This window comes from Anser brachyrhynchus (genome assembly GCF_964034855.1).
Source record: "Anser brachyrhynchus genome assembly, chromosome: 1".
NCBI classification, from domain to species: Eukaryota; Metazoa; Chordata; class Aves; order Anseriformes; family Anatidae; genus Anser; species Anser brachyrhynchus.
The window spans coordinates 140,279,324-140,386,872 of NC_137694.1; the positions used below are offsets into that span (position 1 = coordinate 140,279,324).

The 107,549-nt window shown below is 43.5% G+C and overlaps 2 protein-coding genes across 3 annotated transcripts; one reads left to right on the top strand and one right to left on the bottom strand.

The window, feature by feature from the left end:
• Nucleotides 1-351: 351 nt before the first annotated feature.
• On the top strand, nucleotides 352-67,289 carry SLC9A7 (solute carrier family 9 member A7). Of its 2 annotated transcripts, XM_080585042.1 has the most exons (17): nucleotides 352-720; nucleotides 29,646-29,845; nucleotides 31,119-31,196; nucleotides 31,902-31,978; nucleotides 32,987-33,099; nucleotides 34,404-34,509; nucleotides 34,798-34,939; nucleotides 38,434-38,539; nucleotides 38,901-38,989; nucleotides 39,121-39,234; nucleotides 42,740-42,851; nucleotides 44,088-44,241; nucleotides 50,733-50,792; nucleotides 54,457-54,520; nucleotides 57,109-57,191; nucleotides 60,241-60,346; nucleotides 65,507-67,289. In XM_080585042.1, exons 1-17 carry the CDS (start codon nucleotides 444-446, stop codon nucleotides 65,753-65,755), a joined length of 2,130 nt encoding a protein of 709 aa, XP_080441168.1. In that variant the 5' UTR covers nucleotides 352-443; the 3' UTR covers nucleotides 65,756-67,289. The 2 variants fall into 2 exon arrangements, with proteins under 2 accessions (XP_080441168.1, XP_080441169.1); XM_080585043.1 differs by lacking the exon at nucleotides 50,733-50,792 and having other exon boundaries at nucleotides 359-720.
• Nucleotides 67,290-76,562: 9,273 nt separating this feature from the next.
• Nucleotides 76,563-87,641, bottom strand: CHST7 (carbohydrate sulfotransferase 7). Its single transcript, XM_080585142.1, has one exon. It carries the CDS (start codon nucleotides 87,519-87,521, stop codon nucleotides 86,103-86,105), a length of 1,419 nt encoding a protein of 472 aa, XP_080441268.1. The 5' UTR covers nucleotides 87,522-87,641; the 3' UTR covers nucleotides 76,563-86,102.
• Nucleotides 87,642-107,549: the final 19,908 nt, after the last annotated feature.

A 107,549-nucleotide genomic window follows, 5' to 3' on the forward strand; every position in this document is an offset into this window, starting at 1 on the left:
CCTGTAGGAGCAGGCAGCCGCGCTGCCCCTTTTTCCTTCTCATTTGCGGACGCGGTATAGGTTCTGCCGTTCGTTAAACGACGAAGTTAGAGGAGAAAGTTCAGATTTTGGCTGGCCCGGACGGTGCTGGCTCCCAACCAGAGGACAGGGAGGCGGCAGGCGAAAACCACCGCCGGGCGCAGGACGCGCTGGGGCGGCAAGCCCCGGGCAGGCAGCTCAGGGACGTGCCCTCCCTCCGCCAAACGAACCCCCCCCCCCCCGCCACCGCCGCCACAGCGCCAGCCCTCACCCCCCGGCCCTCGCCGCCCGCCCCTGCGGCCGAGGAGCCGCCCCGGCTCCGCCCCGCGGCCGCCGCCTTGAAGGGGCCGGGGGCAGGCGGCGGCGGGCGGCTCGCTGTGCGCCGGGGCCGCCTCCCCCGGCTCGGGGCCCGGGCAGCCGCGGCCATGTCGCTGCCGCCGCTCGCCCTGCTCCTGCTGGGGGCCGGCGGGCTGCGGGCGGCCGAGCCGGGCGGCGGTGGCGGCGGCAGCAGCGGTAGCAGCAGTAGCAGCAGCGCCATGGAGGAGCTCGCCACCGAGCAGGAGGCGGAGGAGAGCCACCGGCAGGACAGCGTGAGCCTGCTCACCTTCATCCTGCTCCTCACCCTCACCATCCTCACCATCTGGCTCTTCAAGCACCGCCGCGTCCGCTTCCTCCACGAGACCGGCCTGGCCATGATCTACGGTGAGCCGGGGGTGGGCTGCGCGCTGCGCGCACCGCCCGTCCTCCCTGCGCGGCCGCGCGACCTGTCATCGCCCCCGGCACCGGCCTGCCGCTGCCGGGGGGCCCGCACGGCTCCCTCCCGCAGAGCCCCGCTGTTAGCGAGCCGGCTCGCCGGGGGGTATTTTTAGCTGGGCCGCGCGGGTCATCGCCGTGGTTGTCTGGCAGAGCGCGAGCCGAGCGTCCCCGCCGCGCTGCGTAAAACGGGCTGCGGTGCAACTTTGGTGCTCCCGGTTTTGCTAGCTGCCTGCCAGCACAATGCTCTTCTGTCGCGGGCAGCTGGAGCTTACTGGTTACCAACTCACTGCAGCGAAACCAGGTAGCCTGGAAAGCTCCCACAGCTCGTCTTAAACCCGCTCGGCTCAATGAGCACTGCACCCGGGTGCCTTTGTCCGCACCAGCCCCCAGTGAGCGCCAGGAAAGTGAAAACAAGTACCTGCACAGAGCATGTGTGCTCGCCCGCTTTCTGTGGCGCTGATGATTCAGATAAGCCGGGCTCTGTGCTGTTTCCATTAATGACTGGTGCAGAGAGCTGCAGGTGAGCCGGTGCTGGGGTGTAGCGCTCTGCTGCGAACTTATGCAATTGGGTTTCGTGCGCGGTTTGCTACAGGGGACGTAACAGTCCCGAGGAGAAGCAGTCATCCATTTAGAAACTGATTTGTCCGCCTGTGGTTGGTTCCTGCCGTGGTGCCGGGGGCCCTTCTTCTCGTTCGTTAGTTAACGTTCCCGCCGAACAGTGCGAAACACCTGCCCGATATTGGTTGGGATGCCACGGATGAGAAATTCAGCACGCCGGGGGGCGAGCAGGGAATGGTTTCCTCCCTGATGAGTACTACTGCTCTCAAGATGTACGTGATCGCTTGCAAAGCAGTGGAATTTTCCTCTGCTGAAGCATCTCTTAAACCACCCCAATTTGCTCTTAGTCACTGATATCTTTGCTGCATTGCTGTGTATTTCACATATGCTTGTTGCTGAAAACTGGCAAATTAAAGATCGGGCATATAAGTAAATTATGCACGAGGATAATAATCCTTAACACTTGTATAGTGCCCGGGAGGTGGTAGATTAACTGTACGAATGCTGATTGGAAGTGACAGAGTAAGGTTGTATTGAGGACGTTATTTAAATATCACCCTGGTGTTGTCACCTTCAGAAACTGTTTTAAGACCATTACAGTGATCCGGATGTTTGACTGTATGGTAGAAATTCTGCGTACATGGGCGTGCTAATGTATGCAATACAAATAATAGGGCATCAAGGGCGTTTGCATTTTGATGAGCTGTGATGGCAACAAGAAAATTGTTCACCCACAGAACTTCTGCCTCTCATTAAACTCAAATTAGTTTACGATAGCTTCCAGTTGCTGATCCATGAAATGGGTGCTAGATTCCTAATTTGATGTACAAATGCTGAAATTATGTGTTAGAAAAGGTACTATGTTATGGCCCTTTCTGCACCATAGGCAACACTGCCAAAATAATGATTGGCTTGAACTGCAGCATGTTCTTGGCACTCCCTCATTTGAATCTTTTTGTTTTCCAAGATGGTGAATATCTTGGGGAAACATCCCAATGAACCCCTCTGGTATCCCAAAACACACACTTTCCTATCTCCCAAGCAAAATGACTCTTGCCATGTCACAGCAAATGTCTGAGGAAACATATTCAGCAAGTGCAGTTTTGTTTTATGCTGTTAGCCTTCGATGCCTGTGAAGCTCTGCTGAGGCCTGGCTTCATTTAAACGTTTTGTAGACTTCCTTTAGAGCAAAGAAAAAAAAACACATAGTAACTGTCATAGTAACTGTCTGCTGCACTTCTGATAACCCAGCTTTATTCTTCAAATGGGAGTTTTTCCCTCTTCTTTCTTTTTGGTATTTAACGGACAGTGGTTAAGCTGAGAAACATTTATGCTTTGCTGATAACTTGGGATCTGAGAAATGCACACATCTCAAACTGTATGTGTGTTTAAAACACATTTGATGTTTGACTTACACACAAAATTGTGTGGCAATATTTCGACCGAAGAGTTTGTAGTCCTAAAACCAGAAGCATCTGGCATGAAACAGTTCTGATTATGATAACAGGTGTCTAGGTGCTCTCGAAGATGTATTGATTAGTATGGTATTGATGTAGGTAACTTTAACAGCGTCTTAAGCTGAAGTCAACAGCTCCTGTACCATTTGCATTCCATTTCTTTAACAGTGGCTTTTAGTGGTGAGTAAATGGCTTTCATGTACAGGAGAAAAGTAGGCTGGCAGTTAAATGCCGATTACTTCTTATCGTGGAGACAATGACCTGGAAAAACTGGTCTTGTTGCACCTAAAAGCCCTCTGAAATGGTTGGTTTCAGTGATTGAATCTTGGGGTGATTGCAGTAGATGAAAACCAGTCAGCATGATGTGTCTGAGCTAGTTAGAACTGGAGGTCCTGATGGTTGCTTGCTTTTTTCTTTCTTTAGGAAGAGGGGATGGAGCTTTTCTTATTTCTGGTCTAGCCGCACAGTAGCATGCCATCCGACCTCTTTCCTCGAGCACAGCAGGAATCAGGTGGCATGACAGTGGCCTGAGATGGTGGGCGGTGAGAGAAGAAGCTGCCTGCAGCCAGACCTTTAACCAGCATTTCTCACTTATCTTTTCTCAGAACCCAGCTACAAGCACATCCTGTTCTACTTTCGTGATGTTTTGGCTGCTGATCTGATCGCATTTCTGACACAGAAAGTATGTGCTTTATCCAGCTAAAAGGACCTGTGGCCCAAATACTGCTGGTGCTGCTAAAGCCCAGAAGAAATGCAAACTTTAAGTAGCACCTTTTTCTGTTGAGTAGGAGGCATCTGTCGTGCTGGTCGGTTTCAGTGTGGTAGCCTAACAATTACCCAGTCCTCAGCAGAACAAAGGCTCCTGCCCTGTCCAGATTTGCAGAGCATTGTGTAACTTCACCATGTGAGCTGCTTTGGTTCAGAAGTCATTGCAATCACAAAGGGGTCTTGCCGTGTTTCTTATTTCCTGCGCTGTCACCATCTTTTCAGAGACCGTTGCTGCTTTCCTGTCTCTTATTCTGATGTGCTAAATGACCTCCTCTAGAAGTGTCTGTTAAGATGTAAAATAACCTAAAATTTACACAAATGCTTAATGACTTACCGTGCTGCTTTCTTGTGTGGTGTACAGCTTAAAGTCTTAGAAATTAGATCAAGAAATACGAAAGTCACAGAGCCCAGGTGCACGTGCTAGCTCTGACAGCTGTGTACGTGAAAGGGCAAGGGATCTTTTTCAGACGTCTTAAAATACTTTGCACCTAGAACTGCAGGTTCAGGTGCAGTGCTGACTTTGGTTCTGCACCACGGCACTGCACGGCGACTATGCCCAGGTCGTTCCAGAAGAGGCACTTGGCTTGCGAATGCAATTGAAGCCTGGTCTTCAAACTTTAACAGGGAGTGCTGCTCTTCTGCAGCTGCTCCACCAATAGTATTACTACTGCGAGTCATTATGGAGCAATTAGAGGGAGGAGGATATGGGGGAAAAAAAGGCAGATAGAGAGCAATGAAGGAAATTAAGCGCATGCCAACTTGTGGTGGTGGCCATGACGCTCGCATTGTGCCTCTTGAGTCCTGAGGGCACAGTGCCCGGAGTTGTGACCTTCCTGAAAGGGCTCGGTGGCACAGGGCTGCCCTGTGGGGCAGCAGCCTTGGCTCCTCCTGGAAGCTCTCCAGGGCATTAGGGAGATGCAGGATGCCAGAGGAGAGCTCAGGGAAGAGCCTGCTGACAGGAGGTGGCTCCTTTGCTTTCTGCTCCTGAACGCACGTGTCGTGGTGCGTGGACGTGTTCCAGCAGATGCAGCACTGTCGCTGCCATCAGGGGACTTGCCTGTCCCCTTCCTGGAGTGACAACTGGGGCAGCCGGCCACCTGCACAGCAGCACAGGTCCCAGATGTAGCCGGGGCCTCCCTGACTGCAGAGCGGGTCCGGAGCCACCTGTGGGCCGCACCTCGTGGTGCTGCAGGCTGGCTGCCTGCCCTGGCTTTCACCGCTGCTGCTTTTGTTGTGTGCCGCTCTCTGTTATCAGCCGTGTTGCTCCCAAAGGTCGCATGCTGCCCGAACAATTCCATCAAAGTCTGGCCTCCTGTGACGTAGGGAGCACGCCTAGGTAGCGAGATCATTTGTTAGACGCTTTTATTCAAAGCTGCACTCCCTGCAGGTAAAAAATAAAAGCCAAACTGGACTCGAGTACTAAGAAAAACAATATATGAAGAGTCACGGGAAACTTCTGTTACTCTTTGTAAATCAGAAATGAGAGGCGAGGTAAATGTTCAGGATAAAAAATAACCACGTTTGTTCTGAAATACTCAGTTTTAGACTAGGTTCTTGTATCTGCAGAGTAAATACAGAAAGTCTGTCCTTGTCTCATCTCGCTGCAGTGTTATCTGTTACAATTCTAGGCTGGAGACATGCAAGAGAGGACCTAATGCATCTCCATGGCCGTCAAAATAATGGCAGTGTTGATGTTTAATAAACCACTTCTATGTGAGCATTTTAGTATTAGATTTAGGAGCATAACTCCAAGCACTCAATTTCAAGAGCATTATCCTTTCTTTGGCAGCCTGCATGTTCTTTTTAAATCACTGAGTTGCAAACTTTCAAAATGAGTCTTGCTCCATCCTTTGGGTGCTCTGGACACTTCAGCTGTACTGCAAGTCTTGTTTCTAAGCTTACTTTGTGGGCTCGGACTACATAGTTTTAAAAATCTTTATCTTGTGAGAGATTTCAGAAGTGCTGTATCTCTGCCATTAACCTACCTCTATTTCAACTCTGCTTTTCAGGTGGGATAACTGGGTGGCCTAAATATTTCTGAAGTGTCCCTGGGATACAGTTCAGTTATAGTCCTCAGGACAGTCGGTTTTGGGGGTTTTGTTTTCTTAAGTGTTCTCAATAGCAATTAATATAAATTAGTTCATTTTTGTTAATGTTAGCTTCTCGATGTTCTGTCAAATCGGTGTCAAAATACCCTTCTGAGCACTGGTATGAGAGGAGAGGAGAGAAATGACAACCCCAGATTTATGAGGAGAGAAATGACAACCCCGGATTTCCTGTCTGAGCAGCCCTTTGGTAACGTAACTGGCTTTTAAAGCTAGTGCTGCTCTACAACATCACACTGTCGTTGTAGGAGGGAAAGTGTCCCTTTGCATATACTTTAAGTCTCATCTGAATTAGAAAGTTGCTGTAAACAAGTGCTAGTAATGCTGCAGAGCTCACACACGTGCTTGTCTTGTGCTCGTGTGTGTCTGTACAGTGAATGGTCTTCTTGGTAAGAGCGTGCTGAACTGAGGGCAGGTAACGCTATGTCTAGCACACAGCTTTGTTATTAGACAGTGATAGTCTCTACAGCATGTTACAGGTTACCTAGCCTGAGATTTTCATTAATCCATTTCAGAAGATTTTTTGTAACCGTTTCCAATTTCTTTGCCACCTTGCAATAGAAATGACTCTCAACAAGTCCTCCAAGGAATCTCCCTAAAACAACACAAGGGCTGAGTTCCCATGTAGAATCAAAGCGCCTGCAGCTATTCCAGTAGCCTCAGCCCTTATTGCAGATAAGACTGAAAAGGGGATGATGAGGGAGTGTATAAAAGCTGTCAAGTCCTACAGGGATACCCCAGAATGCTTCTTGGGTGCTGATGGTATCCACCTCAGTGCTGTTCTGCTTAGGAGTTGGACTCCATGTTTTTGGGAGAAGGTGGATGGGACAGAACAGGTCTGCATTTTCAGCTGTCTCCTTTCCCTTCGTTAAGTTGGGTGTTTGCTTTATGGATAATGGAAAGATAATAGGAAGCGTTTCCTAGGCCATGCTATCAAAAATCTGTGTAGCAACCATCACAATCTCATTTCTGGATTTTGCAATACAATATTAGCTTATACCTTATTCAAAATAGGATGAACAATTCTGACATTGTTTTTCCTGATTTTTATTTTTTTTAATATTGTGCTGGATTGAAGTCATTTTGGTCGTGGACTTTATTGCAGTGTCTTTTACACTTCTTTCTCACCTGTAGTGCTAAAGAAAAACCAGAGCATCATAACACTGAAGTCACTGTCATGCAAAGCAATTAGGTGCGCAGCAGGGTGCTTTCAGAAGTGCTTCAGGTTCATTTGTACAGCCAGTCCTGGGCAGCATTTGAGTACTGGAGTGTGACCTACAAAACTCCTTCCTAAGTGACTGTGTGTTGGGCGCACTGACTGAGGTGGGAACTAAAGGCTTCTGCTGCGTGTGCTCCTGGCTCCTGCTGTTGGCACAGCTGGTGCAAGTGGAAACAAGCTGACACCTCGCCTCTGACTGGATAGGGCCTGAGCTCTCACTTCTCAGGGGGGCCTGGCCTTGCCTCCAAGCTGTGATGGATTCCTGCAGCGTACAGAGATGGCTCAGGGAGCAGTGATGGCAAGGCTCAAGCCCCTCTGACAGAAGAGTGTCTTCATTCAGCTCGCCATGTTCCTGATTGTGTCACCACAAACCTTGCATTGCGGGTGCATAGTAAGACTTTTGCCCCCTTCCTTCCTACTGGAAGTTGGCTTTCCCTTCCAAACCTATTCTGTGGAGCAGTTCAAGACAACACCTTAGAGTGTGTGTGAAGCCTTACCCTCCCTTCTGGTAAGGAGATATTTCCACCCCAACCCTACTGTCTGGGCAGCTAAGCATCTTCTTATTTAGATAGAGGTGGTAGTATCCATCGCCTGCAAGAGGTGATTTAGGAACCAGAAATCTGAAGCAGGAACTGCAAGTCAGCCGTCCAAAATAATAACGCAAATAAGTAAGACTCAGAGCTACGGTCTACAACAGGACACTTCCTGCAGGTGTTGCAGTTCCTATCTAGCCCTTTAAAGCTTGCTGCATGCCGTGGATGTGCTTTCCTTGCTGACTGCTGCGAGTCCTGCGCTGAACTGCTGAACCGTTCCTGCGTGTCGAGGAGACAGCCTCGGTATCTCACTCAGGGCTGTTACTTTCACTCTGACAGCCAGGAACAGCAGCTTGCAGACAAGAAAAAAAAAAAGTGTTTTAGAGTGTTCTTATTTGTGATTTAGGATTAATACTTCATCCCCATTTAAGGCTGAATGTAGCCTTTCTCCCCCTGCTTTAGGCTAAGTGGTATCTATATTGAAAGGAATGTGATACAAGCAATTATTTTTTAGAAGGGTATTTATCTTGAACACTTTTACTTGTGCTGTAAAAATACACAGTTGTTCTCAGCAGATCAGATCTCTTCTGTGTCTACCCAAGATGGGTAATTTAGCTCAAAAGTACTGCTTTTTTTTCGCCTATTAAAAAGCACTTCAGCCTGCAATTAACCGAGTGTGAAGGAATAAAAGGGAAATGATTAAAAAAAAAAAAACCACTGCTTTTTATCATGCCCTGAAATCAGACAATTCACTTTAGTTTAGAAGTGCCCAAAGGCCCCTGAAAGCTATGGCTAGGGAGTTGGTTTTTATCAGGGAGAGAGAGTTGGAGGCTCCCCCTCGATCAGCGTGGAGGAGGGTGAACTGTGCTCCTGGCCGAGGGAGGGGTGTGCTTTCTTCCTGGCTTCTGCATTTCACATTCGGTTTCAAAGGCTGGGTTTAAGTTCCAAATTCCTCTTGATACAGCTGTGCATGTGAGCAAGGCATGGAGGAAGACTGATGGATCTGGCCTGGCAGCACCCCGTGGGCCCGACATGGCTGCCCCACACGAGGGGTGCACTGGGAAGCCCTGCTGGAGGCTCCTCTCCTGCCTGCTGTGGCCTGTGCTGCTTCTCGCTGCCTGCTGCTGTCACAGCTCACAGATTTTGTGAAGTGTCCCCTGTTGAAAGAGCTCTGGAGCAAGTGTTTTAATGGCAGCTGGGGACTGCCGAAATACCCGATGAGCTCTGAGCTCGTGTAGGGCCTGTATTGCCGGTTCCTCCTCTGCTACATCGTAAGCCCTTTGGAGGCAGCAGCCTGAACAGCAGAGCTGAGGAGCTAGTGGATACCTTCATGTGCTGGCTTTGTGGTAATGTTTAAGGTGGCATGCTTATTCTGAATGCCAGGTGTCTCCATAGCGGTCTTTCTGCTTTAAAAAAAAACACACAGCAAAAACCACTTAAAAAAAACCTTCTCTTCAGTAGTTTCTTTAGTTGTTCTTCTGCTCTTTCCTTATGAAGGTGGGTGGACTATTCTTAACAAAAAATAAAAATTGTAGAAACAAAAGAGCACAGTGTAAGTGTGTCTCAAAGTGCAATTAACTTGTCTGTGCATAAGATGACAGTCTTCAGTGTGCTGGCAGTGTGTGACTGTGGTATGTGCTCCTGTGAGTCCTGACATCGGTGGCTACCTGTGGTCAAAGTGTCCTGTGCAGCTGGAAGTCCTGCACGTGTGAGATTTGATAAAAGTATTGTGTCCTGCAAGGGTATGGCTAGCTTTTGATTTGTATTCTTTGAATCCACTAAGACGGATATTACCTCTTTTCACGCTAATTTGGAGAGATAATTGTTATTCCCCCCACTTCTTAGCACTTTATAATCAAGTCTTTCAGCTTCAGTAGTGAAAGTAGTGAAAAGAAAGTGTCATATACATCTCAGCTGTTTTACTGCTGCATGATCCCTCCTATTTGTTCTTCCCTTCGTGTCAGTCTTCACTGTGCTTACTGGTTGAGTGCTGGTCTCTCTCCTGGGAATAGTTTCATTCCCCTTATCCATGAGACAACTTGAATGTTCTTCCTTAATTTGCCCTCTTCATGAGCAAACTGATAGGATTCGGCCCCAGCATCCACCCTTTTCTGTGGCTGGAGAACTTGTATGTGCAGCCAAGTCTGCAAAGCAAGTCTTCTGCTGCAGAGCTGAATACTTCCTCCATCCAGAACTCTGCTGACGCTGCAGGTCATGTCCTTGCGTTACCTGAATACCAAGGAAGAACCCCAAAGTAATAAAAATAAATAAATAATAGCTGTTATTGCAGTCTCAGGGCCTGGTTGTTTCTGCAGGTGAATTGCAAACTCTTCTGTACTGTTAAGTATTTTTAAAAGTATATAGATGTTCGGAGAAGTGTTACTTGTAGAGGCTTCATCAGAACATGTTTGAAAATGATCTGGTTGGCTTTGTTTTGTATAACAGCAGTAATCAAAGACCTAGTTAGGTACCTGCTTGTCTGTGTGTGGCTGAGAAACAGGGAATAAATTTTGTGCTATATTTATATTTGCTAGTGGATACTGTATTTGAACTTGTTATTCTTGGCCTGAAATACTAACTTATTCCAGCCGGCTCTTAGCTTTGCTGTTTAAGTGACTCTAAGTAGTCTTTAGAAGTTGGACTTGATGGAGTTTGAACTGGCAAAAGTAAAGAGCTCCTTGGCTGGTCAGGAAGGATATGCCCCACGAGGTGGAAGCAGGCACTTGTGCTGGTTTCGCTTGACTGCCAGAGCACAAAGCCTCGAGGCATGAGTGTGGCACAGCATGGAAGGCACAGCTTTGCTGCATCTATTGGGAATCTTGCAGGGAGCTTATTTGCACTGTGCAGTGGGAGTATTCTGAAGGAGGAGAGTATCTGGCAGATGTGATGGTGTAAGTGAATTAGCCTTAACCCTGGAATAGACTTTCATGTGGGTAACTGAGTATTGCTGCAATGTTTCAGCCTGACCATTACTGTTTTTCATCTCTGCACAGCAGGGTATGTAACTTGGCAAATACTTCATGAAGTTGATTTTTATCTCTAAATACTTTTAACCTTTAAACCCCTCAAACCACATTCATCTATGTTAGAGCAATGTGTTTGTGCTTAGTCCCAGACATATTCTTCAGACTTAAGGAGCTTAAATGGGAAGATTCTGTTTCCATACCAGCTTTAATTTTTCTCTGAAGTTTGGACTTATCGAGTTGTCAGAGCGTTTGCTGCTCCCAAATCTTTCTCCCTCTCTGAGAAGGAGTCTGTTCAGAACACACAAATCGCTTGGTCTTCCAAAAGTCCAGTGGGTGACCATCCTCCTAATGGTTGTTTACAGAGCTTTGTGAACACAAAATTAATCTTTTCCTCAGCACAACATAACTTAAGTTCGTAAGCGGTTTCCTATTGAGAATGCTTGTTAAGCTGCATTAACTAAATATAATTACAGCATACTCAGTTTTTACATGTGTGCACAAAACAGAGGAAAAAATAACTTGGATATCGTGGTGATACCTAGTACTTAATATGTTGATTTCTTACTTGCCTTTCCCATATATTAGCTTCAGAGAACCATAAAAAAGAGTTTATTGCTATTGCTGGCAAATATTTGAGTGTGTTTATTTCAACATTTTCAATTTTAAATCCTAATGGTTCTGGGATCTTTTCCAAAGTGTAAAACGTAGGACAGTTATATTTCTCTGTACTTCAAACACAAATACCTAAGCTGCTTATCTGACATCAGAAGCACCTGATGCAATATGTGTTTTGTCAACCCTAATTAGGGATGGAGAAAATTTTTCATCAGCTGTTGAGTGCGGCCCTATGCTACAGACTGGAAAGTCAAGGCAGGAAGTGCAAATGCAATCTACTCTGTATCTATTAACATGTTCACCCAAGCTTGTTGAAGTTAAGGCCCTGGATCAGGGCCTCAGTTTTTTTCAGTAGTACTTAAACTTACAGCTATGTTCTTTTTATAAAACAAACAAAAAAACACACTGGGGGGGGGGGGGAACCCATCTGGAGTGTTTGGTTTGCCACCCTCGCTGCCCAAAGTCACAGTTTCTCTGCTACCAGACCACAAGCCATTTTTCAGCATTAGGTTCTACCTCTACCACAGCTCCAAGAAAGCACAGGGAGTCACATAATGAATAATGTCCGTATGGATTTTGGTAGTCTCCTGTCTGCCTTCCCCCTCCTTTCCTCATACGAGAGGTGCTGACATGGATACAGACACATGTTGCCCTGCAATGGCTCCTCCAGGTTTGCCTATTGTTTTTGGTCATGTTCAGCTCTCCTGGAAGAAGTACTATCCTCATTCTGTCCTACAGCTTGTTGTGCAAATCACCTTAAACTCTTTCCTCATCTCTTCTCTGTTTCTTACCCAAGGTGCATCCAGTAGCTTAATGCTGGCAACTTGGATTCCTCTTCGTATACTGGGCCTGTTTTTTCAGTCATAACTAAACATTTTTGGTCTTCTTTCTTGAGAACAGGTAACTGGCTCAAGCCCAAAATGGCTGAAATAACTTCTTCCCCCTGCGTCCACCATCTTGTCTGTCGTGCAGGCCTGTTCCCTGAGCATTGCTGAAATGATCTATGCCTGTCTTCACCTGCAAGCTATTTAAGTGTACCGCTTACTATTCTTTACTACCAAGGTTATGTTATGGAATTCTCTTGGAATGGTGAGCGAGGAAATGAACCCAACTTGGCTTAATTCCAAGTGGATTATTACAAATTGGATAAAAATAGGCTTTTAGTAGGTCTGGTCTGCTGAGATCTTCAGGACCCTTAGTTGTAGAATAAAAGGGTAATACTTAAGAACAAGAACGGGCAGATTTTGCAGTGATGGCAAGTGCCAGGATCCAAATTATGCAATATCTGCATCATGTTTTCCAGACACCGAGATCCGTGAACTGGTCACATTCCTGACCCACGTGCGTGTGCCCACATACTACATGCATGCCACAGAGCTGAATTACTTGCTTGCCAGAATAGCCTGTGCTTGGGTAATACTGTGTATCCAAACACAGAAACAGTTTTCTGAGACTTCACTAAATTGGTGACCTTATTTTCTTTGCATTTGATTTAGTGTAGTATGTACATCATTTTAAACATGGAGACAATATTTTCTTTTCTAATGACAACCAGGAAAAAAAATTGACTAAAGAAACACAACTATATTGCTCAGCCCATATATATATTTTTTTTAATCAGCTGTTAACACCACTCCTATTTTCTTCATACTCCTGTCCTGCTTGGCACACCTAGCACACCTGAAGGGGTGGTGTGATAGCAGAGAACAAGGGAATGGCTGGGCCACTTCTACTCATCAGCTTAAATCTACGTGAGCCTAAAGTTAGTATCCATATATTACCCGTAAGATCTGCTCAGATCTCTTTATTTCTGTTTAATTCAATGCAAGATTTCAGTTACCATTGTGATGGGAGAAATTTGGCACACCTTATTAACTTTGTCATATTTTGTGTTCTTTCCCTTAAATTGCTGAGGGGAAAAAAAGATCTTTTGCTCAGAGAATAACTATAGCTGAGCCTAGTGCTCAAAGCAAGCTTTTCGGTACTGCCCAGTCATTGTGCTGGTTTCTGAATGCGTGGGTTTTATACACTCAGTCATAATACCTGCTGGTTTTTTAGTATTACGTTTGTGGTCTAAAACGTGTCTGATTGTGCTCTGGTAATGCTTTCCCAATGCTCTTGCAGTGCAGTCTGTCAGTATTTGGTATGAGCAACCGGTTTTGCTATTAGAACAATCCAGTGGAGTCCAGCAATGACAATACTGTACTCTTCTTCAGAGTTCTGCTGTTGCTTCTGAAATGTTTTCTTCTAGCATAAATAATTGTTATGGCCCAATAAATAAATTGGACTAATTACTCCAATTGCTTCTTTATGATAATTAGCTGTGATCTGGAAACCGATCCTTTATACTAGTAGCCAGGTAACGCCTTCCTTTAAGGAGCAGTTCTCCAACTTGATCTTCTATTTATTGTTGCTTAACCAGTTCATGTTTCATAACAAGTTTTCATGCTTAAGTTGATACAGTCTCATTAAAAGCTTTGCAAAAAAATCCAGTGAATGTGTATTTACTGGTCTACTGTGCAGTCTATTCTTAGAATTTGAGAGGCAATTTTTTTATTCACATTGTTGTAACAAGAGTACTGTAACAGCTGGTATGCCTGCCACAGAGTGAAGGCTCACTAAAGCGGTAAATCTCTTGAGTTCCTTGGCATGAATAGGCATTGCAGCAGTATTTTTTTTCTCTTAAGAGCTACTTTAATGTCACGGCTTCGGAACGCAGCAGTGTCAGGAGCTGATGCGAATTTGCTGGCTGCACAGAAGCAAGAGGATGCTCCGCAGTGCCCTGTAACTTCTGCACACCGGTAACCTCGTTTGATTTTTGTCATTTCTTCTTTCTGTGAGTTATTGATCCCTAGGTACCAAGGTGTGGGGAAAGGCCATCTCTTTGTGTATTTGGGATGGAGGATCCGAAGCAACTTTGTTTATACAGAAGCATATTGTAGCTTTTGAAATATAACATCTGAATGGTCTAGTGCTTCGTAAACCCCCTTTGACTTAATTTCCACAATTTTTCTGTTTTGTTGGAGAACATGTACCTTTTTTGGCTGATCGTTGTGCAGATCAGCAAGTCTTCAGTGGATGCTTTGAAAGCCTGAATTTTCTTTGGATGGATTTTCATTATGGCCCCGTTGCTGTTCTTTGCAATCTAAAGAAGGCCCGCATTCATAAGGGTTGCTGCATCTGTGAAGGATGAAGAGCAAGTAGGAATGATGAACTCCAGTCGGCATGAATGGATGGATTGTCCCGGGCATTTGGTCGTTTGGCAGTATATTGTGATGTATTTGGGCTGGCAAAAAACATTCGCTTTGGGTAGCATACAGGTTTTACTAAAAGCATAAAAGAGTACTCAGAGGGAATGTATTCTGAGACAGCATGTGATGTACCGGCGTGGATCTCAAGTGTGACTTGACTTTGTTTATTTTTCAGGAAATGCTTGCAACTTTAGATATTAAATCTGCCTTTCATTGTTAGCTGTGCTTGTCCTGTCAGACAGGTCTTATCAAAAAGCTACCTGCACTTTGGCGTGGGATGCTGTGTTATGTTATACCAGGAACACTGAAGAAGGGAAATCTTGCCATCTTGGTTATGATCTGAGTTGATTAAGAAGGCTGAAACATCCTCTGCGTTTGCAGGTAGAAATAGCACTGTGACCAAGACTTGCATGGTGTTCGCAGTAAATGAAAGCTTTTACATGGTGTTCTGGTAAGCAGTTGAGTGGTTCTGTCCCCAGTGATACCACTGCCTTCTGAACAGTGTGATGCTGAGGAATACCTGGTCAGTGGGCAGCTGCTACACCACTAGGTGTAGTGACCCTTCCTGCACCCGTAGGTCTGCAGCCCTTCCTGCTGCTCCAGTGCCAGAGAGCTGAGTCACATCCAGTGTTACCAGCTTGCTCTTCCTAAAGCACTCTGGCTTAACTACTGCCAATAATTCAAACAGGTAAAATGTCAGAGGGCTAGTGCAACATCATTTAAAATGAAGAATTAGAATGAAACAGTTCAGCAAAGCATTTTGCAAGGTATGGGTAACTACAGTGCACTGACTGTGCAGGTTGGAGTGGACTTGTCTTCATCACTGGGGCTTCCAGTTCCATCACTACTAGCTGACCTGGGAACTGCACAAACAAAATACAACACTCATGCTGATGGTGGTCTTATTTACTGCGCACAGAGTTAATATTCTGATCTAAACAATGTGGTGATTTTTTTTTTGCTTTGTTTTGTGGGTTTGTTTTCACTGTAGAATCTGGCACTTCAGGTGTTTTGGTTGGGTCAACAAGCAAATCTGGGGCTTTTTCGAGACACCTACAGTTAGATATAGCCCTTCCTCAGTAGTGTGTTGCTAGTGACATGCTTGTCACTAATGGCAAGTCTTGCATAAAGAGTCTTTGAACAGCAAACTAAGAGCTTGAAAACAGTCACTAACTGAGATACGTAGTTGGAGGAAGGAATGTGGGGGGGGGGGGGAAGATTTGCTCCTTTTATGAAGATATAGTGCTGTATACTATATTTAAATGTGTATTTTGAATATTGCTTTCATTCAGACTTTTGGTGGAGTTGCTTTGTATGCAGGTGCCATCTTTAGGACCTTCACCAATAGTGGCCTTGAGTGCACAGTGATGTGCTTTTTTGCAGATCTCTGCTAATGCATGTGTGTTCCCTGACTGGGCGTGAACTCATGACTGCATTTCCTGACTTCAGGGCATCTATCGTTATTGCTGATAGAAGTTACTAATTGAATGTTTGTGTTTCTGTAGACACTAGTTGCTCAGCTGTTACCTGTCAGGCTTAATTTGTGATGTTATATTCATGTCAGATATTCCTTTTTCATGGTACTCTGATAATTATGATAGGTCACAGTGAAGAACTTGCCTGTATAGAAGTACATTCATGCAAACTGACTACCACACTACTTCTGGCACAGAAAATCAATCTATAATGTCCAACGTTGCTATACCCTGGTCACCTGGACTCCTGGGGTATTTCACCAGGCTTTTGGAAACTGCAAAAGCCACAATTGTCACATTCAAAGCATGTTCTGGACCAACCTGTGCTCTGCATGTATCAGTCCTAAGCTAAGGCGACATGTGCCTGCCAGTGTACCTAGCTCATGTGTCAGCTTCTAACTGTGCTAGTCAGGTTGTGTTTCATCTAGGGCTTAGGAAACCGTGCTTCTAGCAGCAGTGAAGATGAATTCCTACATGTGTGAGACAGAGGGTCCCCAGAACAGCAGATGTCCGTATCTTGAGAGGTCTGCCTCACTTGCATTGTGGTCTCTTCTTAGCTTCAAGAAAAGAGCTTGTAAGTGATAGGTACAAGTCTCATCATGTCACACATCCCTCCTGAAGTTTTCCTCGCTCCTTCTCCTGTTCTTTAGGGATCCGATCACTGGAGATTGACCAAGCCATCTGTTAAATCCCTTAATGTGTTTGCAAGGGAGTGCTGTTACTCCATCTCCCTGGTAGGGAACTGTGACAAGGAACGAGATCAAGAGCATTCACTGCACCTCTTACAATGCCCGTGACAGGGATTTTTTCCTTAGTGTAATCCCAGATATGATTTCATGTACCAGTGAAGCTTGGAAAGCCCAGTACTCTTGCAGGCAGACCTCTAAATGCTTACTGGTGTAAGAATGCGAAGTCATGCCCCTTGTGGGAAGTCCCTTGTGGTTGTCAGCATCACCCAGAACCTCTTGGGCACAAGCCTTGAATCCAGCTCTGCAGACAGCGTGATTTCACTGTCAGGCTTTGTCACTCTTAGAAAAAGACCCGCCTTCTGGTGATATCCTTTCCAAATTTTACCAAATAGGACATGGGCCAAGTGTGCAGCAGCCTCCTGTGAGTTGTAACTTGTCTGATCTTGGAGTAAATCCCAGTAGAAGTGAGTGAGATGGAGAGTGGATGTCGTTTTTAAGCTAACTCGGTGCAATGTTCTTGTGTTCTGCCTGCTCTGGGAGCAGAGGGGGGATTCTCCAAAGCAAACTGAAATTCAGGTTATTACCCTGCATATGCAAAGTGGGAAACACTGAGTGCCCTGCACAAAAGCATGCTGTTGGAGTTGAGATAATGTTACAGCAGTTGTAATGGAGGGAAGACACAAGTAGGGGAATGCAGCTCTGTGCAGTTTTGGTTGCAGCTTCTTTGCATTTTGGTGACTGTTTTTTTGTCTCAGCTTCCACGGCTCATGGCCTGCTGCTCTTTCCTCCCTCCCTGAGCTGTCCTTGTGCTCTCCCTGCTCCAAGATCTGTGGCTCTTGTGGCATCCCATGAGCTTCTGTGCAGTGGTAGCCTCAGTAGATACCATTTCTGTTATTAGTCTTTCATAACCAGTGACAAAACCATGATGGGAGCATCCTTGGAGATGCTGATTGATAAGCTAGCTCAAAGGTTTTCTAGTGTAGTAAGTGATGTCTTAACACCTGCAACAGTCTCTTCTGTCTGCTGTCACTTTTTACTCGGTCTGGACTTTTTTTGGATCCCCTTTAAAAAAAAAAATTGAGGTTTTTAGTTAAGTTTTTACAGCAAATTTAATTTAAATCACAGGCCTTAATAAGGATATGACTTAAGCCTAGCAAAATAACCCGTTCAGTTTTATTTGAGAGAACTTGCCTTGCTTTTAAGAAACTCTTCCTCAGAAACTAAAACTGAGAAGTGTCATTTTTCTGATATAAATATTTTCTACTCTTTGTCTGCAAAAAATCCAAAGTTACTTTCATACAAGTATGCCTTTCACAAAATCCACAACAACGTCAGGTAAGGACATCCTAGAGACCGCTCAGGCTGTCAGTGTTGGATTGCGAGGTCTTAAGTCTTGTTGGCATCCCTGCAATTTGTTAGGCCTTAATATTTTATAAACCTGATACTCAGGAATCTCAGGGATGAGAGCAGTTCTTTAAAAATTGCCTTGTGACTTTGTTGAAGTTCTTTCCAGGCTCCTTAAATTCAGAGATGTGCTCGTAGCACTGCGTCTGAAGGCTAAACCAATAATAATCAATGTCGTGGCTCCATACTTCTGTTGTATTCACATCTTAAGCTGTTTGCAGAAAGAAATGCTTTACATAGCTCCTCTTATCCCAAATCTGCAAGCTCAAGTTCAAGGTTGCTTTTGGAACAGTTGCCCTTTCTGATTTTTGGGCTGCTTAAGCAAAAAATTCATCTTCCATCTTTCTGCAAATCCTCAGCCAGTAAGTTGTTTTGTCTCAGTTCCAGGAAGTCGTGCACATTTATTATAAAAAAAAAAAAATAAAAAATAATCTTGTGACACTGGCATATTTCAACAAAGAAATCTATGCTAAATGTCATAACTCCTTTTGAATTAGTCGTGTGTGTGTGTGTGTAGGAAGCTGCCTAGCTGAGTTGAAAAAGCACTGCTCTGAGTTGCATGGTTTGGGAGTTAGCAGTTCAGTTTTCTGTAACTCTTATGGGGGAAAAAAAAAGTTGCAATTTTGTGGCTTAAAAATGGATCATTTTTAGGTTTCAAAAGTGATTATTAGCAGACATCTAAAGGAAGAATATGTACATATTTTTCCTGTTTTATTTTTCTGGAGGCTTGAGTAAAGCAAAAAAAAAAAAAATCAAAGTTTGTTATAGATGGAAGTCACAGCTGGTTTGTAAGATCACCTCATTTTTCTCCTAACGTGTCCTCAGCATTCGAACTTGAGCTTGAACTTTTAGTTTTTCAGACTGAAGTCAGTGCTTACGCTTCAACACTATATTTTTTTGTTTGCAGTTGATTACTGTCCCTGTCCCCCACCTTTCTTGATGAACAACCTGAAAGAGGAATGTGTGGGAGCTCTTGCAAACTGCTAATGACTCCTTTTAAAAGGCAAATCATTAAATAAAACCTCTTCTCTTTAAGTGCACCATGGATTTTCAATGTCTGAAAGAAAGGAACTTCATTTATAGTACCCCCGTGGCTTTTTTTTTTGACATAAATTGTGCAGGGGAGATCTAATGTCTGTGGGGTGTGACTGAACTCAATTTTACAGTGTATTAAAGCTGTGCATTCTTCTGGGGGGTAGGGAGTAACCTGTTGGGCTGAAAATGCTCCTGCACTGGTGGGCTGGAAATCCTGGGCAGTGGGATTAAGGGAGAGGATAACTTCTGGCTGAGGGTTTGGAGTTGCAGTGGAAGGCACTGGCAAGCCTGGGGCAAGATTGTTTTCTGTCAGCGAGGAAGCTTGAGCCCTTGGGAAGGGATGAGAGAACAGGACTGTGTCCTGCTGGCTCCAGGCAGGGGCTATTTGTTGGTCCTTGTGGCTTCCCTGAACTTCGGGCTGTGCACGATGGCTGTACCACCACCGCGGCTGGTGGAGGCAAATCAGAAGCTTACGAGTTGTCCGCGATAAATTACCTCCAGTGAAGCAAACCTGCGGTCTTCGTGTGTTAATTACCGATCAAGCTTGTGTGTTGAGAGTATTAATACGGTGCACATACATGCACGGCCATTGACCCACAAATTCATATGGTCACCGACCTCAGAGTAAGTACTTACAATAAATAAATAAAAAAGTAAAGTTTCAAGAGGTGTTTTTCCAATTTTCCAAGTGTCCAAATAACCGTCTCTTAACCATGCTGCCTAAAAGCGGTAGTACCAGCATGTGATTTTAAAACTAAGCAGCTTTTTGCAAAGACTCGAATGCTCTCTGAGCGCAATTCTCCTTATGAGTGGCATGGACAGATTTGGATGAGCTCAGCAAGGTGGTGTAACCGGTTATCTCCACAAACCGATGTTTCGGGGAGTTTTATGTTACATTAAACTATTTATCTGATACAGGAGTCCTAACAGCCACGGTGCTGTTAAATGAGGTGCTTTTTTTGTGGTTTGGGATGGCAGCTGTGGGCTAGACAAAGTGTTTTATATGGTATTGCATGTTGTTGTGACTGGCACTCGTGTTATTCCGTCAAGCATTTTTAGTCTAAGAAAAGACTATATTTGGAGAAGTGAAAGTGACGTGAAGCCAGAATTAGCTGATGCTGTGCTTTGCTTAAACCTGAATGGAAAAGTTTCAAAGTCAGGTGGCTGATTATTTAAAGAAGTCTCATGTATGGTGAAGGACGTACTTGTGTGGTGAGCAGCAGCGCCGGGTTTCACGGCCTGCTCATCCTCTGTGCTACCTCGTGTGTGGGTGCAAGCCAGTCCCTTGTCCTTTACTTTTACAGGAGGTGGGAGGTGTTCACGTTCCTCTTTGCAAATGTGTACGTTGCCAGGTTTTTATACATATGGTATGCGGTTAATTCTTCTTTTGAAAGCAGCTTCAGCGATTTTATAAGCAAACTACTTACAAGTAGTTAACCCCTTGTGATTGTCATGAAATGGATTGACATGGAAGTCATGTCATGAGAAGCAAGATAAAGTTTGGAGGGTATATTGGTGACAATTTCCTGAAACGGTCACAACTGTAGTGTAAAATGAATGAAATAAATAGATCCTTCTGGTCTAGGTATTTTTGTGAGAGGGTATCAATTCAACTTGGGATGCAAGAGTTGCTTTGTGGTGATTATTTTGCATAGGCCTAAATCCAAGATCTTACTGTTTAGGTTTTTGTTGCTGTTAAAATAGATTTTGTGGAAAACCTACTGGCTTGATCTGAGAACCTCTTACTATTTTCTCTTCAAGTTGTATCTTTGGAGAAAGCATGCAGAGAGGAACGGATGGCCAGAAGACAGCATAAATAGCTATATGCATGCAAAATGGCTAAGATAAATATAGTCTCATGGTATGCACTGTGGTCCTGATCATGTAAGTGAGATCATCCTTTGGAAGAATGTTTTACTCCTTACCTTTCTGCTGTTTTAATGGCAAGGGGTCTTGCAGCAAGCCCTTGAGGTGTTAGTAGGTGCCCTGGATGTCAGTAGGTCCTATTTTTCCATGTTGTGGGGCTTGGCCTGCTGTTCAGCTGAAATAAGTCTGATCCTACTGGATCTCAGGTGGCACCTTGTGGACTAGGAGGGGATGTGAGCTCTTCAGTTCCCAACCACCTCTGTCACATCAGTGAGACGTACTGGGGTTAGAGTTGAGGTGGGATGCAGGTGAGACACAGCAGATGCTGCTCGGGCACTGTGCTGACACCAGTGGTGCTAAAAAGATGGAAGGGATGGCAAAAACGTCAGACGAGAACAGCGTTTGAGATCTGTCAGGAGCAGGCAGGGAGGCATCAGTCTGCAGTGGGAGCAGAGCAGGAACTGTAGGGTGAGCTCGCTTAGAGGAAGGTACTGGTTTTGGAGGGAGCACGGTAAGAGGCTGGGAATGGCTCCTGGGGAATGGTACAGGCATGGAAGGATGGAATAGGTCTCCTGTTAAGGCTGTGGGTGGGTGTTGCAGTAACAGGACTTCAGTGATCACACATAGTGACCACAGGAAGCCATGGGGTTGTCATCTTCCCACCTTCTCTGGCATCTGGATCACTGCATTTCCCTGGAAGCCGTGACCTGTCTCACATACAAGCACCGGTTGCCTCAGCAGAAAGGATTTCCTTGAAAATTCAGTCAACTTTTAAACTTCCCATCCTGCAGGTAGGAGGCTGTCTTGTTAGTAAATGGATGTGGCTTGGAGCAAAAAGACGTTGCAGGGAGTATTGGGAAGTACTCCTTAAAACCTTTGAACACCTTTTTGATGCAGGTTTTAGCCTGTTCACCTTGCTCAAATGTCTTCAGTCTGTTCTTCTTAAGGCTTTGCTTGGGCCACTGTCCAAATCAGAAGATCCCAGAAATGTTTTTCAGGATGAAGGCTTCTGTAGACTTCTGTAAACTTGCAAGTATTTTTCAGATGACCAAAGGCTGGTGGCTGGGATATGGTTTGTTGTTTTTTGCAAGAAAACAGGCTTATCTGTAGTTCACAGCTCTCCTTGTAGCCGTTGTGGAGTCTTTGAAACCAAAGCCATGCAGAGATGGATACATTTCCTGCCTCTTCCCTTTCCACCCTCTCCCTGTGTCAAACAGGGATCTCAAAAAGAGATTGCTGCTGCTGCTTAACGAGTTTCTGTTGGGTTTGAGATTGAAGCCAGACTGCTGCAATGACAGATTAATAACTCCTTCTGCTAAGCTTTATGGCATATGCGTTGGGGTGAGGGGAGTAATTATTGTCTGGGCTTTTTTCTCATATATAGGAAAGCTGCTTTTCTTGCTAGTGCCTCAGCCAGGTGATGATACTAGTGTAAAGGTTTCTTGTACCAAACAGCCTGACATTATTCTTTTTTGGCCTCTGAGGAGCTCACGGCCTCCTGTTTGAGGTATACCAAATGTTTCATGTGTCTGTATATATACAGAAATGGAGAGAAAAGTAGTAACAAAACATGATTGAATAGAAAGTTTTCTGCTATATAACATAGAGCTGCTCCCCCTCTTTATTTTTCTCAAGGTGCCTGCTAGTGTGGTCATAAATGTGCCTGGGGAGAAAATAAATAAATAAATAATATATAAAAAAATAAAATAAATCTGTGTTTGGGCTTTCCCTTGTCTGGTTTAGAAGTGTTTGTTGAAGGAGATGCTCCAGCCCTGCCCCTGCAGCAGGGGATGGCACCAGCCGCAGCTGGTGCTGGGTTACGAAGCCACTGCTGCATGGGGAAGGAAAGAAGGAAAGAACTGCCCTGCGGCTGGAGTCAGTGTTCTCGTGGTTGCCCATTGCTGCTCACGCCTCCAGGAGCGTGTGTGGCTTTAGTTATGTGTATGGTTTTCACTGCTTTGGGCTTTATTGCTAGGAAGGAATGCTTATTTCTGGAAGTACAAAGAATCTTTTAAAATATGTATAAAATGCTTGACAGCAAATGCTTTGAGAACATTGCCTGAAATGATAATTGTGCTATAATTGAACTTGAAGGCACACAGACAGTTTACTTGCAGACTCTTACCTGTAATCTCTGACAAACACTTAGAAGTTGCCTTTTATAACTGCAGTATCTTCTGTGTGAGGGTGTTTCTTGAAATTGTCTTCTCTGGCTTGCCCAAGCTGTTCCACTGAGTCACTGCTGAAGCTGGGAGCTGCCAGGAGCCTTGACTCACGGTCCCATGCTCGGACCAGGGGCCACATGCCCTTACCACAGGACAGCAATTTCTTCCAGGAAAGCTGTTGAATACATGGATTTTGTTCAACTCTTTTCTGAATGTTAGATTCCAGGGACAAGAGGGTGGTGGAATAGAAGGAACAATTTTTCTTGCTGGTCATCAATTTGCTATACACTCTTGGTCACGTTTGTGGTCACCACCTTGCTAATAGTGTCTACTCATCCCTCCCAGTTAATAGGAACGCACTAACGTTTCTGGGGTTGTCAATGCCCTGTGTAAATGTGCAGCTCTGTGAAACAGTAGTTTTTCAGATCACTGACCGCCAAAGCAGTCCTCTGCCTTTTGATAGTTATATTTTTAGATGCCTTTTTCCTCTCTTAAACCCGTTCTTTAACCCCGTTGTCATTAAAGAATGAAGTACATCTGCCGCCTTCTGTAGTTCGTACTCTTTTGACCATGTCACTTCACATGAGTATGTAGATCGCACTAATATGATATGACCTGAAAAAGAATTAGATCTCCTCAGACACAAGCAGAGCCATCAGACTTAACAGTTAGTCAGAAGGGGTTTTTGGCCATCAGACGCTCCTGTGGCCTTTCTGGAAACCAAGGTTTTAGAGAAGGCAGCAGTGTGCATGGGGTGTGTGTGTCTGGTAGCATCAAGGCAACAAGTTAATTTGATATTTGGGTGCTGCGCAGCATCTCTAGCCTTTTTGAGTAATCTGTTTGTTTAAATACAGAGCTATGCCTAGGTTGGTTTACTGATTTTTTTTTTAAGTGAGTAAAATACTTCCTACAAACATGCCCTTGATAGCGTACCACTCGCTGTGCCTACAAGGAAGAATTAGTGCAGAGTGACATTAATCCACACCTTGTTTGCAGTCTTTTAATGCCCTTATCTAAAATAGTCCTAAGGCAGTGACAAAGCATGACCTTGAATCTGTTATTCAACACTTCAGATTCTGGATATCCCCAAAGTTTCCTTCAGACTTCAAGACCTGGCACCGCATGCCTCCGTTGCCTGTTGGAAAAAATGCTCTTTCACTGAAATGTGGTGAGGGCTCGTCCTGTAGTTATGCTGCTGAACCTAAACCGCCAAAGACGAGGATTATTTTCAAAACAAGTCTCATCTTTTGCAGAGATGTGACAAGCTGATGAATCCTGGGCTGGAAGCATTGCACCCTTAAATTAATTAATGGTAGGTGGTGCTGAGTGCAAGACACTAACAGAGGGCTGAAGCTCAGCAGTGTCTGGCTTGCACCTTCTTCGAGGGTTTGTACAGCAGTGTCCCTCTGTACTGCAGTACGTGGAAAGCACAGCGAGTGGCAAGCACACGGTACAAAGAGTGCGTTGCTAGCTGGTCTGCAGGTGGGACGTAGCATTTGATCTGATTATTTTTGGTGCAGCACTGCTGGCTCTGTTCTGGAACAGAAACAATACTTGGATTCTTTTCTTTGTAAGAAGCGTTGAAACTTCCTGATGATAAATCACTGGAAGGTGAAGGTGTGGGTTGTCAAGTTCAGAGGCTGACCCTGTATTAGGAAAAACACTTCCTGTTTTTTTTAAAACTGTGGTATCTCGATGCACACAAACATCCTATAGTAAAATAAGCTGTGTGATAAATACTGTGTATTATTATTATTATTAATAATAGTCTTCTGCCTTGAAAATATTTGAGCAGAGCTTTCTCTCAACCTTCTTGCTGTTTTTCATCTTTTGTTTCTTGGTCCACAAGCTGGTAAAAAGTTCATTTTGGGTGTATGGAGGAAAAATCTAGACTCTCGAATGTTGTGAAATCCTTTTTTACATACTTGCTTTTGAAAAAACACGTAAGTATTTCACTTGGCATCACCTTGGACCACTGGGAAGCCAGAGTCCCACAGGTACCCAGAAAATGCTCTATGCCCCTCTGGCTGCGCATCAGCAGTGCTGTCTCTCATTTAAACAAAGCTCCAAAGCCACAGAAATCCCCAAGGCTGGCCAAGGAAACAGCAAAGTTGCTTGTAAAGAAACCTTTGCAATATAAAGTACCTGTCTGGGGGGTCCAAATCTTTGCAGGAAAGAGTCTGAATCGCCAAATTAACCCAGGTGGAAGCACCTCTGGAGGTGGTCTCATCCAGCCCTCTGCTCAAAGCAGGCCCCTGCAGGCTGCACTGCTCAGGGCCATGCTCATGTGAGTTTTGACTGTGTGCAAGGATGGAGATTATGCAGCCTATCCTGGTGCTTATCCACTTTGCTGTGTGGTGGCTTTTTCTTAGATTTCGTGCGTGTGTTGCAACACATTTGTTGCTTTTAGACCTAATCACCACGTACTTTTCAGAGAAATCTTTTATTCTCTCTTCCCAGTAGGTAGCTGTAAACAGCAGTAAGGCCTCCACTGAGTCTCCTTCCTCCTGAAATGCAGTTAGTACAAGTTGTGCTCCACAGGGATGGTGCCTCGGTAGTCTGTACCCAGTCCTCTGCTGGGAGTGGACAGAAGAAAAGGTTATCTATCTACAGGCTTGAGTTCACCCACTGATCAAGTTCAGGTTCACAGTCTGAATTCATTGACTGAGCTGTGTGTCTTGGAGTGTGGATCCGCCAGTTCTGAAGGCTGCTGACTGCTGAAGCTCCCTGAAATCTCAGGGCTAATTCTTCTAGAAGAGGACTTGGCTGGAAAACGACACAACACTCAGCCCTGACCTGGGACAGGCATTAGTTAGTGGTTGTGTGTGTCTGAGCTCAGTCTCACAGCAGTGACTTCTGTGCTCAAACAAAAGCAAAAATAAATATGCCACTTAAAGTGGTGTTTTGTTGGATTGGTGTTAACTGCCTCTGAAGTTTTTATCATCACTAGAGATTCCTTTTCTTTAAAAATGGAAATAAAATAGTCCTAGCTTTTTAATGCTTTATTTGCAATAAGATGCTCTTTGTGTACCAGCTGCATGATTGGCATTGTACAGGCAGCACAGTGGCAGGAATGCTTTCTCTGCTACAAGTGAGAGCGCAAGTCGTGCGTAGGCAAGACATTAAGTATTAATTTTTGAATTTATCTTTCCTGAGTCTTTATGAGCAGTGATGTAAATCTACAACCATTACCACAAACAAATTTTGAAAGTAAGGCTCTTCTAAAGTTTTGCAGTGTTTATAGGTCACTTCTAGCTCTCTCTTGTGACAGTCTTGCAGTAAAAGGCAGTGCTGGTTTAGTGGCCCTTGAGGTTTCTTTTTAAAGAGCTAAAGTGTTCAAGTGTTCAGACAAATATTTGCTCCATTGATCCAAGTTCTCTGTAAACTCTTCATCAGTGAACCTGTGCAGGATGAAAGTAGCATGGGGACTGCGTTATTCCTAGCCCCCGTCCCTCTTCTTGCCTCCGAGTGAGCAGTAATGCTATACCAAATTTGCGCTTGTATTAGCGTCCTAGAAATTGCTGTAGAAATTGCTAAAGTAAGTCTAGAGTATCCCACTAAGCTTGTCCATCAAGCGGCTCCAAGTCTTTTTCTTTGATGGCCTTTTTCTGCAGCTGTGACTCTGTTGCTCTGGAAATGGTTGAAGTCAAGTGTCTAGAGAGTTCATAAAGGATGAACTTGCTCTTTCTATAACACGTGATGACGGGCAGCTTAGAAAGGCATCGTTTGTGAAGCTGTAAATTAGGCAGTTCGGCCTGCCTGAAAGGTGCTTAGGTCTTCAGTTGTTTGGGACCTTGGGGGGATGAGTAGGTGTATAAGCTTTCTTAATGTTGCTTTATCGGGTTAAAATAACTAAATAAATAAGATGTTAGATCATTTCCACAAGTCCAGGAACTTTTTAGTGTGTAGAAGAGTTGATGTTCATTGGAAACATGAACGCTTCCATGCACTTTTCCACTTACACTTTTTCATCCACATAAAAACTTTGAAGTTTTTTAGAAAAGTATTAATGACTCAACCTTTCTGCAGCTTGCTTCTGTCAAATGTGCCCAGCCTAGAGTATTTCACTTGAATGCTCAAAACCTGTCACTTGTGAACAATATAACACAATGCCTGTAGCTTTGTAAGATTAGGGAACTGTTCCACTCTTTTGAGTGGTTGATCTTCTGAACCACCAGTTGCTTAGTTCCCCCCGCCACCTGATGAAGCTGGCCATGGGATTTGAGTGGCCTGTTGGCCCCTTGTGTTTTCATACCTATTTCCTTTCAGGACTGAGCCCCATGCAGCTGTAACCACTTCACAGCACCTTTCTTTGACCAGCTGCCACTGCTTCTGACGGCCTCCTCAATGTTGGCCATCCCAAGGAAAAGCAGTAGCTGCAGACCTTGGTCTTGGCTGTGTCCTGCTGCTGGTGGTTTTCCCAAGGTTGCTGCGGGTAGAGCTGTGAGACAGTCTGACAGCAGGAATCAGAGGCTCTTAAATTGCGTGGTGCTCAGTGTGAAGGTCATCCAGCTTGGTGTTTTGTCAGCAGAAAGCGTATGAAAGCAGGGTATTTCCCAGTAGCTGGGGTAGCTGGGCCATGGGACAGTGAGGGTTAAAGTATGTTTAACTTCAAACAGTAAGTATGCGTTGCAGATGTAATTGTCGTATCTTCAAAACCAGATTTAAAATAACTGATGTATTTTATTACAGGGGGAAAATGTATGAGTGGCTTATATCCAGTTCTGTAATACAATCACATCCTGCTCCCTCTAGTGCATCCTCCTAATACAATAGCAACAAAGGTTTCCCTATTTGCTTTTGAAATGAATTCACTGAATGATGCTCTCTGAGCCTAAGAAGCTATTATGTCAGCCTAGTAGTAGTAGTATAGATCTGGTTTTGTACCACTGCTATGTATACAAGCTAATCTGTAGAGTTTTTATTCTTGCTCCTGATTTACTACAGGGTTTTGGCTGATCCCGGTTAAATCGATTTTTAAGACTGAAAACCTTCTGGGGGTATTGTGTGAGCTCGGTTCTCTCTGTCTAGGGATGAGGAGAGTGAGAACAGCAGAAAGTTTTGGCAGTTTGACCAGTTGGGTTTGTAGAAAGTGTCTGTAGCCATTATTGGCAGTGCCAATGGCTCGAGGCTGACCGGTTGTAGCCTGTCACTTCGTGCATAGCTGTGTTTTCGTTGCACCCACGATGTGTAGCTGAAAAATACTCTGAGGTCATGAGGAAGCATGCTCCATAACTCTGTATTTCAGTTGTCAGCAGCTGAAATTTCAGAAAGTAGTCTTGTCTTGCCAAAGTCTTCATCCCGTGTGTTCTCTTTGAGTATACATATCTCTTTTCTAAATGAAATATATGCTAATACTCCAGTTAGGTTTTAATGATCATGCTGCCATTATGGTGTATTGATGGCAGAGAAGGGGGACAAGTGGGTAGCCAGCCACTCAAGTGTCACAGCTATTGTGTTATACCTTTTTTTTTTACATTAAAACTATTTTTCCACTCTGAACCTGAGGACAATGAGGAGGCTTATTTTGGTTGGAGGGTTCTTTTTTTTTTTTTTTTTTTAACTGCTTTATTACAGTTTGATTACTCTTTAGTCTGTGCCATAAAGATAAGTTTTTTTTGGTGCTGTGTATTTTTTTTGTTATACCTCATTTATGCTCTGGCTAACACCTGTCAACTTTATTTACCATCTGGGGGGAAAAAATCTATGGATGTAGATTGGTCACAGGTGGCAAAGCCAGCATTAACTACTGACCTGTGGACAAAAGGATCATTTCTTTACTGATAAATATCCATCATCACCTTGCAGCTGTCTGCAACAAGGATTAAATCACAGATTGTTTTAAGGTGGTGGGGAGACTTTAAGAGGGCATCAATTTGTGTACTTAGCAGACCAAAGCCACTCTGACTATTCTTATCCATCTTTCTGCGGAGTCTTGTTCATTCCACAGTACCTTTAAAAAGGAATGGTGCTCAGTTAAAATGTTATACTTCCCAGATTCCTGGCATTGTCCTTCTATTAGGTTACCTTTTTTTTTTCCTCATGCTGATGCATCTCTTGTTGATAAAGTTTTCTGGTAGGATTTTATTTAGGCTGAGTGACTCTTAGATTTATGAATCTCATCATGTCTCCTGTGATTGCTTAGGTGGTTTTTTTTCCCCTTGCTTTATTTTTGTTTTGTGAAAGACATGCAGCTGACTTGTGTGCAGGTAGTATGAATTTTAGCTGCAGAATTTACAAGTATGCAGGAGATGCTGCATCTGCCATTGTTAGCTGGCTTAGAGTTGCCAGGCAAAAAAAAAAAAAAAAGCTGCATCATTGCTGCAGCTGTGTTCCAATATTTTACAGCGAATGGTTTCAGTTAAGTTATGGTCTCATGTTTTCAGCAGTAATTCGTCAGCAGCGATGTATCTCCTCATTTCTGCCCTCATGAAGGTGAAATCCATTTGTTGTGTCCCAGTGCTTGGCCTCTAGCACAACTCAGCATTTACACATTAGAGGTGTGAATGAGGGTGAGGAAGAAGAGACATGAAAGTGAGTACTTTTGTCAATTTGGGCAGAAACCAGATTTTACAAACTCATCAGTAGTTTCAATGTGCTTGGGGCATCTCTTCCTTTGCAGGAAACTGGAAGTAGCAATTCACTGCTGTAGGTGTCCAATGCCTGTGAGGTTCCTGCATTACACTTTAGCTGATATTCAAAACTCAGCAAGGAGGTAGAGGAGTGGCAGATCAGCCTCATGGATTTTTAACTCTCTTCTTCCAGGACTCATCGTTGGGGTGATCCTAAGGTACGGGACTCCCTCTACCAGCGGCCACGATAAACCATTCAGCTGCTCGCAGGAGGACAGGCCGTTTACGACCCTGCTGGTCAACGTCAGTGGGAAATTCTTCGAATATACGCTCAAAGGGGAGATAAGCCCTGGGAAGATCCACAACGTGGAGCAAAATGACATGTTGCGAAAGGTGAGGCTAGACCGTTTCTTGTGAACGTGTGCTGCTTGGCTGTGTTTTTTCTGCAGCTCCCTCCTTCCCCTGCCATTTGGATGTTAGGTAGTTTCAAATGTCTGCATATCTGGTGGTAACAACACTTCAGTGCTGAATTCAAAAGCACCTTCTGTGCTCTAGCGCTGCTGGCAAAGCTGTGTTCTGCTGCCAGTGTGTAGTTCTTCCCCAAAGCCCTTGATTGCTGCTGGAGGCTTAATGTACACTGCTAACATCTGTACAATTCATGAAAGCTAGCTGAGCAAAAAAAGCCTTCCTTATGATCTCTGATGCTGCCTTCTATATTACAATATATGGGAGAAAACGAATAGTGATTCTTTCTTTGTTTTGTCCTTGGGTTTTCGAATCTGTTTATTTTCAGGAAATAGTTGCTGCTTACATCCCTGTAATCTACCAAACAAGACAATCTGGTATTGGAAATGAAATTCATTTATCAACGGTTGCTTGCATCTGCTGTTTCTCTGCTTCTATTCAACAGCAGAAATTAAACACCCTTTGTGTGTAGCAAAGCTAGACCTTGAGGTATAGGATTGCCACTTTAGGACCGTAACCTAAAAATGCTTTTCTGTGACTATGAAGAGAATGTATGTGATTGTTCATATGTACCTGTCTGCTAGAGACAAGTGAAATGAATCCCATGCTGGGAGTGCACACTTGTGTTTGTATTCTAGTCTGTGTTTAGACACGAGGTGAAGAGGGCCTAGATAGCCTCGTGTGTGAGGGTCTTGTTTTATTTCTAAATGTTTGGGTTTGTTCCTTAGTCTAGTGCAGACTGTCATGGATATCTTCAGTATCCTCTGAAATATTTGGAAGTGATGAGTGATCCCAGTTCCTGAGAACCAGACTTGTGTATGAATTGACTGGCAAGGGGGGGGGGGGAGGGAATGCAACAACAAAAAATACAAATACATGACTGTCATGTATCACAATAAGAGATACTTTCTGCAGTATCCTTTCTATTAGATTTTTTTTATTATTATTTCAAAAAGGGGACTGTATTTGGGATTGTAAGACTGTAATTACTGATGAATGCAATGTTTGTTTTCCTAGATGCTCTTCAGTATGAAAAGCTGCAGCTCTTTGCTGCTGCATCTATATAGAGCTGGCCAATATTTTGGAAGGTCAACTTGGCCAAAAGTTTATTTCAACACCTAGAAATATTTGTTGTCAAAAAAGGAAAAAGACCTAAAAATTTGTGTGTTTCTAATTAGTTTCACACTTTTTGTTTTTTTAGGTAACTTTTGACCCAGAAGTTTTTTTCAACATTCTGTTGCCTCCTATTATCTTTCATGCTGGTTATAGCCTGAAGAAAGTAAGTGTAATCATTTCCTGAGGAAAATAAACTTTTCTTAATGAGAGACTGCTGATCTGTTCAGGATCAGGATTTGTTCAGGACCATTTGTGTGACAATAAGAAAAATCTGATTTCCTTCATAGATGGCTAGCTATACTGTTTTAAGAGATATTTTTTAACAAAGCAAACAAAACAAAAACAAACAAAAAACTATAAACGTATTAAATTGATGATTTGCTTTCCTTTTGAATATTACCAGAAGTTAATATCAGTTACATTTAAAGTAGAAGACGTCCCGCTATGAATCATGTTGGTCCTTCTCTAATGTCCAAAATGCAGTAAATTACCCTGAGAAGTGGACCCAAACCTGAATCCCAGTGGGGGTGTTCCAGATTCTGGATGACAGAAGGTCTGGGTTATGACATCTTCAAGTGGTGCTTGTTTTTATTTTTGCAGCTAACTCTTATATCTATATATTATATCTAGATATTTGTTATAAAAATATTTTTGGAAAGCTACCTGTCAGTGAGCTCCATGTAAGATTCGATACTTGGTTCAGATTTGATATATTCTATTTATTGAAGTTGGACAGAATTTACATTGCAGTAATCGATTGATTTCTCTAGAAAGCACCAATAAAGGCAAGCGTAATAATGCACTGTATGTTTTTGAACAAGTGGTATAACTTCTTTAAATGAGTACGTAAACCTTTTTTCTTATTCAGAGACACTTCTTCAGGAATTTGGGGTCGATTTTGGCCTATGCCTTCTTAGGAACAGCAGTCTCTTGTTTTATCATTGGGTAAGTGAAATCTGTACTATCTGTTGCTATTTTTACTAAAGCTAAAGTTGAAAAGTACACATTGAGCTATCTGGATTGTCTTAATTTTGTGATTTGTTTGATTATATTTGTGAATATTCCAGACAGAATTAAAAGAAACTTCTGCTGAGATCTAACTTTTAAACAATGCCGACCCTTCAAACAATATTGTCAAGTTCAATTGTCAACAATATTGAATCACTTGACGAGAGTACTAGAGAGCAGCATTCTGTTTTTAATGTCATGTTACAGTACAAAGTGAAAGCTTGTTAGACTCCTATTAGAATTAACTTTATCCTGAATTGTAGCCACTACTTGTAATAGAATTTTAGCTCTCGGACTTCTAGAGATGTTCCTTCCATTGTGCATGCAGTATCTCTCTCCCCCTTCACCCCTTGATATACGTGTTTGCATAATTTTATATGTATACGTACACAGACGTTTGGTTAAAGATAATCGCATCGGTTTGCTTGCATACGATCACTTATGCAGCTAGTATTGCTGTGTTCTTGGCTATTCTGAAATACAGAAGTTGCATAGAGCGAAATACAGAGTTGCATATGCGACTTTTGGTTCGTGTCTCTCAATTTCACTAAAGAGAAATATGTTAAAAGCTATTCTTAGTTCAGAGCTTTTTCTGTGTCTTTGTGTACTGTGGCAGAACCAACACTGAGGGGAATTCTGAGCACAGAAATGTTCCCTGCGGTGGAAAAAGGAAGCAGCCTGGGGAGTTTGTGCTAGTTGTATGAACAAATCTCATGCTGTTTGCTGATTTTAACTGTTAAATGTTGGATCATATCTCACTCTTTGCTCAGTTCTTGGGAAAGAGAGAGAACTGAATTTTGAGAGTTTAGTGTTAAACTGCAGCAGTGTCTCATGGAGCTCTAGAATAACAAAGCCCACCTGAAATATTGTTGCTTGTGGTTTTGCTTTGACTGTCTGAAATGTGCCAGCTGGTTTGACTTGGGTTGTTTTATCCTCTCTCCTCAGGAATCTCATGTATGGGGTTGTGAAACTAATGAAATTGGTGGGACAGCTCTCTGGTAAATTCTATTACACAGACTGCCTCCTCTTTGGAGCAATAATATCTGCCACTGATCCAGGTAGCTTGCTGAACGACTTTTAATAATCTTCTTAAAAGATCCTGTTGCTAGGATTGTTGGCTGTATAGCACAAAGATATTAATTGTACTTTATTTCCAGTTACGTTGTGCTAGTATCTCTGATCTTCTGTGAAATGCACACAAATGCTAGGTGCTGTGAAAGCTATTCTGTAAGTTTGTTGATGTCATAGTATGTTTGGGGACAAATCCAACTTTCCTGTTCATTATATGTTATTTTAAATATTTTTCCCTAATAGGTTTTTGTTTAGTGTACCTCAAATTTAATTTTAATTTATATTTAATTAAAAATTAATGAAATTATTATAGTGTGTGGATAGCAGGACTTCTGTAGGTACGTTGCTTGAGACAATGGATATTTTAAGAGCTGTATTTGAGGAGGCTTTGTGTTTTTTCTCATTCCAATGATGTTATACAAATTCAAGCAGAAGAATGCTCTTCTGCAGATTAACTTTAGCTTTTGGAAAAAAAAAATCATTCCTTGAGGTCCAGCATGTTCACAAAGGTGTCTGCGCTTGACAGGTGAGTCTGGAGAGCTGGTGTGTGTGAAGGGACAGGGGAGGGAGTGTTGAAGTATGAAGCCTGACGTTTAAAACAGGTTGTGTGATGTCCTCGGTGGTTGGTATAAAAATCGGAAGTAGCTCCTGTGACTGAGCTGAGCTCTGAACAGCTCGTGGTTGCACGTGATTTTGGCCTTTATGCAAAAAGAAGTACCATGTGATTTTTTTGAAGCTCGTATATGGGAACATCTTCAAAATCATTCTCTTATGTCAGACTGAAGTGTTTGTGAAAAGACTGATATAAATATTTAGTAGTCTTGCCCATTTCAAATCTTACACAATTTTACACTCCTGTGGCATAGTGCGTGCTTTGGGGAACACTTACAGCTATTAGCACTATGACCGAAATAACAAAGCCAAGTCAACAAGCCATGCAGCCTTTAAAAGTAGCAAGGGCTGCAGAATGTTTTGTTGAAGGGTTTTTTTGTTTGTTTGTTTTTGGTGGAAGTTTCATCTGCACCATGCCGCTTGATCATGGGGGACTTTGCTATAAACACTGTGCAGATGGGAGGGCTACAGAGCCCCTTCCTAATGGAGCTGCCTTAAAACCGATGGTGAAGTTACCTGTACATAAATATGGCTGGTCTGTGTCCTAGTTTGATTTTGATCCTGTACTTCAATTCTGGGTTTTGTTGCTTAAGACAAACTGGAAAGTCTAGGCTGTCACAACTCACAGTTGTTCCTGAAGTCAGACAATGTTTTTTCTTTTTTTTCCCTCTTTCTGTAGTTACTGTGCTAGCAATATTTAATGAGCTGCATGCTGATGTTGATCTCTATGCCCTTCTGTTTGGGGAGAGCGTGTTGAATGACGCTGTTGCCATTGTATTATCTTCGTAAGTAACTACCTGAAATTCTGTTCTGAAATCACTTAATCGTTTTAGGTATTTTTCTCAGAAAAAGCATTTATTTTAGACATGCTATTTTAAATTTAAATGCACTATCTTGAACTGAATTACTAAATATTACAAGCGTTTGCCAAGATACCTCATGCATAACAAGCACAGAAAAGTAAAGTTTGCCTTCAGTATGGGTTTGTCTCTTCTGCTGTTTAGGTGATGCTGTTAGAGTTAAGACCTTTCTGATGCCACATCTAACTTGTCATTGTGTTACTCTGTTCCTAGATCGATAGTTGCCTACCAGCCAACAGGTGAAAATACCCATGCTTTTGATGCAGCAGCATTTTTCAAGTCAGTTGGTGTTTTCCTGGGAATATTCAGTGGTTCTTTCATGATGGGAGCAGTGACAGGAGTAGTGACAGCTCTGATATCCTTTTCATGTTTAGCTTTTCCAGATAAGATGCCATATTCACATGCTAACGGAGCTCACCTATTTCCAGCAGTAGCAACGGTGACTTAAGCTTGTTTTAATCTGATTGTGAAGACGTGACCAGCATTCATGTGACCTGTCAATAGAAAGGCATATAGGTATCCATAGAAATCCCCTTTTTCTGGTGTAACTGTGGCCGCACTAGAAGTTTTAGTGATGTCGCTGCATGCATTGTACAGCCAAAAGATTTAAAGTCAAGGGGGAGACACGTCCTAATGTTCAGTTTCTTTTTAGGAATTACAAAAAAGATTTTATTATATAAGCTTGAAAGACATCTCATAGGATAACTGGTGTTTTGTTCTGTCTTCACCAAAATCCTTAATAGCTATTTCTGACCCTAATGGGTTCTTTCTGAGTTCTGCATTTAACCTCTCTGCTGGAAATCTTGTATCATGCGGCTTGGATAAGAGTATCTCTACCAGAGTTAACATCATAACATTATGTGCTTTGCTTGACCTGTCCTGCTCTCTTGAAGCTTTGTCTATTTGATCAGAGCTCTGAGGCACTCAGGGAGCAATCTGTGTGGGTTTTGCTTTAGGCTTGGGCAGTAAATCTTAAGTCTGATCTGCACCAGAAATAGTGATGTTTCCCTAGGAAAGGGGAAAAAAAAAATCAAACTCTTTGCTTTTGGACTGGCTAGGATAATGGTATTTTTACACATCCCACCTTGCTTTGATCTGCCTAGACTTCTGAAAACTGGCCTAGAAGGGGTAGAATGTGATATTTTTTACAATAATCATGAACCTGTGACTCTTGATCTTAAGCAATAATGTCTGAACTGTATCTCGTTATAAATACATGGCTCAGGTTTGCCTCATTGTATCCTGTATAATGGAAACCCTTCAGGTATTGAGGGGAAGATGTGCTGTGATGCTTTAGTGTTTGGTCTTCAAGCTCCACTGTTCTACAATCAGCGTGACCCAGAACGATGATTCTTAGCCTGGCTTTTAAGCTACCAGCCATCTATAGCTCTGGCTGATCGAGTGCTGTTGCTGTGGTTTTTGGCTTTCTGGCTAGCTTCTAATTACAGCCGAAATACATTTGGATCCATTTTGTAAAATCATGATCTAAAGCAGCAGTTGGTTCGTGCTGTTTCTAATGCATGTGCTCAGGACAGCGCTGTACTGTTCACAAGACAGCCTCTAGTTTAAAAATAAATGCATAAAAATACATACGCTTTTGCTTAATTATACCATTTTAATTATCTTGAGGGGAGGAATACTTAACATCTTGTAATACTCCACAAGCAAACTGTAAATGCGCATTTTACTACTCTTAGCTAATTAGAGCCCATAACTTAAGTCGTGAATGAAGTTAATAGGACCTTATTCCCAAGCAATGTTCTGTAGCACTGCCGTGGCTGTGAAGTACCTACAGCTGTACCTGTACCAGCAAAGGGGGTTCAGGTGGTCATTCATTGTCTTTTGAAAACAGAGAGAACACTTGGTTTGCACATATAATGCAGATAATATATGCAGACTTGTTCTGCCTTTCAGCAAACTGTCCTGGCCTCACTGTCTGTGGTTATTTTTTTTATAACGTTAATATATTGTACCACTTGGTATTCCCTTTGTAAATTGTAGAATCTGCCTGGCTGGAATGAAGTGAAGCAGAATATTGTACCTGAGGAATTAAGAAAGAAAACTCTTTGCTTTAATGTTCAAGTTAAGAAAGAAAATAACTTAATTAGAAGTAGTACTTCAATTTGGTCTATTATTATATGAAATAAGAAAAGGATTTTTTTACTCTTCTTTCACCATCCTCTTCCTCCAGAATGATGAGCAGAGGTTTTCATGTTGGATTTACTAAAATGTTTTGGTATGGTTACTTACAGTGTAACAAGAGGAATAAAGAGTTTGATTCACAAAGCTGCCAGAAGAGACTAGAAATGAGGAATCAGCTCTGATGAGGGCCCTTCCCTAGCTCAGAAGGCCACCAAGAAGTAGTGGTGTGGGTGGGGAGCAGGCAGCTGGGCTCGGGAGTGCTTTGTGCTAGCCAAACTTGCCCTGAAATGCTGTCAGCTGTTTGCCTCCGGTGTTAATCACTTGTGGCTTGCTGTGAACACTGAATTCTGTGGTAAAGCCTGCAGGAGACTGCTTCCACTGGGTTTTCCAGGCCAACTGAGTGCTTCTTGCCAGAGTCACAAGGAGTGCTGAGCCCCATACCTCCCAGAGCCTGTGAATTGCCTTGTGAAAGGGGTGCTCCTCGTTGTTTGTAGCATCCCTATCATGTACTGAACTGTGACTTCTCAAGCAGCTGTGTTGCCATTAGGTTTGATTGTGTAATGCTGCAGAGAGCCCTGGTTGCAGCTGTGTTATGCATGGAGATGAGTGGTGGGTGGTGGTGCAGCCTTGATGTGTCTGTCAAGGTACTGGCTTCCTACGTGTGGGCAGGGAGTGCTACCAGCTTGTTGCTGTTTCAGGTGTCCTTGCTGGTCTCTTGCTCTCCTTCTGCTTGGATTTCAGAGAAGACTGTGCTAGTCTTTAGCCTTTAGAAAGACCAAGGATTTCTCCACCACTCTTACTAGCACATGGTTTCTTTCTGTAACATCCAGTGCAGTTGTGCATAGCTGTCTGCACTTGGGATTTAGTAAGCTGTGCTGTTTACTTGCTGCCAGAGTACTGACTGTAGGGGAAAAAGGTCCATAGACAGGTGAATAAATATTCTCCAGTATGTGGAGAGCTATATTTAAGACTACTGAAATCTGTCCCACTCTTTCAGTAGCTATCCAACCTGTTAATTCAATGTGTTTGACAGTATTCAAGTTTTACTCTCATCTGGAAGATAAAACTTCTTCCCATTGAAAGGCTGAGCTGCTGTGGTTGAGCTGGCTTGTCCTCTAAAGCACATCAACACAAGAAGCAATGCATTTTGTTGTAGGCAGGATATCTGCTTTGCCTCACAAGTACAGAAGTAGCTAAACTTGCTGAAAGACCTTGTCAACAAATCTGAGCAGAAAAATTCTGACAGATCTACTTCATCCTAGGGTTTCTGTAGTCAAGAACAGCCCTGTAATGAAGAACTTCTGAATGTATTTTATGATTTATTTAAAGGTGACTTGTGTATGTGTGTTTATTTAAAAATAAAATGAAAGAAGAACCGTAAAAAGAAGACCAAGTATACATGCCTTCTCTGCTGGTGCTTTGCAGGGAAATGTGGCATTGAATAAGCTCTTAGTTCACAGAGGTGGGGCCACAGTTATGCCGTGGATATGCAGCACAAATATCCAAAATTAATGACTTCTGAGGGGAGACCTTGGTTCTGAAGTTTGTCTTGATGTGATGAAAGTGATGTTTTTCAGCAAATAGTGTTTTGTTCTCAGACCAGCTTTAGGTGTTAACACATAACAGCACTTTTCACAAATATTGGGTACAGAGAAGCCAAAGGACTGGTGAGTTTCTTATTTTGGATCCCTTAACAAATGTCTTAACGTGACAAAGTTTACCAAGTTGCACTGCTTCCCCCTGCTGGAAACGGCTCTCTTCTTCCTGATGTCCTGGAGCACCTTCCTGCTAGCAGAAGCTTGTGGATTTACTGGTGAGTTGTGGCTTCAGGTACACTAAGAGAACTCCTGTCTGTCTTAGCAGCCATGTATCCACCTTCTCATTGAAACTTTCCTATAAGGAACATGATTTTAGCACTTAAAGCTTTTTTTTTATGTCCTGCACAATACCACTGATGGTGCAACTTGCTGTGCAGCAAAAGCTTTTAGGAACAACATGGATTTGTTTCGCATGCTTCTGCCCCCCTGTGCCTTACCTAATCCTTGGCTTGAAAATGAGTTTCATAAAATCCCAGGGTTAAGGATGATGTCTAAGTTTAATAGAACTTGAAAAGGGAGAATATCTTGTGCTTATGTAGTAAACAGACTGATGCTTGCATATAATTCTGTTTGCAGGTGTGGTGGCCGTCCTGTTTTGTGGTATTACCCAGGCACATTATACATACAACAACTTGTCAGTCGAATCAAGAAGTCGCACCAAGCAGGCAAGATTCTTTTTCCTCTTTTACACTCTATTGCTGTAGTATTGTGTACTTCTTTTTTTATTATTTTTTGAAAATTGTCTTTATTGCTCTGCCTTTAACATGTTATTGTGTTGTCTGTTTTTTCCCCATAGCTATTTGAGGTATTGCACTTCCTGGCAGAGAACTTCATATTTTCTTATATGGGTTTGGCACTGTTTACTTTCCAGAAACACATATTCAGTCCAGTTTTCATCATTGGAGCTTTTGTATCCTTTTTCAGTTTGAGGCTTCTGTATTATCCTGTGTGCCTGAAGGCTGTTGGTGTCTGGCTTTACGAAGTAAATGATGGTGTTGACTTGGAGTTTTCCTGATGTCTTGCAGGAACAAGAATTCCGAGAAAGTCTTTCATTAACCCTTACATCAAAGTCCTAAGGACTCTGTGCCACAAAGTTGTTGGCTTTGCACCTGAGCAAGTACTAAAATTCGTGTGAATTCAATATATAAATGAATGAATGTGCTTTACTCCATGTAGTCATAGCAGTGGAGCTTTTAACATCAGATTTGGAAAATTCCTTCCTAGCTCAGAAACTTCAGTATCAGCAGGAAGGGAAAGCAGCATGCTGCATATGTTTATCAGCATAGGCAAACTGAGTCAGTTTCTTAAGAAGTATGAGCACCTGCTTTTCAGATATGGAGAAACATTTCATCTAAAGGTAAACTGATGGATGATGATACCAGGGAATTCTTGGCGAAGAGGAGTGGTTCACCAATGCAGTGTTTTCTCCAGATGACATTCAGGAGTCTAATTTTTATCTGCTCCCTTCTCATCCCAAACGTACCCCATGCCCACCTCAAAAAATTATGCTAGATTGAATCTAACACTCTGTGGAGTGGAAGAGAGCAGGGAAATGAGGGATAGAGTGGTATGGGAGAAGAAATGTCTGGGTTGGGCTGTTGTTCAGTGAAACTACATCAAGTATTAATCTGTGCCTTTTGGGGAAGGAAGACTCGAAGCTGTTATTCTTGTCCAGACCTTAAAACTGAAGAAATTATATTGCATCATGCAGGTTAAGCATGTGTGATGGTGTGGGTATGAGCTGAAATGCATCTACGTCTTTCTGGACTTCCAAATGCCTGAAGTGTAGTCTGTTTTCTCATTCCTCCAATCGATTTAAAGCGCTTAACGCTGGAAAGCTTTGTGAAAGCAAAGCACAGTGCCTTTAAGGAGGATTTGCATGGTATAACTTCAATTGTCTTTGACAGAAAGGCATTTAGAAGACTACCACTCCGTGACACTCAGTTAATACATATTAACACAAAATCTCTTTGATTCTTGACAATAACCTGAAAAAAAGTGAAGTAATAGCTGTTTATCCCTCTGCTCTTTCCCAATCTTTGCTGTGGAGATGTTGACAACTTAAGTGGAAGCATTGTGTGGCTTTCAGTCCATATAAATAGAATAATAGCTTTGTGAATCAGATTGCAAAAGATACCTGGACAAATAAGGTAGAGATGAGGTTATGAGCACCTAAACTTCTTCCTTATCACTGTTTTTTTGTACAGTCTGATCCAAAAGAAAAACTGTTCTTGTTGCTTCTTGTCAAGTTCTGTTGGGATGGGGAGGGAGGACAGCATAAAAAAATGATTCTTTATTGTATGCCTTGGCTAGAGGTGCCAAACAGTGCTTGTAATGCTGTTGTACCCAAACTTTTGGGACGTAAAAAGGACTCTTTTTTCCTCTTCACTTCCAGCTGTCCCTTGAACAAAGCAAATGAACTTCAAGTAAATAAAAGGGACTGTGGGCAAACTGATTAAGCAATATTCTAAAGGTGGAGGTAGCTTCTTAGGTGATGGAGGAGGCAGGCACTGAGCTGTGGTGCAGACCATGACACAAAGGGAACAGAGTGCTGAGAGGTGCTGGTGTTAGAGGTGGGTATCCAGTTCCCCTCATTCCTGGCTGACTTAGCAACTGGCTCTCAACTGCCTCAGAACAGAGCACTTTGGTAGTATCACTCAGATTAGTTGGGAGCCATTAGATTCTTCTCCCTGTCCAACTTGAAATAGCCTATATACCTATTCCTTCGTGGTTTACTGGCTGTTTGAAAATCCAGAGCAATTACATGAATGAAACAAAGGAGACGGATCTTCCTGTCTTGTTGCCTCCCTGCCTGCTGCAGGGGTAGGGCTATCTGCTATGGAGATAAAACCCAGTAAAAAAATACAGATGGCCTAATACAGAATATACTTTTCTTTTTTTTCTTACTTTGTTTTCTCTCATCTGTTTTATCACATAGGTCTTTATCTGGCCATTTTCATTGTTTCAGAGAAGTGAAGAATTCTCCTCTGTCCTCCTATCTGTTCTTCTGAACTAAAAAGTGTTCCAGAGCCCTATGGCCATTGGATGAAGACATGGATAGGATGGTTGTCTCTTTGGTGTGCTAAGTGTTGCCATCTTTAGTTTTTGCTATAGCCTTCTGTTATCTGTCTGGGCTACGCTATCAGTCTATGCTTCTTTTCAGTTTTTCTATTGTTCCATTTTCTTCCTACCTGTCTAATGTTATTACAATTTTCATATCTCTTTCTGTTACCATACCTAACCTTTGTTGCCTCTTGAGTGACCTTTGAGGAAGACAAAGGGTATTAGTGCTCACATTTTGCCTCGGCCCTTCCCCGTTGAATTAACACCTTGCGGGTAGGGGGCTGAGGAATTGTACAGACATCAGGATCTGCTGAAAAAGGCTGGACTGCAAAGGCAGAGCTAAAGCCTCAGTGTCACTAGCAAAATCCTGGTCATTCTTCCTGCATATGTTGGTTATGATGGCTAATGATTTTTGCAGTTCCCAAAAGGATTGCTATAAAAACATAATAATTACACGAACGTTTTTTAGAAAGTAACGATCAAAATCTTAGTTTCTTGTAGACATAACTTTCTGCAAGCTGTGTTGTTTTAAATCCATATTTAGGTATGGCAACAACCCGGACATATCTTGAGTTCTTCTCTACTTTACTTTTCTGTAAGAGAGCTCTTTCACTTTTCTAATGTTGCTATCCCAGTAGCAAATGAAGAGTGTTCGGTTAATTTCTGATTGTGTCAGTGTGTTACAGGATTTCAGCTTATCACTCTATTTTGTACCAAAGTGTTCCTGAGTTGGTAGAGCATGTATTCAGCTTTCTGGTTATTTACTGGAACCAGGGTTACAGGATGGAAAGAGCTTACCACTTACTGTCATGTATTTCTTCTTGAGGCAGTTCCTTTTAAAAATACTTTTCAAACCTCATTATAGTGCTGGCAGTTGTTTTTGGATTCATCTTTGTAGTTTTTGTGAACTCTTAAATTCCTGCCAGCCTGTAGAAGATCGTGCCTCTGCAGGAGCAATAATGGAGAGGCCACTTGCTGGTCTTTTATGTTGGCTTTCCTTCTGCACTGGGGCTGCATTTCTGTTGGTCTAAAATGCACAATCAGATGTTGGTGATAGTTGTTTAAGATGTGATATTAAGTCTTCATTTGTACAGCTGGTAGCCTTAATACTAGGTGTAATTTCACTGTGCCTTAAAAAAAAAAAAGTGGGTATATTAGTTAAAGGTTGTAATCTATGCTGTGAGTTCTCTATGCACGTAATTGGTGAAAGTCTGTTTTACATAGACAGGGATAACATGAACACTTTATCATTATGTAAATTTCCTATTAAAACAGAAGGTTCATATTAGAGCCAGGTACCTGAGTATGCACACCCCAGGAACGTGAAATCCTTAACCCTCAGCTGTGAACAGGTTGCAATCTTTTTGGGCAGAGCTGCGCACATCTACCCTCTGTCCTTCTTGCTGAATCTGGGCAGAAGGCATAAGATCAGCTGGAACTTTCAGCACATGATGATGTTTTCAGGTAAAAGAGCAAAAATGTTTGGTAAAGCAATAATACTCTTTAAATCATAAGATGTTTATAGATCCATCGCCTGCTTTTATAATGCACATGTAGGTTTTTTGAACGGAAGACTTAAAAATTGCAGCATGCCCTCATGTATCTTTAAACTTGTACATGAAGTGTCATGTCTGAGAAGAGTGACATCTTGAATTGCCAGCTGCTGGCAGCCCACAGTCACCTTATGTTGGGAATGGAGTATTTTCATTTGAAGTGTTGAGCATCTGAAGGCGATGGGGGAATTGGGATGTATTTCTTCCAGTAAGTCAGTTCTAGGTGAGACAATCTGCATGTTGTGCAGAAACAGAATTAAGACATTTAAGGGTGACTTCTCCTACTTAATTGAAAAAAAATATAATTTATTTAAACTCCTTTGACATGATGGAGTCAGGCTATTTCCAGTGGTGCCCAGTGCCAGGACCAGAGGCAATGGGCACAAAGTGAAAAATGGGAGGTTCCCTCTGAATACCAGGAAACACTTCTTTGCTCTGCAGGTGACAAAACACTGACACAGGTTGTCCAGAGGTTGCGGGGTCTCCTTCCTTTCAGATCTTCAAAAGCTGTCTGAACGTGATCCTGGGCAATTGGCAATATGTAGCCCTGCATGAACAGGGGGTTGGACTAGATGACCTCTAGAGCTCCCTTCCCTCTAGAGCTGTTTGGTGACTCCCCTCCTAAATAACTTTGCAGGTGGCCAGTTGCTTGCCCTTGTTAGAGGAGTTTCATAATCTGTGGGAGAGGGGAAGCAATACGTTCTGCCTGTGAGCATGTTCTTAACTAACATATTTTTCCAGGAGATAACAATTCCATATCAATGACTTAAGCTTTGGTTATGGAATCAAACAGAGAAGTGTTTTCATTTAGATTCAGGGAGCTGCTTGTTTTCCAAAATATATTTTGCTGTTGTCTACAACTTGTTTGTTTCTGCACTTCTTTCCTGTTAATTTCTGGAAATAGCTACTCCTTGTTGTGTCTTCTGTAAGCCACATAAAACCACCAGGGCAAATCATGCTTTAAAACATCCCAGAGTATAATTTACCAGGGAAACTGAGATAACTGAAACTCACCTGAGAACAGGCTGAGCCCCGTGCTCTGTCACTCTGAGCCTGCGTGGCATGGAGGGAGCAAGGAAAGATTCCATGTTATGAATAGGCATGATTGCACACTTCTGAAGCTCTGCTATTTCATTCTTTTGCATAGGTCTCAGGGGAGCCATGGCCTTTGCTCTGGCCATACGAGATACTGCTACCTACTCGCACCAAATGATGTTCTCAACAACCCTCCTCATAGTCTTTTTCACTGTGTGGATTGTCGGTGGAGGTACAACTCCCATGCTGTCATGGCTGAACATCAGGTCAGTATGCAACTGTATGCTGGGGAAAACTCCCTTTTCAGGTGGCAACTTGAGAAGTCCTACAGAACTTGTTTGATGCTTGCTAGAGGTGTTCTGGGTGTTTAGAACGCTCTCCTATATAGAGGAAGGTGTTAGTGCAGGCAGGTAAAGAAAATGCACAGGCTGCTGCTGGGATTCAGCTCCCTGATGCTCTGTGATTATGGCACCTGATCCTTGTCAGCCCTGTAGGATATGGGATAGCATTGCATGGTACAGTAGCCCCCATACTGAAAATAAATAAATAGCCAATTAGCCTATCTAGTACCATATTGACTTCTTGTTCTATTAGGCATTTCCCTGTCTTCTGGCTCTAGGTAATGACCCTGTTCTGTTTATCAAGTTAGATGAAGCCTTTAGTGCTAAAAATGCACTTCAAACGTTTATCCAAACAAACTTGATGTTACCTTACAACTGTGATAAATGGGAGCTTGCTAGGTCGTCTTGGTGTGTTTCTTCTGTTTTGATGAGACATATGAAAACTGTAAGCAGCATGAGTATAACCATTTGTCTGTAAATCTGGGCCAATTCTTGGTACTTTAGGGCTGCAAGTATATTCATGTTTGAAGCTACTTATCAACCGAAGTCCTAGATAATCATGAATCAAACTTTGTTAAAGACTACATATGCTTTTCATTCTGAAAAAGCTTTGGCTGTTGTTGTAGGGAGGGAAGGTAAATAGAGTGGAATTAATACAAGCACACTATACAAACACTCCAGTGCATTTTTTCATATGTAAATTATGTGTGCTGTTTGGTCCTTGAAAGCTTACTTTGTCTTGCGTTCTAGTTGTGCTAATCAGAATTTGTCTACCATTGTTTTTTTCCTATCCTAGCACGATACAATCTTGGGTAAAGAAAACAGTTTCAGTCTTTGGAAGAATTAACCATTCTCAAGGAGTATTGCTGTTTTTTGGAAAACTTCAGTAAACTTCTTGTGGCAATAGGTAGCAGGTGCTTTCTAGGTTGGAAAAAAAAGGGATGGATAGGATGCTCAGAAATGCCTGAGACTCCTATTACTGAAAGTAGCTAAAGTCAAAATATGACAGGACAATGTCAACAGCAAGTTTTGGAGTTACAGGGTGAGCTTACCAAAACTGTATTGTCAGACTGACTGGCTGACATCCTGTCAATATGGATATGCACTTGAGCAGAGTTGAACCACTCTGTACCAAGAACATATCAGCTGTGTCTGATGTCAAATGCTTCCAGCCTGAGAGGTGTTACAACAGTGATTTACAATATTTCAACTCTAACAGCACACATTGAAAATCCTGGCTTCCTTTTTCTTGTGCTACACAAATCAATTTTTGTCCTTTACAACTGTGTTTAAATGCAAGTTCCAGATGTTTGGTTAGCATACCATAAAAAGGCATTGCTTCCATGTACCCAATGCCTCTGAAGGTCATATTGCCAGTAACAGGTTATGCAGCACCTGGTCTCAAAGTCAATAAAATAATTCCAATGCAGTTGTCATTAATGAACATGAGATACACCATCATAATGTTATTTCTAAGCCCAGCCTGAGTGGTTTCCGCTCCCAAGTGAAAGCTATTTAATGACTCTAAACAAGATGCCTGGAATAGGTGCCACATGCAGCTTTCCACTAGGCACCTCTGGCAATGACGCAGATCTGTAGTTAGTAGTGATATATAAGGAACAACTGTACTTACACACCTCGGCAAGCCGAGCAGTCAGTGTCTGCGTAACCAGCGGCGTACATAATAGGCTGTCTGGAGGATGGTGTACAAAGGGCATGAGTTCTGGCATGCACTGTGCAGGTAAGAAATCTGCCAAGATCTGCCTGCAGCCTTTCATTTGCTGAGGTGAAATTTGACCATTACCTCTGCCACAAGGCTCCTTCAGCCATCAGCAGTAGGACAGGACTGAATTCTGGCATGTGTCCTAGCTCCTGGCCAACTGGAGACTAGCTGAGGTGACTTGGTGTGGTGGTTGTTGTTGTTCTTTAATACAGTCTAGCCCAGTAAACAGTCTGTGGAAGTACCTAAGAAGATGCACTTACTCCTTTAACAGGTCTAGTCAGGGTCAATAAAGATTCCATGGGCCTGGTTCATGAGCAGTCCCTGAAGGTAGAAAAGGCCAATGCCATATCCGTTCCAGGCTTGCCTTTTGGGTAAGCTGTACTTGCAAAAATCATTACCGTGTCCAACAAGGCAGAAAAGCTGGAAGCACTGAGAAGTGCCTATGATACCCCCTCTGGAGAGCAGCTGCCAACAGTGAGCTGAACCACGGTCTTGAGCATTTAGCTGTTTTGTTTTGGAAGACCTACGCATGCTTGCTAGTAAGTAGGAATTTTTACTGTCACTTGCTTGGCATAGTTGACAGAAACCAAACGTTTAGCATCCCCATTAAGAGAAGGATATCATGTGGAAAAGGGAACTCTACAGAAGTATTTTAGAGAGCTGTTTGGGTCTGCATGCGGCTGCCTTGATGGGCACTGCTGCGTTGGTCAGTGAGGCTGCACTTTTTAGGGGCGAATTCAGATTTGTACCAGGAGGTGGCAGCCGTGTGCAGCTGATGAGTTGGAAACTTGTTTCTGGTAAAGTACAGGCTGTTGAGACAAAACCCTTTCTGCAGGAAATCAAGAAGACCTGTCTGACCTTACAGGGAGAAGACAGAGACAGATCAGTTTCCAGCTGAATTTTAGAAGTGTGCTGCTTTCCTCCATTCCCTGCCACGCAGTGGAGGAGGTAGGCAGGAGGAGATGAAGATGCTCTACTGTATCAATGCCTCACGCAGCTGCGGTGCATGCTGCTGACACAGCACTTTATTTGGACGCTTTCTGAGCCCTGGCACTTACCCATTAGATTGCACCGCAAGAGGCTGGAAATAAGTACTGCTTCTGTATAGCTTCATTTAGCAGAAGGGAGAATAAAAGATAGAAGGCTGGTTGTTTCCTAGAGTAAGTAAACAAAGGGAAATAGGAAACTAATGCCATTTGTGTGTTGCACTTAAACGTTAGGATTTGTGTGGACTCTTACAAGCCCAGCTCTCATGTGAAGTTCACAGCAGTTACTGGGGAGCTAAGGAAGGCATAAACAGGAAGGGATCTTATTTGAGGTTAGCCCGCACAATGTAAGTAGAACAGTACCAGAGAGCTGACTCCAGCCAAGACGTTCAGCCTGGCTTGGTACTACTACACCCATAGCGTGCACACATGGGGCAGTGCCTATGCAAGGATCCAGAATCGCTTTGCTGCGGCTCAGAGGCTAAGGCAAGTGCCTGTTAATTGAATGATGATTGTATGCATGCTTGGTTCTTCTGGTCATCCCTTCTCACCCATGATGTGAAATATTTCAAATGAAAAGTAGGTTAGGGAGGGGGAGGCTAACATGAAGAATAAGTGTTGATAAAGTACAAAACAGCATAAGGAGGAAAATAGGCGAAAATGCTCTGTTCTTCACCATGCTCTGATCTGAATGTCTTGCTCAGAAGATTGGGTATGTTTAAGAATAGGGTGTGTTACCAGTGTCCAGTGGTCAGGATTAAAATGTACAACCAAGCAAAGGACCTACAGTTTGCAGTAGAGACTTAGTTTGAGTTTACTGCTTAACTGGTTGGGAAAGTGGCACCATGGCATCAAAATCCAAGCAAAAAGAACGGGATCTTCAGATGCTGTTGGTTTCTGCCACTTAATGCTAAGCAAGCTTAAAAGTTAACACCAGAAACTAGCGTTAAAGCCATGATGTCATATATTTGCACTTGTTGGCTGTCTTGGCTGTGAAACATTCATGTATGTGAATCATAAATGGTAATGTTTTTCCAGCACTAGATTTGCTTTTTTTTGTAGAAATTAAAGCACTACTTGAATTTTAAAAATGAAAGTGTCTTCCTTTGAGACTAAAATGATGAAACAATTTCCTGCATGAAGCTGTAATGCTTTCAGCAAATTAGCCCTATAAATCAAAACTACTGGCAAAGTTCCTCTTCTGAAAAGTAGCTGACTTGTTTCATTTATTTGTCACAGGAAGGAAGAAAAAAAAAAAGAGAGCTTCTAGCATTTGTATTGAAAAATATTTGCCACTTTTCAGTAGGATTTGACCTGGTTCTTTTCATTTTGAATCAAGCAGCAGGTAAATTAATGCCTGCTTCTCCATCATAAGCTGCTTCAAATGTTTGTGTATTTTAATGAAGTAATTTCAATTATACTAATCAGTCTTTGTAAATCTTAAACATGAGAATTATATCTTTTGATTTAGTATACTTTTGTTATCTTTCTAGAGAAAAGTTAAAGGTTGGCTGGATGATGATAACTTAAATTTTTATCGCCTTCTATGTGACTTCGCAATTATATTCTTCTTAGCTTTTTATCTAGTGTTTTGTTTTTTTTCCTCATCAAGCAAACTGAAAAAAAATCTGGAAATACTAACTCTCATGTAGGTAGATAGTTCACATAGCAGCTCTCTGGGGTGGTGGTAAAACAGCTTGATGTCAGTCTCAGGTTATATTATATTAAATCATCCAGGGTGGTCCAGCTATTAGTTGCTGGGTAAAATGTGCGTTTCTTAAATACCATGCCTCCGTGTGCTGCAATGACAAGGAGTGTTGATGCCAGAATCCAACCTTGTTATATCCGGGGCTGGTGTGGGGAATGTTTGATCAGAGGTCATATTCTTCTCCTTTGCTGCCTGTTTCTATTTTTCTGCGATTTAGATCTTTCATTTGGTTTATCATTTTCTAAGCCTGACTTCTAGCTGCTTTCTTCTGCCCACGCAGCATTGTGCCTTTCCCTCCATTGTGGGCTTTTTTATTTTGCCATATCTTTCTGTGCTGTTTTCTCCAGTCTTCATGTTTGGTTTCTCCTCTTCTCTTGCCTCCAACCTCTAGTTTGTTTTCATCAGTCACGAATCTCTTAATGGAGGTGCAGGACAGCCTTCAGATCTCCACCCTTGCTGAACTGGTACTCTGGGCTATCTACTTGGTAGGAGAGGGATTGCTTCCTCTTTTGGATGTCTGGGTGTAAGCATGGGAGATGCTTTCTTATATCTGTTCTTGTGCTCTTAAACATGGCAATTCCTTATAGAGAGAGTGAGTATGGGAAAGACCCCCAGGAGCTGGGTTGATGTATTTAGAGCAAATGGGGTGTTAGGGGTTTATCTGCAAATCTCTGACAAGCCTCTGTGGGCAGTTTCAGGAGCCATTATCTTGCTTAGGTCAAGTAAAGGAATCCCTGAAGGTACCCTAAAAACAACCTCTGTAGTAGCTTACCTAGTTCTAGGGTTTTTTAGTGATCAGTGCTTTTATATTTTTTTTAATACTGGGGTGGGAATTCCCTTCTTCCTCAGCCACCTTCTGAGAAACAGTTGAACTCTTCCAAAATAGCTAAAATTTTCCAAAAATGCTGTACTCATTATAGACATCTGGGAAAACTTCAGTATATTAGCTTGGCAAAGACACAACAAAGAGAAAAGTCATAAAGGGAAGCTATTGGACAGTTTTCATTTTAGTTTTTGCTACATATACAGAGCTTTCTCAGCACTGACCTTTCGAAGCAGAGTGTTCTGACCTGTAGTATACGTTGGCATGAGAGCGAGCTATTGAACTAACAGTCCAAAAAATAAATCTATCTGAAGTCCACTACTTGCCTCAGCCTTAAAGGATTAGATTAGTGCATGTTCTTTGTAGTACAAGCTATTGCCTTAAATATTTGATTCTTAAACATGTAAGCTTGCAATCAGGAAGCATACTTGTTCTTTGTAAAGTGAAGCTGCTGTGGATTTGTGGTAATCTAGGCTTTTATTTCATATGGGCAGTGTATAATTCACGTAGCATACCTTAATGGAGAAATGGGGAGGGGGAGGGAACACAAACTAAGGAATTTACATTGAAAGTACTAGAAACTAAGCATGCTTTCACTTGTTTTTAAGTACAGTAGAAAAAGGCAAAGTTAGCAGTAAAAACAGTGTCTGAAGTATTATGTTGAAGGTTGCTAGTTAACTGTTAATTAAACCAATTGAGTGATTTATGTATGTATTAGCAGTTGTATTTGACTCTGAAACTAGAAGTGATGATAGCCTCTTTCATATATACATAGTTTTCAATCTTGACTTTATTTTATGACTTTCTTTTAGAAAATGCACAGGTCTGAGGCACTGGGAGCATGTCTTCGGGTTCTGTCTACACGTAGCAGTTCTCTTAAGAGCTGTTGAATATAACTTATACAAGAGTGGTAGCCTGTCATGAATGTAGGTGTCTTTTCTAGCCTGAATCTGAACAAATGAAGAATGTTATTTGACATCTCCGTCACTAAGGGCTGCTTTTGTTAATTTCTATGATTTTTGTCACTTTGTCGTTGTTCTGCCATTCTTGTTCTTGTATGTCTTGTCTTTTTTGGTTGGGTAGGTTTTTTTTTGTTTTGTTTTTGCTAGGCAGCTTTGTAAAGCTACCATCTCATGAGCGTTTTGTTACTCACATTCCGTTCTTGTGCTGTACCAGAGTTGGTGACCGTGTTCCATCGGTGGAAGAGATGAGTGAAAGCCGCTGGCTGTATTTCAGGTGACACTGAGCTGCTTTCCCTGATACCGAACTAACCTGGTGCTTGGCTTTCTTCATCTTTATAACACTGTGCTCTTTTTCTGTTCTATGGCATGCCACTGCTGCATCTCCTCTTTTGCAGTGCCGTAGATACTCCTCACTTGTGAATTAGTTCTCGTCTTGTGAGCTGGGAGAGTGTGGATCATTCATTGTCTTCAGCTTAAAGACAAAACCAACAAAACAAAAAATACCTTTAACTCTTGTGTATGGGTAAAAAATGAAGCAAAACTAGTGTCTCTGGCCTGTGAGGACTTGAAAGCTGAGAAGTTATGGATGTGATCCTTAATCACGCAGATGGTCTTAGGCACTCCATGGAATTGTCATACAGCTGTTCAGGTGAGAAGGACTTCTGTGGACGATTTAGCCCAGCCTCCTTGGGATCTATTTTTAAAAGCAAGGGTTGACAGAATGCTTTGTAGGAAGATGCTAGTAAGGGTGGAGAACACACAGAATGCTAGACTTCTCCAGCTGGTGGCTTCTAGAACTGTTACAGACAAATAACCCACACTCTACCTCCCCCCTCGCCCTGCTGGCCACGCTGCTTTTGATGCAGCCCAGGATACGTTTGGCTTTCTGGGCTGCAAGCGCACACTGCTGGCTCATGTTGAGCTTCTCATCTACCAGTATCCCCCAGGTCCTTCTCCTCAGAGCTGCTCTCAGTCATTCTCTGCCCAGCCTCCATTTGTGCTTGGGATTGCCCTGGCCCAGGTGCAGGACCTTGCACTTGGACTTGTAGAACTTCATCAGGTTCGCACAGGCCCACCTCTCAAGCCTGCCCAGGTCCCTCTGGATGGCATCCCTTCCCTCCAGCGTGTTGACTGCACCACACAGCTCGGTGTCACTGGCAACCTTGCTGAGGGTGCACTCAGTCCCGCTGCCCATGTCACTGACAAAGATGTTAAGCAGTGCTGGTCCAGGGGACTCTGTTAGAAACTGGGGGGGTGCAGGGCCTACAGAAACCATGCTTGTCATTAGAGCTGGGTGTATGTACCTTGAAACTTGATTAGGCAGACTTGTTATGAATAATAAATGTTTTCTATCCACTTCACTCTAGTACAGCAGATAAAATATACTCTACACTGGTTGAAAGATAGATTACTATTTTGAATTCCCACATCTACTTTTTGTATTTGGTGTTAAACTGAACTGAGGGATAAGCTTTGAAACAATAAATTAAAAAAAAAAAAAAAGGTGGCTTAAAGAAAAGGAATTCATTAGAAACACTCAAACATAAATTACTCTGAAGAATAACTTTGGAAAATGTTAAAAATGTGAGTCTGTGTATTTGCATTATTTCAGTATTGAAAGAAACTTATGTAGTAAGAACTTTTCTTATTTTTATTTCTTGAAAGCTGAAACGTTTTAATATAGAACAGTGTTTTCTTATTCAGGAAGTCAGTGAACCTGGCCTGTAATGTACTATGACTTTTCACTGACCAGTATGGTCGTCCTGCTCTGGTCCCCTAAGCCCCATTCCACTGCCCTGGGGAAGTTAAAAAGTCTGCAAAATCAAACGCACAACCTTATCAAATAAAACCTGAGATATTCTGAATTGTTTGTTTTTGTACAATGTAAAGTGAATGCGTAGCACAGGGAGTTAAAACTATTTTGGATGTTTGAGATATGTTTGTCTTCTGGAACAAGTTTCGTGAACTCACCATTTATATTGCCAGTCACAAGGCTAAGTCGAGCATGGTGGATGTTTGTAGTGCATTGAGCCTCCCTGATGTGTAGTTGGAGTGAGAAATGCCACAAATCTTTTATTGTTTTTATTTATGAAGGAATGTGCAATCTTGTATATGGCCATATTGGGCCTGTTTCCTGATGTTGCTTGTCAACTTTGAGTGAAGCCTCATCAGATAACTGATTTGTCTGTCTGTAGAAAATCCTTCTTATCTCTTCACTGCTTAGCAGTAGCCTAAGCAGTAATGTGTAAGCCCTTGTAACCTTTCCAAGCTCTTGGGTGTGGCATTTCATTCTGGCATGTGTTACAATCCAGTACTCAATCTATCTGACCAGTACTCCCATCTGTCTAGTGTTAAATTTGCAAAGCTTTTTAGTCTCTGTGGCTGGTCAGTGCCAATGAAATCCCAGGCCAAATGTGCCTAAGGGTTAAGATGGTTCTCTCTGTTTCTTTGCTATGAAAGGAAAAACAAAGGGATGAAGAAAGAAAAGAGAGGAAAAATCAAAGCAGAGGAGTTGGATTAGCAGTAGCTAGTCAGCACTAGTTCAATGTGAGGATGTTGCAGGTTGTCTTAGAGCGACCTCCTGGGTTTTCTCTGAACTACATTAAGTTCTGTGAAGCCTTGAGTCCACAAGGATGATTTAAACATTGAGTTCAATGCCTACTTTTTTTTTTTAATTTCCTCTCAAAGTTCTGCCCTGTATGCTGTTTAATGGTGTTCCTTTTAGTTTAATCAATGCAATCTTCTGTGTCTGATGGTAAGTCATGCGTGGATCGCTGTTTGCCTTACACAAGCATGCATCCCCTGGATACACAAATGATATGGTCTTACCTGCAATGTTCTGTTGGTTTCTGGTTATCCTGTCTCAGAAGGGAGGTTGCATAGACACTGTGGCTAGAAATAGCTGACACAGTCTAAGTAAAAATAAATGACACTAGACCAGCTCTGTCCCTTCCTGGTGGGGGGTGAATAAATGTGAGCTGCTTCAGGCAATGTTTTTTAGTTCATGCATTTTTCTACACAACAAATGCAACAGTTTGACACTGACAATCTTGCCTTACACATGAGGTTGTACTTCATTGCAGAACTTAAACCACCAGAGATTGAGACATGAATGGGATTTGAGGCTAGACAAGTCTAATCTTAACGGATCAGAAAACATAAACATAATTAAAAGGGTCAGATTAAATACCTGTCTAGGGTAGGAGGGCTATGTGAAAGGATGGTCCAGTAGTAAGATGCCTGCTACCTATGCAAAAGAGAGTAGTCATCCACCATCTTACTATAATGACCCTTCCTCAGATGAGAGGCTGCACTAGACAGACCGCCTGCTAATGCATTGTGACTGTTTTGTGTAAGGTGAACAAAATTTGCAGGAACTAACGGTACAAACCTTCATAAAGTATTTTTGTTGCTTTGCACTGTCAGTGCCTTAAAATGGTACGTGTGTATGGGTTTTGTTTTGTTTCTGTTTTCTTAATAGTATATTAGCTGTGAGATAGGCCTGAGAGTAGCTCAAAGTTATTTGCCATGTCAAATATTTAGGCTGGACTTATCCTTAGTCTCTGGTTTCCCGCTGCTGGACATGAGGAATCTTCACTGAGGAGGACGTCACCTACAATTCACCTGTTTAGGCCAAAAATAGTATTTGCCAGTGTCTTAAAAGAGTTGGCAACAAAGGTAAGCAGTTAAAGCTGATGCTGAGGTAGAGTTAAAGCTGTTATCTGCAGGTAGTAGTTGCTGCTTAAGTGAAAAAGCATCCTGTTTGTTCCTATGTAACCGCACGGGAATAATGGACAGCTCTTCCTCAAACTATTCTTATCTCTCTGAATGCAGCTTTGCTGGATGCTTAAAGTGCTTTTAAAATGCATTCTGCCAAACTTACAGCATTTGCAATCCTCAGTAACACCACTTGCTTTGTTTTCCTGATGTTTCTGTAGGGTTGGGGTTGACCCAGATCAGGATCCTCCACCTACTAACGACAGCTTTCAAGTCTTACAAGGAGTAAGTAATTACATAACTTCTCTATTAGGCTGATCTTATTTTATAACGTAGGATGGTAAAGAACTGCAGAAGCTACATGCGTGCATGGGTGAAAGCTTTCTCTCTTAGCTGGCAAATCGATAATGCATTTTACTTCATAGTGTTCAAGTAACACCCACCAAAAACATTGTGTTGTTGGGTATAACACTGCAGCGTCACTCTGCATTTCAAATTTTGGCATGTGTATATGTAAATATAAGGCATCAAAACTCTTCCCAAAGCTACTAACACAACCTATAACAATGTGCTTTCCTCTTCCCTCACCCACCGCCCAACATGCTTACTTTTAACATTCTACAACACGAATGGTCCTCCCTTAGACTGACACACAGATAATCGTCGTCGTTTTTGTCCAGTAGTTGATAGCAAATTTTGGCCTTTGGACTTGATTTGAATCAAAGATTGTTTGCTAATCAGACTTCAACTCCTGTATGCCATATTACAGCCCGGTTGGATCTTGACTCAACTACCTACCCTTGAGGCAGAAGGAGTATTGGAAAACTATCATCTTCAACAAACTTGCTGTGAATCTCCAGCGCAGTGTTCTATGAATCAGTAACAGTCTGAGTTGCTTTTTTTTTTTTCCATGCAATATGTTATGTGCAAACAAGATTACTGAAAGAATGTTGTCTGTACCAGAAACTTTGGTTTTCCTCATCTGTAAATTGAGTGAATTCACAGGAGGAGTGAAAGGTCTGGAAAGAAAACATTTCCTGAGGTTTAACTGGGAGCTTCCTCTGTGCAAGGACATCTTCATCACAGGTTCCTCTGTTCAGACCTTAGTTTACACTCTCCCAGACAGTGTACTGCTTGACAGTAATCGTTCAGTAGCGTGACTGATTAGTTATGTAGGAATCTGCTAGAGGAAAGTGAGGTTGAATGGCAGGAAATAAGATGACTGAAGCCAGAGGATGAACAGAGCACAAGCATGTGAGCTTTGCCGTGTAAACCCCAAGTTGTATGATGCTGGTGGTCAGGCTGGCTGTTACTCCGTTTGGGATCATCTTTATTAGTGGTCTCCTGCCTTGTGTAGGTGTGGTGGTTTTCTTGTTGTTCTTTTCCTGTTTGTGATGGGTTCTGCAGATGCCTACCTGCTCAGGAAGCATTTATTTCATTGCAGAAACTGAATTAGGCATCTCTGTGTTCTTTGTAGAAGCCTGGGTCCAGCACATAATAGATTCCTGTAGATATTGTATCTATTCTATAGATTGTGTGTCTATCTGGAAGCAACCAGAAGGCCAGGCTTCAGAACACCATCTACAATGAAGGCCACAGTTATGGCATAAAACCAAGGTTAGGAAGCAGTATCAGGGTAAGATGACTTTCAGACTGAGCTTGTCAGTATTTGAGAAATTGTTTTAACAGGAAATAGCCACAGCCAGAACATGAGTATTCTGTTCTCATTCAGTGTCGGGGTGGAAATAACTTGTTTGTTTTTTTCCCATGTAAACATAAAGCACTTACCCATTTGTTTCCCTCTTTAGCTGTGTATTACATTCCTACTGGAATCCATTAGTCAGTTCCCTTTGGATTCCTCTGTCTTTCACAAAGCCAAGACTGGCTGCAAGTCACAGTTAAAGAAAATACATTGTTTGGGATGGGGCAGGGGGAAAAATGAATGTGTACTATGGTTTAACTCTTGGTGAACCATATCATAGGGTTTTTTTGCAGATGGGAAGTACGCAGGGCAATTCTATCAAAACTGCTGGAAAAGAACACTGCTGGAAGATGATTCACGCAAGGCGTTTTCGCATCATCTGTTTTCCTGGGTTTAACTTTGGTCTCTGTCCAAGAAAAAAAAAAGTAACAAAAGTGTGTAAAAAAAAAAAAAAAAAAAGAAAACCACAAATGCAGCTGCAGACCAGCTGGTGTGATGACATGCAGCACAGCTAGTGAAGGGACTATATTTAACTGTTAGCACTTCTGAGGGCTGCTGTGATCTAGCACTTAGGAAATTTGCATAACCTTCCTCAATTGTGATTTTTATGTGGATTCCCTGTTAAGCATATTTCTTATAAGCCTGATGTGTTTAATCAGGTTTGCAAAAATTTATCAGGTATAGTAAATTCTCTTGTTCTTTCAAGGATGTAGTAGGCTTAAGGGAAAACATAAAATACTGCTAGAGTTAAGGAAGCCAGCTGAGTAATGAAAATGAATCAGTCTGGACTGTCTCAGTTCATTTATTTGACAGGGTGGGGGACAGGATATCAGTGAGGCTTATTTCTCAGTTTTGAACTTCTTTCCTTATCACGTAGTCAGGGCAGTAATAGGTAAACTTTAAGGCTTAAGGTAACTTGGTGGCAGGGAGTTTATTAAGGTAACTTGAGGATAATGAAGAGAGCCTGCTTGTTCTCTGCACAGTCATTTCTGGTCTTTCTAAGGAAAGTAACATCAGTATAAGTCTCTAAATAGTTTTCTCCTGCAGTCTCTGTACAGTACTGAAGTCATTTGGCTTTGCATAGGCCATTATAATGTGAATGACTGGAATGTATGACTTCTTTTTTTCTTCCCTCCCCATAATAATGAATATGCTTTTATCTTATTTTTAGGATGGCCCAGATTCTGAAAGAAGGAACAGAACGAAGCAGGAAAGTGCTTGGCTTTTCAGGCTATGGTATAGCTTTGACCATAAGTATCCTTCTGAAAACACAGCTTCACTTCAAGACGTGAAATATTCAGACTTTTTTTCTTGCCATATACCCATATGCAGCTTTAAGCACTTGCGAGAGTCAGGCGTGATAAAGATCAAGTATTTGACAAGGCACAACTGAAACTTCACCTCGCTGACTCAGAAAACGGACGTTTCCATTTCATGCACAGTATCTCACATTTGCCAGATGACCAAAAAAAAAAAAAGTCAGTCCTGTGAGCTGAGGTTTTGCTTAACAGTAAGACAGACAATTAACTATTCCAATGAGTATGAACGTAGAGCGTGTCTTTTTGTGTCTATATAGTACTGTACAACCTTTCTGAAGCTGTTTATGCTGTTTAGATAGCCTTAGTTGAACTTCATAATAATTTTTATGTACCTGTCCCATCCTTCATGCTTGAGTTTGTTGGCTTTTTCTTTTTTTAAACTAGTTAGTGTATTCCTAATCAATATATCGTACAGGTGTCCCTCCTCAATGTTTTATATTCACTTAGTAGAAAATGGGAAAGCTAAAAATGGGAAAGCTAATCTTGTGGCCATGCCAAGTCACTTTTAACTAAAAACTTAGACATTTCAGTATTTGATTCCTGGTAATTTGTGGGATATTAAAGATACCTAAATACCTGTGACAGGGCCTTAATCTTATTGCAGCTTGCACCTGAGAAATTAATAAATGGCCTGAGAACTTGTCCATTGGTGGTTGACATGTTGCTGGCCTGGTTGGAGCACATTTGTTTCCTTCCTTGCTTTGTACATCAAGATCAACCATTCATGGAAACCAAGGTATAGTGTTGGAAGCATTTGGATCCAACTAGCACTTCCCTATTCAGGATAAAATCTGTGACTGATGCTTTCAGATGATGCAGTAGTGGGACAAAGCCCAGAAGGGTGTGTGCGCGCTAGTTTAAATATTCATAACTGTTAATGATTTAAAGTAAACAGTTTAAATGTAGTGACTGGTGTCCAAGTGCATCAAGGTCATTTTTTGTTCAAATACCATATTCGTATTTTAAAAACAAACAAACAAAAAGACTTGTGTGGTGAGAGCGGGACGTGGCTGTGACTGACTGCCTTCCGCCCACCCCCCAAGGAAGCAGAAGCAGAGCTGTCCTCTTCCCCTGCCTTTACAAAGGGGATGTGCCCTATGAATAACAGGAGTAGTTGGCAATGCTGACTTCCCTTCAGCTGACACCAGCACAAGTGCAGTCCCCAACAGCCCCAGCAAGGGGGGAGAAGAGGGGGGGAGTGCGAAGTGGAAATTACAGCTTAATGAGCTGTTTCACAGAACTTTTATTTAAAGGATGCTGATAATGCACTTGCTTTTTTAGTAGCAACTAGCAATCTTTAGTGAAGCTTTCTGTGAAGTTTATGCTGAGGAAACTGACGTGCAGAGGCAGAGCTGTCGTACTGTATCTTAAGTTAAATTCTGCTACTTCTCTTGTAAGGAAGCATTCAGATAAACATCTGCTGGGCGGGTTTTAGTTGCACCTAGAGGATGATCTGCAGAGTTGTCACCTCTATATTTACATCTAAATATCAAAATATTTTTTGCTGATGCATTCACTTGTTTTTTGAGTAGAAAGGTAGTTTGTCTCAAAAATCACTCTTCGCAGGAATGAAATTTAACTTGAAAAAGATCTAAGATGCATTAGGCAGTGTGCTCTAATGCTGGCTATTTTCTGCAGAGCACGGTGTGGAGGAGTAACTGGGAACTTCATTCCTGTGGAACGTGGAGTTCATTCAATGTCATGGGCTTTTCTCTGGGTGCAGCCCCAATTGTTAAATGTGAGAGAAACAACAACTCAGATGAAGTACCAGGTGTCTTTTAGTGGGCTTGCTTTTTTTATGATGGATTTGCTACTTGCCTGTCTGCCACAGGGAAACACTTAGGCAGGTAGGTTAGTGTAAGGGCTGGGGGGAGAGTTTTTCTTTCCAGGACCGGATGTAGCCACGCTGTTAGCAGAGGAGGTAAGGAGGAAATATAACCCTGCAGTGGCATCATCACACCACTATGTGCTCAAGTCAATGCACTATGCCAGGCTTTGCCAAAGAGGAGGGATACTCCTTGGCTAAAACTACTTTTTTTTTTTAATTCTCCTCACCTTCCCTAAACCTGCATCTGTTGAGTTAGAATGAGGGAAACTATTAATTCACACATGGACTTGATTCTCTCTCTGTATAAAGGCTTAAAGTAGCTAGAATACCTGTATCATGTTTGCATTTAAAATAAGCAGACTCACTTAAAAAAAAAAAAAAAAAAAACAAAAAAAAAAACCACTTTTGTTTCTGATTTCAGACAACGTTTGGACATCTTAGCACTCTCCCCGAGCTCTGTTCTTGAGCCAGGCAGGATTAGCATGCTGCTCTGTAGCAGGGACACCTTTTTTGACTCATGAGTAAATTTTTTTGACTCCTCAGTCATATCATCAGTCTAGAGTAATAGTGTGAACAAACATGGATTTGTTTGGAAGATTCCAGGTCTACTCCTGATCTATGGTTGCATCTGTGGCTCACTGACCAGCTAGTAGTGGACCAGTTCAGGTGACTGTAGTGTGCATGCAACATCCTCAAAACAGTATTTCATCATTGGCGTGTGTTAAGCCACATAGGTATGCCACCTTGTTATCTCTAGCTTGCAACCTCAACATTGTGCTCCCACCTGCAGAGCAGAAATACCCTTGGACCTAATAAAATTAAAGCACTTGTACCTCTGCTTGCTTCTCCTGACTTCAGCAAGCCCAAAAGCTTGAAGTGTTGCAACTACATGAAACTACAATAAGGGAGTTAGCTAGTTCCCCTTGCAGAAAACGTGGGTAAAGAAGCTGCCCTAAAAAGGATCAAGGGAACATTGGGGTGGGGGAAGGGAGATGTTTTTAATTTATTTGTTTATAAATGTAGATTTTTCAATGGATGTTACACGCAGTTATTGAGCAACACACAGATCAAAGGCAGAACCATATTTATGTACAACTGTCTTTTTATTTTAAATAGTGGTTTTCAATTGCTATTCTGTTTTCCTTAACTACTTAAGTTATTTAAAGCCAATTCTCACTCACAGTGGCCCTCCATTAACCACAACTCTACCCAGCTGGTGTGGCCTCATAGCCCGCTGCCTGACGAGTCCCCAGGTTTATGATGTAAGTAGAGTAACTCAATACTTTTTTTTATGTATTTATCTTCACCAAAGCATTCTTTTAAGAAAAGATGGTATGATTTACTTATTGTATGTAAGTGCTGGTAAGTGATCGTAGTAAATTGCTTCCAAATATTATGTCTGTTCTTAACACTTTTAGACAAGATTGTTTTCTTGTTACTGCTAGGCTTGTATTGAGGTCTCCTTCAGAAAAGACACTGACACGTTTACCCATGCCAGAAAGAAATCTGGTAGAATGTCCCTTCGTTGTTTCCACAGTGAAATTTAAGATCACATTTCAGAAACTGTTGATCAGTTGCTTATCTCAGTCTAGCAGGGCAGTATACTACTTTTGCAGCCATGTCTTGCAATAATTAATGCTTCGTTCTCCTGTTACTCTTGCAGGATCCTGATACATGTGATAGATGTCATTCCTATCTGTAAAGTGCTTCTTAAATCTACAACTTTTTATGAACTGCTTGTAAACAAAATCTTAGTACTGTGTGATCATTTCAGTTTGCAGGTTCTCCAGAATGGTAACATCTTTGTTATGTTCAAGTAGCACAGCCAGTTCTCTATTAATTTTGGACCAGACTTCTATTTTTCCCCCAGAAACTTACAAATTCCACGTGCAACTTTGATATATTTCCCTGCATTTCTTTTTGTATTATTAGAATCTTACTTTTATCTGACAGTAAAACTTCAAAGAAATTTTCCTCTTCCACTGCTTATTTAGAGCTATTAGTAATGCAAGAAATTGGCCTTGTTCCCATCTTTGCAATGCCATTGGAGATCTTAAAACAGATCTAGGCTGGAAAGCATCCATCAGAGCAATTAGCCTACTTGTGTGTTGCACATGTGGCTATCTGTGTATGATCTTATAAGATTACTTTTCCAGTAACAGAGGATCTAACCAGAATGAGCATGTAGTTTTGGCTTTCATTTTCTCTACCAATTTGGCTCTTTCTTTACTCATTATTAACGACTGCCATTAGCTACAACTGATTTATTTAATTGGATTGGTTCTGTGGCATACCTCACCATCCCATCTTGAGGTGTTAGCTTCATCACTGCATAATTCACTATTTATGTAAAAAAAAAATGTTAAAAGCCTGCATACTTTTTTTTTTAAACCCATATGATGTGGAACTTTCATGTTGTAGTCTTTCTTATTGTTCCTATTTTGGTGCATTTCTACATTAGGATTAGGAATATCAATTTGAGATGCAATTTCTAGTTCCCTTTCCAGGTATCTTAACTCTGTGATTGCTTTTCATTTATTTGCATGGCTGCCCTTGCAGCCATTACCAGCTAGCATATTACTAGCTAGAACGCTAAGGAATCTTCTTGCCTTCTTAAGTGCAGGTGAAGCAACTCAGAGCCATGTCTTTTGGGGAACAGAAACTGCTTGGAGTAGTTCTGCTTTTGTGAGGTATTTTTAGGAAAATTGCATGGTACATCTGAGAGGCTTAAAGACTGAAGACCTTGAATGTGTTTAAGGAAAAAAAAAAGGCAATGTAGCTGGAAAACGTGTTTTGAATAGTAGAGAATCACAAGTGCACTGACTGTGAGATTACAACATCTACATACTGTGGAAGAAGAAAGCATACAGGTATATGGCTTTATATACTCACATCTTTCTCTCCTGGTATTTTCTGCAGTGCATGACCACTTGGAGGGCTTTCCAATTTGTCCCAAACTAGTGTAGGCAATTTTTAATTCACTTTTGATGTGTCCTTTGAAACTTGCAGTAATTCTCTATTCTACCAACCACTTATCCCATTTGGAAGAAGGATCTATATTCTCATCTGCTCTTCCTGATGAAGCACTGCTGGGGACTTCGTTTTTGCTTGGTTGTTCAGGCGTGTCTTCTGTGTCCTACACATGTCCCCACCCACTTTTTTGAATGTTTAGCTCTTGCACCATACACAGTGTGACACTTGGTATGACAGTAGAGAGAAGTGGTTTTCTAAATATGTAAATCCAATAAAGAAACTTTGTTTGCAGTATGTCTGAGTCTTGGGGAAAGGAACTCTCAAAACTGGTGAGAACTGTTGTTTCCTCACCTCAGCCCCCTCTTCCTAGTGGATCTAGCTTTATAGCAGAAATTTAGTTTCCTTGATGGATTTGAACTCAACTGAGAACTAGAGAAACTCTAAGCAGAGCATCAGATTTAACTTGTAATATATTTTGCATGCATAGTACATGACGCTTTTACTTTGGAGCCACAAGATAAGTAACTTCTGATGCAAGTTTTGTCATTTGTGATGCCTGTGCTGTATCCGCTACCAGCAGTGGAAATAGTGCCTACCAGTGTTTTGCACATGTAGCATGCTTTGTGCTTATTTTCATACTGCCTGAAGAGGCAATAAAGACCACCATTGTGAGCAGTAGCTCTAAATAAGCTCTAGCAGTGTGAACATCTCCAGCATGTGGTCATAGGCATGTGACCTCTCAAACAAATTTTACGACAAATTGGACAGAATGCTGTGAAGTCCGTGGGTTACAGTGCCCAAGTTGAAACAAGATTCAGTCTTTTGTAGAATGTTGGATTTAGGTACTTTGACATGATAGTTTTTAAGTAGTGAAGTTCAGACCTGTATTTCTTGAGCGAATTGAAGTTACTCTTAGAGAATTGTAGGGGATTGTAGGGGCCAGTTTAGGGTTATTCTTGGAAGAATTTCAAGTCTCGAGGGACCTACTTGGATACATTTCCTGTCTTTCTTGAAAGAATTGTTCATGCTGCGTGAAGCACAGTAGGTTTATTCATGCATCCTCTGTCCTTGCAAACATAGCATCAAATGCGTATACTACATGGGCTTGTTCATGTATGTTCTCCGGGGAAGCGTGTGAAATGAATTGCCTGCTGTTGGTAGTGTACTTCAGAAGTGAAACAAGTACGAGGAGCTTGCCTCACACAAAGCAATGTTTGTTCAGTACATTGAGAGAAAGCTCAGTGCTTTCTCCGGAACTGATCATGTTTATGTAAAAGTACAACCTGGGAAAACCAGAAAAGATTTAGTCAGGAATTGCCACATAGTGTAAGGCTTGCGGCCCCCCTCTCTACTCAATATTTTTCTTCCAAGAGCTGTTCAGCCTTTTGGTTGGGGAAGCTCAGGTGTAATGTGTGTTCTTACTAGTTTCACATCTGGTATGCCCTTGCTGCCAGGACTTGCTGTGAAGTGGCATTGTGGAGTCAGGAGGTGACTTGGGAGCTTGCTGAACTGCTCCACGTATTGCCCTGGTATTGATCGCAGCACCTCCAAGTGCGCTGTCTGCCCTCCCTTTGCTTCTCCGAGGGCAAACACCATGACAGGCAACTTGTGATACAGCTTTGCAACTACTTTAGCTTTTCAGAACATAAGTCTGCAGTCACAAACTACCCATTTTTTTACTCATATTAATGTTTCTGCTTGTCATCTTAATTTGAATGTCTTCTTCAAAAATGGAATATAGAAGGATATCAGACTTTCTTAAACAGCTGGTTATTTTCTCTACCTTTTTTATTCATCTTGGTCTTATTCCCCAGACTTGCTTTTTTTTGCAGTAGAAAGTTTATAAGGGCTGTTCTGTTCACTGTATCTGAACCTTTTAATTTTTACTTTTGTTCTCTTTAAGACAGTTCAGTAGTTTAGGTTTTTTTTTGCACTCAAAGGAAGAATCCCAGACTCTATTTGCTCTTTGAGAACAGTGCTCTTTATCACAGTAACATTATCTGTAGTAGGTGGTGATAAACTTGGATGCCACAAAGGTTCTGAGAAATTAGCATTCAGCCTAAGTAGGACTTGTCTTGTACCTGACACTGAACTGCGTCACTTACTTTTTTGTTGGTTTTGGTAAACTCCTGACACCTCTTTGAGTCCTGACTAGTTGACATTCTGTATCACCTAGAGAGTTATGCTGCTTTATTTTGAGTGGTTGTCGTTCTGAAATAAGGACAGGCAGTTTTCCCAGGAAGTTTTATTTAGCTAGGCACAGAGTTTTTCATCGCAGACAGATTAATCAAAATTGTCAGTCTCAAGTGTACTGAAATCCTGTTCTGCAATATAAGTAGGGTTTTCTGGTCAGGCTGATCTCACATAGCCTGCGCCCTCCTTCCTTTCTTGTAGTGAAAGAAAATGATGTATTATGAGAATACAGTCCAGCCTACCAGGGAGAACACCAATACATGCACCTAAATTTCATTTTCTTGCTAGGCAATATGGAGCCATTCAGACAGAAAAATGCTTTCAGTTGCAAGACAGCAAGCTTATAGTACTGATAGAATTTTCTTTGAATATGAGGAAAACCCATTTTCTGACCAATTCAGCCTTTTATGAAGACCATGCTAAACAGCAGTGAAATATGGTGTAATGGCTTGCTGTTGTACTGTGCTGTGTAGGAAAACTAAATTCAAGTGTTTTATTATACTTCACTGATTTCTAGTCCTTGACAATATATTTCATCCCATCTCCATCAAAATAAATTCATAGGGTTTCATGAGCCACTTGCCTGAATGACTTTGAAAAGAGAACACTTCAGAACTAGTCACAAAATTATGAAGGAAGCATTTTCTTTTATCAGCCTTTCCTACTGCCAGGGCTCAGGAGTGTTCCTAAGAACTAGGTCAAGTAATTCTCAGTTTAGTATCAGGTAAACAGAGTAAGCAGATATTTGAAATGTGTTTAGTTCTTGAACTAAACAATTTGTCGAGGAAGCCTTGAATATAAAGAACTTGGACTTAATGAATTCTTAGCAGTTTACATGAGTCTTGCTTCTGAACTTGTCTAACTAACGAAAGATGCAACTCACTTTATCTAGAATTACTTAATTGTGCTTGGTCTCAAGTCTTTATTTTTCCTATACAGCCTTCTAAATTGTCATGCAAAAACCACCATAGACTGCTTCTCTTATACTTCTGGTAAATTTCCAGTGCTATTAAATTGCTAAATCTGTTCTTGGATTCAGCTCCCCCTCATCTATCCACAAGAGCAGTAGTTATTCAGGGAACAGTAATCTGATTTGCGAACACTGGGTTCAAGGTTATTTTTAACACCTTCTTAAAGTGGAATTTTACCTCTTGTTGCTTCTGTATTGACATGTAGGTAAACTTTCCTGTTCTGTTATCTTTCTGGCGAAGACCTAATGTTGTGCACCATACAAAGACTTTTCTCCTTTATTCCAGAATCAAGAACAGCTTAGAGAAGAGGATTCTGATTTTATTCTTAACGATGGTGACCTCACTGTGACATACGGTGACACAACAATAACTGCGAACGGTTCTTCAGGCCCCCATACAGCTACCACTAGCCTTGATGGCAGGAGAACAAAGAGTAGTTCAGAGGAGGCACTGGAACGTGACTTGGGAGCAGCAGACCATGAAGTTACAAGCAGGGGTACCCGGCTAGTTTTTCCTCTGGAAGACAATGCATGATTACTGACTCAGTAAAAACAACTCCTGCTCTGTGGATGGATCAAGGAAGACTGCAGGCCACTGTGTCACTTGAGGTGGGATGCTTATTTAAACAAGTTAATGTGTTTGAGTGGTTTTACTAAGGTCTGAAGATGTCCCCTATTTTTTACTCAAGATGCTGACAGTGGGGCTTTTCTAAATGTCTGCAAACAGACAAATGAAAACTGGTCACACTCTGCTTTTAAACCACACATTGAATCAAAGTATAATTAAGATGCTGCAGTTGTCTTGTTCAGCTGCAGCAGCTCTCTCTGAGAAGAGGTATGTGACAAAATTGTCATAGAACTGAGCTTGTCTTGGCTTAGCTTGTGAATGTGGAAGAAGAAATACAAACAAGATGATTATGAGACAAAAAGGAATGTGTGTGTATCTGAATGTGGAGAGATCCATTGTTAACTCCTCTAGCAAGGATGAGGAATCTGGAGGTAAAATGGGATAGTATATCTTAGGAGCACAGATGCGTGAATGCAGCACTGTGGCAACTCTGTTACTACAAGCTGTACTTAATGTGTTTCAGGGGAAAAAAAGGGAAAATAAGATTTCTTCACTGGACATGTATTTAAATAGGAAGACAATGAGCTGTTTGTCCCCTTAGCTGTGGGAAACTTTACTACTACTATTAGCCTAACTTCTAGTGCCTCAAAAGAGTAACATCCAGCTTCATGTGGTCCAACCCATGCCTGACCTCACACAAGCCTGGAGCCAGGCTCTTGAGCAGAAGTCACGAGGAAAAACTTTCTCTCCCTTAAGGCTATTAAAATCAGATGAAGATAGATGGAAATATGTTTGGGCTGGGGAAAACAGCTGATAAGAGGAGGAAAAATAAGGGAAAAGAAAAAGAGAGCAGTATTGAAGTTGCATGGAACTGTGAGGTTTCATATTTCTCAGAAGAATCCATAGACTCTGCTTACAGTTCCTGTGTGACAAACAGCAAACATTTAATTATAAGGACAGACAAACATTACGGGCTTTACCATTTGTGTCTATCCTAAAAGAAAGGTGTTTACTGCTCTTCTTTTTTGCAGAGTAGATGTGAAACTTCAGTGGGGCATTGCACAACAACATATAAACTACAGAAGTGACAAACTGTAGTATCATCTTAAATGTGAAAAGGAAAAAAAATCTTTGCCTAGTATTTAGCCCATTTACATGTAGGCTAGCTTTAACGTATTGCTTAATGCTTTTTACTTTCAAAGTGAGGCAGTATCATTGTCTTTGCCAGTAGCTGAAAACTGTTATGCTTTGAAGAGCAGTTCAGCTGTTTAAAGCATGCTAAAATGTCATTTCTCATGTCTCGAAAGGTTTATTTTTCAAACCATTCTGTGGCCCACTAATGTGATGCAATATCAGTTTGTCTAAAAATTGTGGTTTTATCTTGCTGCCATTTCAGTTGTTCGTCATAAAATTGTGTGTGAGTAAATACCCACTCTGTTTTTCCTCAACTATTAAACTTAATGATGGGCTAACAGTGGCAACTTACTGCTACAGAGAAACATTGCAGTTGTATCGTCTAAGTCTGCTTTCTTTCACATGTGTTTGCTGATGAGTGATCTACCTCCTTGTGCATCCCTCCAAGATGAAATTTTTAAAGGGCATTGATCTGTAATGACTGTCTGACATTAAAGAAAAAAGACTCGAAGAAACAAAGAAGCTTTTTTGTGGGGAAAACTGGAGGTCTGAGCTCTGCTCTTAAATGGTAAACAGTAACAAACCCTGATGAAGATCTCTGAGAAGAACAAACTCAACAAAGACAAAGATGGCAACGATCCACACTCTATTTATACTGTTCGTGGTTTGTTTTATTCTCTTTTTTCTTAAGTGCTGGCAGTATAAAAAGTAGCTTAAAAATTACAAAAACAAGAGTCTTGAGGACCCACTCTGAGTGAGGACTTGAGACTTCAACAACAGTTAATTGAGTTATCAGCGAGTTGTATGAACCAAATTGTGGTTTGAGACAGTGAAATTTATCCAAAATAAATGTACATAATACTGTAAGGCAAACCTTTACATGCAGCTTGAAGCTGAAATGTACCAAATTACTTTGACTAAAAAACAGGGGCTTATGCAGAAATCTGTTCTTTAGAAGAAAGATCATGTACAGATTGTAAAAATAAGAAATCTAATGAAATAGATTTTTTAGGAAGGCTAAGTCTTCCGAAAGCATCAGTAAATCAACCCAGTACAGATTTATCTGTCTGTTTATAATTTCTGTGGCAAAGATAGATGGCTGAGAGTGACTTTTTACACAGGCAGAAAGTGACAAGGCAAGGGGGAAGGGCTTTAAACTAAAAAACAGTAGGTTTAGGTTAGGTATAAGGAAAAAAATCTGTACTCAGATTGTGGTGGGGAACCGGCATAGGTTGCCCAGAGAAGCTGTGGATGCCCCATCCCTGGAGGTGTTCAAGGCCAGGCTGGATGGGGCTTTGTGCAACCTGGTCTGGTGGGAGGTGTCCCTGCCCATGGCAGGGGAGTTAGAATTAGGTGATGTTTAAGGTCCCTTCTGACCCTCGACCCAAGTCATTCCATAATTTTATGAATTAAGTTTGCCAGTAAACCTAAAATGTGGTTGTGAAAGGGTAGTGAAAGTAGACTGATCATTGATGAGAAGTGATGAATAAAGTAGTCTAACTTTTGTATTCAAAAAGTACTTGAAACACTTACCCAACATAATGAGGGGAGACCTGTATACACAACCTTAGTTTTATTACTTGATTTTTAAGTTCTTTTTAAAAATCTTTTAATTCTTTATTTTAAATCTTCCAAAATGTCAACTGAAATCTTCCACTGTCAACTGAGGGTAAGTTACACTATCTAGCCTTTTCTTACTACATTGATCCTTATACAAAATTCCCCATTTTCCTTTACTGAAAAAGTGGGGGGGGGATAAAAGCAAGAAAGAAAATACAAAACAAAAATATCTGCTTGCCCTGAAAAAACACTTTGTCCTGAAAAGCTGCGTATTTCACCAACTAGTGCTCTATAAAAGATCCTTACAGTTCCTTTACAGTAAGATCCTGAGCTGGCAAGAGCTTGACCTCCTGCACAGCAGATGTGTAATTTCTTAGAAGTTGTGCGTGAGGTTTTGCATAGAGAAAACAGCCTAAGATTGTGATGAACGGCAATTGATATATACTAGCATCCATTTCTAATTGAAAGAGAAAACATGTAAGATGATGGTCTTCATTGAAAATGGTACTGCTATACTAGCGTGGGATGTTACAGCTTACGTGGCTGCCCTTGTAGTTGGGGCTGAGTGATTCCTCCTTGTAGGTTTTTGCTTACTGCATCATCAACTTACTGCTGGAAATCTTCACCTGAAGTTTCCAAGGTATCTCCTGGTATGAGTCCCTGGAGATGGGCAAAATGAAGTCCCTGGTCTTCTTTCAGTACTTCCCAGAAGCTAACACAGACAGTAAAGCAGGACTGGTCTGCAGTTGCTTGAATTCTCCTACAGACAAGTCTTTCTGATTTAATTCCATTACATGCCACAGCAATGTACAAGCAACACGTTAATGTGATATCTAGACACTAAGAAGTTACCTAAACCTCTGTGTTCATCTATAATGTTTGGTGAAGAATTGGGAAGAAATTCCATTTACAGAACTCAGAAGAACGCTAAAAATACCTAGACGAGGCATTTTTGTGCTTAGCCTGCTGTTAATTGCGTGAGTGTGAAACGAATCACTTGTACAACACGGCGTGTGTTTTCTGTAAAAGAGCTGATTCTCATAACGTCTGCAGGGTTATAGGCAGTTTATCAGTTAAAGTTGAGATGTAGGGTGGTTTTTTTTTTTCACATGGAAGGAATTGCCTTTGGGGAAAGGATTGCAGAAATTTTGAGGGGAGGAAAAAAAATACAAATGTTTTTGGCTGAACTTCCAGTGAGCTGATCTGAGACAATACACTGTAAAGGTTAACATGCCTGCTGTTACGATAGCTACTCTGTTTTGCTCCTGGGGCGGTCAGAAGACCTCACAGTAAGAAGTCTAGCAACCTTATTAGACAGGGTAAGCAACTTATAATAATGAAGAGGCCACACCCCGTGATTTTAATCATTCAGCAAGACAATTTGTAGGTTGGTGTGGAAAGGATGGTCTGTCTTGTATAACTTGCCTTGCACTCTCTCTTCTCACAGTATTGATTAGAGATTTTTTTTTTAATTCTGAACAGTAAAACAGGGGTAACTAATATGTTTCACATGCCTTTCAAGGAGAGTTTCAGTGTTTCTTTTAACTCTGTTTGAAGTAGCTCACAGGAATAACATGCTTGACCTCAGTCTTGGCAGACATGGTCTCTGCTTCTGCACAAGTGTGGGAATGGAATTTGAGCACTCAGAAGTCCCAGTGTGGTGTGCTTCTCTTTAAGATGAGGGTGAGGGGAGGACCTTCGTGGGGAGAACCAGCAGACTCAAATGCATCATCAGCAGGGACTATTCCTCTCCGAAACATTGAACTCATGACCCACTGAAACTTATAAACAAGGGAGGGTAAAACCCGACTGAGAGGCACAGAGCGTCATGTAGGAAAAAAGGCAGTAAATATCCCCAAATGGCCCCTGTGTCATCTTGGTCGTAACTGGAGTTGCAGAAAGCAGGACAGAGCTGCTTCGTAGCATGAATATGGTCCTAAGACAAAAACGTGTCGAGTAACAATTACACATGTCCCTATGTTGAAAACTTTTCTTTGTAAGAAGCAGCTCACACAAACCCTATCTGCAGTGTAGTTAGGAGGGTCCTGCTTCCCTAGTTTGGGGAGGAAATGTTCATATTCTGCAGTAAGAAACCACAGACACTTCTTGGCCTGTAATCCTGGGAGTGCCCTTCTGAAAAATAACTTCCAGTAGAAATGAGCCTGCAAAGTGAAAGAGAAGGAAAGTGGGGAGGAAATAGTGAATTTCAGAGCCAGGAAATGGCTTTAACAGGCAGCTTTACTGTGGGAACAGCAATGTAAACAATTGTTACTCTTAATCCTGCAGTCCTAAATGCTGAAAAGTTTTGGGGACTTCAGCATAACTTACCCTTAAATAACGATGGGATAACACAACAGTAATTAAACTACCCCCGGCCTAATTCATCATAGATTCAAAGTCTGTCACAGGGACACCCTGATTTCCTTCTAGTCCAGGGCAAGGAAAGGAACTTTGAACAATTGCTTAAAAATAATTTCACAGCACTGCTCTGCTTTTTTGAATTTAGAAAGTCTTTAGTGGCTTTGAAAGTCGTTCTTAGGGTAATATTAGTCAGATAAATATGGAAGTGCCTTAAATGTGCATACATACAAGGTGTAAATGTAGACCAATTATTTGCATCTGTTGCAGATTCAAATGACATTTCACATCTCAGTTTGATACATGATGTATACAAGCTTTTGCTATGGAACTTAATTGTGACAGACAAAGTGATTAAGTACTCGAATCAGTTCAGATTTTTGGGTAATAAAATGATCCATCTGGTTTGGATGCTTTAGCCAATACACCTTTATCCTATACTACTTTCTTAATCATGGAATAAAGAACTTTCTAGATTGCTTATACTCACTGTGTCAGGGAGCTTGGTGCTGTGGAAAAGCATCAGCAGGGAGGGAAATCCTGTAGCACTGGTGTGGATAAAGCCAGTGTCCCTCCCAGGTTTGTGCTCTGCAGTACAGAGCTGGAAAGGACTTAGGTTGGTGCATACAAACGGGCAGCAATCTTCGTTCTGGGGAAAAAAAACATCTGGGTTAGCTCTAGCTTTTGTTAACATAATGCTTTTTCATTTAATTTTTGATGCCCCTAGTTTCCTGCACCTCATAACCTTTCAGAACTTGAAAGCATCCCATATAAGCACATTTGATATGCAAGATTTAAAAAAAAAAAAAAAGAAAAAAAAAGTTGGAGCAACATAGATGTAATTTTTGTGCCTGAGCACGATGTCAAAGCTATGCTACATTGTTAGCATAAAAAAAAAAATCTGGTCAATTAGATAGCAATATTTTGAAATACTGCACTTATAGGGCCACTTTGATGTGGTTATTTGGAAGAAAAATGTGTTCCCTCAGAGAAAGTGAATGCTCGACTTAAAAGGGTTTTACTGCAGTGTTTACACATTTGGTTTTAGCCTATGAGAAATAGATTGGATTTATTTTTTAACTAAGACTTTGCTGCTCTTGCAGGGCGAGGGAGAAGTAGGTCATGCAGTTCCATGGTATAACATATTCATGAACTTCATTTCCAGATTTTAGTTTAATCAAGGATGTCATCGTCCACTGTCTGATTCTGAATTTCAGTCCTAGATTGCCTTACAGAGTGTCTTGATGCTGACACAGATTAATACCAGAAAGCAGCATGCCAGGAGACATTCTTCTAGATCATACCAGCGTATTAGGAATAACCATTGTGAAATAACAGCTTCTAGCACAAGGGGTCACTTAAGGTAAGTTTGTCTGGTTTTAGTTTGGGAAATCAGAAGTAAAAGAAAGAGATATCACCATAGCTGGCTTAAGTGGAACAGGGAGAAGGTAAGCCAGCCAACAATGTCTTAAATTTGCTTTCTTCCTTTAAGGGAGATTAGCCTTCTGTGCATTTCCTTAACAGTAACACTATATCCTGTAACTGCAGGGTATTTTTGTTGTTGTTGTTGTTTTGTTTGTATTTTTGTGTGTGTGTGCATTAGTTGTGATCTGTTCATAGAGCACAAAATCATCAGCAGCATTTTACCTGATTTTTATCAGTCTGCCATTTGCAGAACTCGTCATCTGTTGCCACTTAAGATAACACATCAGTAAAGTTGCAGGAGCCGTCTTAAGGTTACTTCAGACGTAAATAGGCACTAGATAACCGAGGTATCTAGCGCTGTCCTGAGTAACACTGCTATGGGAGATGTTCTCTCCAAAATTTTTGGTAACTTCTGTTCCCTTGCTCTCAAAGCACCTAAACCCTGCGTTATCTGGCAGGTTCAAGCTGGGGCTGTGGCACGCGCTGTATCAGGGAGGTCCGTAGCACACGGGGTCAGTATCCTTCCCAGAGACAACGTTTGTCTCTTATGTGCATTTTTAATGACACTGAAGTAACTACAGTAAGCAGAGGGTTGGTAAAATTGGAATATAACACTACTTGCTGATACATCCTCTTCATAGTGGTGATAGCTACAGTAACTGCAAGCCTTCCAATATTTACACCGGAAGCTGTGGGGATATAAGGACAATAACTCTTTTTTGAGAGTTTGAGGGTTCCAGTTTGTTTTGATCTTAGGCTGCTCGTGCACTGAAAAAATGCAGGTGTTTTGGACCTCTGGCTTGGGAGCTGAGTATTTTAATGATGTTAAATAGCAATGGATTATTGTTTAACTAAAAAAAGGGGGTTGGGGCAGAGAAAAAAATATATTGTGAAAGCTCTGTTCTAGGGTGCTAGTAGTGGAGGAGGGGGAACAGAAACACCTGCTGGGCTTTCTGCCACTGGCTGTGTGTGTACACACGTAGCCAAACATTCAGTTGTGTGGGCAGGCATCGCTGTACTTTCAGCTGTGTTTGAAGACGTTGATTAAGGCCTCGTCCATGCATCCCTTTATAAGTGTCCAGAGGAGGGCGACGAAGATGGTGAAGGGCCTAGAGGGGAAGACGTATGAGGAGCGGCTGAGGTCACTGGGCCTGTTCAGCCTGGAGAAGAGGAGGCTGAGGGGAGACCTCATCGTAGTCTACAGCTTCCTCGCGAGGGGGAGTGGAGAGGCAGGGGACCTGTTCTCCGTTATCACCAGTGACAGGACCCGCGGGAATGGTGTTAAGCTGAGGCAGGGGAAGTTTAGGCTGGACATCAGGAAGAGGTTCTTCACCGAGAGGGTGGTCGCACACTGGAACAGGCTCCCCAGTGAAGTAGTCACTGCACCAAGCCTGTCCGAATTTAAGAAGCGATTGGACTGTGCACTTAGTCACATGGTCTAAACTTTTGGGTAGACCTGTGCGGTGCCAGGAGTTGGACTTGATGATCCTTATGGGTCCCTTCCAACTCGGGATATTCTGTGTTTCTGTAAAAATAAGAGAACCCAGTGCTGCAGTGAGCTGCCGTGCTGCTAACAAGTTTCGGGTTAGATGTGAACACAGGCACCTGTTGTAGGTCAGCAGAGTGCTGTCTTCACATTTTTTTACTGTCGAAGTCCACCATGTGTCCCTGCCATCGGCGTCCCCTGCAGCTTTGGTTGCCTTTGAAAAGGCACGAAACTGAAAAGGCAGAGCAACGTAGAAAGGTGACGAGAAATCCAGTGTAATTTTCATGTAATGAGTAAATACCTGGGTTGTTTTGGTTTGGTAAAGGAGATGGCAAAGGGAGATCTGCTATGGCTTTGTAAAATTAAAATGTGGTACGGCAAAGGAGACCAGGGAGCAATTCACTAAAACAAATGGAAGGCTACTCGTTCACATGAAGTGGCAAATCAAAACCGAAGGCAGTGTTTTTACTCTAAACAAATAGTGAAACTTGCTGTCGCAGCCTTTGAACCCATTGATATGCTTTCGAACAAAAGTCAGCATTTCTGGTGAGAGCAGTTGCACTGACAGTGGTCGGACACAACCCAAACGTGGCCCCTGCCTCAGGCAGTCCCTGAACAGCTGAAAAGCTGGGAGGGGGATGAACAACACACCGCTGCATTGCTGTCCCCGAAGCATGCCGAGTGCCACTGTTGAGATGTATTTTCTTTTGTCTTCATATACGGGGAGCTACTCTCTGTTTTTTTAATAAAACAGATGAATGCTGGAAACGGCTGCCTTGTGTTAACCCCCCTTGTGTTAACCCCTGTGCTGTACCTGTGCAGGCCCTGGGGCAGGAGACGTCAGGGCCCAGTGCAGCAGTTGCTCGTACAGAACTGCTCCAAGCAGCAGCGCACGAGTTGCTTTGACTGGCTGTCTTGCGAGAAGGCACGGCACGAAGCCTAGGCGGGATGGCAATTCTGTTGTGCGGTACTAGTGGACGACCTTATTTATCTTGCATTATCCTGCCATGCATTTTACACAGACATCACCCTACCTGCACACAAATTGGTGAGTTTGTTACTGTAGTGACCAGCTGGCTCTGGGATTATTTTTCATCTTAATGAAAACTGGAGCTCATTACTCTGGAAGAATACTTCCCTCACACCTTCCCTTCTTCCCCTAAGCACACTGAAGAAATTGGCGCTGCTTGGTAGCTCATCAAGTCACTGGCATGGCTTGTGCAAACACCGTGACCCTTCTCTGAGCACGGACGGTCTGCCTCTTCCCATGGACACGATCTGAGGGCTTTGCTGCACTCTGCAAGAAGTGAGTCACTGTATTTTCTGGTGGCGGGGTGATCCACAGAGTCAGCAGATCCGAGCGTGAGATATTACAGTTCTAGTCAATGGAGGTGAAGCCTATCTCAGGCTCTCCTCGTCTCATTTCCCTACAAATAGCTGAAGGAGCGTTTTCAGTCATTAGAAGTGCTGCATTTTGTCTGTACTTGTCCATTCTGGTCAACGATGAGGTTATAAAAGTGACTGAACACGTTTTAGAAGTTGTTCTTGAGCCTCTCCAGGCAGGAAGTTTGGCTGAAGTACATGTGTGCTCCAGGTTTGGGAGTGTGACTCTGCTAGTTCCCTATCCCTCTGTACATGCAAAGCGGGAGCTTGCTGACCGGGTGGCGCAGGTCCCTCTGTCCGCTCTGTGCCAGCCACCTGCCCCCTGGCCCTGGAGTGGTCCTGCAGCCAGGAAGGGAAGCTCTGCAGTAAATCCGAAGGCGAGAAGCCTGTCGAGGCTTCCTGCAGTTAAGTAGGTTTTAGCATTTGTGAGAACGTGTGAAAGCTTGTAATCAGGTAAGTTATGAAATTCAGATCTGGTATTTAAAGAGAAAGGAACTCGTCTTCAACATTACCACATCATGTTTTGGAAAACTAAGACCTAAGAAGATTACAGCGCTTCCTGCCTGCAGCTACGCAGCCTCTTTGTTTGGGAGCCTGAAGATTTGATGCTTTTAATGCTACTTGTTTTCAGCTTCTTTTTTTTCCCAATCCAAATAAACCATTCTTTTGCAATATGCTTTCCTCAGATATTTGGGGACTTCCTTCTCAAGTTCTGAATAAAAATAATCTTTTTAAAGACACTCAGTAAATTTTCGGGATGCTAGCATCAGCTGAATATTTGAACTAGATCAAACAAGGGAGGAGTAGAAATAATGCTGTGAAATGGTGGTAAGAATTAAATTGTGCTTGACAAGCTGTGGAAGATCTGCACACTGCCTTTCCCCCAGGCAGTCTGTGTATTCCTTAATATAATCAATAAAGGATGTTTGTGTTTATCAATCTAATATTGTTTCCATTGCAAGACATCATAGGTACTTAGACTGAGTTCAGTATTTGCAAAGAAACTGAATTTTGTTCATCTATTTTACCTCCTGTTTTCCCCAACCAAGACTGGGATCACTAAGTAAAAACTATTTATTCCTGTAAGACTAACCCCTACTCTAAGACCAAGTGATTTCTGCAACGCACTTGAAATAACATAAGTCATGTGTTTGTGAAGTTAGCAGCAAAGAGGTTTTTGTTTGTTGTTTTCTGTTTGTTTTTTTTTAAAAAAAAGTCCAGTTTTGTGCAGTGTAATGCTTGAAAATGTGACTTTTTTCTGAATACCCTGTTTAAGTGTTCTGAGCCATCTGATTAATGAAATAAAATGGTCAAATCCGTGTCTATTTAAAATCTTAAAATCAAGTCTGCTCTCTTGTTATGGAACAAGAATTGTATTTAAATACTAAATGATGACATACGCTCTGAAAAATGGAAGCATAATCAGCTGTAATCTTCAGAAAACATGCTTTATTCTAGAGAGGCTGAGTAATTACACACATGCCCCAGTTACAGTCAGAAACTTGGGTTATGACACAAAATTTTAAATACCAAGCTGAAACGCCCCAGTTTCTAAATAGGAGCCCCAGCCTTGTCTTTCCAACGGAGCTTTTAGTCATTGTACTAAAAGAGGAGAGAGCTCTCGTGGGCTTAGTCATACCCTTCACCCTGCGCAGAAAATTGCTTCTCTTGTATTTGCTTTCTGAAATGGTGGCAGGAGGCAGAGCTGCCCTGCTGAGCTTTGCTGTGCTCACAGCCTCCTGGAGGGGTGCCTGGGGCAGGAGCAGAGTTGCACCCTCGCAGGTGGGGATTGACAACCTTCTGCTTCCAGACTGGTCCATCGCTACCCAAAAAGCACAATGCCACTTCCATTGTATGAACAATTGGCTCTCAACTGTATTTTTCTGTTCTGTTTCAACCAAAGGTAGCAATTCAGGTTTGGACCCCACGTAAATAGTAGCACTGAGCAATTTAAAGCAGCTGCAGGGAGGAAATCCCAGGGGATTTAGGTGCAGTCTTGTTTAGTCAATTGGCTACATGAGGGAGTCTCCTCAGCACGAGCAACAAGCACGTCGGTAAAACCCTACTGCAAATACAGATAAAGTATGGTTTACCCTGAGAATTGGTATTTAGGAAGGGGGGAGCAGGGAATAACACCATCAAATTTCTGTGCTTCTCCCTTTGCTAGGAAGGAGCCATCTGTTATTATGGGCAAACGTGAACAAATCTACCCTCAGGTTACTGAAAGCCATCACTTAGCTGCAAGCTTCAACAAAGCTACTGCTATTGCCAGGCGAAGCAAAGGCAGCAGCATGGAAAAAAATTGCACAACCATTAAAAAAAAAGTGGTGGTCCATTCTGGGCACTTATCCAACACAATTTGTGACAATGGATATGGATTTTTTTTTCTTGTAGACATTCAAGCTTTGTTTATACAGTAATACTATGAAAGTATGAAAATACTTGATTGCAGTAACCAACCCAATTTTTACCTTCAGGCCGTTACTCCAGAACCTAACTGTCCAAAGGACGCAAACATTGCTCCGTGCAAATTGCAGCTATGCCATTACAGGTGTTCAAATTATGGCTCAAACTTAAAATGCTTCTAGTCCTACAGCTGTTTTAGTGTAAAGAGGAGCTATCAACTTCCCCAGAAAATTTTTACCCTCGCTGGTTTAAAACCACTAAATATGGAATTATCTTTTCATATGTAGATGAAACCCTGCAGATACTCAAAAATAAGTCTTGGGAATCATTCCGCAGGGCCTTACACTGCTGCTGCATTCAGCAGAGTGTCGTTAGAAGAGGAAAATGTTCTCTTAATTAAATGCCTGTCTCTAAATTATTCTGTCAGGTTTGTAGCATCACAGGAGACTCCCCTCCCACCTAACCCACTACCATGCAATATTTAAGATTCTAATAATAAACTTTATCAGAGCACAGCCTACCTATTCAGAGCTGTGGGCTTTTTGACACGAGAACTGGGGCATCGCTCCTCTGCTCTGTACCCAGTAAATGGGTTTTGTTCTCTGTCTCCGTGTCGCTGAGGAGCAGTGCAGCCGCAGCGGGGAGCTGAGGGGCTCAGACCCGGAGCTCCTCACAGCCAGGAATTTGCAGGGCCGGAGGTACTGCCATGACTGGACGTGCTTCCATGGCCACACAACCTGAAATCAGTTTCAAATTGAGCCAAGGCCGTTCAGTTTTAAAACTGCTTGCTAGCTGTTGCCTTCACGGTTAACATGAGCAGCTTACAGACGACACATTGACCTACAGTAAGGAGCCAAAAGCAGCAAGGCATCTGCTTTCCATGGAAGTATCAAGACTGCTACACACAAAATGTTGACAGGAGATAAAGGTTAACTCCTTATCTGTCAAGAAACAAAGTTTAAGTAATACTGGCTAGATACTCCCGATGTGAATGTAACTGCTTTGACTATAAGTTGCCAGAAGAGCCAGCTAACAAATATTTTAGTAAGAATTTAGTGAGAATTAATAGCAAGCTATGGCACCCAATTTACAATTTATGATGCAAAATGAAATTCATATAAAACGATTCCTCATTTGTTGCTGATATAACTACAGTCACTTGATCAGAAAGAAGCAACTCGAGGCTGGAGCCTCTTATATGCATCTTATATCAAAAGAACAACAAAACAAAAACCGTTTGGAACAGGCAAGACAGGTAAGCAAAAGCACCTCTTTTCATGTGGGAATTTGGTGTTACATAAGCAACTAAAGCATTTACCTGGTCATCTGATACGGTGGCATTAAGGCAGACCTTGGAGTGATTTGGCAGCTTGAGTGTGGAGTAGGGAAGTTGCTCAATATGAAAGGATAAATGAACCCCAAATTGCTCCATCAGAACAAGAACTGTAAAACTGAGGCCCGAACTGGAAACTAATAGCTTTGGAAGCTGATTAATGCTTTGTTGCTGCTGTTGTATAAAAAAAAAAAAAAAAAAAGAATCGTATAATTGTGTGCTTCTGATAAGACACGGTTAACAAAGTTGGTAAGGCAAGTGGTGGCAGACTGTTTTCTGCATCCAGTAAGAGAAGTAAAAGGCTTAAGCTGGAGGAGGAATGATTCAGGTAGACAGCAGAGAGATCTTTTAACCGGGGGGCATACTGCTGGGGCTATGAAGTCTCCATCCTTAATGAGTTGAAGAACAGCTTGGGACAGGTGACATATGTCACATCCTATTGCCCTCAAAACATCTGAGACAAAATTAGGTATTGCTGCCTGTTCTTAAACTGGTTTTAGGGGGAGGAGAAAAAAAAAAAAAAAAGACAATTCACCTAAGTCATCTCTTCACAAGCAGTAGCTGCAATGATTATGATAAGCTGAGGAAAGTTTTCCAAAACTTCCATCAGATAGGCCTCCTCTGTACCTAGGCTGGTCTTTCACAGCCCTCTCACATTATTTTAACAAAGGCTCTTTCCTGTGGTTTAAATGCTCGCTAAAACATAGCTGAAAATACCTGTTTCATGCAGGCGCATAAATTAGCAAGACGAGACTAATTTTACAAATTCGTAACAAAGCATTAAGGGCAGCTCACCCACAATGAGGGCAGTATTAGGGCTGTATGGCCACGTGCTTGGGTACACAGCTGGATTTTTACCCATTGCAAGTAAACAGCACATGGCTTGTGTTTACACAAACACAGAGCATTTTCCCTTTACACTCGGTTCCTCTCTTCTCAGAAAGCAGGGCAAATGAATTTATGATGTTAGTTTTGTTCATCATGATTTATTGTACAGCCGAGCTCTAATAGGTTTTGCTCAAATCCTGGCAAAGACAAAATCACCAGACTTCTTCCTCGGACTCTTTATGTGACGCTCACCCACTGCAGAATATTCCAGAACAAACTATTTTGCAGCATTTCTGTGGAGGTCAGCATTACCTCCTTTTCACAGAGCACAAACAAAAACGCACAAAGCATCTGTAAGCCACGGGCTTGGCTCTTTTTGTAACATTACAGCTGATTTTTCAGAAGGCTTCAGCAGTCAGTCTGGAGCTTTCCACAGGCCACAGGGCTCCTGGATCACACAGCTTCACCTGTTGCCTTCACGTGGCTGTCCAAGCAATTCCTTTCCATTTCTAAATTAGTGGAGTTGTCTCCTAAAAGGAGCTGTCTTTTTTTTTCCCTCCCTTCCTGCTCCATTTGGAAGCCTCCTTCAGAGCCCCCGCACTGGTCTCACGGTTCAAAGAAAAAAACCACCTTGTTCCAACTTCCAGGCTAAAGCGATTCACTGCCCATGTACAAATGTATGCTCCCAGTCTTGTCCATAGCTCGACTGCCTGTCCCCCACGCCGCTGCTCACGCTGCTGTGCACCACCTCCATCTCCTCTTTCCACCTTTGTTTTGAGGCACAATGAGGCAAATTCTCGAAGATACGGGGCTCCTAGTTCACTTGGCATTTCTCTGTATCTGCTAAAAACCTGACTTGGTTGGCTTTGAGCCACCGAGACACAGGACACAGCGGTGCCACCGCACGCTTGCCCTTTCCCCAGCCAGCTCCCCTCGGGGGCTCAGGGTCACCCTGCGAGCCACCGGCACCCCCCGACACACACTGACTCCTGCTGCGGCCCTTCTGCAAGTGCCAGGCTTCACGCGGGATCGGTTCCTCCCCAGACAGGGCCACCTCATGGAAAAAACCCACCTGCGATACACATACAGCTGTCGAGGAGCATGGAAGAGGAGGCAGCAGGTTTCCTTCAGTACCTGACTTCACCACACAGACATTTAATGGCTCTGTAACGGCATGTGCACCTACAAGAGGCTTCCTGTTTTGTTTTTGTTTGTAAAAGCTCATACTGAGGACTCGATGGTCCTTGGGCTCGACGATCCTTGTGGGTCCCTTCCAACCGAGGATACTGCATATTCTTTGGGAACAACAGATGTCGGTGATACGCACATGAGTCACTGCTAGCACTGGTGCTTCTAAATCCGAAGTTCAAAAATGTTACTGGAGCCAAGGGCACAGACGAGGGCCTCCTCCAGACCCACCTGTTCCATCTGCGGGTTTTAATGCCCGATGCACAGGGGATCGCAAAGCCCCTCCAAATGCACCCAGGGCACAGCCAGCTGCATCAGGCAGCTCCCACATCACCCCTTCTACTCGCAAGCCAAGCTTGACAGTACTGGGGGGCAACGGGGGGGAAGAACCTTGTAAAAGCTAAGCAGGAGAGTGCTGCTCCCGCCTCGGGTGCTGCTGGGGCAATTAAGCTGTGGGGCAGTTAAGAAATTCCTTAGGCAGCGTGGGGCTGGAGGAGAAGGCATCAGCGGCAGTGCAGGGATGGCAGCTCCTCGTGGTATGTATGTGGCTTTGGTTCCCAATGCTGTGTGCCTCACACCGCACCGAGCTTTCCTGTGGGGAAGGCAGAGGTCTGAGCATGCCCGCTGAAGAGAAGAGCAAGGCAGGTTTCACTTGGTACAAAATAAAGACAGACACACATACCAAAACCACTTTTACTGAGCACATGCTGTTTTTTTGCAAACATTAATGTATTTGGCCAACTTGGAATGGCAACAGTGAAACAGAACACGCATCCCTTGCACAGAGGTCAGTTCCCCTGCCCAAACTGGAGTGCTCGTCCCAAAGCACTGAAGCGACAGGAGATTTCACAGACATCTTTGAACACAGGCAAAAGACCACCGCACCCTAACCCTGCTTTCGAAAGAAGATGCACTCCATGGACTGAACTTCCCAGAGAGAATTGAAACCTAAGCCCAACACGAAACATTTTAGCCTAGATACAGTTAAAGTTTGGCAAAGTTAGACGATTAGAAACGGGGAGAGAAATTTGGGAGCACCAGGGAAAGGTCTGATTCCCGTTTACCAACACCAAGAAATGGTGCCGTGGGTCAGCAGCAGAGCTGAACAGCTCAGTGCTGGAAGCTGTAATCTCCTGGTGCTAAAAGCCTGCAGAGGGTGTAAGCTCTTCAGAGCCAGCCAGCTTCCAGCCAGCCTGCTGTCCGGAGCCGAGACCGCTGGAGGTATGCCTCAACAGCCAGGAACGGGGCCTTCAGTCACAGAAAACCACAACTTCAGTGCCTTTGGATTTAAAAATTCAATTTGGATTAAAAGCCTGAGTTTGGATTTTAAAAAGTCTCTCTCCTATGGCCAGTGTGGCCTTGAAAATTTCTGCTGGTGCAAGACTTGCTACGATGATCTTGTTTTTGCCATATTCGTCTCCACGGTGGTAGGTGTCACGTCCAGTTAAATAGGAATGGCAAAATAAGTTAAGAGAGTCCCAGTGCCGGACGGATTGCAGGGTGATTCTCAGAAATCACAGGCACCATACTCGCTGTCCCTGTACTCCAAATACCATCAGAGAGGTTGAGTGACAATTCTGCAGGCTGAAGAAAAGGACGGCACGTGCTGCCGGGCGTGCTGGCTCCTTGCTGTCTTCCGAGAGCTCAGCTCTCTGAGGTATTGCTTAATTGCGTTACCGTAAGAAACCCCAAAGTTCTGCACTGATTTTTATAATCTTACTGAAATCTGTGATATTGATACCTGAAGAGAATTTAACATAGAAACTCGCAACTATTCTTGAAGCGCAGGCAGAGCGAGCAGGGGGACAGGACAGAAATGACCGGAGCGATGCCGAAGCTGTTAAATAAGTAACTTCACTACCATTCTCCACGACTGCTCTAACGCTTCTCAGGGGATGCTGCACCAGGAGAGCTTTGTGCTGCCAAAAAGAAACTGAAAAAATAAACACCTCTGAGCAACGAAAACATTTCTGCTGCAGCTGAAGCGTGTGAGCACGTGCCACGGGGATGTACAAGTGATGCTCTAGGACTACAAACAACGCAGGGGCTCGGTAGTTTTTGACTCCGGACCTCCAGCGTTTCTCTCAGGTGTGTCAGTACAGTTGTCGCCCAACTATTTAAACACAGGCACAATGTTGTGACAGAGCAATTAGCAATTCCAGCGTGGGAACGCTGCATTCAGAACACAGTACTTTACATACAATTACAGTGCTCAAGTTTCTACCTCCCTTAAGGCAAACGCGTGACAACGTTTAAGTTAAGTAAAACCAGATGACAGAAATAAGTTGTGTAAGCGTTTGTCTGTTTTGTTTCCATTTCCCACCGCGGCTTAATATATTAATGTTGTTAATTCATTACAAGCAATGCAACACAAGCATACACTTTCCCCAAATCTCAGCCTAAACTACTCAAACTCGCCACTAGGCAGCTGCTGCACAGTCCTGGATGCTCTTGCACACCCTGCTCTAAGATCCTGCTCTGTGCTACTCCATTTTTCCACTTCATATATTCCCCGTTGATCATTTTGCAGAGTCTTCTAATAAACTCTCATGCCCTGAATGCAAAACGGAAATTGCACTTGCTGTATTTGTGTATGCTTTGCAGAACAGACCCCTTTTCACAGCACTCAAAAACCTACAGGAACAACGCTGGGTCTTAGGAGAACAGCTTGGGGTGAGAAAAAAATCGAATGAATCACTAACAAAAAGAAGAAACTGCATCAGGGAGCAACTTCCATTGAGGAAAATAAATATGGATACAGAAAATGCATCTCTGTCAAGCGTGGAAACTATTTCAGAAGACACTAAATTTTAGTTAGTGGATTTTTGCAGCTATAAGCACCTTTTGTCTTACCACGATGAACTGGTGAAGCTAAGTGTGCACTTCCAGCAACCTCTCGTGAAAGACCATTACAACCCGCAGTGGCAAGAAGATATTCCTGGCCAAGGTGAAGCGAATGCTCAACAACCGTGCTGTACAACCCTGTGACTGCAACATGCTGAAAAACAAACCGGCAAGCTATCCTGCATTTTGATCTCCCATCTGACGTAAGGAAATAAGTACCGTACTGTCTTTCGGCATGCGATTAAATCGTATTTTCTTCCCAAACCTGTCCGTACAAGCCAGGCTGGGTGTTTTCCAAATTAGGCTACCCGACACAGGTTATCAAGGCATCAGGACAGGTATTGTTCATCTAAACAAATCCCACTGCTAAACAGCACCAGAACGCCCAGAGACAGATTCTGCTCTCACGCGTACCTACAGCAGAACACAGAAACATCCCTTAGATAATACAGAGGTCGTTTCAGTCCAAAATGAGCCCCTGCAATTTTCACCTCAAGCAGAAACCAAAGGATGCACAACTGTATGACGCATGCTACCATGAAATTAATTGATTTACTCAAAAACACTTTTATGCCTGCACTTTTCCTCAGACAATGACAGCACCAATGCTTCTACTGCTAATGTACCCTTGGGTGGGAAGGCTGAGGAAGGAAAAGAGCTAAAATAAATTAAGGTTCACCCTAGCACACTGGCATGTTTTACAGCGCAATATGCAAAGCATGAACAACTACAATGCAATGCGAATGTTTGTTGTAAGACAGCGTAACTCCTTTGAACTGCCTTTATTTCCAGCACTTTACATAAATATAGCTTTGTTCTTGAGCCTGGATTATCCTCAGTTTGAAGTTCGTGTTCTCACTTTGTGTTGGAGGACTGCATGTAAGCGTCCCCACAGCCTCGTATACTCCCGCAGTGCCACTGAGACGCTGTCAGATTGGAACGGACTCAAAAGCAGCCCGTAACGAGTTACAGCGCTGTGTCCTCACGTTACATTTAAACCTCTTATCCCCACATTGAGAAACAGAATGAAGATGCTTCCATACACACACACACACGCACACCCTTCTCATACAAAATCCACGAAGTCTGCAGAAAAATATCATTTGAAAATCCAAAATGAAACTTAGAGTGGTTTTTTTTTCTCTATTTTCTTTTTTTTCCCCCTTAAATACAAACTTTTATTTGGGAGCTTCTTTTGCCAAGATGAATTTGCTCAGCCCTGTTAGGAAGCATTTGCTTTTGTCCAAGCACACGAGTTACCAGCTGAGAGGATGTTATTGTTCGGAAGGGATGTGAACGGGGGAACCTGCGCACAGCACAATGTATCAGTCAGGAAGTTAGGGAAGAAAAGTGATTCTCTCATCCAGTTGAGGAAACAAAATGCAAATATCAAGAGTTCACCTTCCAGCTACTGTTATCTCTACGGGTGTCTGCAAAAAACATGTTAGTCACCTGTATTGCACATGAATATCACCATGAAGCTACAGGACCGTATTAAAATATCCTACTTTACAAAAGGGTTACAGATTTCTTTAGAAAAGTTACTATTTCTGAAACAAACATCTCCAAAACACTTAAGCATCCAAACACCTTCCCTGCTCCTACAACCAAATACCCGAGAGCTCCAAGGGACAGAGGGGAACTGCAACTAGGAACGGGAAAGAGACAAAGCCACCCACACAGACAGAGCTCACATGGTCTACGAGCTCAGCAAGCGCCAACACCAAGGCTTCCTCCCTCGGCGGGACATCCTCCTGTGGTGCGGGCGAGACTCTGGCAGTCAGGCCGTGCATAAACGCCATGAATTTCACAGAAGCCTCCTTTAAGTGTTTTAAGAGCAACACAGCGGAACACAACGTGTTTTCATGCTCTGGAAAGGGTGATCCTCTTACGTTAATAACTTTTGAGTCCTCCGATTCCTTACTGAGAGTTGTTGTCCGGGGGATTTTTAAAACTTAACACAGCATTCTTGTTTTCTTTTTACACAACCCCCACTCCTGGCACGGGGTCGCAGTTTCACGTCTAGTGGGCCTCAGAGTCTGGCGCTGTCCCCCAAGGGCATCTCTTACCGAACACCTCAAAAACGTGTCCCTTCCATCGTCACCTTGGCGGCCACGCTCCCTGACCCTTCGGCACCCAGCGGGAGCTCAAACCTCCCTCCCTCCCTCCCTGTGCCAACGCCAAGGCCAATGCCAACACGTTCACCAATGCCAATGCCAACGTGTCCACCAACGCCAATGTCAACGCCAACGTGTCCGCCAATGCCAACATGTCTGTCAACGCCAAGGCAGAGGCCCATGAGGCCGTCACTGCCCTGTCTCAGCCCGGGCCCCGTGCCGCAGGGCATCCTGGCGTTGGTCCCGGGGCTGCTACCGCCCGTCGTCAGCGCTGAGCGGGTAGGCCAGCAGGCTCATGGCCTCGCCGCACGCCGCCTCCACCTGCCGCACCTGCTGGCGGCTGAGGCGCTCCCGCCACGCGTGGACGGCCTCGCGGGCGTCGCGGGCGGAGATGAGGAAGGGCCGCTCGGAGGAGTACGCCTCGCCGCGGGTCATGTTGACCACGAAGGCCTCCATGGCGGGCGGCACGGGCAGTCCGGCGAAGCGCAGCAGGCGTCGCAGCTGGGCGCGGGGCTCCCGCACCAGGTCCTCGTAGCGCAGCTGCGTGTAGCGGCGACGCAGCCCGGACGGGGCGCGGCGTGCCAGCAGCAGGTCGCGCAGCCAGGCCTGGCAGATGACCTCCAGCGCTCCGCCGAGGAAGAACTCGGCGCGGTGCTGCGGCGGCGGTGCCCGACCCGCGCCCAGCAGCCCGGGGGCCAGCGGGCCGGGGGGTCCCCTCGGTCGAGGCGGCCCTCGGGGCTCGGCGCGGTGCCGGCTGCGCAGCACCTGGATGCTCTCCCGCAGCAGCGCCTGCTTGGCCTTCAGGCGGGAGTTGTGGACGGCGCGGGGGTCTCGGAAGAGCTGCACCACGCGCAGGTTGAGGCCGGGCTCCCTGAGCAGCGGCAGCAGGGCGCCCAGCTCCAGCAACCGCACGTCCTTGATGACCACCACCGGGTACTTGCGGCACTCGGCCTCCAGCTCCCGCAGCGCCCGCGGCGGGCAGCGCTGCTCGCAGGCGGCGCCGTCGATCAGGCCGACCTCCCCGCGGGGCCGCGGGGCGGCGGGGCAGAGGGGCGCCGAGCAGATCACCTTGTTGGTCCGCCAGCCGAAGATGCCGGCCGTGGTCAGGTTGGGGGAGCCGGGGGCCAGCGGGTCGCGGGGGCCGGCCGGGGCGGCGTAGAGGCGCAGCACGGAGAAGTCGCAGCGGAAGAGGGAGCGCAGCATGTCGCGCAGGGCGCCCTGCAGGCTGAGCGCGTCGCCGGGGTACAGCGCCTGCCACAGGTGCCACATGGGCTCGTAGAGGTAGAAGACGTCGGGGTGCTGGTTGAACAGCTCCCCCACGAAGGACGAGCCCGTGCGCCAGGTGGCGTGCAGGTAGATGTGCCGCTTGCCCGCCGCCGCCCCGGTGCCGTTCCCCGCCGCCCCTCCGTCCCCCTCCTCCTCCTCCTCCTCGTCCTCCTCGTCGCCCGTCGGCGCCGGGCGCTGCTCCCAGCCCCACTCGCTCAGCGCCTCCTCCAGGCTGGGGCAGCGCCGCAGCAGCGGCTCCTCGTCCGCCCGCGCCCGCCTGGCCCCGTAGTCCCGCGCGTAGGGCACCAGCAGCAGCAGCAGCAGCGTGTACAGCCCAAGCGCCACGGCCAGGCGCCGCGGCTCCCCCCGCCAGCACCAGCACCACCGCCGCCGCCGGCCCTTCATGGCGGGGGGCGGCCCCGGCCCGGCCCGGCCCGGCCCGGCTCGGCTCGGCTCGGCTCGGCGGAGCTCGGCGGGGAAGGCGGCGAAGTTAGCGGCGGGGGTGTGGGCTCCGGGCGGCCCTCCCCGCCGGGAGCACGCCCACGGGCACCGCCGCCTCCTCCTCCTCTCCTCCTCTCCTCCTCCTCCTCCTCCTCGCGGAAGCGGCCGCACCTGCCCCACCGCAGGGCCGGGGGCTCGGCCGGGCTCCGGAGGAGCAGTGCCGGGTCCCGACGTCTCCGGGCTCTGCGGGGAGCGAAGGCGGTGAGGCGATGAAAGCTGTGAGGCGAGGCGCGGGTGTGTTTTCAGGCGCGTTAGAGGCTGCGGTGGGTTTGAGGCGTGCTGCAGGAGGGGAGCCGAGGGGGCTGTCCCGCGAGGGTTTGGGTTTTGGGGCCGGAGGTGGGCATCCCGCTCCTCAGGCGGTTCTTGCAGCCCTCACGCCCAGGAGAACGGCTACGCGCCTGATTCCCTTCTGGCAGCCACCCTCCTTGCTTATAAGGGAGCGTTAACATTACCGACCCAGACTTAGGCATCCACTTTTTTTAGGCTTCTCACAATAGTTTAAGTAAATCTCTTCATTTGAGCTGGACAGCCAACGGGAGGTCGGCCTCAGGTGCTTAAATACAAGCACACAGCCTCAATACCCAGCACAGCCCCTGCCTGCCCTGGGGAGATGCGCACGGGACGAACGAGGTGGGTCACGATCCCCTGTGCACCTGGCAGAGAGGTGATGTCCCCGTCCTGCTGGCTGTGCAGCAGGGGCTGCTGACCATCCTAACCTCGAGGCAGTGTAGAAATCAATAACTAAGCACAACACTCAGAGAGAAATCCAGCCAGGATGACACGGTTCCCACCCGCAGCGTGTGATGTTTTCACCTCCAGAGCAGTCCGTGCGGTGTGTACTCACCTGTGGTGAGGCACGTGCCATAACCTTCATCAACGATACCACACGTAACAGCGCACAGAAATGACCCCCTAGTTATATAGGTTCTAAAAATGCTCCTTCTGTAGTGTAAGTATATAGCTACAGAGTCTGCAGCTGCTGTGCGTTTTTCTGCCCGAATGAGTAGACATTAAGCAATAACCTTATTTCAGATTTATTTGGTAACATAAGAGAAACGCAGAGCGACGGGAGAGAAAAGGAGCGTTCCTATTCTGTCCAGGTGGTGAGCCAGCAGCCTGCCTGCTAACACTTTCTTTGACCTCTGTTAAGTACGTGTTAAAGACTTGGCTTCCTGCAGTTTATGGCGTGCTGAGTGAGGAGATGAAGCCAAACAAGACTCCTGGACTCCTGAGCAGAAGAATGTAAAAATGATGGCATCTGAAAGGATCTCCTGTCCCAACATACATTTCCCTGTTTACAGTCATTGTGGCTTTGGGCATTTTAAACAGTCAGATAAATCAGCCTGAGCTTCGGCTCCAACTTTGTTAAGGCCAGGATTTCATCTAGACCCTCACGCAACTAAAGGGGGAGGACAGAACAAAAACACACTTGCCAAAAATGGGTCATGGGCTTGCCAAAATAACTTGACCTATACAAAGTAGATGCTTATCTAGTATTTCGAGGAGGTATCTCCAGCATGGTTTACATCATGCATGATGATAATTTTGGAGGATTTACCAACTTATGCTTACCAGGACGGGATCCTGAGAAGTACAGATGAGTGTGGTTATATGAGAGCTAACGGGGTTTTCCCTTTATATGACATTTCACAGGGTAAGACAAATCAGAAACCAAAGGAATAAAAATACGCATGCATTACACTGTTTGTTTTTGCAGACAATGGGGCTACAAACTTCTATGGCTACTGTTCTGGAAAAGGCAGAAGACGCAAATCACTTTACCACAGGCTATGTTTTTACGAATATAAAGACATAGGAAGTTCTTGAAAGATTATCAAACCAAAAAAGAATCGCAGTAAATGTTTCATTTTGCGCCTTCGCAGCAAGGCTCCTGTGCTGAAGCAGGATTAGCCTGTAAATAGTTGCTTTGGTTCTTTTGGGGTTGTTTTTTTATGTTTATTTGGTTTTGGTTTTTGTTTTTGGAGTGGGGAGAGAGCAGAAATCCCAACAAAGCTTGTATTCATGCTGCCTCTGATCGGGCGCTTTCACAAACCTGAAATCGCCTCTTTCCAGCCTTGGGATGGGTCATGAGAAGTATCAGATCTGAACACTCAGGAGCTGATTGCAGGTCCTAAAATAACTGGGAGATCAGCCATGGCTTGTCTTGGTTTCCAGTTCGATATGACTCTGTCCTGTCTTTGACACTAACAGTAGCGATAAGGGGGGCGATTTCCCCCATTTAGGCTTTTCTGTGAATCATAAAGTCACTGTTTCAATAGACAGATGATCTTCATTTCCTTCCAAGAAGAGCATGATAATTCAGTGCGGGAGAGAGGCAGGCAGATAGATTCTTTGTTCATATGCGAAGCAGCCTGGCTGTTTGGCATCTAGCTTCTGCCATTTCTTGGTGATAATTCTGTGCTTTATACTGTTTTATAAAGAAAAAAAAAGTATGTACATTTAGCATGTTCGGCATAATTTAGTGTAGCAGTGTTTCCATTCTAGTTTCCAAGTTTGTCACTGAAAGCACTGGCTGCTTTCAATCTAACACAGCGCTGGCTTCCTGTGTGTTATCTCTTTTAGCTTAATTTTTGCTCTTCCGTCTCCCACAGCTCTGTGACTGACAAGAAAGCCAGTAGATGTTGGAATGCCGTGCTTCAGCCCCGGAATAATTTCTGTCAGAGGTTTTAAAATAGAAATAGTTGCCTCTCTCTCTGTTCATCTTTCAGATCATGCGTGCTCTTGTCATTTTCAAAGAGCACTTTGATTAAAAATAACTTGATTAGCTGATAAAATTAAATACACTTTGCAAGAAGAGCATTAGCCTCAAACATCCTGGCTGTTAATGAGCACTGCGCTTGCACGTATTGTCACTTACAGACTTCAGCCAAAAGGAAGTCCGTGGTTAATGACAGCTTCAGAAGCTTAAAGAAGCTGACAAGCTGGGACAGCAGTTTTCTCTATTTCTTTTGGCCTTTGTTGAAGGCTCTTTGTCGTCAGGTGTTTCAACGTGTGCGGTACCACATGCCTCGCCTATGAGACCGGTCCTCATAGCTCGTGGTTAAGAAGGAGCATTTCTGAGAGTAGCGGGATGGCTGGTGGCAGAAGGAGCCTGACGGGTTGCCCCTGCCTGCGCAGGAGGGCTCGCAGCAGTGGAATTTCCCCCAAAGAGGAACAGAGAGGAAGAGCCTCTAGAAGGCCAGCAATATCGCAGGAGTTTTGAGGGACTCAGTGGAGATCTAGAGGAGATGATGGAAATGGAGGTCAGACAAAAGGAGCAGCAGAAAGGCGAGGAGACTTTAGCCAAGGGGCTGGTGAGCAGCCTGCGTAAAAGCGAGAAGCTACGAGACCCCAGAGGCAGCTGCAGAGGTTGGTGCTCCAAGTCAGGGGACCAGCAGCCTGTGTGGAGAAGGGTGGCAGGGGTGCCCTACTCCCTTCCCTCTCCCAGATTTCTCCAGTTAGTACCAGCTGAGAACTGGCAAAGTCATAAATGCTGCTCAGTGCCACCCAGCAAGATGCCAGGCACAGCGCGTGAGCTGGGGAAGTGCCTGGAGCCTGCAGCCTGCAGCCTGCTTTTGGGCTAAGGGATGCTTAATAGCATGGTTCAGCAGAAACAAACCAGCCTTTGGCCTGACAGGCACCCAGCAAGGCTGAAAGAACCACAGTCATTCCATTTCCACTTCCAGATTTTAAAGATTAACCTATTATTAATACGGTACACTGTAAGTGTCAGAGTGGGGATTTCCTGTGGACTTAGCTTGCCTTTCTGGTTTTCCATGGCACAGCTTTACCAAGCATGGGAGATACGGGTTTTGAAATGTCAAAATAAAAAAAGCTTTTTTTAAAAAAAAAATCATATCATGGTCCATTTCATGTAATCGGTGATTTTCTGAGCTCCTCTAACTTCCTCTAAGAAAGGAAGATAATGTCCTCGTTGAAAGTAATAGAAGATGCTACTCTGGAAATTCAGATCAATCAGTTAAGTAGCAATGAAAGGAGAAAACATATATTCCACACTAAAACTCAGTGTTAATGTAACCTGAGTATTTCCAAGCTATGCCAAGGGTGACTCTATTTTGAAATATTTAAGGCTTCTCACTGCAGAGTATACTCTATTATCCTCTTAACAGCGACGGAGTAAGCAATGGGCTTGTGATGCACGAATAGCCAGCACCTCCTGAAAGCCTCCCTGAGCCTGACAATTCACAGTAGCTGCTGAACGAGGATTATTCCAACGGGAATGTGTTCAGTCTCCCAGTTTCAAGTTCAAGAAGTGCCTCAGCACTAAGACGGGTGTGATATAACAATTTTTAATGGCAGAAACCACGAATCTTTTTTCTGTTTTCTCTCACTGCCGCAGACATGCTGTTGCAGGATTAAAGATGCTGATTAAGAATAACAGCAAGCTTTCGCAACTCAACAAGTTAAGCCATTGTGTCTGTATAATTAGGGAACTAAATCTTTTGCAGTTCAGTCAAGCAAAGAAATTAACTAGAAAATTTGAAACCTATTTTTAACAGGGGATTTTTTTTTTTTCAAAAATCCCTCTGACAACCATTGCCACAAACTACGTGCAGATCTCCTGTGCCTTCATAACTCAACACTTTCATGCACAGAATATAATCTTTGGGCTGAGAAGTTGTCTGCCTTTTTAGTCATTTTAGTCTTACATGCAAATTCGTACTTGCATGCATAAATGAAAATGCTGAGGGCTCGATCACCACACCTGCTGTATATATTTGTCCCTATGGCTTTCTAAAGATTATTTTGTAAATTCATAATTTCTGATGTGAATAATTTCCAGGAGACATTACTATCCATTATGGGAGAAAGACAAATGCTGTAATGTATAATTCACTTGAAATCTATTCCTGTATATTCTTGTGCCAGAGGATCTAACTTTTATGAGGAAAATGTTAACAGGCAAAAGGTGGTGATTCTGGGAAACTCCTTGGTTGCTGTGACCTGTGGAGACGAGTCTAGTTTCCTGGCTGTCATTACTGGCTGTTCCTGAGGAAGTCTCTCCTGGTTTTGTTGTGTTGATTGGGGTTTCCCAATTTGAAGGGCAGTCAGCAGTCTGTATTTTTTTTTCCAGCTGCCTAATGAATGCAACATTTAAAACTCGCTGTTATTCCTTTGGGTCTTCACTGCAAGCTGTACAAAATTTGGGCATCATAGCATAACTATGCTATGCTAGACCTCACACACAACCAGATGCGTGCAGACTCACATATGTCTGAGAATCGCTGCAACAAACAATTGCATTAACGTGCACATCAGCTGTCACGAATATTTTGCTCCTGCATCACGCTCAGTCTCACACATTTGTAGTTCTCAGAGGTAAGAGGTATTTGTTTTGTGAAACTGCAGAATGAGGACAGGATGCAGCTGTCTCACAGCCTCAGGACAGGCATCTGGTAACTGCACACTGCGTTGTCAGGCCTGAGCTCAGGTGGGAGTAAGGAGTAAAGGATGCCTTAGGTATCGGCACCCTGGCAGAAAAAAAAAAAAAAGAAAAGTAATGGGGACAAGTGGGTGAACATAAGAAAACCACACGGTAAAAGGTCATTACAGGATATGGTAGCTGCTTTACAAATGAGAGATAACTAATGTTCTAACTGAACAACAACAAAAATTACATGCAGTTGCAGAGCTTCTGTGGAAATTAACTTGAACCATTCAGCTCAGGCAGAAAGTGTATAAATTCAGCCTGAAAGCTTCAAGCTGGTCTCAGCATAGTTTCTGCAATGTTCCTTTTGTTCTTTGCCCAGGAGAAATTCCTGCCCGTTCTGCCTATCGCTTTGGGTGATATATACTATTCTCTGCCCAGGCAGGCTTCCTGCATCATGTATTAGCTGCTGGGCTTGGGTGTATGGAGAGGAGCACGTAGGTATTACTGGCAGTAGGACTGAATGGGTCAAATAGGCTGCTCCACCTTGCTGTCCATGACATTCATCAGCTGAGCAGATATTAAAGTTCCCCATACCTCTGCTTTGCATGCAAGAATTTTTCTCCTAGTCTTTGCTGCATTTTTGTTAGTTTTGTTTTTATCCTGCCTTCAGTGTCTTCAGTCGTCTTGCCTACAGGGGTTTTCTTGATCCTCCTGCTGGACAGCCCAGCCACCCAGCCTCCAAGGAGGAGCACTGTCCCACCCGCTACCAAGGCAGGGAGCTACCGTGGGCTTCTCACATTTGTTTTGATACTGGGGTGAAGTGGAAGGAAGCCCCTGTTTTACATCTTGTTTTGACAAATTGCCATATTTTGTGGTTTTAATGTTCTTTTTCTTTTTTGGTGTGTGTGCGATTTCCCCTTCAACCTGCTGTTAAGACACACCTCCTGAAAATACTGTAAGACTACTGGTAAAACAGAAAGTTTTACAAAATTTTCAAATATTTTAAGTCTTTGAAATTGTTGCTACAGCTACCTCCGTCTGAGTTGTGACCTGTTTTTCAAGCAGGATGCCTTTGATCCTGACCTTCCCCACAGATGGCCCAGGCCTAGGCCTAAGTGGGGTCCTGGGCCCTGGGCAGGTTGCGGGGAGCCCTGAGGGGCTCGGCAGGGACAGTGAGATATGTGGGTGCCCTTAGGGGCCTGGCACCTGGTAACTGATGTTTTTCTGTGCTCTTGGCTTTCATTTCTGTCAAAAGTCACTGTGAGGGATGTGCAGGATAGCCACCTACATCAGGGCTGACTCACTGCTACGAGGCCCAGGCTCTCCCGCCTGTACTCGCTAAAAGAATAGAAACACGTTAGCGGGTTTTGTCTTGTAAGGGTTAATGTACAATAGGTGTATATATTCTCCTCATCGCCCCAAAGTAAGCATCACAAGATGTATCTCCGCTTGGTCTCCTTGATAGACCAACAGCTGCTATACAGGAGGGAGGTGTCCTCTTGGGTAGTGGGACTGACTCAAGTAACTGCTCTGCCACAAAAGGTTGTGCCTGCCTCTAAACCAAGCAACTCTAGATAGCCAAACAGTCTCTTTACATTTCAGTTATTTTGGGGTTTTATCTACTTAGTCACGGTGAAAAGGCTTCTGAATAGATTTTACTCAAACTCACAGTCGGTGACTTGAAATAAAGGAGTTTCTTAGCTATGGTATCACCTCAGCTCTTGAGCAACCCAGCCACAGAAGACTTTTGCTTGATGAGCACTGAGGACCTCATTTGAGGCTCTGGTTGGAGCCATCTTCTGAGGGGCACCTCCTGAATACACAGAGCAGGGCAGGAGAACATGGGTGCCTTCCACCTGTCCAGGTCCCTGGCATCTTACTGACGGTCATCGAGGGTATCAGTCTGTCCAGTCATGCCCAGTGCATTGGGAAACTTTAACCTCTGTTCCCTTATTCTTGATCTATTTTGTTTGTTGCTCTTCTTATGACTCTTTTTTCTCTAATTCACAGTTTCAACTCTCTCCATCCACAAGTACCTTGGTTTTGATGTATCTCACCTTATGGAACTGACAAAAAGGCTTTGTATAATGATAATGTAAATGTATAATGATAATCTAAATCAACACTTTTCCGTACTTTGGTTTTACTGACTTCAAGGGTCCAGATGATGCCTAGGGATTGCTCAGGGATTGCTCAGTGCCATCCCTCTTCCCCTGGGGAAGTCTGGCAGTTACCCTGCAAGGAAGTCAAATGCTTAAAATGTCAGTTTGCTTAAATATTTTGCCTGGGATCTAAGATGTCTTGTGTCTATTTACTTGGTTAACTTATCATTATCCTGTGGGAGACCTGAAAAAATGGTGTATCTCTTTAAACAGCTCCTGTAAAAACAATTAAAGTAATTAAAATTATCTGTGTTTGTGTTGCGAGACCTGTTTTCCTTCCCTACGTGACCCAAATTAAAGTTCCCTGTGATCTGAGTACCACCCTTGGATTTTGCAGCACTCAGTTTTACTGCCTTGACCACAATCCCTTCTGCTCCATGACATGCTCAAGCAGAAAGCATTTAACATCTTCCCTGATTTAATTAGCGATGCCTCCAACTGACTCATGATGAAAGTAATACTATCATCAACACCAAACTACGTCGCTTTGCTAAATGCTCTGTCTCAATTTGTGCTGCCGGAAGACAGTCAAGAAAATCAAAGCAATTTGATAGTAAATTATAGTGATACGTCTCAAATGTTCAAGTGATGGACGTTAGTCAGTCATCAGTACCTTCATCATTGATCAGTATGTGAGTAGTCAGCCTCTCAGCTTTAAAAATACACAGGTTTTCACTGCAATCCAAAACATCTTATACGGTACTTGCAGGAAGTGAGAGGTGTGAAAGGATTTTAAAATTTAAAACAAATCGATCCCTTTCAATTTGGAAAAAAAATAGACCAAATGAAACAGCACATGGCTAATATTTAAATCCCAATTAATTTGGCAATTAAACTGGACTACTGTATTTCTATTGTCATTTTAAGATGCATAATTTTGCAGGTAAAGAATAAAAAATAACTGATTTTCTCAGTCTCTTTTTGAGTAACATGGGTTTTACAACAGATTACAGAAAATAACTTACAACAAAACTAGTGTGGGGATTTCCTGTCTTCACCTTTGCAGTTCTGCTGCTTATGTTAGCTGGCTGCTCCTCAGTACCACTCTGTGTCAGCCTGTGTTAGTCCAGAAGCAGCGTCCTCAGAAAGTGACTCTTGCTTCCACTTCGGATGCTGATGCAAGAATCATAAACTTATCAACACAAAACAATTATTATTATTTTTTGGTTTGGCAGAGTGGTGTCTGCCCTAGCTCTTCAGCCTTCCCGTACTCATGTAACACATGTAACCTATTGACAGAAATGCGACTCATTATGTATTTCTGATATAGAAAATTGTATTTAGAGGTCAAAACACAATGAAATTAAATCAAGAAAAGATGTCACCAAAACGTATAACACTAAATTGTAATAAAAACAATTAAAACTCAAATGAGATTAAAGTCAATTTGGTCAATACCAAAACAATTAATAGCATGATAACCTTTCCTTATATAGACTCTAAACATGACTTTGAGTTTGAACAAGAAGTCCAGGCTAGGACTGGAGAATTTTACTAAATAAATTATAAAATGTAGCTGAACAGAAAAGCAGAACTATTCTTTTTTGAACCACAAACTCAGGCCTGATTGCGGAACTCCCTTCAGTTTTTGCTATGATGAGGGGATTTTGCTATGATGACAGGATACTCCTGTTATCCTCACATTACTGGCACAGTGCCTTTATAATATAAACGTTAGCAAAATCATTTCAGTGGGAATCCTAGCAGACCTTAATTAAACTAGAGCACAGTCTCAGATCTCTAGGTAATCTGAGCTGCATAAAGTAGTGTAGAGGCTCTCTTTATGAAAATATTTAGAATCATGTTAAATCAGGGGAAATTTTTCTCACATTCATTCTCCTATGCCTGGCCTTACTGTCAGCTTTTTTTATTATTATTTTTTTTCTCAAGCCTACGATTTTCAGCTCTACAAAATCACTTCACTGGTCCCACTGGTTGGGACCTCCCTGCAGCTTTGGCCAGAGCCCTGATGATGTACTCTGAGCTTCTGCACTCCTTGAGCTCTTGGTGGCCCTCACTGTTGCCTGGCTAGACATTCTGGACAAATATAAAATGGCTGGTTGGACACACACATGCTTGACACATAAAGATTGATTGCAGGAGCTCAGCTGATGTGTATGTGTGTATGTTCACAGCAGAGTTGATGCATCTAACACGTTTCAAAGACTTCTTGTCTTTGCTGCTAGTTTCCTGGGCTTCATACAGCCGTGCTTTAGCTCTGCCGGTTATAGACGTGCTCCGCTTACTCATGGCATGCACGAAGCTTTCGCTTCCATTGTCATAACATAAGAAAAAAAAAAAAGTAGAAAACTATGGGGATGGATGTCTCTGGCAACAATAACCAATCAGAGAAAATAGAAGGTGGGCAAAAGCCAGGATGCTGTTTTCCCAGCCTTTGGGCCTGTGGAAGGGCAGAGTCTGGGACCGCAGGCAAGGAGCTCCTCACATGAAGTGATGTTTTCTTACACAGCCCTTCTCGCTGCTTTGAGGGGAACAGGACAGCCTCTGGGAGGCTTATCTGTTGACATGGGGATGTTTTCCCAAAGTTTTCTGTTTTGGAAAGTCTGGAAAGCCAGTCTTTCCTCAAATATCAGACATCTCAGGCTCTTTTTTTAAGGGACTTTATGTACTTCAACCTCCAAGATTTCCAGATCACTTAGGTATGAGACTCATGAAGACTCGTATCCACTTGAATTTGAAGTAGGCCACCGACTTGTAAAAATGCAATCATTTTTAAGCAAAAAAAACTTAAAAACTGCTTGGTGTTCTCCGTATTACAGACTCCATTGTTCTGATGTCTTTCTCCAAAAAAATGTCCAACATTTTGGACACACGTACAATCAGGTTTTTAAATTCTCAGCACAGCCTTATCACACTGAATGGTCTTAAAAACACATTGCCACTCTTCTGTGGAGCATTTGAGTAGAAGTCACTAGAGAAACTACTACTATTGCAGAAAACCTGTAACACAATAAAGCCAGCTGCTCAAACATAAATTCATTCCCCCCCCCAAACAAAACAAAACAAAACAACAAAACCCTAAGAACTAATGATTAATTTAATAATCTCTGCTTTTCCTGAGTATTATCTAAAAGCAGATGACCATCCTTGCTCTTGCTGACATGATAAGTGGGGTAACTTTCCTGTTTAAAACTGGGTCATGGATCACCTGATCTGTTCCGAAATCTTGATAGAGAAAAATTATATGAAAGCTTACTAAGAGGAAACCATCTGACATACAAACCTATTCCCAGGCAAGCTTTTCTCTTCTCATGAGCCAGTTCCTCAGCAGCTGCAGATGATGTGCTATCACCCCACTGCAGTACTCATTAGCCCACACTGGTTTTACAGCTGGCATTCGCTAATTGTCATTGGGATTTTGTACCTGAGGCCACAGTCTGACTTGGCCATGTAGCCTGTAGGCCCATGTGGGGATTTCAGGGTGTGACAGTAAATTAAATTCAACTTAATAAATTAAAATCCCACTGCTCCATTCAAAAAATGTTGTGTGCCTGCAGCTTTCTGATTTGTTCAGACACTTTTGGAGGAAACATCTGAATCACCAAATCACAGAATGGCTGAGGCTGTCAGGGCCCTCTGGAGGCCACCAGGCCCAAGCCCTGCCCCAGCAGGGCCACCCAGCGCAGGCTGCCCAGGCCCATCTCCAGGCGGCTTTTGGAGATCCCCAAGGAGGAGACCCCACAGCCTCTCTGGGCAGCCTGTGCCAGGGCTCCTCACCCGCACAGCACAGAAGTGCTCCTGGTGCTCAGGGGGAGCCTCCTGGGGGCCAGTTTGTGCCCAGGGCCTCTGGTCCTGGCAATTACAGAGGATGCAGTAGTCTGCAGTGAATGAAACAGGCGGAAGCTTATTTCTGTGTTTTGTGCCAGTGTCCAACTGACATGCACAGTGCAAGACAGCCCTCAACAAAATCTTTAGTTTGTTTCAGGGAAAGAAAGATGCAAGTCTCAATGCTCATGCTGAGACACCTTCGGTATGGCCAGCCACTCACAGACACGGGATTGGGCGTTGGCGTATTTTTAATGTCAAAGGTGTGAAATATCACTTTCAGGCAACTCAACAAGCATTTTTCTTGCAGAATTTAGCCCTCAAATCCACAAATCTCAGCAGCAAGTACCACACATCTTTAAAATGGGAAGTACCCAGTGGGAAGTACCTGCTGCTTTTAATTCTCTTTTACACTTAAATTGATCCCACAGCTACGTTGTTTCCCTCCCCAGCATTACCAGTTGATGCTGTTTATTCTGTTTCATTTTGTTTATTTATTTCTTCTCATTATAAGGCAGAAAAGCCATGTCACGGTGATGAAGGAATAATCCTGGGCACCTGGCCTGGTGACGTTGTGGCCATGTCACAGCAGGCAGAGTGTTGGCAGTGGTGGGGTCACAGGGCAGGGAGTCTGTCGTGGCCAGCCCTGGTGAGCACAGGCTGAGAAGGGAGGCCAGAGAGGAAAGGGCTGCCTACGGTGATGGAGAGCAGCTGCTCCTCTTTTGTTGCTTCTTCCGATATCACAGCTAGGCTCCTGGAAATGTATGTGACAAGACCTTTCCCTCCTCGCCACTCAGCTGGAGAGTTGTCCACCCTCTGCAGGACAGATGAGCTAGCCCCAGCTGGTACCCCGTGTTTGTCTTGCAGATAGCTACAAGCACACCACAGCCACTGGCAGAAGAGAGCTCCACATCCTTTTTCACAGGGTATCCAAGAGCTGGGACCCACAGAGATCCTGGCACCAGCCCTAGCCCTAGCGATTCAGCAGCCATGTGTACAGCATGCTCCTGCCCTCTGTCTCCTTGCCACATGACATTCATCAAAGAGGAAAGAGAAACACACAGCCCTAGGCTGTACCATGTCGTGCTTCTACAAGCATCTGGAAGGTGCATACAGATGCGGAAAATATGAACTCCACACTATCCACCATAGCTGTACCCAATCTGAGGCCCACAGACAGCTGGAAGATGTCCATGTGGATAACTGGGTGTGGACAACTGGACCTCCACACTACCCACCGGCTCTGTATCAGAGCAGACTGCAAAACCACCTTGAACAGCAGTTTTTTGTTTGTTTGTTTGGTTGGTTGGTTTTGTTGGTTTTTTTTTTTATATTTAAAAATATGTGAATATGCGTGTATATCTCAATGTTTTTCAGGTATGTCCCTTTGTGTTTGCGAGCTGCTGATAAGAAATGCAAATAAAGCTAGTGATGTTCTGGTTATTTAGGTGCCAAAGAGTATGTGGTGATATTCCAGGTCACTGAATATGGTCTCAATGTGTGACCGATACTCTTTGCTGTCAGTGCTATATACAATGCATGTAATATTTCAAGTATGTAGTGGCTTCATTCTGTAAAACCCTGAGCACTCTCTTCTTTCTGTTTCTGCTGGAAGTGAAATATGCTCCCAGTGCACCAGAAAAATTCAGCACATTTTTTAGATTCAGCCTTATGTTAATCTGATATGGGTACTTTTATTTTAAGTGCTATGCTGTATTCATACAGCTATGCAGCTTGTCAAAAATAAAAACAGGCTTCATTTAAGAAGATGAATGTAGGGAACAGCAGCTTTGTTAATTGAAGTCTCTGATGAGGAATGCTTAGGATTTAAATGTCCTAGTACAGAATACTAATTCAAAGGATAACCTACAGTCACACTGCAGGCAGCATGTAGTTACAGGTAAGGCATTTGAGTAGGATTTGAGTAGGATGCCATTGCGATGCCATTGCCTCTTCACTTATACAGAATTATTTTCCAAGTCTGATCCTCTAAGTGTTTGTGTTGATCTTCACTGGGAATGCTATTATAATAAATACAATATATAATATAATATAATATAATATAATATAATATAATATAATATAATATAATACAACATAAATATTCACAGATTCACAGATTCACAGATTTTTCTAGGTTGGAAGAGACCTCAAGATCATCGAGTCCAACCTCCGACCTAACACTAAGTACTCCACTAAACCATATCCCTAAGCTCTACATCTAAACGTCTTTTAAAGACCTCCAGGGATGGTGACTCCACCACCTCCCTGGGCAGCCCGTTCCAATGCTTAATAACCCTTTCGGTAAAGAAGTACTTCCTAACATCCAACCTAAAACTCCCCTGTCGCAACTTTAGCCCATTCCCCCTCGTCCTGTCACCAGGCACGTGGGAGAATAGACCAACCCCCACCTCTCTACAGCCTCCTTTCAGGTAACTGTAGAGAGCGATGAGGTCGCCCCTGAGCCTCCTCTTCTCCAGGCTGAACAAGCCCAGCTCCCTCAGCCGCTCCTCGTAAGACTTGTTCTCCAGACCCCTCACAAGCTTGGTCGCCCTTCTCTGGACTCGCTCGAGCACGTCCATGTCCTTCCTGTAGCGAGGGGCCCAAAACTGAACACAGTACTCGAGGTGCGGCCTCACCAGAGCCGAGTACAGGGGCACAATCACTTCCCTCGACCTGCTGGCCACACTGCTTCTTATACAGGCCAGGATGCCGTTGGCCTTCTTGGCCACCTGGGCACACTGCTGGCTCATATTCAGCCGACTATCCACCAATACTCCCAGGTCCTTCTCGGCCAGGCAGCTTTCCAGCCACTCATCTCCCAGCCTGTAGCTCTGCTTGGGGTTGTTGCAGCCCAGGTGCAGGACCCGGCACTTGGCCTTGTTGAACTTCATGCAGTTGACCTCAGCCCATCGCTCCAGCCTATGCAGATCCTCCTGCAGAGCCTTCCTGCCCTCGAGCAGATCGACACACGCACTTAGCTTGGTGTCATCTGCAAACTTACTGAGGGTGCACTGGACGCCCTCATCCAGATCATCAATAAAGATATTAAAGAGGACCGGCCCCAGTACCGAGCCCTGGGGGACTCCACTAGTGACCGGCCTCCAACCAGATTTGACTCCATTCACCACAACTCTCTGGGCCCGGCCATCCAGCCAGTTTCTAACCCAGCGAAGCGTACGCCAGTCCAAGCCCCGAGCAGCCAGTTTCTTGAGGAGAATGTTGTGGGGAACGGTGTCAAAAGCCTTACTGAGGTCAAGGTAGACCACGTCCACAGCCTTTCCCTCATCCACCAAGCGCGTCACTTGGTCATAGAAGGAGATCAGGTTCGTCAAGCAGGACCTGCCTTTCATAAACCCATGCTGACTGGGCCTGATCGCCTGCTTGCCCTGCAAGTGCCGCGTGATGACCCTCAAGATAATCTGCTCCATGAGCTTCCCCGGCACTGAGGTCAAACTGACAGGCCTATAGTTCCCCGGGTCTGCCCTGCGGCCCTTCTTATAGATAGGCGTCACATTGGCTAGCCGCCAGTCAACCGGGACCTCCCCCGATAGCCAGGACTGCCGATAAATGATGGAAAGCGGCTCGGCCAGCTCCTCCGCCAGTTCTCTCAGTACCCTCGGGTGGATCCCATCCGGCCCCATCGACTTGCGCACATCCAAGCTCCGTAGCAGGTCGCCAACCATTTCCTCATGGATAGCGAAGGCCACATCCAGCTCCCCATCCCCTTCCACCAGCTCAGGGCACTGGGTGTCCGGAGAACAACCGGTATTGCCGCTAAAGACTGAGGCAAAGGCGGCATTAAGCACCTCAGCCTTTTCCTCATCCTTAGTAACTAGGTTTCCCCTCGCATCCAGTAAAGGATGGAGATTCTCCCTAGTCCTCCGTTTCGCGTTGATGTATTTGTAAAAGGATTTTTTGTTGTCTTTAACGGCAGTAGCCAGGTTGAGCTCCAGATGAGCTTTGGCCTTTGGCGCCCAACGTGGGCGTATAACGTCTCTTGCAAGAATTGAAAAGGGCACGTATAACTGGTTCATTAAAAGGACACAACGTGAACACCCAGGTTCCAGCAAAAATCAGAAAGTTAGTGCTCCTCTAATCACACCATCTGCTGAGACCTAAAGGCAGACCTTGACTGCTGTAATATCTAGAGATACAACAATTTGCAGCACAGAGGAATAAAAGTCTCTCTGCAGCAGACAGATTAAGCTTCTTTTTTTCTCATTCTAATCTGTTAATCGTGCACAGGGTTTAAGTACAGCTCAAGGCAGACCAGACATGGAATGATTTAATTTTGTACTATTTATTGAACTGGATTTAATTTGAAGATATGCTGTTATCCATTCCTCAGCAGTTATTCAAAAAAGTAGAAGTCCATAACGAGATTTCTACCAGGAATCAGTGATTGTGTGTTTAAAATGGGTCACAGGGCTGGCCTTTTCTGGCTCCCAGGACTGCAGCTCTGTTTGCTACAGCCATGCAGGCAAACCTATGCAGAATTCACTTTACTGACAAAGGCAGGGACTTTGTCATTTGTGACATTTACTATCACTTTTTTTTCACTTCTTTTTTTTTTTTTTTTAATAAGTGATGGGATTCAGTAGCTTAAAGCAACTTCAGCCAGCATAGAAAGCAGAGAGTTAAAAAAAAAAAGTCATGTTTGGAAGTGAGGGGCTGGTTGTAGCAGTAAATCTGAGCTCAGCCAAGACGATGGAAGGCAGGGGCTCTGCTGGCCCAGAGGAGGGTCCGTAGCGATTCCTGGGGAGAAGAGGTCAGGCCCCACTTTCAGACACTGAAAAGGTCTGGAATGCCAAGAATGTGTGAATGTGGTCTGGCACCTGTAAAACACATAACTGCTGACAGCATCACAGCAAATCCCAGAGGGAGAGAAATGACCAAACATGAAGGTATGCTTCAGGACAAGATGGAAAACCAGCTAAATAATGGAGGCTATGAAAACATGCTGCAAGGATGTTTCTATGATTTTTTTTTTCTTTTATAGTTTCTGGAAGGCGGTGAGCTCATCCTGCAATGCTTTCACCAGCAAACCCCTTCTTGGGTTACATTTTTCAGGCGTCTGTTTCATTTTAGAGTGAGTTGAGTGCACCAAACACCAGAAGAGTCACTGGCCAGGCCTAGAGACACTGCTTGTTCAGTTATTAAGATCCTCTGGAGGGATTGCAGCATACGAGACGGTGTATTTCACGGCGACTGGTGCTGCACCATGTCCTTGCTGATGCTGTGTGCAGGAGTGTATGTTTCTGAGACTTCCTCCTGGTTCACATCTGCCTGTTGGCCATGCTGTCCCAGCTGGTGCTGTCCCTTAGCTCATCCCACACATGGGACTTGGAAGTGCTGACCTAGCAACACAGCCTGTGTGCTCATTCAGGTCAGCGTTCACTGGCTATAACAAACATTTCTTTTGGCTAGGAACACAAGGAAATACTTTTGTGAGGAACTAAGAAATTAAACATGACCAACCTTAAATATTCAAGTAAATAGGTCTGTTATATCTTTTACTCCCTTGCCACATAAGCTGGTTTGCTTCATTTAGCACAGTGAAAGATACACGTATTACCTTCCATGAGCTCCTGATTTAAAACTGCATAGCACATTGGAGAATCAGATCTCTCATTAACTGAATATATCAAGAAAGCAATAAAAAGATTAAACATACAATTGTCAAGTCCAAGCTAATGGATCCATTTTTCTTTCTCTATCAGTTTCTGAGTAAGACAAGGAGTGCTTTCAGAAATCACCAAGAATTCCGATGTTTTGGTTTCCCTTCTTCTCCTTTTCTCCTCAATTTCCTCTTTGCCACATTCCTGGCCTGGCTACAAAATTTGTTCAGATAGTAAATGCATATTGTTGGGGATATGAATTAGAAAAGGCGGCTAACCACAACAGGGAAAAAACCGTGTTAAGGAGATGAATGCATACCTTACAGCCCAGAGAGGGATACAGTTCTGGAGTTATGGTATGTAAGTTTGCTGGGGTGGGGGAACTAGGGAAACAAATTTCTTCATTCACTTCATTCCTTAACATTTTCCTTGGGTTTACTGATACAATTTTTATAGCTAAAAGTGTCAAAAAGGGAAAGGGCATACAGAGCAATATAAACTCTTTCTTCTGTCCTTGCACCCTACTAGGTGTAAACCCTTCTTCGTCCATATGCCCTTCAGAGGAAGATTTCCCATTCACATTGGCTTGAGCTGTGGAGTCGTGACCGTGCCCTTCTTTGTTATGTGGTATTCTTTTATTCTGACAGGGCAGCTCCAACTTTGCATCTCTCCTGCCTTGCCTCCCATTACTGGGAAGTGATGCCCATGGCACCAAATGCTTGGGTAAATGGATCTGTGCAGCTTTTTGTCTGCTGCCATGGATGTCCATCTGTCTAGGTTACTTCTTCCTACTTAGCAGTGTTTTGGACACATGAGAAAGGTTAATTCTGATCGTTTTCTCCAAGTTCATGAAAAGCACAGATGACATTTTAAGGATTTTTTGGTGCGAATTACGGCAATAATAGGCCGAGGCACTCCTGGGTGGCCTAGCCAATCAGATTTAAAAACAGACTTAAAAAAATACGGAAAAACAAATTGTCTGATGATTACAAAGGATATTGCTTTCCCTCTGTAATGCAAACAATCGATGTGGCAGCTATATGCTGTATCTGACAGCAGTCGCAGAGGAGCACTTTTCCTCACACCTCCTTAATTCTTCACACCCTATCAGCCCACTTTAATCTCTGACTCATAAACAGCTCGTAGATAACGACACTTACTCCTCTGAGCTAATCTATTTTCAGAAATTAATGACAAGATGAGACTTTCAGGCAAATAAGGTGGCATTTTCCAAGTTAGCTGCTTCGTTGGCCATCACACTCCCCTCAAAAAACTGGCAATTTAGGTTGCAGGCCTCCGTCTTTCCCTTTTCCTATTGCAGCTCCACCCCAAGGCACTGGCATTCCTCAGCAGCTCTGACACCAGTTCAGCATGCGTTGATCTGGTCACACAGGGATAATAAAATTATTACTTAGTAATTGGCTAACTCTCATCATGTAAAACATTCTGCATTCAGTTCCCAAGGGCCACAGTTTCATGTCTGTCCTTTACAATGGCTGACGGCACACAGATCAGTACCTTAACAAAATTAGGGTTGTCTGTAAACAGACCCTTCAGTAAGTTTTCCTTTGCTTTCCTGACAACCTGTTAATGAACATCTGTGCAAACTACTTTGCCAAAGTTTGCATTTTTTCTACCTAGATGAGTAAATGAAACGATAATATCACTGACTCTTCACGACTTTCCTGTTAGCATTTCAAATGCCACAAAAGGCTGGACATAAAACTGGTCTGGATAGAGGGCTTGGGGAAAGCTGACTTTGGCTGCTCCAATTTTACATGTAGAAACTTTGCCTGGGCTTCAGAGCATCACAGGATGGTTGAGACTGTAACGGACTCCGGAGGGCCTCTGGTCCAAACCCCACTTCTTCTGACTTGGTTTTATACATCCATGTTAGAAGCATTTACAGAAAGGCTGGTCACCTTTCTCCACCCTTTCCAGTCAAAAGAGAGAAACTGGCAACTTCAAGGTGCAGTTTGGTTTAATCAGTACGTATACCAGCTTTCATGTGGGATGACTCATACCCAGAAACATCTGCTCTTCTCCATTTGCTACAAGCCCAAGGCGACTCATGCTGCACTGGAAATATCTAATCTGACCATCTTTAGCCCACTCTCCGATCTTTGCTCTTGTCTTTTAAAAACTCCTGACACAACACATCTCTATACACTCTTTTTGTTCTTCCTGAATTATGTTCTTCTGTTGAACTTGAAAATTTCACCCACAAGTACTGGGTTGAATCTGAAGTCCTTATTAAGAATTTATGTCATTATGAACTGAATTGGTTCACATAAGTGTTGTAAAATCCCATCTAAGTGATGAAGGCAGACTTTTTCCAAGCGTCTTCAGATTCAGCGTTCACTTACTAGGAGTCCTTAAATAAATCAAAAGGTCCTCTGTGTATTGTCCATACAGGCCAAGCGAGACAAGTCCAGCGGACTCCAAGAAATCACAGAATCACAGAATCACAGAATCGTCTAGGTTGGAAGAGACCTCCAAGATCATCTAGTCCAACCTCTGACCTAACACTAACAAGTCCTACACTAAACCATATCACTAAGGGCTACATCTAAACGTCTTTTAAAGACCTCCAGGGATGGCGACTCAACCACCTCCCTGGGCAGTCCATTCCAATGCCTAACAACCCTTTCAGTAAAGAAGTTCTTCCTAATAGCCAACCTAAACCTCCCCTGGCGCAACTTTAGCCCATTCCCCCTCGTCCTGTCACCAGGCACGTGGGAGAATAGACCAACCCCCACCTCTCTACAGCCTCCTTTAAGGTACCTATAGAGAGCGATGAGGTCTCCCCTGAGCCTCCTTTTCTCCAGGCTAAACAACCCCAGCTCCCTCAGCCGCTCCTCGTAAGACTTGTTCTCCAGACCCCTCACCAGCTTTGTTGCCCTCCTCTGGACTCTCTCGAGCACCTCCATGTCCTTCTTGTAGCGAGGGGCCCAAAACTGAACACAGTACT

What these genes read in the sequence shown, in the direction of transcription:
- CHST7 (XM_080585142.1), bottom strand. Translation starts at nt 87,521, where the DNA reads ATGAAGGGCCGGCGGCGGCGGTGGTGCTGGTGCTGGCGGGGGGAGCCG.
- SLC9A7 (XM_080585042.1), top strand. Translation starts at nt 444, where the DNA reads ATGTCGCTGCCGCCGCTCGCCCTGCTCCTGCTGGGGGCCGGCGGGCTG. An exon ending in AATATCTGCCACTGATCCAG is followed by an intron (nt 33,100 to 34,403) that starts GTAGCTTGCTGA and finishes CTCTTTCTGTAG; the next exon opens with TTACTGTGCTAGCAATATTT. An exon ending in CAAGAAGTCGCACCAAGCAG is followed by an intron (nt 38,990 to 39,120) that starts GCAAGATTCTTT and finishes TTTTCCCCATAG; the next exon opens with CTATTTGAGGTATTGCACTT.